Raw genomic sequence first — 132,955 nt, forward strand, 5'->3', positions numbered from 1 at the left:
GAGTCCGGACCAGCAGAACGCAAAGGGCCCAGAGGTGGGGGCATCAGATAGAGAGGCAGCGGGATAGAATGGTTGGAGGGAGGAGCGACATAGCAAATCTACGTCATCACGTCTTCATCATCGGGAGAAGAGGGTGGCACCTTGCCTGTGAGGAAGCACCGGAGCCAGCAAGTTGCTAGCATGGCCGGGAGTAAGCAGGGTGGCAGCAGTGGGAGGTCGGTAGCCAAAGTGCCCGGGGTAGACCACCCGCTTCGCAGGAGCCTACCTGCCTGAGAAGTAGCGGTGCACGGTTTCACAGAGGCAGCAGCGGTAGCAGTCAGTCAGTGCGTAGTGTTGGGACTCAAATAACCTACTCAGCGGTGTGGCAGTTTTTTGTTAAGCAGCCGGAGGAAGTAAACATGGCCATATGTAGAATCTGTGGGCAAAGCGTGGCCAGGATGCCAATGTTGGCACCACGGTAGGGTGACCACATTTCCTAACTGCCATTCAGGTACACTTACTTTCACAGGGGCATTTCATCAAACTTATACTTAAGACTGGCAAAAACATATCTGGCTGTGCATTTTTCAGTATTTCTGCACACATTAACTGGCTACTTTGCTGCCCTAAACCCAAAGAAGAGGCAGACATCATTATTCATTGCAAAGTTAAACTTACATGTTGTCCTCTTTAATGCTGATAACGGCTGCAGCGTTACAGGCACAGTAGAGATCCCGGCCAGGCCGACGTCACGTGAGTCTAAGATCACGCGGTCGCGGTCACGCTACTAGGCCGCGCAGCAAGGCAGGGGGGAGCCACACAGGACAGTACTATGCAATGCCGATCTGATTCGGCGATCGCATAGTATAAAGAAGTGACTGTCACAGCAGCGGTCGGCGGCTCAGGTCATTCCGGGACACTGCATTGTCCCGGAATGTGGGTGACCGGGACAGACTCTCAAAATGCGGGACTGTCCCGGGCAATCCGGGACACGTGGTCACCCTACACCACAGCCCTGTGTCAACATATGCAGCATCACCATAAAGCGGCCTGGGAGAAGCGTGGCTCCGATGTGGTGGTCCAGCCTGCCGCAGCAACCACTACATCACCCAGTCAATTTCAGGCAGTCAAGGCTCCACCACCTCAGCCGAAGGGAGCTGTTTGTCCTTCCCATCATCTACCAGTCCTGATGCTTCTGCTCCTTGTCCTCCTACTCCTCGTCACTCATTCTGTCAGCAATCGATCACCGAAGCGATTGCCAAGAGACAACAGTAGGCGTGCACTTATCCAACTGCGCAGAAGATGAGAAGATGAAAATGCTCCTGTCCAAGTTGCTGGTGCTGTAGTCCCTCCCTTTCCAGGTAGTGGACTCTGCTCCTTTCAGAGAACTGTTGGCTTGTGCAAAGCTGAGGTGGAGAGTCCCAAGCCGTCATTTCTTTGCCAAAAAGGTAGTACCAGGCCTGCACACACATGCAGAACAGAAGGTAGGCCATTCCTTGAGCCTGTCGGTGTCTGCCAAAGTCCACAGCAGCGCCGATGTGTGGAACTGTAACTAGGGTCAGGGACAATACATGTCCTTTACAGCCCACTGGGTGAGTCTGGTTCATGCACACCCACACCAATAACTTGGCCAGTTGACGTCGTTTCTGCCTCGACGTTGCCACGCCGTTGGTCCTGCGACAATGTTATCTCCTGCTTCCTTATCCTTTATTGTGTCCTCAGCCTCTTCTGCAGGGAAAATTCACAGGGGCTCTCCAGCATACCACATGTGCAGGGCACGTCAGTGTCACACTGTTCTGCACCTTGTTTGCTCCACAGAGAGGATCCATTTTTTGTGAGTTATTGTTATGCCGGATCAGAGGAAGGGAAATATAATCAGTGACGTCAACACAAACTTACTGCTGACATCCTCTCCACTCTGTCAGAGGGCTCTACTTGCATAATTGTTTAATAGAACAGGTTCTGTAGACATCTACAGTTGCAAGAAAAAGTATGCAAACCCTTTGGAATGATATGGATTTCTGCACAAATTAGTCATAACATGTAATCTGTTCTTCATCTAAGTCACAACAATAGACAATCACAGTCTGCCTAAACTAATAACACACAAATAATTAAATGCTACCATGTTTTTATTGAACACACCATGTAAATAATCACAGTGCAGGTAGAAAAAGTATGTGAACCCCTAGACTAAGGACATCAAGAGCTAATTGGAGTGAGGTGTCAGCCCACTGGAGTCCAATCAATGAGAGGAGATTGGAGGTGTTTGTTACAGTTGCCCTGCCCTATAAAAAACACACACCAGTTCTGGGTTTGCTTTTCACAAGAAGCATTGCCTGATGTGAATGATGCCTTGCACAAAAGAGCTCTCAGAAGATCTACGATTAAGAATTGTTGACTTGCATAAAGCTGGAAAGGGTTATAAAAGTATCTCCAAAAGCCTTGCTGTTCAACAGTCCATGGTAAGACAAATTGTCTATAAATGGAGAAAGTTCTGCACTGCTGTTACTCTCCCTAGGAGTGGCCGTCCTGAAAAGATGACTGCAAGAGCACAGCGCAGACTGCTCAATGAGGTGAAGAAGAATCCTAGAGTGTCAGCTAAAGACTTACATAAGTCTCTGGCATATGCTAACATCCCTGTTAGCGAATCTACAATATGTAAAACACTAAACAATAATGGATTTCATGGGAGGATACCACAGAGGAAGTCACTGCTGACCAAAAAAACATTGCTGCACGTTTACAGTTTGCACAAGAGCACCTGGATGTTCCACAGCAGTACTGGCAAAATATTCTGTGGACAGATGAAACCAAAGTTGAGTTGTTTGGAAGAAACGCACAACACTATGTATGTAGAAAAAGAGGCACAGCACACCAGCATCAAAACCTCATCCCAACTGTGAAGTATGGTGGTGGGGGCATCTCGGTTTGGGGCTGCTTTGCTGCTTCAGGGCATGGACGGATTGCTATAATTGAAGGAAAAATAAATTCCCAAGTTTATCAAGACATTTTGCAGGAGAACTTAAAGGATAACTGTCACACTTAGACCCTAATTTAAATTTTCATATATGTAGTTACTAATAACATGATATTCCAGAATCAGTTACTATTAGACTGACTTACCACATATTTAATAAGATTCAGCCTTTAGCAACCAGTCTGCATAAAACTGCCCTCACCCTGAGGCTAATCCCGCCTGCCCTCACTAGCCAGTAACAATAGCCCCCCCAAAAGTGTCAGTAACCAAAGCTCTCCCCATTAAAGGGTTAATCTCCTGCAGCACAAAGGGGTCCTCTTACCACATGTTGCTTTCATTTATACACTGAGCAGATGGCAGATCTCCCTTCCCTGGTCTGCGCTGCTTCGGCACTGCATTGTCCCAGTCTGCTGAGTGAGGGAGCGTCTGCCAAGTGCAGGGACAGGGAGAAGTGCACACAGCCCAGGCACTGTTATCAGCTGCTGGGGAGGACCTGGCTTTAATCATTTACTTACAGTCCCTGGCTGTCAGTAATCTGACCTTGCACACTGCGTGCTTCTGCGTCCTCCGTCCTTCAACACATAGACGGACCATGCCTACCAACCCTATTTTAAGCACAGGTAAAAATAGGCAGTACAGGGAACAAAACTGTGGAATTAAGAGGTAATTGAATACACAGTGAAAAGTTGAAATAGGGCCACCAAGGAGATATTAATCATTACAATCCAATACTCAAAAAAAAATATATATGACAGTTATACTTTAAGGCCATCTGTCCACCAGCTGAAGCTCAACAGAAGATGGGTGTTGCAACAGGACAACGACCCAAAGCATAGAAGTAAATCCACAACAGAATGTCTTAAGCAGAAGAAAATACGCCTTCTGGAGTGGCCCAGTCAGAGTCCTGACCTCAACCCGATTGAGATACTGTGGCATGACCTCAAGAAAACGATTCAAACCAGACATCCCAAGAATATTGCTGAACTGAAACAGTTCTGTAAAGTGGAATGGTCAAGAATTACTCCTGACCATTGTGCACGTCTGATCTGCAACTACAGGAAACGTTTGGTTGAAGTTATTGCTGCCAAAGGAGGTTCAACCAGTTATTAAATCCAAGGGTTCACATACTTTTTCCACCTGCACTGTGAATGTTTACATGGTGTGTTCAATAAAAACATGGTAACATTTCATTATTTGTGTGTTATTAGTTTAAGCAGCCTGTGATTGTCTATTGTTGTGACTTAGATGAAGATCAGATCACATTTTATGACCAATTTGTGCAGAAATCCATATCATTCCAAAGGGTTCACATACTTTTTCTTGCAATTGTATAGTGATGAACGGCAGGGGCAATATTCGAATTAGTGATATTTCACGAATATTTGGGTGAATATTCGTCATAAATTAGCAAATTCAAGAAATCGCCCTCATTTTCTTGATTGCGAAAATTGGCAATGTACGGTAATATGCGCGTATTGCACGAGCAATACAGGCTTGGGTCACTTTTACTACATTTTTCAAGCTGCTAGAAGTTTTCTGAGTCTGGAGAAAATGGTTGGCATGGCAGAACATTACAATAGCTTTATATGCAGATAGAGTGCTCCAATATATTTGCGATTGCGCAAATCAGCAATTAATGATGCGCATATTTTGGCGCAATATGTGCAACTTCACATTTTAGCAGGTCTGACTACATATTACTGATTGGTGCACTAAGTATTGTTGTGAACTTGTGACATCACTATGTCTGTAGAATGTATGTATGGACAGCAGAACCTATTACACTGCCTAACACCCTGCACTGGAACCTATCAGCTACACTACATCACTATCTAACCTACACTGACTATCTCCCACTATCTATCTGTATTATATATATATAAGCTAACTATCTAATGTAATGACAAAGCAAAGCACAGAGCACAGCAATGTCACTGCTGTGTCTCTCAGAACTGCAAGAAACTGCAGAAAATGGCTGCTGGGGAGTTTCCTATATAGTAAGGGGTAGGCAACTTTCCTATTGGTTGCTAGGGATGTTGCTATGCTCAGACAAAGATATTGCAGCCTTCTCATTGGCCCACAAGCAAGATGCAGGGAGGGATCATGGGTTCAGATGAAAAAAAATCTAGAATATTCACGAATACGAATATATAGCACTATATTCTAAATTTTTGCGAATTCTCGAAGTGGAGATATTCGCAATTAAAATTTGCAATTCGAATATTCACGCCCAACACTAGACATCTATGTGGAGTCAGCTGATGATGGAGTAAAACGAGTGGACTTCTTCTTGGCGCTAACATCTAACTGCAAGGCTGAGTTGATGCTTGAGTTATTTGGTCAGTTTTGGCCCCATGACTGCCCAAATAAGTGAAGTATGCAGTGATTCTAAGAGCGACGCCTGTCATCTGCATGGCATACTGACTCACAGTATTGTTTCACTGCCACTGCAGACTTCCTATGTGTGTTACTGCAAGGCACAGTATTCAACACCACTATAAAAAAGGCTGCTTTCAGCCAGGAAATAGCTGTTTTTAATGAAATTCAGCGCAAACAAATTTGGATCAAACCAAATTTCTCCCCAAAAAATTGGCGAACCGGCGAATCAACTTTTTGAAAAATTTGCTTATCTCTACAAATAATGTAGTAGATGTCACCCAAAGTGTTATGTAACACCCCAGGTTATTTTGCACTGCAGGGGCAGCCTTAAGTTGGGCTCTTTTGGCATAGAATGCCGGGAATCGGGTGGACAAAAAACATTTGTCTCGCCGATTCTTGGCATATTTGTCTGGTTTTGGACGGATCTCCCTCAGACCCCATTATAGTTAATGGGGCCAGATGACATTTCGGCAGCGTATGGCAATACCTTATCTGACAGGCTGTTCCTGCTGTCCAGATCTGTCAATGCAAATGTGAAACAAGCAGTACAGATAATGTAGTAGAATTTCCTATGTAAAACACCAAATAACACAGTGATTAAACTATGGGTATAGATAATGTAGTAGATGTTCTCTGCAGTCCTATGTACCACCACAAATAACACAGGACTGCAGGGAACATCTCTGTGCTCAGATAATGTGGCACATGTTACTTGTGGTCTGGTACTGCCCCCTACTTCTTGCCACGCTGCTCCTCTGACTTTCTCCTCTTCCGGCTAGTTCACAGCAGTGACAGCAAGAGGGAATAGCCCGGGACTTCAGCAGCCGCGAGCTGGCAAGCAATGGAAGTGATGCAGCGCCACAGCTTAATAGGACAGTGCAGCACTTGGCGCTGCTGAATTCATGTGAACATGTGGGCACTTGGGATGGTGTTAAGCCCCACAGAATGATGGGCCCCGAGCTGCTGACCTAAACGCCCCTATTATAATCCACCATTGACTATATAGAAATGCAAAACACCTGAAACTAGTCAACAAACCTAAGTCTATTAGAAAACGTGCATGCAATAACATACTGGACAATAACAGGTGGATTCATAAATCTGTATCCATAATATTAAAGGAATAAAAAAAAAAAGAGTACATTTAGTTGTACCACTGTATTGTGCCAAAAAGTTGGGAACATTAGATAAAACTTCCATGTGTGTAATATAGACAGGATCACTGCAGATATCCGATATGGGTTGTCAGCAGTGCTGAGGGGTTCTTTTAGAATCAGAAACCTGCATTCCTGGGGGGGTCTGATCTTTGGGACCCCATAAGATCCTGAGGAAGAGGAGGCAAGAACCTCTTCAACGTGTTCTCTACACAGTGTTGGTCCCATCCACATGATGTGCAGGGACCAATACCCCAGCTCCATGTTACCCTGGGTTCACACCTGAGCGTTCGCGATGGAGCGCTCTGTATGCGCGATTGTACCGGCGTTTACAATAGCGCATACAGAGACAAGCGAAAGCCCATTGTCGCGCGTTCCCGAAAGTCTATGTACGGGAACGAGCGACAAAACGCCCCAAAGAAGCTCAAGAACTTTTTTGAGCGTCGGGCGTTTTACAGCGCGATCGTACGCGCTGTAAAACGCCCAGGTGAGAACCATTCCCATAGGGAAGCATTGGTTTCTCCTTGTTGAGCGTTTTACAGCGCGTAGGAACGCGCTGTAAAACGCTCAGGTGTGAACCCAGGGTTACTGAATGAAGCTGTTTTGCATTCCCCTCTAAGCAGTTGGACAGCACTGTGTAGGTAATCAGACCCCTATGATCAACAAATTACATATCTTAGTCATGTGCCATTGCTTCTAATGGTTGGAAAATGTTTTTAAGATGTTTGGCAGGCAGCAATATTTGTCTGACTGAATCCTGGCATATTTTCCAGGTAGCAGCTGGAACAACCTGCTGGAACCCCTGCTGGCAGTTTGAAACAGGCCTAAGCCTAATAATTGGGTTCTATTTCTTGGTCTGTACACATACATTTTCTGCAGTCATCTGCTTATCATTACAGACAAGATTACAATGATGGATATCACCTATTTATAGATAGCACAGAATGCACTATAGATAGCACATGATCCACCATTCACAGTAGGTGATATCACAGCCTATCTACTCCCTCCTCACCTCTGCATAAATGAGGTCAGCTCATCTCCATGGTGTCTATGGCCCATGAGGACTGCTGTAAAGCATAGCTCTAAATGCTGTTAAGAACAGATTAGGCAAGATGGTCACCTCTATAATTATGTTCAGGAAATAGAACAAAAAGATCTGAAATCAGAAAATAAAACAGATTAATAAAAAAGATATATATGTCGCTATCTGGTTTTAACGGGCATCATTTTTTCATTGTCACATTTTGAAATCCATATTGAAATCCAATCCAATTTCTTAATTGCAGCTGTGAGGACTTGATTTTTGCAGGATGATTCCTGTAGAAAATAAAACACAAAATTTGTAATGTTTTTTTAATTCTTTCACCTGGCAGCATAAATAACATACAGTACTGCCGACATACTGCCTGTATTCTGTGAGTCAGTATTACAGCAACACTAAATTTACATATATTTTTTGGTTTTAACATTCCATACCAAAAACACTTTTTTCTTACAAAAAGTCAATTGTTTTTGTATCGCCATATTCCAGGAGCCTAAACTTTTTAATGTCACCATCAATAGAGCCTGTGTCACAGCTTATTACTTGAGGGGCAAGTTGTAGTTTTCATTTGGTACTATTTTGGGGCAGGTGAAGAGACCAAAAAATGACATTCTGGTAGCATGTTATTTTTTATAATGTTCACTATATAGGATAATAATAAATAATATATTCACTTTATTGTACAAGTTGGTCCTTTGCATAGTAAAAAAAAGTGTCCCCCAACACTTCCCGATCGAGCAGAGCAGTTTTGAATTTCAGGCTGTGACCATTCTGGACGGCAAAAAAAAAATATGAGGTAGAAATCAATTTTTCTGATATTAGGGGAAAAAGATTACTTCCTGACTCCAATCAGACATTCAGAATAACTCCCTGGATCAAGGATCCGTCTCTAGTAGCTATAGCCTGTAATATTATTATGCTCCAGAAATACATCCAGGCCCCTCTTGAATTCCTTTATTGTACTCACCATCACCACCTCCTCAGGCAGAGAGTTCCATAGTCTCACTGCTCTTACCGTAAAGAATCCTCTTCTATGTTTGTGCACAAACCTTCTTTGCTCCAGACGCAGAGGATGTCCCCTCGTCACAGTCACTGTCCTGGGGATAAATAGATGATGGGAGAGATCTCTGTACTGACCCTTGATATATTTATACATAGTTACATTGTTAATACGGTTGAAAAAAGACATAAGTCCTTCAAGTTCAAGCAAGGGGTAAGTGGGGATGCAAATCCCAGAAGGAAGTGAGACTCAGATTTCAGCATTATTGTTGTTTACTTTTAAGAATTCGTCTAAACCCTTTATAAAACTGTCCGTTGTTCCTGCTGTGACCATGTCCTGAGGAAGTCTATTCCACAGATTCACAGTTCTCACAGTAAAGAAGCTTTGACGCTATTGGAGACTGAACTTTTTCTTCTTCAGTCGGAGGCAGTGCCCCCATGTCTTTTGAGGGCATTTTACATAGAACAGCTTTTCGCCGTATTTTTTGTATGGCCCATTTATATATTTGTATAGGTTAATCATGTCCCCCCTTAGACTAAATCAATTCAATTATTTTAATCTTTCTTCCTTAATCTCCCTCCAGGCCTCTTATCAGATTAGTCGCTCTCCTCTGTACTTTTTCCAGCTGCAGTGCATCCTTTCTATGTACTGGTGCCCAGAATTGAACTGCATATTCCAGATAAGGCCGCACCAATGCTTTGTAAAGTAGTAGTATTACATCCCTTCCCCGCGAGTCCATGCCTCGTTTAATGCATGACAATATTCTGGTGGCCTTAGAAGCAGCTGATTGACATTGTATGCTGTAATTTAATCTACCATCTACAAAGATACCCACATCCTTCTCTATAAGTGACTCTCCCAATGTTACATCACCTAGGACATATGAAGCACAGAAATTATTACTACCAAGATGCAAAACTTTACATTTTTCCACATTGAACCTCATTTGCCAAGTTGATGCCCAATCACTCAGAGTTTTCAAGTCAGCTTGTAGTGTGTGGATATCTTGTATAGACTGTACAGTACTACATAGCTTAGTGTCATCTGCAAAAATAGATATGGTGCTATTAATCCCGTCCTCGATATCATTAATAAATAAATTAAATAATAGAGGGCCCAGCACTGAACCTTGGGGTACACCACTTATAACCTGGGACCATTCTGAATAGGAATCATTGACCACAACTCTCTGGACATGGTCCTTCAGCCTGTTTTCAATCCGATTACAAACTATACTTTCCAAGCCAATAGACCTTTCTTTACCTATTAAACGTCTATGAGGGACAGTATTAAAAGCCTTTGCAAAATCCAGAAACACCACATCCACAGCCGCCCCTCTATCCAGGCTACTATTCACCTCCTCATATAAACAAATCAGGTTAGTCTGACAACTTCTGTCCTTGGTAAACCCATGTTGGTTATCACTTATAATATTATTTGTAGTCACATACTCCTGTATATAGTCCCTTAGGAGTCCTTCAAATAGTTTCCCCACAACAGAAGTTAAACTAACTGGTCTATAATTACCTGTGGAGAACCTAGATCCTTTTTTGAATAAGGGCACCACATTTGCCTTGTGCCAATCACTTGGCACTGGACCAGTACCTAGAGAATATTTAAAAATTATAAATAGGGACACAGCAATGACTGAACTGAGCTCTTTAAGCACTCTTGGGTGTAATCCATCTGGGGCCGGAGCCTTGTTCACATTTACCCTATTTAACTTCTTTTGGACCATACAGTATCTACAGTTAGCCAATTGAGTATATCACTGGATGTACTAACAGCCCTGGCGCCACAGACATCAGCTCCTTTCTCTTCTTTTGTATATACAGAGCTAAAAAAAACATTTAGTAACTCTGCCTTTTCCTTATCTTCAGTGACTACCCTCCCTTTACCATTATAGCATTTATATATTTAAATAATTTTTGGGGATTTGTTTTGCTCTCTTTTGCTACCTGCTGTTCGTTTTGTATTTTTGCAAATTGTATCTCCTTTTTTCAGATTTTATTATGCCATTTGTAATCTTCAAACGCTATAGCTGACCCCTCAGATTTGTATTTTTAAATGCCTTTTTTTGTATTTTATTGCCCTTTTTACAGTAGCTGTAAGCCATGGGGGGTTTAATTTTAGCCATTTATACTTGTTACCTAAAGTAATAAAAAATAAATAGTGCAATTACTCAATGTGGATTTAAAGCTTTCCCATTATTAGATCTCCCCTTAGTCGTCTTTTTTCTAAAGTGAATAACCCTAATTTTGCTAATATTTCTGGGTACTGTAGTCCACCCATTTAAGTTAATACTTTACGTGCCCTCCTCTGAACGCTCTCCAGCTCTGCTATGTCTGCCTTGTTCACAGGAGCCCAGAACTGTCCACAGTACTCCATGTGTGGTCTGACTAGTGATTTGTAAACTGTCAGGTCTACCGTATGTTCTCACCACGGGCATCTATTCCACTTTTGATTCAACCCATAATCTTACTGAATATAATGGTGAGGTAGGAAGCTGTCAGCCCCCTGCTCCACCATTCCCCTGCTGCCGGTGTTTCAGCAAAGTGAGACACAACATCATTGCACCTGCTACATCTAGCCTTGGAGAACCCAGTCGAGAGGGCAACAAACTATTCAATATGTACTAAGGAGACTCTATTTTGTTTGGGGAGCATCACTGTGTGGTGTGTGGGGGGTCAGCTATGGGGGCAAAATAGTTTGTTAGAGGCACTTAATGCAGCATCACACTGTGTGTGGAGCTCATACTGTGTGAGGGGGCAATTAAAGGGTCATCAAACTATTTTGGGGGGGGACTATGAGGGCATCATTACTATATGGGGAGACCTTTACTGTGTCAGGGCACAATGGTGACTAATACTGTGTGCAGGATTGGGAGTATATGGATAGGCATTGGGCATGGTCAGAGGTGTGCCTAATGTAAAAAGTTTGCAGAGTGCAGTATGCACACTGCTGGCATTGTCCCTTCTAACACTTCTCTCTCTCTCTATCTAATATATATATATATATTTGCTATGTGACGTGTCATGTGATTTATCACTCGGGATCATGTGATTTTCTCCTGAGTGACGTCACAGACATGCGCAGTTCCAGTTCCGGGACGCCGTTTCCATGTGGTGCAATTTGCAACATTGTATCCTCCTACGATTGAGAATGCCTGATTCCATGTCTGGTCCTTCTACGTTTGCACATGTACAGGTGATGATTATTCACTGCTGATTACCACTTGTGTAAAATATTATTTTATTTATGAATTAATATACCTGGATGTTTTGTTTATATGAATTTATGTATTTAATCACACTGTCTTCCGGGTATGATGTTTTGATATACTCACATGAGATGCTTTATAGCATTTTTTTGAACATTATTATTAATTATCACTTACGTATGTTAATTTGATATGATCACATAAAAACCCACAGTTGTTTATGATGTATTGCTTGAGAATGGTCCCAGCAAGCGGACCGAAACGTCGCATGGGTGAATAAAGGATCTCCCTTTTTTTTTTTTTACTATTGGACGTGCTGAGGTGTATTCATTTGTCCTGAATCGTACACTTTGGTAAAGTGTTAACACCGCTGGCACCCAACTACTTGTTACAAGGTGTGCTGCCCTGAACTTCTGTTACTATATAAATATATATATATATATATATATATATATATATATATAAGTTTTGCTGCTTTCCTGCATGACTAAACTATACCAACTATAATCTTTTATACCAGAGACTGCATATTTTCCAAAATGAAGTGGCTATTTTTAATATGTGCACTTGGGGCCCATTTTCCATTTCAGTCCCGCAGACACACCAAAGGTTCAGTTCAGGGAAAATAGAAAGATATTCATCAGAAGACCCCTTTGTTAGGAAATGAAATCACGTAATGCCAAGTGCGTTAGAGAAGGAAGGCGCACTGTGTAGTTTCCAAACAGTAATTGCTGTATGGTGGGACTTGTAACCTTACTGCATTCATATGATTGTCTGAAACAATAGCGCCATCTACAGTTGATGCTTGGGCAACTCAGTCCATCACCTTTAGCTAGTTTTATGGAGCTCACTAGAGCATTCTCAGGATGCCTAATGCTTTAAAGACAATATAAGCAAAGTGAATATGGTATACATGTGCCATAAAACAGCTTGTGTTTTGCCATCATGCACTGTCTAATATATGAAGGTCAGTGTCTCTTGGTGTACTTTAAAGAGAATATTAGCAAAGCGCTTAAGTAGCTGTTTCCAAATGTAATGTTATTACTGGATCCTCAGATTCACTCCCAGTAGGTGAGATCAATATACTGTATACTGACCCACTTGCCTTAAAAATCTAAGATCCCTTCCTCTTTATCCTCAGGTTACAGCCTGCATTTAGGAGCCAGGCTACAATCTGCCCTATATTAGGCCTAGAAAGATATACATTTTAGCACCCGGACAGGTCATCTGTTTTGGAAGCTTCGCACAGTAACAGTAGCAATTTTCTTAATAACATCATATTTAGAATTTGCTGTTTGGGTTATTTTCTAACATTTCCAGCAATGCAGCTGCAATCGTCTTTAAAGAATAGCACATATATATTCCCAAGAAAAACTATCAGACCGTATGAAATCAATAATACACTTTATTAACAAGTATCAATTCATAAAATTTAATATAAAACTAGTGCAGGGAAAAAGGCGACATCAACCGGAAGGGGGCACAGAAAGAGCAATTCATGACAAATGTAATCAACAATTAAAGTGCAAATGCAAACATCTAAATTCTAATATAAAGTGACAATTTACCCATACTGTGCCTCCTCCGGGATGGAGCCAACCCTGACACGCGTTTCGACGGACCTTCGTCTAGTTAAGTGCCTTGCCTTTAATGCAGAAGGTCGTGAGTTCGAATCCTGGCAGAAAATTTTCGGAAATACAGGCTAAATTAGATTTAAATACACTGGGGTGTCCCCAAGCACTGACTCCATATATGGACATAGCTATGTGTGGAGTCAGAGCAGGGACTCCTAAGCGGCAGACTCACACTGAGGGATTCCCTCACTGTACATCGATCTTCTGCATAGAAATAGAGGCTCAATTAGATTTAAATACACTGACTCGAGCATCGCGCTTGATTAGACGCGGTGTTCGGCCGAACTCCACGATGTGCCGAGCATAGCGATACTCAAGCCGAACTAGTGTTCGGCCAAGCATGCTCGCTCAACACTAATACCCAGGCCACTCTGCCTTAGGGTAAGGCCACACAGAGCGGCCGTGCTGCACACATCATCTAATATCGATGAGAATATGTCATCAGGAACATCCACCTCCTCCTCTCTCTGCCTCTTGCTGACTTTTCTAGGACATGGAGACTTTGAAGGAGGATTTGGAAGAAGTAAAGCCAGCAAAACATGTGGATGGTCATGACTAAGACCTGAGGGTGCAGACTGGATGGTATTGGTTGGCACGCTGGCACCAGAATAATAAAGGCTTCCATCTTATTGATATTGAATTACATTTACAGCTGATGTAGGAATAAGTAAATGTTGGAATAAATAGAACTGTCACAGAAAAAAATCTCCCTGCACTCTCCCTCTCTCTCTAATATTCTTCTATTAATCATTTTCAGCAACACTGTCCCTAGCGCATGAGCCCTTGCCACATCTCTCCCTATTCTCAGCTCACAGGACAATGGCGGAGACCACGTAGGATGAAGGTTCTATAGAGCTGTGACATCACAGGAGATAGCTATCTGCTATTGGCTGGCTGCACGGCATTATGGGTGATCTTGCGTGCCCGGGCTTATCTCCTCTACACTTATTTTCAATTTGTACAGTAACATGTGCAGCCGCCATTTTAGGAAAACCTGATTCATTACCACGAAGCATGAGAAAATTTGAATTCAGATCTAATTCCGCTTTGAATGCTTCGCTCAACACTAGTCATATGCAAAAATAATCCTGTTATCTTGGCTATCTCGTGACAAAAGCCATTGAAATCCAATTCTTGTCATTCTTTACTTGACACGTTAACCATCAGGTTTAGCATACTGTACACACTGGTCATATCTGTAATTATGCAAAACATAGAATATTATAAATGTACATGTGTGAAGGCAGTTTGCCTGGATTTGTGGGAGGGGCTGAGGTCCGCCTCCAGCCTATTTAGGGCACCCCCTTTACCTGGCTCCTGCACCGTCCGAGGTCTGAGCTTTGAAGGAGGAAGTCGCTGGTGGAGTTACTGGAGAGTTACCTGCGAGTTGCTGAGTCTTGGAAGTTTTGCGTTACTCGGTTCACTGTGGGTCACGTTTGCCCGGTATACTATGAGTCATCCATACGGTACAGCTGGGGCCTCACGGTTGCCCCCTGTACCGGCTCATTTCATTTCACCAAACTTTGCACTCATGTCACAAATTCTCGTTACAAGTCACTATCATTTCATGTCTGCGGTACAGCACAGGGCCTCACGGTTGCCCCCTGTACTAGCTCAATTCATTTCACTATTTTCATTTCAACCATGTCACAGTTTCACTCCAAGTCACGGTTTTCATGTCTGCCTCCATTTCCGGTCATGCATGCACGCGTACCACACCGCATCCCCACTCCTAGCACCACCAGCACGTGTACCAGGTTCCCATGGCGGCCACCAACGCCGTTTCCCCTCCTCACCAACATCTCTCTCACACACATTCAGGTCACAATTTTCGTCACAAGTCACCATCATTTCATGTCTAGCAGGCTTGTTCACATGAAGATTGGTCACACCACACCACCACTCCGGTCTGTACCCCTGCAGCAAGCAGGCAGGTTGTCTCCTGGGCTCAACTCTCCCCCCCCCCCCCCATTCCTGCTCATTTCACATCATGCCTCCCCTCGTTCATCACAGCGGCATGTTCACAAACACTCACACTTGCCCACAGGTTGGATCGTTCCAGCAACACCACACATTCTCCCCCTCCACATTCAGCGCTGCTGCTACGGACTTCCCCGTTCTCCCCACCGCTGCACCGGCCCGTCCCGCTGCTTCTCCTGCCGCGCTGCCGATGGCGGCCGCCCGCGTCCCGGTCCCTGGTCTGCGCACGCGCGGCCGGGGTACTGCGCATGCGCGGCGGCGTCGGCGCGTGCGCGGTATCCCGACGGCCGTCCGCTGGTGCGGCTGGTGTGTGGGGAGGGGGCCGCCACAGGTCTGCTCGGCCCCGGTCCAGCCACAATACTCTGCCCCAGGCTGCAGCCACTGCCCCCCTCCCACAGGCGGCGCAACCCAGGAGGGGCTCAGACTGTTCCCCATCACATTACACCCCCACCACACCAGGCCACAGCCCCCTTCATTATAAAACCCGCCACATCACCCGCGTACCCCGATAAAGGAAAAATAAAAATTATGTAATTAAAGCTCCATAGTATCATAGGGAGGAAACCCGCCATGTAGTCCCAAAAAAAAAAAAAAAAAAATTTTCCCTCAGGGTCATAGAAGAGAAACCCGCCATATAGTCCTGGCAAAAAAAAAAAAAAAAAAAGTTCTGCGAATCACACCTTCCTCCACGTCACGGGGGCTCATTTCGCACCACAATAAAAATCCACACCATTCAAAACGCATCACACAATCACCAAAGAAACCCGCCATATGAAAAAAAAAAAAAAAAAACGCCATATGGAAAAAAAAAAAAAAAAACGCCATATGGAAAGAAAAAAAAAAAAAAAAAAAAAAAACCCGCCATAGAAAAAAGGAAAAAAATAAAAATAAATAAATAAATAAATAAACCCGCCATATGAAGGGGAAAAAAAAAAAAACCTGCCACATCACCCTCGTGCTCCATGGTCCAAAAAAAAAAAAAATAAATAAATAAATAAATAATAAAAAAAATGAATAAATAAATAAACAAAAAAAAATACATAAATAAATAAACAAATCAATAAATAAAAAAAAAAAATAAAAAATTTTATTTCTGCCATTAGTCGCCCACGCATGGCTTCTCCGTTTTAGTTTCACTCACAGCACTCCGCCATTTGGTCTCCCACGCGTGTCTTCTCCGGTTTAGCACGCACCCACCATTAGTCTCCCACGCATGGTTTCTCCGGTTCAGTTGCATACATACGACCCCGCTATTTGAGTCTCACGCCTGGCTCCGCCATCAGAGTCTCTCGCGCATGGCTTTCTCCATTTTAGTGTTTCACATACAAATCCGCCATTAGTCTCACACATGGCTTCTCCGTTTCAGTGTTTCACACATAACTCCGCCATTAGAGTCCCTCACGCATTACTTCGCCGGTTAGTTTCACACACATTTCTCCGCCATTACAGACTCTCACGCATTACTTCGCCGTTTTAGGTTACACACAATTCTCCGCCATTACAGACTCCCACGCATTACTTCGCCGTTTAGTTTCACACACATTTCTCCACCATTACAGACTCTCACGCATTTCTTCGCCGTTTTAGGTTACACACAATTCTCCGCCATTACAGACTCTCACGCATTACTTCGCCGGTTAGTTCACACACATTTCTCCGCCATCACAGACTCTCACGCATTACTTCGCCGTTTTAGGTTACACACAATTCTCCGCCATTACAGACTCTCACGCATTACTTCGCCGTTTTAGTTTACACACAATTCTCCAGCCATTACAGACTCTCACGCATTACTTCGCCGTTTTAGTTACACACAATTTCTCCGCCATTACAGACTCTCACGCATTACTTCGCCGTTTAGGTTACACACAATTTCTCCGCCATTACAGACTCTCACGCATTACTTCGCCGTTTAGTTCACACACATTTCTCCGCCATCACAGACTCTCACGCATTACTTCGCCGTTTAGGTTCACACACATTCTCCGCCATTACAGACTCTCACGCATTACTTCGCCGTTTTAGGTTACACACAATTCTCCGCCATTACAGACTCTCACGCATTACTTCGCCGTTTAGTTTCACACACATTCTCCGCCATTACAGACTCTCACGCATTACTTCGCCGTTTAGTTACACACAATTCTCCGCCATTACAGACTCTCACGCATTACTTCGCCGTTTAGTTTCACACACATTTCTCCGCCATTACAGACTCTCACGCATTACTTCGCCGTTTAGTCTACACACAATTCTCCGCCATTACAGACTCTCACGCATTACTTCGCCGTTTAGTTTCACACACATTTCTCCGCCATTATAGACTCTCATGCATTACTTCGTCGTTTAGGTCACACTTGTAACTCCGCCATTAGAGTCTCACGCATCACTTCGCCGTTGGTTTCACACAATAACTCCGCCATTAGAGACTCTCTCGCATCACTTCGCCGTTGGTTTCACACAATAACTCCGCCATTTAGAGTCTCTCACATATGACTCCGCCATTAGAGTTTTCTCACGTATGGCTTCTCCGGTTAGTGTCACACACATGACTCCGCATTAGTCTCACGCATGGTTTCTCCGTTCAGTGTTACATACATAACTCCGCCATTAGAGTCTCTCACGCATCACTTTGCCGTGTTAGTTTACACATATGACTCTGCCATTAGTCTCACGCATGGCTTCTCCGTTTGGTGTCACACATATGGCTTCGCCAGTAGAATCTCTCACGCACGGCCCTGCCATTAGAGTCTCTCACGCATGGCTTCTCCGCATTTTACACATATGGCTCCGCCATTAGTCTCTCACGCATGGCTCCGCCATAAAATCTCACGCATGGCTTCTCCGTATTAATTTCACACACATGACCCCGCCATTAGAGCCTCTCACGCATGGCTTCCCCGTATTATTTTTTACACGAATGGCTCCGCCATTAGCGTCTCTCACGCATGGCTTCTCCGCATCAATGGTCATACATATGGCTCCGCCATTAGAGTCTCACGCATGGCTTCTCCGCATATATCTCATACACATGACCCCGCCATTAGAGTCTCTCACGCATGGCTCCGCCATTAGAGTCTCTCACGCATGGCTTCTCCGTATTAATTTCACACACACGACCCCGCCATTAGAGTCTCTCACGCATGGCTTCGCCATTAGAGTCTCTCACGCATGGCTTCTCCATATTATTTTACACACACGACCCCGCCATTAGAGTCTCTCACGCATGGCTCCGCCATTAGAGTCTCTCACGCATGGCTTCTCCGTATTTAATTTCACACACACAACCCCGCCATTAGAGTCTCTCACGCATGGCTCCGCCATTAGAGTCTCTCACGCATGGCTTCTCTGTCAACTTTCACACATATGGCTCTGCCATCAGAGTCTCACGTATCGCTTCCCCATTCAAATTCCACACACATAACTCCGCCAGTCGAGGCCGGCTGCGTGGTCCCACAACCAGCAGGTTCCATGTCTTTTCTGCCTTCAGACCCGCTCGCATGGCTCGGTCATCTGTGGCTTGCAATACATTATCTTGTGGTGACTCGCACGCATGGCTTGCGCCATTAGAGTCTCTCTCACGTTATCATTTTCTCTGACTTTTAATTTCTAGGTTGTCAGATTCCTCCTGGGGCACAACATCACGCCCCCTTTTGTCATGTCTTCTCTTCTGGGGTTACTTCTTTTTGCCACCTTAAACTCAAATGTCATACAACGCCATCACACTCCATCTCACTGGCATTTTACACCACATGCAAATCTTACACCCTAATAACATCAGTTGCGTGGCCTCTCACCAGATCAAAACCATACTCAGAGGTATTCGGAAGCGGAACCCGCACGTCCTGCCCAGAGGCGACCCGTTAACAATCATATTTTCGAGGCATTATCTGAATTACTAGACGCCAAGCCTTCTGAAGCAGATACCAACTCCATCCTCAAAACAGAAATTCACTTGGCCTTTTACGGTTCCTGAGGCCCGGGGAATTCACTACAACCTACACGACCCAAGCCACACCTTGTCTTCTTGTCTCCCACTTGGCAAAACACATGGATCATTACGTCCTGACCTTACCTCACTCCAAGAGTAGTCAGCACTTACCCGTCAACATTTCATATCACCCCACGCACAACAGATGGTGTCCAGTCAGGGTTCTGGATGCTTACAGACAACGTCACAAGTTCTACCCTCTCAACCGCTACTTCACTACATGGTTCGGTACTCACCACCACCACCTTCATGACCCTTGTCAGGTCATCCCTCACACAACTGGGCCTCACGCAGCCAACTACTCAGGGCACTCCTTTCGCTTTGGAGCCGCATCCACGGCCTCCAGTGCCAACGCCCCTACTCATGTCATCGGGAATTGGGGCGCTGGAAGTCATCCGCTTACTCGCGATACATTCCCAATCCAACACAAGAGTTAAGAGATACTTTCCAAAACATGTCGGGTTGAGCTATTCATGTATATTTGACTACAATAACTGGTTATTTCATTTTTGCCCTCTTCTTTCTCAGGCCTACCTCATCCTCGGTTTCGGCACACCACAACCGACTACGCTTATTCCCTGATTTCCTAGGGTTCTTCACTGTACTACCGTAAGCGCCTCACACAAGTGTGAAGGCAGTTTGCCTGGATTTGTGGGAGGGGCTGAGGTCCGCCTCCAGCCTATTTAGGGCACCCCCTTTACCTGGCTCCTGCACCGTCCGAGGTCTGAGCTTTGACCCTCCCACCACTCCACTCATTTACAACTCATTTCTTCCATATCTCTATCCTTGGGTGGGCCCTCTTCTTTCTCAGGCCTACCTCATCCTCGGTTTCGGCACACCACAACCGACTACGCTATTCCCTGATTTCCTAGGGTTCTTCACTGTACTACCGTAAGCGCCTCACACAAATATACATATAGCCATGTGAGAACACATCTGCATTAATGCATTTGTAAATTATGTAAAAAAAATCCATAACTATATTTTCAAAATCACTTTGCAAGATGATGTTTTTAGATACAAAGCATGTAGGGCAGTGAAGAACACCAAATTCCCCTTTCCTCCCCCACAAATCTTCATGTGATACTTTTAAGACTTCTATTAGACAACAAATACTATGACTGACAACTGGGGATAACGCCAAATATCGAACAGAAACATAATGGCATATACAAAGTGGGGGTTTCTAAAAAACAAATTAAATGACATCCCCTGCCTGAACACATAAGAAAATAAAGATAGAAGGTATATCTTTAAAAATGCAGACCCCCTCTTCCTTCCTATACATTCAGAAAAGGTTACCACCTGAGTCCAAGTTCTCACCTAACCTAAGCAGTGCACCCGGCTACACTCTCTGAGGTTTTACACATTTGTTGCGGATTTAGAGACTAGCGACTGTGTGAGAACCCATGCTAAACAGAATAATTCCAATAAAAACATGACAAATTGCGTTTTATGCAATTGTACCATAGAAGGACAATTTCAATGAAACCATTTCTGCATCAATGAGTCGTCAGATGGTTCATATGAATCTGAAGTTTCAACCTTGGAGAAAATTCTCAAGTAATAAAATGTATATAAAGCCCCTCTCCTAACTCTTCACACTAGTTTAGTATATTTTCAGGGCATATTTTTCCAACCACCGCCCGCCCTTTCCTATTTTCTTTTTTTAAAACTGCTCCCATTCGTTGCCACTTCTCCTCACTTTCCACCTCCTTCTGGCTGAAGGTGAGGTGCACAGACTCCACTTCATCAAAAGTTGCTCTGTTATTGAAATATGAAGCTATTTCCTATCCAAGAACACACTTTTCCTGAGAGCAGCCATCAATGGTCCCAATATGTTCTGCGGCTGGATAATGCCAGCTTGTTCTGAGGGTAGAGCTGGTGATACCATGCCTTCTGCATGTCCTTGCCTTGCTCTTTCATGCTCCTCAGTCCCCTGCACATAGCCATCTGCTTCTAATTTTGGCAAGTGGTGTATATGTATTCCCAACCCCACCCACTACTGTGTCACCCTAACCCCCAGAACACTATATATACTGTACAGTATACAGTACTGGCACTGACTCTTCTGCAAACAAGCACCAAGTCTACAATAAGAACTTCTTATATTCCTTGGACATTTACTCTGTTACAACCTCTCAGGCTTTCCTTTGCTGAATTGGGTGATCTGACATGTCCCATATGAGTGGGATCACACAGAGGTGCATAAAGGAGCTCTGTAAATTTGGGCTGGAGGTGGTGGAGTAGGTGGGTGTGTTGCATACAGAAGCCACACTGTTGTTGCTGCTGTCTTCAGCACCATACACCAAGGCTGGGAGAGCAGCACACACTGAATGCTGGGCTGTAATTAACCCATCCTGGAGGCGTACTTTCTTATGACGTACTACTTTCCCTTTCTGCTGGAGGAGAAGCTGGCTCTGGTGCCCAGGATCAGGACCTCTGTCATCCACAGAGCCACAAAGCAACAGTCAGGACTCAGAAGCAAAGTTTACAAGGTGAGCACCTCCATGTCATATGTGCAGAAACTAATTCCACAAAACTTGAGAAGTTTACAAACTTAGACTTTTTTTAAAAAACTTCTTAAAAGTATTAAGTAAAAGGCTTCCTGGTGCCAGGCTCCATTCTTCCAGGGCATCAGTAACGCTTTACCTGCAGCACTGGTGTAATGCCAGGTGTACTGGATATGTGGGAGTATTGAATGTCTCCAGTCATGGATCCTGGCTATTAATACTTTCTCTCAGCATTTAGGTATTACATGTTGCGTAGGTGACGGGTACTATACTAGGTTCACATGTAGCATAGGTGAAGTTATCATTTAACTATTTGTGGCACTTTAACTGGTGTATGTCCTTATAATACTATATGACATTTCTGCAAAACCACAGGTGTTCTGCGGTATCACAAACTTAACTCCAAGTGCTGTATGATGAAAAAATCATTATGTCTGTATTACTTTAATTAGCAAATCAACTTAAAGTCAACTTAAAGGTTTGTAATAGCTTAGGAGGATCGCGTGGTCTGATGTGTATCATAAAGCAACGTTTTCTAAATGGCGGTATTATATGTAACAGGTGTTAGTACATGGATGCAGACATTGATGGTCGAATTAGCATTTTAATCATCTATTTAGGGAACATAACTCTGCATATATAAGTGCAGTCCTCTGTAAAACCAGCTAAGACGTGATAGCGTAAGGCTAGGTCTACATGACGACAGATAAGGCACAACTACACTGCAACATTTGTCGCGCGACATTTTGTCACACCAATGTCGCATTACAATTTTTATAATGATAGTCTATAGTGTCGCACTGCGAATGAATGGATTTTTTTGCGACTGTCGCGTCTCAGTCGCAGCATGTCGCATGTTGCAGGGCGACACCATACACTATCATTATAAAAATTGTTGCGTGACATTGGTGCGACAAAATTTCACACTACAAATGCCATCGTGTAGACCTAACCTGAAGGGTTGGGAAAAGGCAAATGGGTTTTCTATGCCTTGCATATTTCATACATGCCCATACACATCCATAACGTATGTTATATATATATATGTGTGTGTGTATTGCTTATGACCCTTGATAACTTTCTGAAATATAGTAGGTTTTCTTGCGTTCCTATGCAAAACACTATAGCCCAGTGAGATATTATTTGTGACAATGGCAAACCCTGCTGTACCTGCTACATGTCACAAACTCGGCTCTGCTAGTTCGGAAGTTACTCTCTTACATTATGTTATATATTTTCTGTATGACATAGTAACTAGAAAGAAGCAAGTGGATTTGCCAACTTCAGAGTTTATTATTCAGGTTGAATTGTGAATCTACCAGTATAACCATCATTGTAAATGGGCAAAAAATGTTTTATATTGTTGATATTCGATTTGCCAAGTTCAACGTATACACATCAATATACAGTATTCATCTCTGCTTAGAAATGTATTGGAATTATATGGTCCCAAAGAACACTGGACAGTTTTGCATGAAAGTCTAATGTCTAGTGCAACCTTCAGCACTCCAGGTGTTGTGAAACTACAACTCCCAGCATGCTCCTTTCGCTTCTGAGACGAGCAGAGCGCGTGTGCATGCTGGGAGTTGTAGTTTCACAACAGCTGGAGTGCCGGAGGTTGTAATGGTATGCTGCTGCTTGTACTCTGTGCAGGAAAAAATTCATTAGATGAAGTTATGGTTTTCTCTGTGGAATTCTTATCTCAAATGACTTTACTTTATAACCTTTCTACCTGCAGGCTCAGTATATTTAATAAAATAGGTCAGTTTGAGGGGGAAAAAAAACGAATAATAAAAATATATCCCTTGATATAAGGAATGTGAAAAGCAATGTTAAATGATGGAATAAAATATGTATGAGGCTAACACGAGGCAGTGTACAACCCCCAAGCATTGTGTTTCCTCAGTAGATAATTGCTCATAGATTGGCCTCGCGCCTGTTTGCTGTGCTCGGGCTTGATGCTCTATGTTTGTGGATGCAAGACGTCTCCGATTCGGTTTTGATAGTACAAATAGGCATTCCTGTCACTAAAATAATACACAGTGGGGGCAGTACATATGGGAATTCTCAGTGGAAAGTGTGTCTGTACATGTTCCAATATGATGTCATCAAGTCAAACAGGCCTTTGAGTGTAATCTTGGCACCAGAAAATAGTACTGTGAAAACAAATGCAATAAAAGACCACAGAGTGTATCAGAATATTCATCCAACTTGATGTAAAAATCTGGAATTAATGTTCTTAGGCACTTAACATTTCAAGATAATGGGGGCCGTAGAGCACTTATTCAGGAGCATAAGATGTGTTGTAGAACAATACACCGTAATGCACCATTTCTATCACAGCAAAAACACTTTAGGCCTCGTTTATCAAAACAGTCAGACTTTCCTAGCCATAGCAACCAATCATTGCTCAGCTTTCATTTTTCCTTAGTAATTTATAACATGAAAGCTGAGCTCTGATTGGTTGCTATTGGCAGCAAAGACAGTCTTGATAAATGAGGCCTAACGTTCACTGGACGTTCAATGAGCTTTTTGATTCTAAAATGATTGGATAGAACTTTCCTTACCGTCTGTGACCCTGAGATGTCCACTAGAGTTTATTGCTTTCCTTGATAGCTAGGACGTCTGTTTTGCAGTAGTCTGCTTCGGAGCATTTTGCACCAAATTTATCAAATGTTACCATGGTGTTAAATTTGGTGTATCATCAAACCTAACACTTTTGTCTACAAAGTTGATCCAGTTTCCCTACGTCACCCTTGTACTGGAGTGAGTTTGTTATATATTTTTTAATCAATTTTTTAAAAAGTTTGGAGTGCTGCCTCTTCTATCTATCAATCTATCTATCCACTATTTATTCATCTATATACAATATATACTTAGCAGCCCACCTCCCCTATGGGTCCTGTAATGCAGGTAGACAGGTGTCAGCAGTCCACATTCCTGGCTTCACAGACCCTCAACAAATCACATAGAAGAAATGGCACTTGAGTAATGTCCCCTGGGACACATGACTCATCTGTAAAGCTTTCCATAATGAAATGAAAAGCTGTCAGTTAAGGTAAAACCCACCGAGTCCTGATGAAAACCTAACACAGATCCAGCAGGTGCCCGATGACAAGCTGTGCACGCAGCCGTCCACCGCTGTGTTATTAAACTGAATTTCACCAAATGATTTGTGGCTGTGAATTGTTACTTCTGGCCTGAATAAAATCCACAATGTCTCCTTGTTGCCCTGCTAATCCAACAGTAGACTATGAAGCAGCCTGTTGTTTGTGAATGGGACATTGGAAAAACAGTCTGTAGTCTGCTGACAGGGAAGCTGCTGGGGATTTGAATTCCTCGTACTGTTTTGTTTAAATACAGAATACTCCCATTGGTAACATATCCAATAATATCACTATAAGGTGGAGTTTTCCTTGGCTCCAGGTGGAAGCAGAACGTTTAGCTAACGGAATGCACAGTTTAGAGAGATTTTAAGTGTTAAGCTAGCAGACCCCATCTATTGACTACAGAAACACTAGGCATGGTTCTTGGCTCTGAAGGACCCCTGGCATCCACCCATATTTACCCAGCAGCTCCCTTGCAATAACAACCTCCTCCTAGGTTGACTACAGCTGACCCACCCAAAAAGAGATCAGGTTCTCTTTAGGCTAGCATCCGTTATACAATTTTTTAAAAATTTTAGATGGGAAAAAAGTACTTCTTTCCCCGTCTAAAATAATGGATCTCAGACAAAAATGGATGCAAAATGTGCATAACTGAGCATAACGGATACTTAAAATACAGGATCCATTTCTTTTTTTTCTTTTCTGTTCTTCTGGTGGATTAGAAGAACGGAACCGAAAGGGTGATGTGAACCTACCGTACGGCTTCTTTGAAACTAATTTCTGTTGTTCTGCTCTGTTATATGAGAACAAACTGAGAATGGTTCAGTTTCCATTCGGGAATCTGCCTTTTCAAGTGAAAACAAAGTTCTGCATGCAGGACTTTTCTCTTCTGGTTTTGACAGAATCTGTGATGGAGGCCCAGAAGGAAGCCTCCTCGTACTTATGAACTCAAGCACTCGGGAAGCTCATTGCCATACACTACTAGCCATAGTTCACGCATGTCCGCAGTGAATACTAGGCTATCCCTCAGATACTTTCTCATGTATATAATAAACTTCTTCACCAAGTTAATGTTAGCATGTAATTCATCGTTATAGAAATACAGTATGTAAAGATATAATTTACAGTGGGCCAAATGGAAGTCTTATGATGACCAACAAGCCATTCTTCTGCATGCTCATAGATTTGGGCATAACAAATGGCGAGCCGAGCCCATTACCTGTAATCATATTAGTGATAGATCCTTTTCATTTGCAGTAAATCCTACTTCATTACACTTTCAATCACATAGGACTTCCGCTCGAATCCATTGTTTGACATGTGTTTCCATTAGGCAAGATTTATAAAAGACACATAGCTAATATTAAGTGTATATTGTTGATTAAAGGTGATGATGCATGCATAATCTATAATATGGGTAAAGAATTTCAGGCAGCCTGGAAATGTATTGGGTCAGGGTTACTTAAACATAAAATGAAATGCCATGTACAGATTACAGTAAACTTCTGTTATCCCACAGAAATGATTAGACATTCCGGCTCCACAGTTCGTTACTGTAACGTACAACCTCATTTGAAAAGGTAGCTTATAATTTGTAGGCAACATAATGTTCTTTTGGGATGAGAAAAAGGCTAAATGTACTTAAGGCTTCAATCAGTGGCGTTAAAGAAGGATTGGAGGAAACAGCTGGCTAAACAAATATTAGGTGTAGAGTGGATGCTTTGGCATAAATTAATAATGCAGCTCTTTATTTACCATATGAATGGGAGGTTTGTGAGGGTAGGCTGGAATAAATATGGTTACTGTGTGCCACCTAGTGGTTGCTGCCATGAAGCTGTCTGTTTAGCCTTCAAACAAACCACATCTGTGATAGATTTAAGTGAACTCCATCCTATTTCAGTACGAACAAGCCGTTTTTATAAGGTAATGTTTAAATAGAGGCTTGGTCCGCGTAAAATTGTAAAATTTTGAAATACCAACCGTAACATTCCTGAGGCTTTACTCATTTCTATAAAGCGTGACTTACGTGAGTCACACAGACTAAAATATCCATTGTTTATAGTACATGAATAACAAACGTAACTTTACTAAAAGGTTGAATAAATAGAATGGGACACAGTGTTTTAACTTGACTGTGTTATACGAGTATGCTTATCGGAAAAAAAAATGAAACTAGTTAAGGGAGTGCCCTAATGCAAAAGAATCTAGACCAGTGGTTCTCTAGTTGCTGTAAAACTACAACCCCCAGCTGGCCTTAAAAGCTACAACTCCAAGCATAATAGGAAGAGTAGTTTCTCATAACCTGAGATCACTAATATAGGTCGTAGAGAAGCTACCACTTTCATAGAGTTGTGCCATGGAAACTTGGCAGTTTAGCCATAATATAAAGGATGGCCAACAAAGAAGTATGGGGGCCATTTATCAAACTGATGTAAAGTAGAACTGGCTTAGTTGCCCATAGCAACCAGATTCGACCTTTTAATTTTCCAAAGAAGCTGTCCAAAATGAAAAGTGGAATCTGATTGGTTGCTATGGGCAACCAAGCCATTTCTACTTTACACCAGTTAGATATGACCCCCTATGTATTTAATAAAATGCTGTAAATACATTCTAAACCAACTTAAAGGGACACTGACAGTCCCAACAAGCATATTTAGGTATCTATATGACAGTACAGGTCTTATAAGGGGTATTAAAATCCTCTAAGTATCCCCCCGTCCACATTCTAAATACAGTAAACTGAAGTTTTATAACTTTCTTGAACCAGTCTTCAATCTGCCCAAGGGGCGGCGTTTCACCTCCACTTGCGCCCAGCCAGCCGCTCCAAACTGCCGTTTTGAAGCGCCGCCCAGCTCATCAATATTCACTTCGCTGGGCGGCTACTACTGTCCCCGACTTCACAAGATACGGCGCATGCGCAGCGCTTCAGAGCGGGGACAGCAGGTGCCGCCCAGCAAAGTAAATATTGATGAGCTGGGCGGCGCTTCAAAACGGCAGTTGGGAGCGGCTGACTGGGTGCAAGTGGAGGTGAAACGCCGCCCCTTGGGCAGATTGAAGACGGTTTAAGCAAGTTATAAAACTTCAGTTTACTGTATTTAGAATGTGGACAGGGGGGATACTTAGATGATTTTAATACCCCTTATAAGACCTGTACTGTCATATAGATATCTAAATATGCTTGTTGGGCCTGTCAGTGTCCCTTTAAGGGAACCTGTCACACTGAACATGCCACCTGATTTATTAGGACCTGATTATAGAGTTGATTGGGGCACTGAGCAGATTGATAAATAGTGTTGGTAAAACTTCAGGAGTCCAGTGGGCGGTCCTAACCAATGACTGACAGCTGTCTCTGTATGTACCTTTATGTAAATGTAGCAGGCATTAAAGTAGTTCCTGGCACATTAACACACAAGCTTATCACGGTGGCTTAATTAAACAGTGTGCAAAACTGGTTACACTGTCAGGTTAATTCATTTACCCACTGAAGTTGGCACTTGCTAGATCTTCCCCCAAAAACTATAAATTAGTCTGCTCAGTTCCCTTTAAAGAAAGCATTTATTAGTCAGAAGCTATTAAAACAATATGGTTGGTATGGTTTTCTTTACCAGCTAACACTAAAATAGAGAGACCTTAAATTCTGAGGCTAAATAAATACTAAAGAACCACAAGAAAAATGACTTTTAGGGAGGGCTATCAGAGACTTAACTATAGGGGGTGCACAGGTAGCAGTCATACCTAAGACTTGGTTATTGAAAGTCCCCAAAGACCACACTGCTACATAATACACCAGTGTTTAAAATAGTACAGGGAAGATTCTGACCATAATAAAATAAGAAAGGACACTCCCTTGGGTAGAACCTCTAGACATGGAGAGTGACCTGACCTTCACCATAAAGCGCCATGCTGACCTTTTACAGTTGTGTGTAGACAGTAGTTGGTGGGGTGCTGCAGTTGCTGGAAATCCGTAAAGACTTAACTGAATGCAATGTAGAAGAGTGATCTGTGCAAGGCGTTGTCCTGATCTGAAGAAGGGGTTGCTACCCCAAAACATGTACAGTGTTGACACGTTATGAAAAAAGGATTGGTGTTTATTGCATCATTCAACTCATGTGATTATCGGTTAACCAGGGGAAGCACAGTAGGCTGTATTTTTTGGGTTGTATCCACTAATCTCCATAAATGGTACATGGTTGGTGAGGAGCCCCGTCACAAATCATATGTTGTAGCCCAGAAACTTCAAGTGACTGCAGTTTTTGCTATCTGAAATAACACAACTAGCTGCTGACACTTTATACCTCAAAGTAGCACCATCTGCATATACAACCATAATGAGAAGTGACGTACTGTCTGTAATTACCAATTTTTTGTGGCAAATACTGACATTAATGACAGGTTGCAGCAGTACGTTATTCTAGTAAGATGGCCGCAATAATAAGGAATTCCAAATAGTGGAAAAATTGATAAATATATTGGAAATCTGTCATTTTTCTTTACATGAGGGAATCATTTTCTGCTGCTTTGGACACATATCTACTAACCCTTCCATTGTGGATTCAGAGCATGTGCGTCACATATCAACAGTCGTGGTGTGTAGCTTGACCTAGAAAGGTTGGATGGAAGAGCATTTGTATTGCAGACACTTTGCAAGTTATTTTTCAGTCATGTCAAAACTAGAGATGAGCTAAGTTTTTAAAAATTCAATTCGCCAACTTTGCCAAAGTTAGCCAAGAAATTCAATTTGTTACAAATTAATTAATCACAAATTGCTATAAATCAAGTATACCCATGGCAACTCTGCCTGTGGCCGGGTTGCAGCCATGTTGCGGTGAAGAGCCGCGCAGCCAATTAGCCCAAAGCTGCCATTCATTTAATAATAAAGACCGCGATGTATAGTTGTGCTTCATTGTTAATGGCCGCACAGCACCTTTAAACAGGGGCTGTTGCTGGTATGGGGTTTGGCTGGTTAGGTTGGGGGGACAATATGCATGTTATTGCTGTTCTTGCCTGCAATCTCCTGCAGGTTATTTGACAGTAAACACAAAATATTATCATATACTGTATATCAGCTCTGACATACCCACTTCTTCAACCCCAGCGCTCTCCTGCACTACAGGTGGGAGCCCTTCCTCTGCCATCTGATTTTCCTCCTTTTCACATCATCTAATATCGATGAGAATACAGTATGTCATCAGCAACATCCAGCTCCTTCTCTCTCCCTTTTCTAGGACATGGAAACTTTGAAGGATGATTTAAAAGAAATAAAACCAGCAAAGGATAAGGATGGTCATCATTAGTGTTGATCGTGAATATTCTAATCGCAAATTTTTATCGTGAATATCGGCACTTCGAAAATTTGCGAAGATGTAGAATATAGTGCTATATATTCATAATTGCGAATATTCTAGATATTTTTTTTCCATCAGTAACCTCCCTTCTTGCCTGTGGGCCAATGAGAACGCTGCAATGTCTTTGTCTGAGCTTAAAAACATCCCTAGCAACCAATAGGAAAGTTGCCTACCCCTTACTATATAAGAAGCTCCCCAGCAGCCATTTTCTGCTTTTTTTTGCAGTTTTGAGAGAGAGAGAGAGAGAGAGAGAGCAGTGTCATTGCTGTGCTCTGTGCTTTCATCTGGATCCTATTCCTTATCCAATGTCATTAGTTAGTTAGCTTATATATATAATACAGATAGTGGGGGATAGTCAATGTAGGTTAGATAGTGATATACTGTAGTTCCAGTACAGGGTGTTAGGTAGTGTGATAGGAATTACTGTTTCTCTGCAGTCTATACATACATGCTACAGACATAGTGCTGTGGTGTCACAACAATACTTAGTGCACCAATCAGTAATATCTACTCAGACCTGATAAAATGTGAAGTTGCATGTATTGCGCAAAAAATATGCTCATCGTTAATGCCGATTTGCGCAATCACAAAAATAATGACAGGAGATCACAAATTCTAGAATTTATTGAGAATATTATGTGAAAAATTTGCAAAAAATATCGCAAAAACAAATATTGCCTTTGCCGTTCATCACTAGTCATCAGTAAGCCCTGGCCCCCTGAGGGTGCAGACTGGATGATCTTGGTTGGCACGCAGGCACCAGAATGATAAAGGCTTCCATCTTATTTGTATTGAATTACATTTACGGCTGATGTAGGAATAAGTAAATGTAGGAATGAATAAATAAAACTGACGCAGCATAAGTCTCCCTGCACTCTCCCTACACTCTCCCTGCACTCTCCGTGCACTCTCCCTACACTCTCCCTACACTCTCCCTGCACTCTCCCTACACTCTCCCTGCACTCTCCGTGCACTCTCCCTGCACTCTCCCTGCACTCTCCCTGCACTCTCCAATATTCTCCTATTAATCGTTTGAAGCAGCACTGTCCCTAGTGCACCAGTGTTTGCCACTTCTCTCCCTATGCTCAGCTCACAGGACAATGGCTGAGACCACTCAGTATTAGGGTATTTTAGGGCTGTGACATCACAGAGGATGGCTATCTGCTGGTTGATTCTTACTTTCACTTTGTACCACATGTAGCTGTCATTTTAGGAAAAACTCATTAATTACCGATAAGTGCGAGGAAATTCAGATTAATTGCGAATCAACCTTTTCCTACACTTCGGACCGAATTCCGCTTCAACTGCTTTGCTTTGCTCAACACTAGACAGAACCAAGGTATTTGAACACTTTCAAAATGTCTCTTAAAATTATTTTGATCATCTAACCAAAGTGTCTACAATAGTTATCTGCATTATATGGCTCGACAGGGCATTCTCCCACTAGTGCTATGTATCCCACAGTTTTGGTGATTGGACTTGTAACACCTTCCAGCATTGCCATGTTGTGAAATAGGCTTTTTATCTTAACTCCTTCTGTTCTGTTTTTATTTTCCAGAAATTCCCTATTAAACCAGACAAAGAGCCTTTGTAGGGTTTGCACAGCTGAATGGAATGATACCTTTTACGTTTATTTCTAATTAATAGTTGTAACTAACCTGTGAAAGGACGCTTTTTTACTTACCTGTCTTTTTCTCCCCTGATGCCGCCATCTCCGCTGCGCTCGCACACATTGTGGGCTCTTCTGCTCAAATCCCAACCGGATGTGGCCACTTCTTTTCCCGTTCAGCTACATAGTAGTAAACAATAGTAGGCGGCATCAAGGGTGAGAGATATGGGTAAGGCTACTTTCACACTATCGTTTTCGCTGGATCCGGCAGGGTTCAGCAAAAGCGCTTCCGTTACGGATAATACAACCGTCTGCATCCATTATGAACAGATCCTGTTGTATTATCTTTGACATACCCAAGACTGATCCGTTATGAATGCCATTGAAAGTCAGTGGGGAACGGATCAGTTTTCTAATGTGTCAGAAAAAAATGGATCCGTCTGCATTGACTTGCATTGGGGGTCATGACAGATCCATCTTGCCCCGCATCCCAGGATGGAAAGCAAACCGCAGCAGGCATTTTGGAGAATTCTGCTCTGTTCAGTTTTGGCCCCATTGACAATGAATGGGGACAAAACTGAAGCGTTTTTTCCCGGTATTGAAACCGTATGACGGATCTCCATACCGGAAAACATTAACGCTAGTGTAAAGGTAGCCTAAGAACCCCATCGGTCAGTTAGTTAAAGAGAAGGTGCACGCCGTGCCAGTACAACCTCTCTCTTCTATGTTTACCCGCTGCGGTGAGCAGGTGTAATTACAAGAGTCTGTCCATTTCACTTCAATGGGACAGCTCATTCCATTGAAGTGAATTGGACGGCTTAGGTGCAATCACACCTGCTCACTGCTGCTGTTGTGACGTGAACAGGTAAACAATGAAGGGACGGCTGCGCAGGTATAGTGCTCGTCTTCTCTTCAACTATCTGGATAGCATGAGATGAGCCGGGTATGGGACCCCCGCTAATCTCATATTGATGAATAAAAATAACTTGGACAGGTATAAATTAACCGCAATCAGAGATCTTGAAAATTAGAAGGCAAGTATATGGGAAAACTGAGTAACTTTTTAAAATATACCAAGAATAACAAATATGTGCTAAAACCAGAATTCCCTTTTAAACGGAAACTATCTAAAATTAAACCCAATACAGCTTTTATAATGAAAAACAGTGATGTGATTGTAATGACTAACGCTGTATATGGTAATGGCACAGTGCTGCAGAACAATAATCCACCCCATATCATCAGGATAATCCAGAGTAGAGGTGATTACTCCTGCTACCAGCTGTAATACCAAAGGCTACAAACAGCAGCACAAACACTGTACCCTAGAACAGATCATATAAACACAAGGCATACTGTATGTATTTTTCCAGCAATAAAAAACTAATAATTGCTGCATGAATCGTTAACAATTACCTTGCTATCATTCTTGTGTTCCTTGTCCATGTGAAAACCCGATTTGACCATGACAAAGGCAGTGTTTCTTGTAAGCAACCTAAAATTTCATCATTTGCTTTTCATCTTTGGATTCTAAACAAATGTGCAAATCTCACAAGCGGATTTTACAGTTCAAAAGCATTGCTGATAAAATAGAAAGCTGTGCCACTAGATTGAATGGTATCCGTGTGTGGCCGAGGTTTGCTGGATTTTGATTTTGTGCACTTACTGTATTCAGTTTCAAATTACTTTTAAGGTACAGTAGTTACGCACAGCATTTTTTTTTAAACTGCCACTGCAGTTTTTTTGTAATTTTTGAGCCCAAACCAGAAATGGATCCAATAGGATGGAGTACAAATCATTATTTTATGTTTCTAATGCCTTTTGAATCGGGTTATGGCTTTAGCTCTAAAATAACTGTATGAAAAACTGCCACAAAAACTCTTTGCTTTGGGTGAAACCACGGCAACTCTGCTAAACACCCTTGAGCACCCACCTTTGGATAATAATAGGAAACAAGTCACCATATCACATGTGTAGTCTTAGTTTTAAATGGGTTGTCCAACCCTTTACAAAGTTAAGGCCTATCTTTAGGATAGGCATAGGCCATCACAAGCTGATCAGCAGGGTGTCAAGACCAAGGTGAAGCCTCTGTTCTTATGACTCGATGTTGTGCCATTACTTTATTAATCCTGGTCATAGTTATGAATATATTACTAGCAGTTTGCAATGAAGGTCCGGATGCTGTTACCAGTTGAGGGTAGGTCCCTGTACAGTCTGACATTGACATCACCGATTGGATATTGTGCGACTGGTATCATCCATCTGGACCTTAACAGCAAACTGCTAGTAATTCATCCATAACTTCTAGCAAGAATAATAAAGGAATAGCACAACACAGAGCCCTATGAATGTGTGAAATGCATGTAGTCACTAAAACAGAAATGTCAGGAGAGGTGACAGGTCATTTTTAAGCTTATTATGTGCATAGGATAGTTCCTGGCTTTTTGTATGTTCCATTTGGCCTGATAGCAGTACGAATTTCATTGGGGAGGGTAGGGACAGGGGCATAGCTAATGGCTCATGGGCCCTGGTGCAAGAGTTCAGATTGGGGCCCCCTTCCCTCGGTGCTTTGTGGCCAGGGTCAGGAAGCACAAGGCCTTCGTGCTGCCCGAGACAAAAATTGAAACGGCACCCCCTTGAACCAGAGGTGTAACTTGACCATCATGCACTTTTTATAATACCGGTGTCTTCTTATGCACCACAAGGGTCTTTGGGCCCCCTCAGGCTCCTGGGCCCGGTAGTGACTGCTACCTCTGCACCCCCTATAGCTACACCCCTGGGTAGGGATATGTGATTGCAAAACACCCCAAACACAACTTACCCTGGAGGAGGTGGAAGGACCCCTTTTCTTAAGTAAACAGATGCTTGAGGGTGTCTAAAATCCTCATAGAAACTATATTGTTAATTGATCATGGAGAAAACAAACTGGATTGATGATGACAATACTATTAGATGGCTCCAATACAGCAATGTAGTCTTCTCTACAACAATTATGATGGCCACCATCTGAGAACACAGCGATATATTGGACATGAATATTCTATACACCAGAATGGGAATTAGAACATAGAGGACAAACATTAACATCGAGATCAGTACAGCAATAGAGACCTGTAGTTCTGGCTCTTATGAGCTCTCTGGATACTGAAAAAGAGGGAAACATTTCTGATAATTAGTATTCTGAATACAAGCACACCTTATTATTCAATCCAATCTTTCCAAAACAACATTTTGAGGTTTTTCTTTCGTTAGAAATTCATTGTTCCAACAGTTTGTTCTAACAAGATACAAGAAAACAATCAAAGTAATGTATAATATGGTAATAAAAAGAAAAAATGGATTTAATTGCATGTACAGTACCTGAAATAATCTCTACAGTAAACTCATCTACTATCCCTATTGCATATGCTCACATCATTTTCTTTTCTGGAATTACATTTAATTACTACAACACAATGAGAATTTTGGAGCATAATCAATTACATTGAAAAATCATTTCAAAGGAGTAATTGGATTGCAAGAGAACATCATTTCTTTTGACTAGAGCCTTAGTTATGTTGAGACATTTTCTCTAGAGACTTACAGTATAGAACTAATTGGCTTTTTGCTCAGTGCACTAGAAAACTTTTCAATAATTATAAAAAATGCTTGAGATGTTAAGAGTATAAGGTTGGGTGACCACAAGGAAGCCACTTATTTGACGCTAATGCTATGCTTAAAGGGGTTATCTGACTTCAGCAAATGGTATTTATCATGTAGAGAAGGCACTTACTAATGTATTGTGACTGTCCATATTGCCTCCTATGCTGACTTGATTCATTTTTCCATCACACTATACATTGCTCGCTTCTAGGAGTTATTGCAATTCTGCAATCCAGTAGCTGTTGCTGTGCTTGCACACTATAGGAAAAAGTGTACAGTTTCCTAAAGTGCGCAAGCACGACCACCACTGCCAGATTTCATGGTGGTTGTAACCCCTGGAAACAAGCAGTGTATAGTGTGATAGAAAAGTGAATCAAGCCATTAAATGAGGCAAAATGGATAATCAAAATACATTAGCAAGTGCCTTGTATCAACTTTGTCTGCGTGATAAATGTAATTGGCTAAAGTGAGACAACCTCTTTAAAACTTTATTGGACAAGCTCGAGGTTTAAAAGCACTGAGGGCATTTTTATGTGCACCACATGTTTAAGGTCTTTGGTAGAGTAAATAATTCCAATATTTGAGAAAAATGAAGATGATTGCATAACCTTCATATTCCGATATTTTCACCCATATTCCCATTATGTAATCATTTTCAAAATGTCAGGTTGCATACTTGCCGTTCAGTTGGAAAATCCATGTTGAGCTCAGCTTTGGACTTTTATAATGTAGTAAAGCTCCACACAGTGAATTCTCAGTTTTAAGAAACTCAAACTCCCTGTAGTGAAACTGAAAGAGTGCGATGACCTGCCCAGCAAATGAACATCACCTGCCAGACTTGATGCTAGCTACCCGATTCAGCAAGAGCTGACTTCACTAGAGGAGCCCTGCAGTGGAAAAGCCTACAGCCAAAGAGCCGCCCCGATAGATGCAATCCCACTCAGGGACCTAACTAGTTAACCCTGAACAGTCCCTGCAGGATGTATTGAATCGATGAATATGTAGCGATGACCAGGTAGCTGCTAGCAGGTGGTGTGAACAGGATAAGAACCAGAGGAGAAGAAAATGTCAAAGCCAAATCAGTAATTAGAATCCACATCAGAGACAAGGAGAATCAAAACCAAAAATGACAAATAGCACATAAAAAAAGGCAGGAGAGTAGTCAGGAGAACAATCCTAGTCAATGCACAGTAGGAAATACAAGAGGAAAGTCAAAGGGCAGTCAGATAAATTAACTGTGTCAAAAACACAAGAATACTTACAAAATGCACAGAGAAAACTAGCATTCACTGGAGCCAGGTTGAAAGTTCAATAACTGGCATTCAGCACACGTTCAGCAGTAATTAAGTAGATCATAGAGCTAACTAATTGGCTCTAAAGCTAAGCCTTCTGCCTCTCTTCTCCATGCCACAAGCTAGAACAGGTGAGTTTGTCACAACTATGCTCTCTCCTACCACTTTATCTGTCTTCTGGAGCAGAGATTGCTACATTCCCTTCAGACAACAAGCTTGGACTTTGCAATTTACTGTAAAAGTTTCCCCAGTATCATACTATGTAAAGTGCTGCACAATTTGATGGTGGTATAGAAATAAATAAGGTAATAATAAATGCTACTGATAAATGGAAGTAGTCAGTTAACGAATCAAAGCTATTGCCAGGTCTGTCTAAAAAAAAAAATCCATCTAGGTTTTTGCACTCTATTCTTCATGACATTCTGAACAAAGAAATAAATTACTAAGGTCCTTACATATTAAATCATATAGTTTTTAAACCAGAGTTTGCTGCAACTGTCCGGTGCTCTTTCCCCAATCACACTTGCTAATATGGCATCATCCACCCTGGGCCTGTCATCTTCGCCGCCTGCCTGCGTCTGCACCGACACTGAACCCCCCGCCGTGACGCCCAAACCAACCCCCCAGGCTTGCAGGAGTGCTGCACTCAACACCCCTCCCTCGGACTCCACACCCACTATCCCACACAATAACCTCCCCAACGCCCCAATCACTTCCTTCTGCCCCCCCATCAAAACCACCAAGCCCAGCACCCTGCGCTAACGCAAAAAACGCTCCCAATGCTGCCTCACCTGGCTGCCGGGGTGCTGTGTACCCCGCAGCTGAATTTCCGGAATCCTGATGCTGCACACCAGATGTCATCGGCACGACCACTCCAGATGTCATCCTCCCGCTTGAACACGGCATCCCAGCATCCTCCGCGCTGTACGCGCTCCGCTCTGAACCCAAGTCATCTGCGTCCTCCCTATGGGCAGAGAAGGCTGTCCGTCACACTGCTGAGGCCTGTGCACCCTCACCCTCTCCTGGTGCACAGCCTCGCTTCCCATGCTGCTGCTGCCTCTCCCACGCTGAACAGGTCCCCCCCCCCACACTGGAAGGGAAGAGCCTGCAGTACCTGCTCCTGCCACCACACCGCATGCTGCTGCGGACGGGGCACTGGTCACCCCGCGCTCCACTGGGCCCCGCCAAACTGCTGGATTCCTCCCACGCCAGGAGGATCTGGAGGGAGTCTGCACGCCATCCCTGACTCGGCGCCGGACTCCTGACTTTGCGCCGGACCCTGGGGGTAACGGCAAAGCTCAGGCGCACCATCGGCCGTACCTGCCGCGACCGGGTTGCACTTGGCAGCGGGCTCGCTGTACCCGCCCCTCCCCCCCCCGTAACAGGCTGGCTACCTGCTCCTGCAGCCAGTCCTGACCCCTGGCTTTCGCTGCCCCCCTCAGCTGCCGCAAAACTTTGTCCACTGAGCTGGACATCATGACCGGTGAGAGCTCTTTTTTCTCCAAAATGTCGCCCGCTCGCCCCTGGCCACCTCCTTTTCAAACCTAAATCCCACCCCCTCTATCTCCCTAACCACCCCCACTGTCCACATCTATTAACTCACTCCTGCCCGGCCCTTCCTACCAAAACCTCTCATGTTGGCCTCCCCCTACCTCTCATCCCAGTCCAGCCTCTCTTGACTCAAATACATTTAACAAAGAAACATAGAATGTGTCGGCAGATAAGAACCATTTGGCCCATCTAGTCTGCCCAATATACTAAATACTATGGATAGCCCCTGGCCCTATCTTATATGAAGGATGGCCTTATGCCTATCCCATGCATGCTTAAACTCCTCCACTGTATTTGCAGCTACCACTTCTGCAGGAAGGCTATTCCATGCATCCACTACTCTCTCAGTAAAGTAATACTTCCTGATATTACTTTTAAACCTTTGCCCCTCTAATTTAAAACTATGTCCTCTTGTAGCAGTTTTTCTTCTTTTAAATATTCTCTCCTCTTTTACCTTGTTGATTCCCTTTATGTATTTAAAAGTTTCTATCATATCCCCTCTGTCTCGTCTTTCTTCCAAGCTATACATGTTAAGGTCCTTTAATCTTCCCTGGTAAGTTTTATCCTGCAATCCATGTACCAGTTTAGTAGCTCTTCTCTGAACTCTCTCCAAAGTATCAATATCCTTCTGGAGATATGGTCTCCATTACTGAGCACAATACTCCAAATGAGGTCTCACTAATGCTCTGTAGAGCGGCATGAGCACCTCCCTCTTTCTACTGGTAATTCCTCTCCCTATACACCCAAGCATTCTGCTCTGCTAGCATTTCCTGCTTCTCTGTGACATTGTCTGCCTACCTTTAAGTCTTCTGAAATAATGATCCCTAAATCCCTTTCCTCAGATACTGAGGTTAGGACTGCATCACTGATTTTATATTCTGCTCTTGGGTTTTTACGTCCCAAGTGCATTATCTTGCACTTATCAACATTAAATTTTAGTTGCCAGATTTTTGACCATTCCTCTAGTTTTCCTAAGTCCTTTTCTATTTGGTGTATCCCTCCAAGAACATCAACCCTGTTACAAATCTTTGTGTCATCAGCAAAAAGACACACCTTACCATTGAGGCCTCTGGCAATTTCACTGATAAAGATATTAAACAATATGGGTCCCAGAACAGATCCCTGAGGTACCCCACTGGTAACAAGACCTTGGTCTGAATATACTCCATTGACTACAACCCTCTGTTGCCTGTCCCTCAGCCACTGCCTAATCCATTCAACAATATGGGAGTCCAAGCCCAAAGACTGCACTTTATTGATAAGCCTTATTTGTGGGACAGTATCAAAAGCCTTACTAAAGTCTAGATAAGCGATGTCTACTGCACCTCCTCCATCTATTATTTTAGTCACCCAATCAAAAAAATCTATAAGATTAGTTTGACATGATCTCCCTGAAGTAAACCCATGCTGTTTTTCATCTTTCAATCCATGGGATTTTAGATGTTCCACAATCCTCTCCTTAAGTATGGTTTCCATTAATTTTCCCACTATTGATGTCAGGCTTACTGGCCTATAGTTGCCCGATTCCTCCCTACTACCTTTCTTGTGAATGGGCACAACATTTGCTAATTTCCAATCTTCTGGGACAACTCCAGTTGCCAGTGATTGGTTAAATAAATCTGTTAATGGTTTTGCTAGTTCACCGCTGAGCTCTTTTAATAGCTTTGGGTGTATCCCATCAGGCCCCTGTGACTTATTTGTATTAATTTTAGACAATTGACTTAGAACCTCTTCCTCTGTAAAGACACATGCATCAAAAGATTCATTAGTCTTCTTTCCTAACTGAGGTCGTTCTCCTTCATGTTCCTTTATAAAAACTGAACAGAAGTATTCATTGAGGCAGTCAGCTAGTTCTTTATCTTCTTCCATATACCTTCCTTCTTTAGTTTTTAATTTGGTAATTCCTTGTTTTAGTTTCCTTTATTCATTTACTACTTCATTTACTACTTGCTTGCTTCCTATCATGTGAAGACCACATGCCTGTACAGGTTCTTACAGGCATGTGGTTCTTACAATGGGTCTGAGACCGAACTGGAATGGCTCCCTCTTTTCAGGGACCCCATAGCAGATACATAGTCTGTCTCTATTGTAAAAAAAAAAAACTCTTGATCACATATATAAAGAAATACTCAGGGGAAAAACTGCTCACTCTGCATGTAGTATCCAATAGCCCTGCATGCCACCATGAAATAAATGTTTCTAAATGTAGCTTTATAAAGCAGTACTTTGGCAGTAGTAACTGTGGTTATCATTATCTTTAGTGTAATATTTGATTCCACTCGCTGAATTTCACAAAGAAGTAACTAGTCACGAAGCGCATTTCTTTGTGAGTAGCAGGCGCAATGGCAGGGAACAGTGATTGTGCCCCCCCCCCCCCATTATTGAACCCCTCAGATGTTGCGTTCATCGCTGATCGCAGCATCTGAAATTAAAAATGAGTTCTTTCAGGGGTTAAACCATTGGGAAAAAAATACCTTATCCATGTGAGTGCGAAGAGGCCACCATGGCCATCTTGATTGAAGATCCAGCTCAAAATCTTGCGCGGTGCGTGATGACGTCATCATGCTGGCCGGCATGGTGACATGGTGTCATAGGTCACCACACGTGAGGTTTCACGTGGGATCTTCAATCAAATGGAAGCGGTGGCCTCTACATGCTCAAATGGATGAGGTGAGTATGATTTTTATTTTTTTTACCAGTTCAGGAGAAATTGATTTGTGACTATGAAGCACAAGGAAATTCGGGTTAGCTGCGAATTGAATTTTCCCTGAAATTCGGATCGAAGTCCACTTCAGATACTTCAATTTTCTCAACCCTAATTATCTTACACTAGGAACCCCATCAGAAAATGTATGTTATCCTACAGACTTCTTAAATCCTTCACAATAATCTCAGACCACTACAAAAAGAGAAGGGAATGTTGGGTTTCTTATTAAATTATTCTCTATATAGAAAAATAATTTTAATTTAGCAAATTCAACAAGGCGGGTGGAACTACCAATATATCCAAGTATATCATCTCTGCTTGAAATCACAATTAGGCAGAATGTCATTTTAGGAAATTAAACTTCATTTTTAGAATTCATACTTTGTGTTTCATCATTATAGAGATAGAGAGACTTAAATGAAGTCCTACTGTGCCTTTTGAATCTGCAGGCGAGCTGAGGCTACAGTATAACCTGGGTTTTCAAACACGATTTAAATGAATATGTCAAAAAGAGAAAGTGTTGCTGGTATGTCTACATGAACTGTTAGGAAACAAATATATCATTTGCTGTAAAGACAGGCTATATAGACATAAATTCCTATTTCCTGTAAACTATATCCTGGAGAAAAAAGTATTAAAGGTAACAAGTTGAAGGATAATTATTTGTATTTTTCAAAAGCATATTTGTAAATGAGAAACAATGAGCATATTTTATAGGTTTAACTTGATAAAAATAACTCTAATATAAAAATGGTTGTATGCTATATGCAGAATAAAACAACTTTCAGACTGACAAGACTGTACAGTGCCTGGAATTATATGGATTTATTTTTTTTGGCTGGGTTGTACTATTTGACTTACACAATATGCCTAACATGTTAAAGGTGCCTAATCTTTTTTAATTTGATACAAACAACAATTAAGGGAAAAAACACAGAAATGTAATGTGCATATGTATTCACTCCAGAAAGTTAATACTTTGTGGATCCACCTTTTAGTACAATCACAGATGCAAGTCTATGCAAACCTCTTGGTGTATGTCTCTATTAGCTTAGCACATCTAGACATTGGAATTTCTGCCTATTCTTCCAGGCAAAACTGATCCAAGACCTTTAGATGAGTGGCATTGCTGTACAACAGTGTTCAAGTCCTGCCACAGATTCTCAGTTACTGTAGATTAAGGTCTGGGCTTTGAATAGACTATTCCAAGACATTTAAATGTTTCACCTTAATCTAAGCCATTGTAACTTTAGCAGGGCAATTGCCCTGTTGGAAGGATCTTCACCCCAGTCTCAAATCTATGAAGCAGATTTTCCTCACGAATTACCCTATATTTACTGTCATCCATCTTTCCCTCAATCCTGACCAGTTTTCCATTCCCTAAATTTAAAAAGCATCCCCACCACATGATTTTTCCACAACTATGCTTCACTGTAGGAATGGTGGTCTTGGGGTGATGTCGAGTGTTTGGTTTCTATCAAAAATAGTATTACCTATGATAGCCAAAAAGTTACATTTTAGACTCATTGACCAGAGAACCTTCTTCTGTTCACTCTGTAGAGTGTATGGCTTACAGTGATCCTATGGGCAGGTACTTCCATCCGTGCTGGGGATCTTTGGAGATCCTCCATTATTATGGATGATATCTTTGTTCAATCTTTGATTAATGCCTTCCTTGGTCTGTGAATTTTGATTGGCGGCCTTCTCTTATCAGGTTTGTAGCTATGTCATATTCTTTTCATTTTATTACAGTGGATTTATTGGTGTTCCATGGTATTTTCAAAGTTTCTGAAAGTTTTTATAACACAACCCTGATCTATACTTCTTCACAACTTTATCTTTGAGCCATTCATAGAGCTCCTTGGTCTTCATGTGGCTTGCTTAGTAGTGTTGCAGACTCAGGGGCCTTTTAGAACACGTCCTTTTATACATACATCATTTGGAAGATCATGTGACACTTTGTTCACAAAGCAACTTTATTTAACTAATGATATAACTTTGGAAGCTAGCTGGCTGGACCAGAACTTACTTAGGTGTTTCATAGCAAAGGGACTGATCACCTATGCCCTCAGTGCTTTTCAGTTTTTTATTTACTTATATTACAAATATGTTTTCCATTCCTTTTAAATAATTTTGAGTATTTTGCCATGTGCATTACAGAAAGTCTAGAATCCATTTTAATTTGAGGTTCTAATACAGCAAAATAGGTAAAGCACCAAGGGGAGTAAACACTTTTGCAAGGTGTACATGTGTTATTTAACTGTTGGGATTGCAACATTAAGAAGATAATATTTATATATCATAGAAACCACTGCTTGATTCCATATGTTTTGTGCACAAATTCATTTTCCAGTCATTGATAATTCTATAGGACAGAAAGACCTGAATATTTAAAGAGGTTAGTCATGTAAAAAAATTCTGACATCATATAGTACATGACAATCTCTTTGTAAAAGAAACGATAAATAACCCTATACATATTATGGATCCAGAGCTCCCCATTCATTATTCCAATTGCTGGGCTAGATTTATTTTAAACTGGCAGCTCAGGGAGTATGTTCTTTCTTAGAGGTCATGTCCTTTCTGATGAAGCTGTCTCCTTTTATCTGTCACAGCTTCTAACAATAGATATGAACTGAGCATGTGCAACCACCATTGTGAGGTGGACAGAGAAGTTAGAAGAACAAACATAAGATGGTGCTATGCGGAAACATTTTTAGCTCAGGGACTACACTAAATTTTTACGTACAGTACATGCAAATTCTGTGCAAAAGTATTCTGATCCAATTTCTGGTTTGACACTGTAGAATATTGTTCATGGAATAAAACCCTTTAAGGCTGAAGGCTGTTGAGTATATATTCTTAAATGAAAGTAAACTTTCCAGGAAAGTTAGTCAATAATGATGAAAACAATAATTTTACTCTACTGGGTTTATGCTGACAGAAAATCTTTTGGGAATTCCCAGCATTCCTATACATGAACATTGCTTATTTTATGTATTTCCTAACTGTATGACAGCAAGTCATAGAATCATTAAAAAGAATAAGAAATATGTCGACTCGAACTATGAGCCTGATATGTATAAAACCATCATAATAGGTAGGTCTAAATATTCACCAAATGCATTGTCATTAATTATAATGAGGTGTATCTGCCAAATACGCCAGACTTCTGCCATGTACAAAACAGCCTGAGGCGGTTGCATATGATAGGAAAGTTTTTAGGTTTGAACACAGGCCAAGTTGTATCAATTAGTAGCTTTGTATTCATGAAATATTGTTTCCTAGACTTTACATATTCACCCACAAGTACTAACAGTATACAGCTTATCTTTATAAGGCATGTTATTGGTAGGATGATAGCAAAAATGTTAATGATTGTCAAATGTACTGTTATTAGTAAAATTGTTACCCCTAGTTTGGTTTCCTCCAAAACGCAGTGAAATTGTTTCCCTATAGGAACAAGGTCATGGGTGATTTGTGACCATAAAAATGTTCTCCTATGCCCAACACTGAGTTTGCATTACAATAATAATGTTATATTACTGCAACGTGTATGAACCCAGAGGTACCACGTAAGCCCTAGTAGTGGGGTATTCTGATAACAGACATAGCCTTCCCCAAACCTCCACTCATGTGGCTTTTACCTCTTAGGATATACATACCACATTCTGAGAATTTCTACTTTAAAGGATACCTCCTGTCAATATCTTGAGATCTCATGGGGTTAGCCTTATACATTTTGCCTCCTTTCAGCCTACAAATCAATTTGATTATTTTACTATGGGCTTTTGGTTTTCCTTTCTGTACTCTCCAGCTATTTCCTTGTTAAAGAGGGCATGAGAGTAAAGCAAAAAACAATCGTCAACTGGTAATAAAAAGCCAAAGGGAGGGATGTTAGGAAATAAAAGAACCAGTGATTTAGCACATTGACAGCTCACAACCCATTCATGTCCCTTTTCATGAGGAAACAGGTTGGTCAGATGGATTTATTAGTTGAATGACCAACCTGTCGCTAGTTATATGAGAAATCTTCCCAGTCGGAAAAATTTACATGCATCTAGGCCTTGGTCCCATCAGATGCTGTTGCCTCCTGAGCACCAAGCTTGGCCATTATTTGGGGAAGACAAGGACATTTTAAGCAGGAAAAAAGTGCACCAAAACACAAGATCCATAAGGAAAGATCCACAAAGTGATTATAATCCCATGTGAATCCCTCCTTCTGGTCCTAGATCACAGAAACAGTCACAAACACACCAAAAATTACAGAGGGATGTCATCCTATGGTGGCATCATTGAAGGTGGAATCTAGGTGTTCCTTTAATGATGTCTGCAAAAAGCACAACTCGTAGCCTGGAACAAAAACACTTATAGTTAAAGAAGCATGCCACTTTTATTATTTCATTTTATTATAACTAGTGTTGGTAGATTCGGATTCGTCCACTTTTGGATGAATCCAAATCTCTTAGAATCATGTGCCACATATTCTTAGTTCCCAATGGTCATACCTGTAATAGAATGTATAGGCTCCCCTGAAGCCGCATGAACATGGCCGCTAGTAATGCAAAACTATGTGAGTCTCGTGCATGCACTGTTAATGTAAGTAGGGGCACATGCAGAACTGTTGTACTACAACAAATTCAAACACAGATTCATTGATCAAGCGAAAATTCCATAACAAATCAGATTTGCTGTGTAATACATACTTACAGTAGCGGCACTTGCGTGAGACTCACATAGTCTCAATTTACCGGAGGCCATCCTCATGGGGCCTTCACTGAGCCGATACTTTCTATTACAGGTACATTCATTGGGAACTCAACACAAATCTGAAAGGTTCCAATTTGTCCAAAAGTGGTAGCAGAATTTTTAAAATCCTGTGACGTGGGACATTCTGCACCTACAGAAAAGCAAAATTCTTGCTAGGAGTTCATCCTGTACAATGAAGACCAATTTGCTGCAATCAAACTAATAGCTTTACTGACTACATATTGAAATAAAAGCAATGTGTTCTTTACTTCTAACTCCAAAACACATAGTAGCCTCCATGCTGTTTAGTGTTTAGGTGGACATGAATGTAAAATCCTAAAAGTTACATGAATAAGACTGACAGCATAACAGGAAGTAACATTAAGATGGTTTGATTTTACAAATCAGTTACAAATGTCACAAATCCTTTCCTTGCATTAATTACAGCATGTTTCTTTATAATAAGTCAGAGTTGAAAGTCAGTATAGCAGTCCTACAGAGATCAAATTAAGTCTAATACTGCAATATATGAAAACATAAACCAGAGCAAAATGTACCTTCTGATCACATGGAAATAAGCCTAGAATTCCAAATAAACATGTGTCTGTTCACATATTTAGGTTGGACATGAGAATTCAGGTCAACATAAACTGTTTATGGAAAATATGAAAGATCGGTGTGTTATTGCAACACAATCAAAAAATCTAACATTTCTAATGTATCCAGGAAACAAGAACATCTAATAAATAATGTATTAATATGAAATGTGTATTGAGATAAATGATGAAATATCTAAAAATGTATTTCATGAAAAATATATTTAAAAAATTTGGAGAAGGGTGGTTTTTAATAGTCAAAGTGCCCAAACAGATGGACTCATTTGGACCCATTTGGTTTGAATACAAAAAAGGTAACTATAGAAATCTATGGGTTCATCCATATTCCAATTTCATATGGAATTATACAAAAGATTTAATTATTTATTTATTTTTTGTCAAAGATTCAAATGAAATCCATGAGCAAAAAGAACATTGCGTGTCCCATTGCATGCACCACACCTTCAAACGCAGTTGAATGACACAAATTATTGGCCACAACTCTGACAAGAGTGACTATAAGGTGGAAACACCACTCCATGAGCACCTACACTAAACAGTTCACACACCTAACACCCAAGAACACTGATACTACCACCACAAATATGGGCACCACTTGTAGAATATGGTAACAGGTGACATAAGCCCCAACTTTTACTCTACAGATACTTAAGGGTTCTTTAGGACATCAAAGCAAAACTATGCATGTTTTCATATATTGTACAAGGCTAAAATAAAGTTCATACATAAAATGTATGTTTTAAAAAAGGGGAGGGGCGGAAAATTGGAAAGTCCAATTCTTTGCAATTTCACGCAGTAAAGTCCTTTGCCAGGTCCCTGGAACGTGGGCACAATGCGTGCACAAACCCAATTGGATAGCTACCCCAAGTAGCTTCATCAGAACAAATAGACCATACACTCCAGCATTGAGGTGGCTTGGAAGGATGATCGTCCACCGCCTCCCCCCCCCCATGGGTCAGCCTATGGATAGAACCAGTGTCTGACTGGGGTACTTAGGGCCCACCAGTGTAACTGATTCTGTGGGCCCACCTTAGGACTCCCGCACGAACTTATTTTTTTTCTGTGTCCGTACCATATTTTTTTTGTGGCCTGTATGTGAAACCATTCACTTCAATGGGGCCGCAAAAAACAAAAATAACTCCATGTGCATTTGAATGAGGTGTGTCCAAACTTTTGGTCTGTACTGTATATGAATATCCTGCACTTAAAGGGAACCTGTCATCAACTTTATGCTGTCCATACTAACGGCATAATAAAGTAGAGACAGGTGAGTCTGTCATTTAAAAGTTAAAAGTAAGTGGTTGCCAAGAACCATCATCACAATCTTTGCAGGCTGGGCCTGGAAAAGAGTCACGGCCACCTGAGAAGAGTCATGGTTATTCATGAATTCCTGCTCTCCTGCCCACCTGCTAAGGAGTGACAGGTTTCTACCTAGTTTTCTTCCTTTCTCTCTAGGAGAGAACTGCCAATCGTCAGCAGATAGGCGAGAGAGCAGGAGATTATGAATAACCAGGACTCTTCTCAGGTAGATTTTACTCTATTCCAAGCCCAGGCTTCAATGATTATGATGCTGGTTCTCAGGAACCACTAACTTTTAGCTCATGAGTGACACACCACTGAGATCAGCATTTCTGTCACTATTTTATGCTGCCCTCAGTGAGGTCAGCATAAATTTGATGACAAGTTCCCTTTAAGTCAGTCAGAAACAAGACACATGCAGCGCACACCGATCACTCATTGGACAGATGTGGGACACAAGACACTTATACATGGGTCACATGCCACTGATGCATATGTCACATACTGCACATACACCACTGACAGAACATATATAGCAACACCAATCACACATAGGAAGCAGGCATTGCACACACCAATACATGTAGGCCTAAATCTCTTAAGTGTAGCAGACTTAAAGGGGTTAAAGGGGTTGTCTCACTTCAACAATTGACTTTTATCATGCAGAGAAAGTTAATACAAGGCACTTACTAATGTGTTGTGATTGTCCATATTGTCTCTTTTCCATCACATTATACACTGCTCATATCCATGGTTTTGACCACTCTGCAACCCAGCAGTGGTGGTCATGCTTGCACACTATAGGTAAAGGTGTTGGCCTAAGCACACTTCCAGCCTTTCCTTATAGTGTGTAAGCACGATCACCACTGCTGGATTACAGAGTGGTAATAACCATGGTTACATACTGTGTATAATGTGATGGAAAGGAGGCAATATGGAGAATCACAATACATTAGTAAGTACCTTGTATTTTGATAAATGCCATTTACTGAAGTGAGAAAACCACTTTAACCCCCTTATGCATAAATGTCTGGCATTAAATTTATCATATCGTAACCTCCTCAGATTGCACATAATCTACAGTATCTTTAAAAGGGTTCTCCTATCATAATGACCTATTGCCTATCTACAGGATAGGTGATAAATATCAAATTGCTGGGGATTGACTGCTGGAACACCCATAGATCATGAAAAAAGGGGTCCTGAGACAGTCAATTACAGTACCGCCAATCTATGTACACAAGGGTCTTAAGGCGATGTCCCCTTGATCATGGGGGTCCCAGCAGTCAGACCCCCACCAATCAGACACTTATCACCTGTCATGTCATAGCTGTTCCAAATTAAATAAAAATTTAAAATATGGCCCAAAATATAGCATTGGGGTCACCTGAGGCAGGATAATAGTGGGGATCCTGAAGCAGGGGTATTAGGGGGGCAACTGGAGAAGAGACAATATTTGGGGTGCATTTAGAGGGGGGGGGCATTAAGGGGCATCTGGAGCTGGGGCATTTATGGGGGTTCACCTAAAGCAGAGGAATTGGGGGGACCTAGGGCAGAGTCCCCCCCCAATGCCACTCTGAACTCTGCAGAGAGCAGCACACATACACAGATCTGAGTCTACTATGAACAAATACCCTATTTCCCCCTTACAGCTATTTCCTTCTCCTACAGCTCACTACTGTCACACACAGAAATCATCCGAGCACCGCAGAGAAGTCCTTCTCTCCAGCAGCCACAGTTTTAGGACAGCAGGGAGGGCAGAAGGATGGCCAGACATGTTCTCTCCTCCTTCACTGCCAGCAGCTTTGGGGCCTCCTGTACAATTTACACCAGTAGGAGGCTGCATCACTTAGCGATACTGCCACCAAGTGGCTACAATTATTATCTCTCCTGAGAAAGGAGAAATAATTACTCTTCCATCTTATAGTTAATACAGTTGAAAAAAGACAAACATCCATCAAGTTCAACCAAGGGATAGGCGGAGACGCCAGGTGCAGGAGACTGGGGGCCCACCGAGGAATCCCCCGCCTTCCCTGTGGGCCAGTCCGAGTCTAGATAGAACACTTTATTATTTAATATTATTATCTAGCCCCATATAATAGAAGTAATATGGATAAGTCACATTACAATGTAAAGATTAAATAGATGAACTATGTAAATCATCATCATCATCATGAATAAATCTCAGGTGCCTCTAGTATCCAATTCTATCGACCTGCAAACAGTCGTTCCCAACATTCAGCCCATGTAAATGTGCCACCGGTCACCTGATGAACGAGCGACACGCTTATTCATCAGGTGATTCCATCTTTCATGCAGTTCTGCTGGCACCACCAATCATAGTTTCTGGGCAGCAGATCGTGTGGTCTAAACCGCGTATAAGGCTCAGAAACCTATAGTGATCCCTCGTCCTCATACAGTGAGGGAGATCGTGGTATGTAAATGCAGCAGTCTCCTTCACTGAGCGAGCAGCCGACTGTCAGGAAGGAATGGTAGATGTCTACTATAAAATTACTATAGATACATAAATTCTAAACAGATTATTATCTATTGTTATACACAGAAGAGAATTGACCCTGTTTAGGCCATTAACTGTAATTAATTAATAAAGATTTATGGACTTTGGGAATACCATTAACATATATTACAGAGGTTGTACCGGTTTAGAAATACATGGATTCTTTCTTTCAGAAATGGCAGCACACTTGTAAAGGAAATAGGGCTGAACTGCAATAAAACATAAAACTTGAAAACAGATGTGGTGCTATTTTTGGAAGGAATAAGCTATGTTTTTCTAGCCATATTCAATCCCTTTAATTAGGTCCCTGGTGTGATAAACTGTTTTAGCCTACATGCACATGAACAGGGTTTGGTTCCGAATCTGAGCTGCATTTCTTGCGGCTCAGGTGCGGACCCATTCACTTTAATGGGGCCGCAAAAGAAGCGGACAGCACTCCATGTGCTGTCCACATCCGTTGCTCCGTTCCGTAGCCCCGCAAAAAAAAAAAATAGAACATGTCCTATTCTTGTCGGTTTTGCGGACAAGGATAGGCATTGTTACAATGGATCTGCAAAAAAAAGGATGCCATAGGGACGTCATCCTTTTTTTGGCGGATCCACAATTTGCGGACCGCAAAACACAAACGTTCTTGTGCATGTAGGCTCAGTTTGTGATCTAACACCTCCTTTCATTGCTCTATATCCTACAACTAGATTCTAGTCCCATATTCTTGACTCTTTCACTACGTTTTCACTCCAGATACTGATAACTAGTGTTGAGCAAATCGAGACTTTGATCGGAATTTTAGGGAAAATTAGATTTGCCATGAAGCCGAATTTCTTGTGCTTTGTGATAACTAATCAATATTTCCTGAAATGGCGTTAAAAAAAATACATGCTCACCATTTGAGCACAAAGAGGCCGCCACGGCAATCTTGATTGAACATCCTGCGCAAAATCTTGTGCACGGTGATGTCTGAAATCACCACACCGGCCAGCGTGAGATTTCGTAGGGGATCTTCAATTAAGATAGCTGCGGTGGCCTCTTCGCTTTTTTTATCTCAGATGCTGCGATTTATACGGCATCTGAGGGGTTTAGTGATGGGGGCGACGCAATTGCCATTCAGTGTCATTCCGCCCTCTACTTACAAAGAAATGCGCTTTGTGGTGAAGTAATTCACAAACCAAATTTCTTTGTGAAATTCGACGAAGCAGCTGATTCGAAGTTTTCATAACTTCACTTATCTCTACTGATGACCTATCCTCAGGACATATCAGTAACATCAAATCGATGGAGGTCTGACACCCAACAGAGCCACTATACTTTCAACAGAGCTGTGCTTCCTACTCTGTTCAGAGCGGTAGAAACAGTAGATAGCGGGCACCACAAGTGTATCTAAACCCACATCCAAGGCAATATGTTCAAACAAAACACAACAAACATGCAAAACTGGAGCACACCCGCCAAATAATTTAAAATACTGTAATTGTATTAATGCCATCAGAGACAAAAAAAACAATTTATTAAAAACACTTAAAATACACAAAATTCATAAGGAGCAGCAAATGATATGCAACATCCCGAAAATCAAGCCCCTGTAATATATAATAACATGTGAGGCAAAAATCACAAAACCAATTGATAAAGTACGAGTGCCAGCAAGCGTGATAATAATCAGTGATCAGCGGCAGAGACAATATTCAAATTTGCGATATTTTGTGAATATTTGGGCGAATATTCGATATATATTTGCAAATTTGTGATCTCCAGTCATTATTTTCTTGATTGCGAAAATTGCAAATCGGAAAATTTGCGGAAAAAAATTGCGATAGGAAAATATGGGATCAACACTACCCCTAAAGTCAAAGATATTGCAGCCTTCTCATTGGCCCACAAGCAAGAAGTAGTGAGGTTTCATGGGTACTGATGAAAAAAATATCTTGAATATTCGCGATTACGAAGATATAGCACTATATTCTAGATATTAGAGAATTCTCTAAGTGCCAATATTCGCAATAAAAATGTGCAATTAGAATATTCGCGATCAACACTAATAATAATGTCACATCAATGACAAGAGAACTAATAGTACTATCAGTACTTAGTACTAATAGTACTAAAAAGAATATACCAAATCTAATGAATAGACCTGTAACATAAAAACATATAAATAAGTCATACCATGATGCAAGCACAATCAAAGTAAAAAACAGCCTCACATGAATAGTGCTGTGGAAAAATCCTTGCGAGTATCGCTGCTATAGTCTGGGAATCTTTCCACAGCTGATCAGTGGAGGTGCCAAGTGTCAGTAGCTCCCACCAGTATGATATTGATACGGTTTGCTGGAATTACAGGGGTATTGCAAACCTGAAATGAGCAGCAGTATAATGGCAATTTGGATCTGCAGTCAGTGCAGCAAAGTGTAATAGGATTGTTCCTATTACCCAGGCTGTAAACACCCCTATTGAACCCTGTTCTGCTTCAATACTGTGGAATAATTCCTCCCTATCCTTTCCCTACACTTCTAATGCTCTTTCCCTGAACTTTTATTGAGCAAAATATAAGTTTTCAAGTCTTTCCTAGCACTTTCCCTAGCGCCTCCTGACGTCTCTCCCTGCACTAAGTACACTGGAAAATGGCTGAATCCAAGATGGCTGAGGCTATTTATAAGGCTGTTACATCTCAGAGCTGGTTGGCTGCTGATTGGCCGCATACATGGCATTGTGGGTGATCCCCCGTTCCCTGAGTTCCTTGCTCCATGTCCTAAAATGTGCAGCAGCCATTTTAGGAAAAAATGTGATTCGTTACCACGAAGCGTTATAAAATTAGTATTCGGTGCGAATCGAATAATTCCTGAAAATCAGATCGAATTCCACTTCATCAGCCTCAATTCACTCATCTCTAGTCATAAGCTTAACAGCAGTATTGCGGTTGACCTTAATAATGTACTTAATTATATTTAGAGTTAGGGGTTTATAGAAAACCACAGAAAAAGTTACACCACATGCTGCACAATGTAATAAATTAATATGCAGATGTTCATAGTTGCATTTGTAAAAGAAAAATCACAGAAAATAATGAACACAATAGATGCAAACATTATATATGGACTAAGCCCTCACTCTGATATGACAAAATCTGACATTCTCAGCCAATATTTTATGATCAAAACACATCTGTGCCAGCCTACCGGCGCCAAGGTGGTCTCAATCAGGCAGGACCTACTCTAAACCTATCTATGTCGTTGGGATTCTACATTCAAGAGAGCAGACCCTGCACATATAGTGTGCCGCTCTTGTTACCTGCCTGACTAAGACCACCTTGGCGCTGCTAAGGGTTTATTTATATGACTCACTAAAAGAATTTAAATATGAACAATAGAAAGCTAATGAGTGTGAGAAAAAAAACTTAGATCCACTTAAAAACAGATGAAAAGTAAAAGATTAAAAGCAATTTAAAAGAAATAAGTGAGGAGGTGAAAATGATTCTAAAACATAAAAATATGAAATTATCAGACTTTGCCCTAAGTGACAATAAAGCTTGAACACTAAAATTCTGAAATATGTGTGGAGATAAAATTGAGAGGCAGAAAAACCAGTTAGCATATGAGAGGAACGATTTCCATTAGGGAATTAATTGCATAAAAAGGAAAAAGGTTAATCACAGTCAGGTCATAAAGAAAGACTGCCCAAAGTTTGACAAAAGATGTATAAATCAATAAAAATGTTTCAGATGTACTTTGAGAGTGAATAGAGAGGTTAATTTCCATACACTGGATAACACATAAAGATATGGACATACCTAAACCACCATTATAGATATACTATATAAATGATACAAATACTATAACAATACAGGCATTAGAACTAGTTTAGTGCTCTCATTAAGCGAAACAAAATAAGAGTATTGCAGGCTTGATACCTTTTAATGGCTAACAAAAATAGAAGTAATGATGTTACATAGTGAGCTTTTGAGACATCACCAGTCCCTTCATCAGGCGTTCTACAAGAATATATGAAGAAACCGCAATATATATACAATAAGAACAGAGACATGGGGGAATGAATGGACATTTGAAAAATAACATAAAAACATATGAAAGATCTTGAGTAGAGATGAGCAAATTTTAAAAAAATTCGACTTGGCCGGGTCGCTGAATTTTTTGAAAAAATTAGCTTTGATCCGAATTTATTTGTGGCAAATCACATAAAAAAATGGCTATTACCGGGCTGCAGAGAGCCTTTATAGTGGTGTAGAACACTGTGCCTTTCAGTAACACACATAGGAAGTCTGCTGTGGTAGTGAAATAATACTGTGAGTCAGTATGACAAACACATGACAGGTGTCGCTCTTAGGATCACTGCATATTTCAGTTATTAGAGCAGTTACAGGGTCAAAACTGACCAAATAACTCAAGTATCAACTCAGCCTTACAGTTAGATGTTAGCGTCAAGAAGAAGCGCACTCCTTTTACACCCTCGTCAGCTGATTCCACATAGATGTCTACAAAACCGTTTAAACGCTTATAAAAGTGGAGAGGGTGTCAGCAGTAAGTTTGTGTTGACGTCACTGATTATTTTGCCCTTGCTCTGATCCGTCACAACAATTATGGCTCAAAAAACGGATCTTGTCTGTTGAGCATTTGCCTTCACTCAGTCAGCATTTGCCTTCACTTGGTCAGCATTTGCCTTCACTTGGTCAGCATTTGGTCAGTAATCCTTCAGCATTACTAATGCCAAAAAAACAGGAGTGAATCTAAAACAGAGATGACACGTGAACTGAATATTTGCATGTATTCTGTGTTTTGTACCCACTCCTGCTTTTGGCTACCAAATCATAAGCTAATTCTGATGGGACCATACAGGCCTTAAAGCAGCTACACAGATAGGATCCGTTGTGCGTCTCATTTTTCCTTCCTTCTGACAAATCAGAAGAAGTGTAAAATAATTGATGATGTCAGCCAGGTCGAAAGCCAAAATAGTGGACCAGTCATGAAGTGGAGAAGGGTGGGAACAGCATGAAAAGTCCACAGAGTGGACCTATGACATAGTGGTGAGGTGGAAGCAGTATGAGGAGACCACAGAGTGGCCCAATGAGAGGGTCTGGAGGTGGAAGCAGCATGAGTAGGCCCCAGAGCGGCACAAAGACAGAGTCTGGGGGTGGCAGCAGCATGAGTAGGCCATAGAGTGGAACAATGACAGAGTCTGGAGGTGGCAGCAGTATGTGGAAGCCACAGAATGGCACAATTGTAAAATCCCGGAGTTATGTTACCAAACTCTTTTTCCCTGCTACCACATGTTAAGTGTAATTATATTGTCATTAATGTTATTATATGCACTTTCTAGGCCTGTTTCATATATTATGCTGCAATTTCCCTGTACACCAACAGGTGGCAGCAATGATCAGGAACATAGCCAGTTTAGTAATGCTAGACTGGAATAGTTCATTCCAGTTAGCCCCCCCCCCCCCCCCCCCCCCCCCTCTGTGAGCAGAAGTGGACTGGTCCCATGTCCTGTCTCATGGGGAGGAGAAGGAAGTCTAGTTAGTGTACCAGCTACCCCCGCTTGGGGTAGGCTGTGTTAGTAGGAGCTCCCAGAAACAGGGATCCCAAGACAGGATCAAGCCTCGGCTGAGGCCAAAGATCACCCTTCCCAGTCTGAGCCCTTCAGCCTCGACTGTGGACAAGCAAGCAGCCATCTCCAGCCTCTAGGAAGAAGCATTCCCTGTGAGCCAAGCTGTGAGTACATATCCAGAGTCCAGGAGAAGCCAAATTCCTCCTCAGCTAGTCAGGCCCATTACAAGCAGAAGACAGACAGAGCAGAAGATAAATACCTGCCAGATTTTCCAGGCACATAGTATAGGAGCAGAAGAGATATTGATCCCTGCCATACATTGTCTATACCTGCTGGGACCTAAAGACTTATGCTGTTACTCGTATGGATTACTGCTGCTATTTAGTAAAGACAAGTTGGATGATATCTCCAGTCTGGATCTCATTTACTATTACCAAAGTTCCTCAGTTACTCCTATTAACAACACTCATTTTATTGCAAGTGAGCCAGGATTCAGGAGTCCAGCCGTACCAAGGTAGGAGACACCGTTGACACTACACAGAGACATTATCCCCCCTCTGGCATTCCTCACCTGGTACGTGAGCTCTAACATCTTAAAGGGCCCTGCCACAGTACCTGCGCAAACTGCAATTGGCGGTCACGAACAACTCATAAATATATATATACATATTCTGACCCACTGCATCATCTGCACCATACCATGGTCCTTGCTCTATTGCACAATGACACAGTCTCGAGGTGGCAGCAGCATGAGTAGGCCACAGAGTAGCAAAATGACAGAGTCTGGAGGTGGCAGCAGCCTGAGGAAGCCACAGAATGGCACAATCACAGAGTGTGGAGGTGGCAGCAGCATGAGGAAGCCACAGACTGGCACAATGACAGAGTTTCGATCGACCAAGATACTTCGGGGGGAACCTACCTGGCATGAACAGGCCTATAGTAGCTACAGACAATGAGAAGACAAAGCGTAAAGATAGCGTTGAGCCCGGAAGATTCGCAAAATTCGAAGATACGTCACTAAAGATTTTACCGCTATATAACCGCAGCGCTGACCGCAGAATAAATTTTTTTTTCGACCAACATACTTCAATAAAGATTTTACCACATATTACTACAGTGCTGATTGCTGAATAAAATTAGTTTTTCAACCGAAATAAGTCACAAAATAATTTATCGCATATAACTGCAGCGCTGAACGCTGAATACAATTAGTTTTTCCACCAAAATAAGTCACAAAAGATTTTACCACATATAACTGCAGCGCTGAACGCTGAAAAAAATTTGTTTTTCCATCAAAATACGTCATAAAAGATTTTACCACATAAAAGTGCAGTGCTGAAGGCTGATTACAATTTGTTTTTCCACCGAAATACATCACAATAGATTTTACTGCATATTATATTACTACAGCGCTGAACCCTGAATAAGATTTGTTTTTCCTCTGAAATACGTCACAAAAGACTTTACCACATATAACTGCAACGCTGAACGCTGAATAAGATTTGTTTTTCTACCGAAATACATCACAAAAGATTTTACTGCGTATAACTGCAGAGCTGAACGCTAAATAAAATTAGTTTTTCCACCAAAATAAGTCACAAAAGATTTTACAGCATATAACGGAGCATGGAGATGGAAAAGGTCTTCGGATTCCCCCCGCACTATACGGACATCTCAGAAATGAACCACTGCTCCCGACAGCAGCTCCTGGGAAGGTCATGGAGCGTCCCGGGCATCCTGTATCTATTCGCCCCGCTGAAGGATTTTTTTGATAGTGTGTAGAAGCCACACGGGGCCCCCAACTGCAGTGCTGACCACTGTATACATTTTGTTTTTTGACCAAAATACTTCAATAAAGATTTTACCGCACATAACCACAGCTCTGAACGCTGAATAAAATGTGTTTTTCCACCGAAATACGTCAATAAAGATTTTACCACAAATGTTACTACAGTGCTGAACGCTGAATATATTTAGTTTTTTTTACCGAAATACGGCACTAAAGGTTTTACCACATATAACTGCAAAAGTGAATGCTGAATATATTTTGTTTTTGTACTGAAATAATAATAAATGCAGAAGTGAAATGAGTATATATTTGTCTTTTTGTACTGAAAAAGGCCAGTAAACGCTTTCAGCAGAAATAAATGCACCAGTGAAGTGCTTACATATTTTTCTTTATGTACTGAAATAGGCCCTTAAACCCTTTTGCCACAAATAAGTGCACCAGTGAAGTGTGTATATTTTTTCTTTCTATAATGCTATAGGCCACTAAACCTTTTTGCCACAAATAAGTGCACAAGTGAAGTGCGTATATTTTTTCTTTCTATAATGAAATAGGCCACTAAACGCTTTTGCCACAAATAAGTGCACCAGTGAAAAGCATATATTTTTTTTCTTTCTGTACGCTTTCAACACATATAATCGCCGAAGTGAACTAAGAAGATGTTTTTCTTGTTGTACTGAAATAGAACAGTAAACGCTTTCAAGACATAGAACTGCAGAAGTGAACTGAGAATATATTTTTCTTTTTGTACTGAAATAGGCCAGTAAACGCTTTTATCAGAAATAAATAAACCAGTGAAGTGCGTATATGTTTTTCTTTATACAATAAAATAGGCCACCGAAAGCTTTTGCCACAAATAAGTGCACCAGTGAAATGCGTATATTTTTTTTCTTTCTGTACGCTTACAACACATATAACCGCCGACGTGAACTGAGAATATATTTTTCTTGTTTGAAAAGATATAAAGCCACTAAAGGCATTTCGGCATAGCACTTGCGCCACTTTTCTATCACTGTCCCTAGCACCTTCTGATGTCTCTCCCTGCACTAAGATGCTGTGAAATGATTCCTCTCTATCCTTTCCCTGCACCTATAAATCGCTTTTATGGCACTGTTCCTAACGCTTTCTGACATCTCTCCCTTCACTTAGATGCTGTGAAATGATTCCTCCGTATCCTTTCCCTGCAGTTCTAAATTGTTTTTATCGGGGGGGGGGGCGGGTTTCACTAAGAGGTTTTTACAATTGCTGTCCCTAGCGCCTTCTCACGTCTGTCCCTGCACTCAGAACGCTTGAAAATGTCTGACTCTAAGGTGGCCGTCGTATTTATAGGGCTGTGATGTCACAGGGCTGGCTGGCTGCTGATTAGCTGCCTGCATGGCATTATGGGTCAGCCTGCCTTTCCAGAGTTCCTTGCCCCATGTCCTCACACGTGTAGCCGCTATTTTAGTCACTGTTTTAGGAAAAATTGGAATTCGTTACCACGAAGCACGAGGAAATTCAAATTCGTTGCTAATCAAATTTTTCCTGAAATTCGGATCGAATTCTACTTCATTTGATTAGATTCGCTCATCTCTAATCTTGAGAACAAGTCCTTAATTATCTTACAGATAAGGCGTGTGAAAGCTTTATGGTCTCTAAATTGATGTTATCCCAAAGATCTGGTACCCCAACTATATCTATAGAAGACTTTTTGCTTTAGACATTAGAACAACACATGCAATAGAAACTAAACCGCAGATTTATATTTGTGGAAAGAGCAATCTAATTTTTATGTATTTTCTGACAAAACTTTCCCCAAATTAAAATGAGTAGAAATCTTAAGAGGAAGAGTTTGTTATCCTGTGTCCAGTGCTGCATGTGGATGTTCCCATCTGAGTATAGGAGTTCCTTTGCATCTCTGGAACCCTGATTGAGAAACCTTGTCTAGAAAATAATCTATTTCATATTTGATGATTTTTGACAACCCTTCAAAATTATACATACTACTAGTGTGGTACTTTGTCCTGCAAACCAAACCACAAAGATTTAAAATGTCCCTTCATTCTAAAAAACTTGAACCAATTGGTTATACAAGTGTTTGGCAGGATACAGCCCTGATCACCCCACTGATCCAATGAACATACCAATTTGGCAATGAAATGTGTAACATACATATCCATACATTGGGATCTTGTCCGGAAGTTAGCAGCACTGAAGTCCCTCTCATTTGTCTGCATTGATCTAACCTATTGGGCACATAAGCATGGTAGTTCTAGGGATCTTTCTTAAGTTCTATTGGCAAGCCATATGCATCCAAAAATTGGGGACACTAGTGAGATGATAGAAAGATTTCTTGTAGTCGCTACTGAGAGCGGCATCTGAGTATCAGAGATACCTTGACAGAGCTTAAACTGTCAACCTATGAAAGCAGTAGTTTAAATAGCCTGAAGCAGTCAGATCATACAGGGATTTGTAGCTTAAACAATTGGGAAGCCACACCTTGGAAAGACTTTGAGTGACAATAGATGCAACAGAAGAGATGGGTACAGAGTGGTCAAGCACATTATAAGACTATGCAGTGAGAAATTTGACAGATGTATAAGTATTGGTTCAGCACATACACTAATCAGGAAGAGCATTATCTAGTGCATAGGTTAGTTAAGACTAGTTTCACATTTGCTTTATAGTTTCTGGCGGGCTGTTCCAGCAGAGAAACAGCCTTCGGGAGATCACCGTGTCTAGTATAGCTGGATTCTGTCCATTGACCATTGGAGCCCATTTACTAGTGCAAGCATCGTTCTCTGGTTCTCTGGTCAAATCATGGCACACATGCCAGAAACTAACCATATCCCTGCCGAGTCATATTATAGTCAATGGGGTGTGGCAGAAGTCAAGTGGTAACAATTTAACACTTAGTTAGAAGTTAACAGTATATACTTATAAACATGAAGAATGATAAAATTCTACCTGGAGGATAGTTAGAATTAACCATAATGCAAAGGATTCCAGATGGGAATTGGCTTGTCTGTGTCCATTGCCACGATCCTAGGCTTGTTAAAATGTCAAATGTGGACTCATAGGGAGCAATTTCTACAAGGTGGCACTAGTAGGATGCTCCCTTTCTTTTGAAGATACCTCTTTGCATATTATTTTCCCATGGAGCATTGCCACTAAGTCTCCTTACACAGCTGGTCTCAACAAGGAGAGCAAGTACTTCTCCCAAACTAAATTTAGGACATCTCACTCACCCAGGCAGAATTCTACTCTGTACTAATGAAGGGCCAGCACCCCGAAACAGCTAACTGCTATTTTCTCGTTGTGTTAAAAATGAAGAACATTGACTCATGGGAGCCACTGCTAGAAGATAGAATAGTGAGATAATTTTCTTCTTTACAGCGATACCTCTTTCCATAATGCTATGAATAGATTTGTGGTTGGTACAGGCCAGATAAGGAACTAGGGTTTCTTTGAACTTTACAAATTACATTAGTAAAAAGTAAACATTTTCTGGAAATTGTCTGTAAAGTGTTGACTACACTTACACAATACAGCTTCTTTTCTTTTACTATGAGTAGTGCATATATTTTCAGTATTTTTTATATAATTTTGCTTCTGGACGAATTTATTAAATAGACGCCATGTGTATGTGGAGCCTGTCTGTGATTACATTGGAATTATCCTTTAAGATAAATGTCTTTCTGCCTGACAGTAGTATTCATGCATTTTAAGACGGAACCACTTTTCAATTTTCATTTGTTTTCTGAATGACACATATAATGCTCCAGTCCATGAACATTTCACTTTTATAGAGCAGAATGCTTTTTCCGGGGAGAATTACAGTTCTGTTGAACATTTCTCCTTTGTGACATTTGGAGACAAAGGTGACTAAAATTTTGATGGAACACACAGTCTTAGAATGTTAATATACCTTCCTATAGCAAAATGTTTTATGAATCTTTCCTTTTTATCCGTGTCTAACTATTCAATGAAACTATTTTTGTGGATCATTCTTTCAAACATTATATTTCAATGAGACACATAAGGACTATTGCATAAAGTACGAAAAATTGACATTTTGCTTCCACATTGGCCCCTTGGTGTTGCTGCTAATCTGTGCTATTGGAGGGCAAGCCCTGGACAGAATAAGTCTCCTTCCCCCTTCTTCCTACTTCTAAGGTGAGCCAGCATTAGCATATTGTGACACATAATAACACCTCAGTAGAGCCAAATGCCACAGTGCAGCATGGTACACTGCCCCAGAAGAACCGAATACCGCAGTACATCCCAAGATAATGCCCAAACAGCGCAAAATACCTCCCCAGTAACTGCTCCTCTGTTTTTGCCAGCGTCAGCTGCCATGTCCTGTCCACCTATACCGAGTTGCCTCAGGATAGCAATACAGTTGAATTCAAAAGTCAGGAGGGTACCATCAGATCATTACTTACCTGGCTGCCGATCAGCTGTTTGAGAAGTCACCAGCGCTCCTGTAAGTGCCACTGCCTTCTCCTTGCTCACCAATCACAGCGCCGTACATTGGCTGTGCTTGGTATCGCAGTTCAGCTCCATTCACTTCTATAAGGCTGAGCTGCACCTACGTCAGGTGACCAATGAACATGTCGTCACTTGGCCTAGGGGAAGCTGAGAGAAGGCTGCAGCACTGCAGTTAGTGCCACTGCCTTCTTGAACATCTGATCAGCAGGGGTCCTGGGTGTCGGACCCCCACAGATCAGATATTGATAAGCTATCCAGAGGATAGATCATCATCAGTATTAAAAATTAGAAAACCCCTTTAAGGAATTAAAATAATTTGGTATTTGTAAAGAAAGATACCCTATATACAGTGGGGGTCATTTATGAACAGATATTCTCCACTTTTGTGTCGTATATCTAGCGCAGATTTTGTTGCACGCCATGTTGCAGCTGAATCTGCAACTTCTTCCCCACTTACGCCAGGTCTAAAAAATAGGGCGTGTCATGGACAGGGAAAGGGACAAGCTGGAAGGCCCATCTCATTCATCTTTTTTTACCCCTGGTTTAGGTGTAGAAAATGGTCTAAATGTAAGACAGCATTTAGAATCAGCGGTGGATACGCCAAAGTTATGTAGAGGCCAGCGCCTCTATACAACTTTGAAGATCCACCACCAGCACAGGGTCTTATTAAGACCGGTGTCTAGTGTATTATAGTGGCAGAGGTCTTTTGGGTTATTCAATGCATTCTTGGATGTATTTCACTATCCAAGACGTACGGTTATAAGAGATGGAAATGGAACCCAGGGTGAAATAAATCTTATTTCTTTTCAAAACAGGATTATGGGTGAATTGGTGTCTTTCTATAAACACAATAAATCATGCACATCAACACATTAAAATTTAGCAGAGAGGTGCTTTATCAAAAGTTAAGTAAGTAGTTATAAAAGGGAGATTGGACTAACCTGACTGATTTAGAATCAAAATGATAGAAAATAGTAGATATGCCATAAAATTCAGATTTAAATTAAAAAAAAAAAGGATGAAAAAGGTAGATAGCTATAGAAATGTTGTTTAGGATATACAGTAGTGGTTAAGGAGAAATTTGCTGTCCCAAGCAGTTAGTATATTGGCAGATGAAGACCAGGGAGATGGTTAGCACCTCACACATTCCATACTTAAAACATGAATTCGGCAATATTATATGTGATAATGATAAGATCCATCATATCTATGGTTCTCACATTAGCATATTAGTATTCCTGTATATTCAGATGAAAGCAGAAGATCAGGGGATAAAGCTTTTATTCGCTATATATGTGAAAAAAGGTCTTCATTAGTGTTGGATGCCCCAGCACTCTGATCACTATGGAGCTGCTCTGTGGAGATTTTAAGAACTTCTGTGACCCAGTGTCTCAGTAAGGATCTCTGTTAAGGCAGCATAAAACTAGTGACAGATTTCCTTTAAAATTAGAGTTTTACCTAAAGAAACCCTTTCTAAATTACAGTAGGACCCAAGGTCCATCAACTGAACGTCAGGCAGCTGAAACACTAGGAGATTAATTGCAATCCCCAAGGTTGCTGCAGGTGGCTGTGCATTTCTTATGTAACAACTGCTGCAGGAGAAATGTGGTATTACATGGCTCTCATTCAGAAGTTGGTGTTTGTTTCATCTGTCTATAGAACTTTTTCCCCTAAGCATTGTGGAACATCCAGGTGGTCTCTGGCAAACTTCCTCTGTGGTATCCTACCACGAACACAATTCTTGTTTCGTGTTTTTCTAATAGTGGACACACGAACAGCTGTTGTTTTTTTGTGGAGTTTTCGGTAGGTCTTTTGCAGCTCCTCTTTGGTTTCTTCTCACCTTTTTGGTGATTGCCTGTGTTACTCATAGTTGGAAAGTCCATCATGTTAAACCTCATATCCCAAAGTGTTGATCTAGAGCAGGGATCAGCAACCTTCGGCATTCCAGCTGTGGTGAAACCACGACTCCCAGCATGCACACTTGCTTGGCTGTTCTCAGAACTCCTATAGAAGTGAATGAAGCATGCTGGGAGCTGTAGTTTTACAACAACTGGAGTGCTAGAGGTTGCTGACCCCTGATCTAGAGGAATAAAAACCCTATGATGTGGTTGTCAATTTCTACACAGGTGGAAATGATCTATTCCAATTCTAAATATGGCAGTCAGAATAAATCTCTGCATCAACAGCCCATCTCCAGTATTTCAGTACCCATAGAAATCTTGGTTTAGGATGGTGTATAAAACCTCTGTCCACTGAATGAAGTTGATGATGCCCCATAGAGTTTGTACTATCCACTGATATATTTGTGCATTTGTATTTCATGCATGCATTCTGGATGGTTAGTCTGAGAAGATGAGACATTCAAGTTGAGCATAATGAGTGTGATACACAAAGGGTTTGTCTTACTAGTACAAGCCAGCCTTCTAAGGGTACGGCCACATGATCAGGGTTCTTCATGCAGTTTTCAAAACCAAAATCAGGAGTGGATCACAAAAGGAGACAGGTAAGACAGATGAAACATATCCTCTTTTGTAAATTCACTCCTGGTTTTGGCTTCAAAAACTACTTGAACAAATCTGATCATGTGGCCATAACCCTTGGTGTCATGATTTAATTGGTTCCTCATCCTGAAACCTTTAAGCAGATCTGTCAGCTCAGCATGCTACCATATATAAGGGAATTTTATAGTTACAAGTTCATAGTACTAGTAACTAAAACATAATAAAAGGTACTATTTTGCTGATAGCAAAGCTGATAGTATACAGTGGTCTTCAGTTTGAGTCCAGCTGTATTCATGAGTGGAATGCACGCTCTTTTTCTCTCCTTGCCCCTTGGGACGGTGATTGGAAAGATGCTGTATACTTGTGCATGCACAGCAACCTGTCAATCATGTCCCAAGGGGTTGAGGATGCAGGCGGATGTGCAGTGAGCACTCTGTTCATGACAGTTAGACTCAAACCTTGAGACTGGTGTATTCAGTAAGCGCTGCTAGTAGCAAACCGGCACATTTTTGGGGAGATAGCTATAATATGTTGACCTTACATAGGGCAACATATTAACTTGACATATGCTTATGCTCATATAGTGCACTCATAAAGCAAGCAAATGTGTACTTAGAGATTCAAGGCCTGAACATCTGAAAAGATTCCAAACATAAATCCAACTTCTGACAAATTTTGGAGCATTTTCTATTATCAGCGGATGACTGCATCTACCGTGTTACTTTCGCAGAATACAGATTTGAATTAAACATGCAGAGCTGTGACCTATGACTACCAGATCTGTAACATCAAACTAAGTTATTAACTTTAACAGCAACATCTAAGCAGTCACCTTCTTCACCTTTTTATGGCGTTAAAATGAACTTTTACAACCAAATGAAATCTGGAGTTCACATTATCTTACAAATGAAGTTGTTTCTGTGCGGCTTGTCAGGCCAGGATTGCCCTTTCTCTATCTCTCTCTGTCTTACTGCTCATTTCCAATAAAATTTTCCCTTTCCTAAAACGCAAGTTTGCAAATTCCAGTAAGAAATGCAGGAACTGAGGCAGCAAAGAAAAAAAACTCAAATATGATGTGAATAAGGCCTCTTTCACACTACCGTTTTTTTTTCCGTTTTGCGGTCCGTTTTTTGCGTTCCGGATACGGTCCGTATACGGAACCATTCATTTCAATGGTTCCGCAAAAAAAACGGAATGTGTTCCGTATGCATTCCGTTTCTGTATTTCCGTTTTTCCGTTCCGTTGAAAGATAAAACATGTCCTATATTTGGCTGCAAATCACGGTTCGTGGCTTCATTCAAGTCAATGGGTCCGCAAAAAAAACGGAACACATACGGAAATGCATCCGTATGTCTTCCGTATCCGTTCCGTTTTTTGCGGAACCATCTATTGAAAATGTTATGCCCAGCCCAATTTTTTCTATGTAATTACTGTATACTGTATATGCCATACGGAAAAACGGAACGAAACAACGGAACGGAAACGGAACCACAACGGAAGCAAAAAAACGGAACAACGGATCCGTGAAAAACGGACCGCAAAACACTGAAATGGACATACTGTAGTGTGAAAGAGGCCTAATATATATATATATATATATATATATATATTTATATTTCAATGTAGAAAGAGTTTGTCATCTTAAATAGGTATTCTCATCTCATAAAGTGATGGCATATTACTAGGATATGCCACCACTTTATGATTGGTAGGGGTCCAATCTGTTAAAAAAAAGAAGCTTTTTTTCAGGGTATTTTTTAGAAGCTCAAAAAAACTATCACAAAAAAGAGTGTGCGAATGAACCCTTTTTGGCTGTTCGAAATATCTTGTCTATGACTACCTTAAGGGCTCCTTCTGGCTTGTGAAACTACTATGAATTTCATGTCTTTTTTTGCAAGCATTTTTTATTCATACTTTTTTAATGTACATTCACAAATTCTTTAAATACTAATTCAGCAAGGACTGCATCCTTTTTCTTAAAAATGCTATGTTCGAAACCACCCTTAGGTTTCATATACCTTTTTTCAGCCTTTAAAACTCTTCTGAAAAACATCATGTAATTCAACACATTTTTTTATTTTTATTTTTTTTGGTGGCTTTCTTTTATCTTGTGACTTTTTTTTTTATCCTGTAAGAGCATAGTGGATACTAAAGGGAATCTGTCACTATGAAAATGTTGGGTAGGCTACAGGCCTCAAGAGTGAAAAAAATGTCACTAGAAAAAACACTTGTGTGTACTGCATATAATGTTTCCCATAGATTTCCATGTAACATTTGTAGCTGATGTTTTTGACAAAAAAAAGTGACAAAAAAGCAGCAAAAAATGCACCATAAATTTACTGCGGAAGTCAGGTATTTAAATATAGTGAGCGCAGCAGATGCCATAGCTGCCGGATGCCTGCAATTTTGAAGAGCAGACACTGTAATTGAGTAAAGTGATCAAAAAGACATACACAGTCACTCCAAAATGGTATGAAAACGACAGAACGTCTCCCAAAAAATGAGCCCTGACACAGCTCCATAGATGTAAAAAAAAAAAGTCATGGGTGTCAGAATATGACAATGCAACAAAAAAATCATTTTTTTCCGAAGTTTTTATTTATTTATATTAAAACGCAAGTATAACTATATAAATGTGGTATTTTTTTTTAAGCCTACTGACCAGGAGAATGAAGGTATGTCAATTTTACCAATAGGAAATGCTCCAACCATTAAAGGGGTTGTCTGGGATCAAAGTCATTTTTAAAAACGTTAATAATTACCTTGACATTACACAGTAAAGTCATCCTGATGCTCTGTGTATTTTTTTTTCAGCCCCTTTTCTCCTCTGAGGCCCTAATACTGCTGTCCATATTGTTTACATAGCAGCTCCTGCGCTATGTCATTTCCGGCCACACTACCTTATGGGTCCCACAAGGCTGCGTGACTCTGCGGCAGGACCTCACAAGTCTTACCACTCCTCCTAATCAGTATTTTGCCTCCTGCCACTCATACTCCTCATCAGTATTCCTCCCCTAAAACCACCTTTTTCTAAGCCTACAAGCTGAATCCCTCCCTGCTTCCATGTATCTGCTCTCTGCTAGCATTGCATAAAGACAATAGTGGCAGGGAGTGATCGGACTGGCATGTAGGGACATGGGAGGCGTGGTTAGCACCCATACTGTAGCACATCCCATTCATTGCAAATGACCATGGGAGGCAAGCACTATGCGAAATAGCATAGTTTGCTAGTTCTAATACAACCTCCTTCTACTCCTTATAACACTCCTCTATGGCCGGTGACGTCATCGGCAGAGGGGGGCGTTCCTTAGTGAGGCGTGTTCCCTCCTCCAAATACTGCCTCCTTCTTCCCAGACTAACGCCCTCTATGCCCGGTGATGTCACAGAGGGGTGCGGTTTAGCTCTGACATTTCCCTCCTACTGACAGCCTCCTTGCTATCTCCAGAATGCTCCTATGTGCTGGTGATATCACCGGGCTCCTTGCTAAGCGGAAGAAGAGGCTTAGCACACCAGTAAGAAGCCCCTTATGTCACTGAATCTTTGAAACTCTGAACTTCCGGCAGAGAATTTATTAAATAAATACAGGGCATCAGAAAATTATGGCAAAGGTAGGACAAGAATGCATGTAATATTATGTGCTTATTGTACCCTTACAACAATGTCCCCAATCCCGGACAACCCCTTTAAGTGGCTCCACAAGATGTAAACCTGTGTGTTGTTCAAAATATACCACCCCAATTGAAAACACGTTCCAACCCAATCACTATTAGTTCAAAATATCTTTATTAATACATATTAAATAGTCATAAAGGTAAATCCTATAGCAGCAGTAAACATATACAGCAAAAAAGGAGATGGCAATAAGAACTTTGTGCCCCTATTAGACTCGGTGCATAATAGTATAACACCTCATTTTATGAATAAGGTGTTTAGCGCAATGGGATAATGATAGAAAAGTTAATGACTAGTATAACGTAGAATATAATCCTTAAATACAGATCTAAATAAAATTAAGCAATACAATATCTAAGCATAAGCCTATAGGAGAACACATAAGAAAGTGAAATACCAACCAGTACAGCTCCAACCCCGACATACGCTTCACCTTAAGATTCCTCAGGGGATCACAAAAATGTCCAAAAAACCTTTGTGTGAGACCAGCATAATAAGGATTAATTCCAATATGGCAGATTTGTTGAACACATTTCTGTGATTGAAAATCTGTTCTATTCATCTGAATTTTGACAGCTAGCACATTGATTTCTGCAAGTCCTGTTGAGATTTCTGCAACAATAGGTTAGGGACATGTAAAATAAAAAATGGGGAGAAAAAAGTTTAACTTTGATTTTTGTAAAAGGCTATTTTCTGATGATATATTCTCTTTAATGACATGTTTGTTTGATAAAGATAAATCAATGAACGCATTGGATGTGGACTTTGTCTAAACCAAACATAAAGTGTTGGCAAAAATCCAAAGTAGACTTTTTGAAGATCATAAAGCTCTCATTTAAAATTGATATGTACTGATCAAGTAACCCACTGATAAAAGACTTTAAGGGTTTATTTATGTCATGTTGTTTATTTGTTCTAATTTTCCTGAAATTGCAAATCCAGTGCAATTTTATATAAATAAAAAGGTAAACTGCATTATTTATTATGCAAAAGCCATAGTATATTTACTTGGTGGAAGTGTTTATTTCACTTCTGTTTTTTGCTCTTTATTATAAATCCCCATATGTGGGGCCCCTTGGTTTGTGCACTTTCTGTGCATTATTATTCTTTGAAAATATCATGTTTAAATGATTATAAAGCTCAACTATACTTTTAATATAAGAAACTGCTTTTTATACATGTCTGCTTGTTGTTTTTATTTTATTACCATACAGCAAGGGGGGAATGTTAATTGTCAAACCGCTGCCGATCAGATAATGTTGGCTTAGCCCAGTGAAGACTAACCTTCGGCACTCCAGCTGTGGTGAAACTACAACTCCAAGCATGCTCCATTCATTTCTGTGGAGTTGTGAGAACAGCCAAGCAAGTGTGCATGTTCAGAGTTGTAGTTTTTCCACAGCAAGAGTGCCGGAACGTTAGCCATTATGGGCCTAGCCTGAAGATGGGCCATCAATGTAAATGGATGGGAAACCCTCTTTAAAAACCTAACAATGACACTAGAAATTAGTAATGCAGCTCTCTGCCTTTTACATATGATTTTATTGTTGGCACAAATTACAATATTATCATTTGGAGCCAAGATTATAATCTTGCCCCGTGCCATTATTTATCTAAAACTGACCCTGACTATGGTTCATGTTCTCTTCAATATACATTTATAGCAATATACAAATGTATTGGTACGAAACCCGACCTTTACTTTTATTTCCATTCCTCGTTATGATTTCCACTCTGCTTAACATATCAGCTAATGGCGATAAAGGCATCTGCAATGTGTCCAAGAAGTTCACTCCACGTTCACAAAGAAATTAACCGTATCCGATGATTCAATATGTCATTGAGTGACTTTTATGTGTCCTCACTCGCAGTGTCCCAATGTATAATGCAATTCATTAAAGCTCAAGTGTTTGTCCATCTGGATAGTTTTAAGACAAATGGCTACATAGCCAAAGCAGCACCATGTGAGAAAATAGTTTTCCCATACTGTGCTACATACAGTGGCGGAAATAATTATTTGACCCCTCACTGATTTTGTAAGTTTGTCCAATGACAAAGAAATGAAAAGTCTCAGAACAGTATCATTTCAATGGTAGGTTTATTGTAACAGTGGCAGATAGCACATCAAAAGGAAAATCGAAAAAATAACTTTAAATAAAAGATAGCAACTGATTTGCATTTCATTGAGTGAAATAAGTATTTGAACCCCTACCAACCATTAAGAGTTCTGGCTCCCACAGAGTGGTTAGACACTTCTACTCAATTAGTCACCCTCATTAAGGACACCTGTCTTAACTAGTCACCTGTATAAAAGACACCTGTCCACAGAATCAATCAATCAAGCAGACTCCAAACTCTCCAACATGGGAAAGACCAAAGAGCTGTCCAAGGATGTCAGAGACAAAATTGTAGACCTGCACAAGGCTGGAATGGGCTACAAAACCATTAGCAAGAAGCTGGGAGAGAAGGTGACAACTGTTGGTGCGATTGTTCGAAAATGGAAGGAGCACAAAATGACCATCAATCGACCTCGCTCTGGGGCTCCACGCAAGATCTCACCTCGTGGGGTGTCAATGGTTCTGAGAAAGGTGAAAAAGCATCCTAGAACTACACGGGAGGAGTTAGTTAATGACCTCAAATTAGCAGGGACCACAGTCACCAAGAAAACCATTGGAAACACATTACACCGCAATGGATTAAAATCCTGCAGGGCTCGCAAGGTCCCCCTGCTCAGGAAGGCACATGTGCAGGCCCGTCTGAAGTTTGCCAATGAACACCTGAATGATTCAGAGAGTGACTGGGAGAAGGTGCTGTGGTCTGATGAGACCAAAATAGAGCTCTTTGGCATTAACTCAACTCGCTGTGTTTGGAGGAAGAAAAATGCTGCCTATGACCCCCAAAACACCGTCCCCACCGTCAAGCATGGGGGTGGAAACATTTTGCTTTGGGGGTGTTTTTCTGCTAAGGGCACAGGACAACTTATTCGCATAAACGGGAAAATGGACGGAGCCATGTATCGTGAAATCCTGAGCGACAACCTCCTTCCCTCTGCCAGGAAACTGAAAATGGGTCGTGGATGGGTGTTCCAGCACGACAATGACCCAAAACATACAGCAAAGGCAACAAAGGAGTGGCTCAAGAAGAAGCACATTAAGGTCATGGAGTGGCCTAGTCAGTCTCCGGACCTTAATCCAATCGAAAACCTATGGAGGGAGCTCAAGCTCAGAGTTGCACAGAGACAGCCTCGAAACCTTAGGGATTTAGAGATGATCTGCAAAGAGGAGTGGACCAACATTCCTCCTAAAATGTGCGCAAACTTGGTCATCAATTACAAGAAACGTTTGACCTCTGTGCTTGCAAACAAGGGTTTTTCCACCAAGTATTAAGTCTTTTTTTGTTAGAGGGTTCAAATACTTATTTCACTCAATGAAATGCAAATCAGTTGCTATCTTTTATTTAAAGTTATTTTTTCGATTTTCCTTTTGATGTGCTATCTGCCACTGTTACAATAAACCTACCATTGAAATGATACTGTTCTGAGACTTTTCATTTCTTTGTCATTGGACAAACTTACAAAATCAGTGAGGGGTCAAATAATTATTTCCTCCACTGTATAGTCCACATAGTATCCAAATAATACTAAATAATAGTGCTAACATATAGCTACCAAATAATTCTGCCATAACATAATTCCCATGTAATACCATCTTTTTTTGTAAACCTTGTTTTAGAGGAATAATTTTACTATTCATGATGGCTGGGGGTTTGTTGATATTCCTTGTGGTCTAGAGAGCCTTAACGGTCAATGTCTAATATCAATAGTGGCCTACAGTGCTGACGGGGTTAAGCTGTGCTTTATAAGCTGGTTTTAGGGTACCTATTGACAGATCAAAGAACAATCCCCATTTAAGCTGTGGTATAAATAAGTCCCATATTCAGGCTGACATATTTCTGAGTGTTACAGTGCCGCTCCATGTCTGTCACTGTCCTGGTGTATGGGTCAGGTACGGGTGCTGCACCACTAACCCGGCTTCTGCTCCTGCTGTCCCAGCATCCCGGACCTGCTTGTCCTCCTCTGCCCACCTGCAGTGGGTCTGGCCGCTGGAATCCTCTAGCTTGCTTTCTGTTGCAGGCTGCAGCCTGCGCTTGTTGGTCAGCCTCTTCTGCTAGCCCAGAGTGTGCACAATTCCCTGCCCTTAAAGAGCCAGTGCATGTACACCCCAATAATCACCAGTTAATGGCTGGCTAACCTGGGGTACTTAAGACACATTTCCCTATAGAAAGGTGCCTGAGCAATAGGTACTCTAGTTTACTAGTTCCCTGCAAAGATGTGCTATTCTTTTTGTCTGCCCGTGTAACGACTACTGCGTGTTTATCGATTCTGACTCTCTACTGCTTGACATTTTGTTACTTCGCATTAGTGTCTTTGGTCCCGTGAGTTAGCTGAGTCAACCACACCGGGACTAAATCAAGAGGTCACTCCCCTGCAGAAAAATCCAGATCCCCATAAAGGGGTTAAAGAGTGAATACCAAGACTGTTAGGATAACGCCCTTAGGATTACCCTAATTCAAACTGGTTGGTTGACATAGTGGTTCCACACCCACTGCCCGTGACACTGAGGGTTTGCCATATTATTAAACAGTTTACAATCTATATTTACTTCCACGTTAATAGGTTTTATTAGTATAGAGACTAGTCAACTTAAGAATCTCTTGACGCTTAAGGCTACCTGCACACGTTGTGGATAACACCAATTTTTTGCATACGGATTCTCGTGAGGAAATGTCATATGCACTTTGCTTTTTTGTTCTATGCAGAAATTGACCTTTGATTTTGAAATCTGCAGTGTGTCAATTCTTTGTGCTGTCTGTGCAGATTTTACCCTCTTTTCAATACAATGGCGAGATCTGCGGCAAAACTGCATCAAATACGCACCAAAATCTGCAAGTAACACAGTTTTTGGTGCAGATTTGGTATAGAACAAGCAAAAATCTGCTCAAACCTGTGCTGATTCTCTGTTTTCGTGTACAGGCTTAGGATGCAGCCACATAAAGTGCCTACTGGCCAGTGGAGATGGGGCAATGATGCTGGTGGGAACAAAGCCAATTGTTAATGTCACATAATGGTCACAATTATGCAGAAGTTTTACTTACTTGTATGGGCATTAACAATACATTTAAAAACGACGATAATTTGCTGTAAAATTGCACATCACTGCAAATCTAGAAGAACGAGAGCTTGTACCATTTCATAAAGGGGCAGTCCATTGAGGACCCCGTTCGATGAGGTCTCTATGTCCTAAAAGGCAAAATCTGTATGCAAGGCTCTGCTCACATCATGCTTTAACATTATGTTCCATGTATGTGCTGGAGAAGTTTGGTAGATGTGGAATGTACTCATAGGGCCCCATTGCCCCAGCATATGCCAACAGAGTGTCCTTTTGACATATTTTACAGGGTACCTATTTTACTTTATAGTCAGCTACGCTATTCAATATAGAGGCATATAGAAAAAAAAGTATACATTTTTTAGAGGTGGACCCTATGAGGAAAGATATGCAGTACCCTGGAGAAGGGGGTATCTGCAAATAATTTGTTCTTTAATGTAATGTTATTTGATGTAATGCTTAGTATTGGTATGCCATGTATTGCAATGCATGGATGACATAGTTCTTCTGGATCAGCTCTTTGAGGTTGCTACGTGGTAGCTGGCTCCATTCCTAGCTCCAGGGAGTTTATAGGGAAAGTTCAGAGAGGAAGGAAGCAGTGACCTATGCTCCCCCTTCTCAGAACCAACAAATCTTTGCAAAATCCACACAGAAAAAAAGACAGAGAGAGAAGGAGAGAAAAGGTAAACCTGGAATCTGCATGGCCAAGCATAGGAGTCAGTAAGGTTCTGTAATTCAGACCATTCAGTCCTTAGGGTACTCTCACACTAGCGGCAGGATGGATCCAACAGGCTGTTCATCCTGTTGGATCCATCCTGCCGCTATTTCGCCGTGCCGCCGCTCCGTCCCCATTGACTATAATGGGGACAGGGCGGAGCTCCGGCGCAGCACTGCAGTTCGCGGTGAGAGGCCGCCGGACTAAAAAGTTGGACATGCAGTACTTTTAGTCCGGCGGCCTTTCGCTCCGCCCCCGTCCCCATTATAGTCAAGCGGCAGTCCAGCAGCACGGCGAAATAGCGGCAGGACGAATCCGACAGGGTGAACAGCCTGTCGGATCCGTCCTGCCGCTAGTGTGAAAGTACTGCTAAACCTAAATCCATATATCACTATCTGGGAAAGAATTGCACTGTAAATAGTTGGAACTGTGTTTTGCTCTATTTGGATGCACTACAAATCCCATTTTGATCTACTAAAGAGAGATGTTTATTCTTCTACCTCTGGCTTGGTTTTCTGACTGACACAATAATCTGCCAATTGCACTCTACAAGCCCTGCCTTGCATCCATCCAGACACCTAACATCAAGTGTACCCTCAGGCAGAAGCCTCAGAATTAGTGTGCGCTCCAAGGAAAGACAGGGTGTTCCCTCTTTTCACTGCACATTTCCAAGAGAGCAAGGGTATGAGGACAGCCGCCGTGATTGACTGCGACAGCCATAGCCACTACCACTACCACTACTCCTTATCCTGTGCTCCAGTTCCTCATAGCCTCACTGAATATAAAATTGGCATCACAAACAGGAGTAAGCCTCCATGCCTTATGGAAGTGGTCTAATTGGTGTGTGGGTCCTAAAGAGACTTTTTTTTTGTGCTATCAGCATGCTTTATTGTGGAAGCTACGGCAATACTGTGTTCTAAAGACTCCTTGAAGGTGTTAACACTCACGCTATCTTGCTGTCAAGAAGCTCCAAAGCAAGAAACAAGATACTCATGGTTTGGGCTAAGGCACCTCATCCCTCTTTTCTTTTCTTTTTTTGCCAAGACCAGTTTCAGAAGAAGAAATGTCTTTGGCCTGACCCAGTGTTAGAGAACTATGTGGGAATGGTGAAGTGGTTTTCAGTGGAGAGGGGTTTTGGATTCTTGCTCGAGTATGAGAAACAAGACGAAATTCTGGTCAGCTGTCGTTTGGTGAAAAGGCCTTACCTTCCATCACACCTCCACAGCCTCGACCAAGTAGACCAGGTGGAGTATACTCCAATGCCACTCTCTCAGTTACTTCCTTGATTGTCTGAACCCCCAATGGGAGTTACAGAGGCTCCTGAGACAGTGGTGGCCATTAATCCAGTGGTCAGGATCAACACAAGACCCTGGATTGCTTACATTTTGCCCTGGAACCAACTAACAGCACAAACAATACTGGATGGAATAGCGGGCCAACATCTGCCTGCTTGCTCTGTTATCACCAACTCTGGAGCCAGAGAGTCCCACTTTTCCAGCAGCCAGAGTGACAGATCAGGAGTCCTGCTCCGCTGAGCCATCAACCCCTGGAGAGTCATGATGACGCTCTAACAGATGGGGAATTTATCTTGCTCTGAATTAGATGAACAAAAGGAAAGATACCCCTGAGAGATGTTAACAAAAGGGTTAGAGGACTGATGCCAGTTTGTGTGTGTTTTGTTGGTCTTAATGCCTCTCCACATTAAATGACCCACATTATATATCCAAGTTGGGCTCCTCATGTTTAGTTTTTATCGATTGCATTTCTAATTGTGTATGATTATATTGTGTGGATAAGGGGTGGGACTATGTGGGGTTTATAAGGTTGGTCATTTGGAGTGCAGCTGTTCGCTCCTGAAGAAGCGCGTAAGCGAAACCCGGGTCGGGCGATACCTGTGATTGTGTACCTCCGTGATTTTATACATACGTTTTGATCAAGTTTCTGTTTGTGAGTATAATAAACATTTTTAATGTATGGAGGAAGTCAGTGCTTCACTATGGTTGCGATTCCTTGATCACCTACAGGAAGGATGGGTAGAGGAGAGATACCAATCTGTGGAGCTTGTTGGTCCGTTTCCATGCCAGATATTTGCTCTGTATCGAAAAAAGAGGAGGCTTAGATGAGTGAGCAGCAGCGCGGTCTGATTATATAACGACTCTCTGCAGCTATGTCACTGTATGCCTATAAAGTATGAACATCAGAGCCTTCAATTATAGGTACGCCTGAAGGTTCAGACATAACCTAATGCGTGAACTGTGAATCATGACCATAAAGATAATCCTGTTCTAAATGGTTCTGTTATCAGTTTTGAGTTTTATTCTAGAGATGACAGGGTTGATTCTAAACAAGTTGAATTGTTATGAATTTCCCCAAAACTTTTATCCAAGTGAATCCGAACCTTTTGAAATTCGTTTAGTTTTCTAATGAATCCCTGAAAGTAGTGGCTGCCATTTTACAGCTCAGACAACAGGGTAAAGACATCTGCCACAAAAAAAGGATAGTTTGGACCATTTTTAATAAAAAATAATAATAATAATAAAAACAGATTGTACCACTGGTTACCCATAGCCATTTAAGTCACTGTCACTTTGACATTGCTTAATTCTGTCTTGGTGTTAGGGTATGGCCACATGGTCAGGTTTCTATATGTAGTGTTGGAAGCCAAAATCAGGAGTGGATCATAAAAACAAAGGAACCATCAAGGACAGACACGAATTCCCTTTTGTGAATTCACTCCTGATATTGGCTTCTAAAACTGCATGCCGTGGCCGCAATCCTTGAAGATCTTGTAAGGAGTTGGATACAGTTCCTAAGAGACCTCGAAGTGTTATATATTACTTTTCAGGGCAATTCGAACACTTTTGATATGGTCAAATTTATTTGTCCTGAATTGATACTGACAACTGATTCCTATGAATTCTACCTGAAGCGAGTTTCAAGAAATTTGCTCATCTCTATTTCATACCTCTCAGGTGTTCATAAGGGGAACATTTAAATTACTGGATATGGAGGCCAATTCTTTGCTTTAAGTGAAAAAGGAAAATAATTATAATTGTATTTAGTTTATGAGTTTAATGTATGCAGTGTATTATAGTGTGTTATCTACATAGTATTTCATTTCATCACTAGTGTTAAGTGCGAATATAACGAATATCGGCACTTCGAGAATCCGCGAAGATGTAGAGTATAGTGCTATATCTTCGTAATTGTGAATATTCTAGATTTTTTTCATCAGTACCCTCCCTGCTTCTTGCTTGTGGGCCAATGAGAAGGCTGCAATATCTTTGTTTGAGCTTAGCAACATCCCTAGCAACCAATAGGAAATTTGCCTACCCCTTACTGTATATATGAAACTCCCCAGCAGCCATTTTCTGCTGTTTTTTTGCAGTTCTGAGAGAGAGAGCAGTGACATTGCTGTGCTCTGTGCTTTCATCTGGATCCTATTCCTTATCCAATTACATTAGATAGATAGTTAGATAGTTCGTTAGTTCATATACTGTATATAATACAGATAGTTAGTGGCAGATAGTCAGTGTAGGTAGATAGTGATATAGTGTAGCTGATAGGTTCCAGTGCAGGGTGTTAGGTAGTGTCATAAGAATTACTGTACTGTGCATTTTCTCCAGTCTTAGGAAACTTCTAGCAGCGTAACCTCTTTAGGACACATGACGTACCGGTATGTCATGTTGTCCTGGTACTTAAAGGGGTGTCCAAGTTATATTTATTGATGACCTATCCTTAGGATAGGTCATCAATATGAGATCGGCGGGGGTCGACACCCGGCACCCCCTCCTATCAACTGTTTGAAGAGAAGGCGTGTGCGGTGTCGGCGCTGCCTCCTCTTCACTGTTTATCTTCTAGCCGTTGCATCTGCAGTGGTGAGCAGGTGTAATACACCCAAGCCTTCCTATTGAAATGATATGGGCGGCGGTGATAGGAACAAGGTGCCTGCTCAAATCATTGAGCAGGCACCTCGGCTAAATGCGCGGGGGGGTCCCGTGACCCCCCCATGTCGGCGATCGCAACAAACCGCAGGTCAATTCAGACCTGCGGTTTGCTGCGCTTTCTGCAGTTTCAGAAACTATAATATGCCTAAAATATATGTTTCACCCCCCCCCCCCCCCCTCTGCCCCCTTGAATGATTTTATGTCAGCGGGCTGCAGGGGGGGCGGGTTGCGGGCGTTGCGGGAGGAGGGTGGTGCGGCAGGCGGGATCGCGATCCCCCGCCCACCTCCCCATGAATAATCGTTGGTGGCCAGTGGATATACCAGGGTGTCAGCACATTGCTGACACCCTGGTATAAAAGGCTGACATCTGTGATGCGATGTCAGCCGTTTAACCCTTTCCAAAATAAAAAATAAAAAACTATGATGAAATTGAAATTTTGCCCACCTTACTCCCAAAAAAGGTAATAAAAGTGATCAAAAAAGTCGCATGTACGCCAAAATTGTAACAATCAAACCTTCATCTCATCCCGCAAAAATCATACCCTACCCAAGATAATCGCCCAAAAACTGATAAAACTATGGCTCTTAGACTATAGAACACTAAAACATGATTTTTTGTTTCAAAAATGAAATCATTGTGTTAAAACTTACATTAAAAAAGTATACATATTAGGTATCGCCGCGTCCATATCGACCGGCTCTATAAAAACATGATCTAACCCCTCAGGTAACCACCGTAAAAAAAAAAAATTTAAACGGTGTAAAAAAAAAGCCATTTTTTGTCATCTTACGTCACAAAAAGTGTAATAGCAAGCGATAAAAAAGTCATATGCACCCCCAAAATACTGCCAATCAAACCGTCATCTCATCCTGCAAAAAATGAGACCCTACTCAAGATAATCGCCCAAAACTGAAAAAACTATGGCTCTTAGACCATGGAGACGCTTAAAACCTTTCTTTATGTTTTAAAAATGAATCATTGTGTAAAACTTACATAAAAAAAAATAATTGTATACATATTAGGTATCGTCCATGACAACCTGCTCTATAAAATTACCACATGATCTAACCTGTCAGATGAATGTTGTAAATAACAAAAAAACTGTGCCAAAAAATATATTTCTTGTTACCTTGCCGCACAAAAAGTGTAACATAGAGCACCAAAATCATATGTACCCTAAACTAGTACCAACAAAACTGCCACCCTATCCCATAGTTTCTAAAATGGGGTCTGGAAAAAAAATATTAAAATGGAAATCTGGCAAAAAAGTTAAATTTTGAAATTGTATCTCTATTTTCCATTAAATCTTGTGCAACACCCTGAAGGGTAACAAAGTTTGTAAAATCAGTTTTGAATACCTTGAGGGGTGTAGTTTCTTAGATGGGGTCACTTATATGGAGTTTTACTCTAGGGGTGCATCAGGGGGGCTTCAAATGGGACATGGTGTAAATAAACCAGTCCAGCAAAATCTGCTTTGTTATTGGAAAAAATGGGTTAAAATGGAAAATTAGGCAAATAAATGAAATTCTCAAATTTCATCCCCATTTGCCAATAACTCTTGTGAAACACCTAAAGGGTAACGAAGTTTGTCAAATCAGTTTTGAATACCTTGAGGGCAGTAGTTTATAGAATAGGGTCATTTTTGGGTGGTTTCTATTATGTAAGCCTCGCAAAGTGACTTCAGAGCTGTAGTGATCCCTAAAAATTGGGTATTACTATGTATTACAGAAGTAGAGAAACTGAAACTTTGAAATTTGCTAATTTTTCTAAATTTTTGGTAAATTGGTATTTTTTAATGCAAAAAAAATATTTTTTTACTTCATTTTACCAGTGTCATGAAGTACAATATGTGACGAAAAAACAATCTCAGAATGTCCTCATAAGTCAAAGCGTTTTAAAGTTATCAGCACTTAAAGTGACACTGGTCAGATTTGCAAAAAATGGCCAGGTCCTTAAGGTGAAATAAGGCTGTGTCCCTATGGGTTAAGGGGTTGTCCGGGATTGGGGACATTGTTGTAAGGGTACAATAAGCACATAATATTACATACATTCTTGTCCTACCTTTGCCATAATTTTCTGATGCCCTGTATTTATTTAATAAATTCTCTGCCGGAAGTTCAGAGTTTCAAAGATTCAGTGACATAACGGGCTTCTTACTGGTGTGCTAAGCCTCTTCTTCCGCTTAGCAAGGAGCCCAGGGATGTCACCAGCACATAGGAGCGTTCTGGAGCTAGCAAAGGGGTTAAAAATTGTAGCAAAAGTGAGTCACGCCTGTATTGCACGTGCAATACGCGCATATTACATTGTCGATTTTTCGCAATCAAGAAAATAATGACTGGAGATTACGAATTCTAGAATTTGCTAATTTATCGCGGATATTAGGCCAAAAATATTGCTAAAACGAATATGCCTATTCTGCTCATCACACAGATATCTTGTTATATAGGCTTTTTAACCCTTAGCACTTTTAATGTTTTATATTATTCTCATCATCTCCTTGTCATACATTCTGTTGCTTCATTTTTTTTGTTATTTTTAACCTTTTTTTCCCTATATAATTCTAGGAATCTTAGGCTAGGGCCTCGTGTATTTAAGGTCTATGGGCAATCGCTGCAATCAGCCTTGCAGAGAGAACCTTGATGGTACGGTCCAGGTTTACTGATGCACTTTTGGAAGTCAAAGGGAGTGAATTAAAAAAAGAGGAGAAGTCATATCTGTCCTTCATACTTTTGCTTCTTTTTATGATCCACTCCTGATGTTGGCTTCTAAAACTGCATCAGTAAACCTGACCGTACCCTTAAGGTCCTCTCTGCAGAGACCTGATTGCAGCGATTGCCCATAGACCTTAAATACACGTGTCAGCACTCTAGGTAGCAGGGATTTAAGAATCAATCTGAACAACTGCAGTGGTAGCGTACGGTGCTGTCCAAATAAATGATTTCACATGCGTCGGTACATATCAGGTTATACTGGACATGAAAAATCCTGCGCAACTATAAAATATTGAATTTCTTAAAATCAATCGATCTATTTTGCTATGTACAATTAAGTAGCCATTTACAATCTGTTACTTAACTTCTAAAAATGCAAACCTATCATTCTACTTCCATAGCTGTGCCCTGTTTATTATGCTCTGCTATAAGACCTCTAGATGGTTGTTTCAACATTTACCCTGATGCAATATCAGATGCAGTACCTTCTGTAGGACAGAACAGGACAAGAATGTTGTCAGGCATTTCCCCCACTGATGGTAAGGCTGTCACAAGTTAGGCAGCAGGAGCAGCAGTTTTCACAAGCTTCTTTTTTATCTTATGCATTTTCAGTGAGGAAGATCCATTTGGTATCGGAAGATGAAGAAGGTACTTTTCCTGGTGCTAATATCTTTCTGTTGGGCTGATCGTCATGCCAGGAACTCCACGCTGCACCCATGACAGGATCATTCACGTCCATGGTAAGTCTACGTTAAAAAGTAGACGAGTAGATTTTTTTGCAGGCTTTTATGTGATGTAGAATATGTGGCTGCTTGCTTCCTGGCTCTCGAGCTCATATTGTGCTGCATTGACTGAACCCTCATCCAACCTCTCTTTTTACTTTTGCTAAGTTTGCATTTGTATTCTGACTCTGCAATGTTTGCTGCTCATTTTCAAGTGACCCTGAGTTTCCAGTCTGCAATATGGTATTCTCTCTCTCTCTGATCACAGCCATTAAATGTTACTGCAGTGTCCTTCAGTCTAAAGATGGGAGATATAGTACTATCCTACTGTATAATATGACTGCATGCTACTAACATTGCACTCGCCTTAACAAGTGACAGTGTTCTATCATCCGTATACATATGGGACTTATATTTTTGTTTTGTTTTTTTCTCCACTATGCATCTGCAGCAAGATCAAAATCTGCAGTGCATGTCAGCTTTGGCATCGGTAGTTATAAGTCAACATGCCAGGAAAATTCAAAGCTTGCACGTTGTCGGGCTAAGGCAAATTATTCGGTCTGCATTTATGTATTGAGATAAACATGGATAGGAAATGTTAAAAAAATAAAGACCCATGGTCAATCGTGACAGGGAGAGGTTAAACTTAAAATTGCAGAAGGGATACATAAATGCTGTGACATATGTAAATGACAGCTGTAGGTCTTCCAATGTGAAATGTGGGATCTCATTAATGTGTCATAAAATGGATTCAGTTGTCTGCTTCCAGAATGGCTAGGGTGTTATTCGATGTTCCCACAGCTTTACAGGCCCTGTTGACATAGATATCCATGCCAGCGCTGTCCAATCTCAGATACTGATGCCCAAAGGCCGGTTGTCAGATCAGCCCAAATGTAAATGCACTGGGTGGTGAGAACCATAATTAGCACCGCTAATTATTTTACAATTATCCTGGCATTCTGCCAGCAAGATGACTGGATTATATGTTCAATGTGAAATATGTCAAGAGCTAAATATGGAATTTATAAATTCTGCTACATCTCAGCCTGAATATTGTCATTTTCTGGAAAAAAAATAATCTTTTTACAGCATACAGTGAATCTGTCCCATGTGCTGAAAACTGCCCTTGCTGTCCTTTTACTGCACCATTTTATCACTTTATTAGCAAGTCCTTCTTCCAAGACGGGATGATGCTCACGTCAATAAAATGGCAGTCGATGGAGGGGCATGTATCCAGACAAGTTCATTGGCAACCTAGATTGAAACACACTGCACAGGTGCTAATTTCCTGCAAGCATAGATGAAAGTATTTGGTCAACTTAGTATGAAGCTTTTATCTGCGCTTGTATAGGTGCAAGAAACTAGTGCAGGCACAAAAGGAAAAAAAGGGTTGCATTGCTAAATTTATTACGTAGCATGTTTTATTCCCCAAATGCAGTGTGGCCACCATGTTCCCTCCATTATCATTGACAACCTTGCCCATTTGAAGTTGTTGGGGAATACAGCCTGCCGGATGTTTGCTGCTTGATGCACTTTTAGCAACTGATCAGCTGTGTTGCTACTCTCACCCAAGCAATCAGCTCTAACATGGCATGGCAATGCTTCACTTTACACATATGATAGGTGGAGGGTGAGTGGAAGCAATGCTTTCTCTGCTTCTGTTTGAGGACAGGAGGATGTCTTGAGATGAACATGGAGGAGGTGTATAAGTGCCTGGTGTAGAAACCAGACCAAAAGAATATGGAGGTGTCAATAGGACTCGACCTTCCTTGCTGTGGTTCTGCGTTGCCGCTGCCAAGCAAAATATTGACTCAAACATGTACTGTTTCTGCTGATAACAGCTACTCAAGGTGTTCGCTATGGCATGCAAACTTGCCACACAGTTGAAATTGCAAGGAGCAACCCACATTCTCTGCCATATGATAGTACAAGTCAGGGATGGCTTTTTTGGAGAGGCAAAATAATAGCAGCTAAGTATCTTTCCAGTACAGCTGAATGTACACCATCAGCAAACTAAAGGCAGCCAAATCCACTAAGTGGTACGGCAGCAAATGCACCATCAGCAAACTTGGCAGGTGGGAGTTAATCTTGCACATTATCAGATTGCTGGATGTGTAAAGTTGTTTCCAGGACACAAATTCAGTATCAATGGCTAATCAGGGAGAAGAATAGGAGGAGGAGGAGTCTGAATGGGAGAAGAAGCAACTGATGATGACAATTGACAAGGACACTGCACTGCATGTGGCTGTAGTACTCATGTTCTGTTAATTGGCAGCCACTTCTAATTTCCCACAGGATCTGGTGAGCCGCTTCATGTGCGCAATAGAGGCAATGGTGCCTACATTTGTGCTTGAATGACCACCGATCCATTTAATCACTCAGATCTTGCACATAGCAATGCTTTTGTCTTCCGTCACTTTAGATAGAAACTGCCAGATGGGAGATGCTCACACATTGCTAGCAGCAGCCAAGGCTTGGCGTAGGTTGTGCTCACAATATCAGTGACATCACCAGTTCAAGAGCGGACATAATAGAAGCAGATCTGCTCTGTTAGAGGTTCTGGCCATACATTGCCTCTGCTCTTTATTGCCGTTGAGGCAATCTATTGTTATATGTCTTCAGGGTCTCCGTAGCCCCACTCCTTCCCTGCTATTTTCCCCCAAGTACCATTGTCGCCAGGGCTACCACTCGTCCTTATCACCACCACCACCACCACCACCATGGCAACAAGTGTCACTACTACTGCCATTACCACCAACAAAGCTGTCCCATTTCTCTGCCTGAACATGGCAGGCCAAATTTTGACTTAGGAAAAATGAAGCACCCCACTCGGAGGTTGGATGGCTGGTGCTGCTACTGCTGTTTGCACTACTACAGCCACCCACAGCTGATTCTCAGATGATGAGGCTTGCATCTTTCATTTTCCACTCTTCCGTTTACCAGACATTTTATTATGAGGCCTATACGTCAGGTCCATAAATATTGGGACATCAACATAATTCTACATTTTTGGGCTCTATACCCACCACAATGGATTGAAATGAAACAAACTAGATGTGCTTTAACTGCAGACTATCAGCTTTAATTTGAGGGTATTTACATCCAAATCAGGCAAACGGTGTAGGAATTACAACAGTTTGCATATGTGCCTCCCACTTCTTGAAGGACCAAAAGTAATGGGACAGAATAATAATCATAAATCAAACTTTCACTTTTTAATACTTGGTTGCAAATCCTTTGCAGTCAATTACAGCCTGAAGTCTAGAACGCATAGACATCACCAGGCACTGGGTTTCATCCCTGGTGATGCTCTGCCAGGCCCTCTACTGAACTGTCTTCAGTTCCTGCTTGTTCTTGGGGCATTTTCCTTTCAGTTTTGTCTTCACCAAGTGAAATGCATGCACAATCGGATTCAGGTCAGGTGATTGACTTGGCCATTGTATAACATTCCACTTCTTTCCCTTAAAAAACTCTTGCTTGCTTTTGCAGTTTGCTTTGGTCATTGTCCATCTGCACTGTGAAGAGCCGAACAATGAGTTCTAAAGCATTTGACTGAATATGGGCAGATAATATTGCCTGAAAACACTTCAGATTCATCCTACTGCTTTTGTCAGCAGTCACATCATCAAAATACAAGAGAACCAGTTCCATTGGCAGCCATACATGCCCACGCCATGACACTACCACAATGCTTCACTGATGAGGTGGTATGCTTTAGGATCATGAGCAGTTCCTTTCCTTCTCCATACACTCTTTCCCATCACTCTGGTACAAGTGATCTTGGTCTCATCTGTCCATAGGATGTTGTTCCAGAACTGTGAAGGCTTTTTAGATGTCGTTTGGCAAATTGCAAATGTTTTTCTGTAATTTACAGGTTAAGACACAATTAACCTTTTCAGCCCCATTGGGTTTTTTAATTTTGCTTTTTTGTTTTTTCATTCCTGCCTTTCCAAGCCCATAACTTTTTATTTTTCCATTAACCCAGACGTATGAGGGCTTGTTTTTTTGCGGGACAAGTTGCACTTTCTAATTCCACCATTTAATATTGCATACAATGGGTTTTGCTTTACAGCATTCCTTATATGGTAAACTGATCTGTTACTTTCATTCTCAAGGTCAGTATGATTAAAGTGATACCACATATGTATAATTTGTCTTGCTTTTTATACTGAAAAAAAATAGAAGATAAATATTTTTTTCTTTTCATCGCCACATTCTGACCCCCTATAACTTTTTTTTTATTTACTTTATGTAGTTGTGTGACGATTCATTTTCTGCGGGGCAATCTTTACTTTTTATTGATACCATTTTGGAGCGTGTATGTTTGTCTTTTTATTACATTTTTTGTGAGAGGTGAGGTGACCAAAAAATGTTAAATCCACCATTTTTACTTTTTTATTCCGGCATCCTGAAGGAATAAAGTCCGCAATTGGCATTACTGCCAGTCCATTACAGCAGGCAGCCAGCGGATATGGTGCCTGCCACACTTGTGGGTGGGCATCATTTTCTAAGGTTTTTTTAAGCCTTTTGTTTGCCTTATTGGTATTCTACAGATTCATGTTAGGTTTTACAGAAAGAAGGACAGCACAATAACATGGTGAGAATTGTAAGTTGCTCTCATTAGACTTAATGCAGTAAACATGTTGGAGCACAGTGTTATGGCACCCAATTAATGGAGTGGCAATATAGCAAGTTACAGCTGTCTATTAATCCAATTTGCAAAGCCATTGAAGGTCATTGAAACACTCTAATGAGACTGTAATTTCCAAGATCCTTTCTGAACAAATACTGTCTATTTCTTTAGAGGGAATTCCAAATGATTCATATGATATTTATAACCTCTGAATATAAATGGGAGTTAAGCCACTTTTATTAAGGAAAGAATGGCTTGTTCTGGCAAAAAGTTTCTTTTATAATGTGGAATGCTAATAACAACTAGTTACGATTCTTAGATCCTAAAATAAATAGACATGCTAGAACTTGAGAAAAAATTTAATGATTCTAACAAAGTGCACACAGTTATAACATTATACTAGTACAATGCATCGACTTCATTTGGAATACAGCCAATGACTTACAAATTTCCTTGTACTACTTTGCTGGTTTACGTGCTGCCTTGCATTCTTATCACCGTCTGTGTTTTCACTATTTGTCCTCAATGTCCCCAGTAAAGCATTGCACTATGAGGACTGTGTTTCATTCTCTGTAACCTTCCCAAGGTCTCCTAATCATTCTTCAATCAACTCCACTCACTTGTTCCCACTTCTGCTTTATGCACAAAGCAATTGGGTACACAGATGTTTAGACATTTGCAAAAGTACAGAAACAGTGACAAATGTAAATGTTTCAAAGCGGATTCAGTGTTATGCATGAAATTCGTGCAGGTTTTCCAACTTTGTGGAGCTGTGCTTAAGTAAAATACGCTACATTCTTTGTAAGATTATAACCCTCACCTAAAAAGGAGACCTGTCACCTCTTTGACATGACTGTTCTCCATGGAAGCAATACCAACTGTAGATACTTCTTTCTTACAATTCTGTGTTGTGTGGTTCCTCTGTAATTCCTCCTAAATACTTTGTGAATAAATTGACTGAATGTTACCATTCCCTTCCAGTGTGTCCTGCAAAGTTTGGCACTGTTAACACTGATTGGACAATGCCAGACTGTGAAGGAGCACACCCCTAACTGGTCACAGAGGAATGGCACAATATAGAATTTTAAGAAAAGGTACCCCATAATTTTTTAATTTTTTTAATGAAGAATACAAGTATTTTTTTTAAATATACATCTGTTCTTTGAGGGGGTTCTTTGACATTGTAAACTATAAAAAAAAAACGTCATTTATTATTTATTATGCCTCCAAGGATTACGGTATCAACTTTTTAAATGTCATTGTAACTAAATTTTGTCAATTGCCGCTTTTATGCACCCTCACCATTTTCCGAAAAGGGGGGAATGGCAAGGGCAGGGCGTGGTCAGGGCCATCAGCCCCGGCATATAATTTACACCATCTTTCTTGCAAACATGCTGACTGAAAACAGTCTAGTCCATGGACTGCATCAATTTATGATGCGGTGTGCCCCTCGTCATGCATCCTCTCAGCATTGCTGGGGTATTGAAAATTTCATAGAACATGCCTGTTTGATAAATCTAGCCCTATGTGTGTTTAAAGCACTACAGCTAGCATTCTAGTATCAAGCTTTATTTTTCTTTTAATTAAAGTAAACAAGAAACATTGTCTATTTGGAAGGTAAACCTTCCACCTACTCTGAGGTCCAGAGCACTCTGGATCAGGTTTTCATTAAGAATATCTCTATACTTTACATCATTCATCTTTCCTTCCACCCTGACTAGTCTCCCTGTCCCAGCCACTGAAAAAACACCCCACAGCATGATGCTGCCCCCACCATGCTTCATTGTAGGGATGGTGTGCCGCAGGTGACGAGTAGTGTCTGGTTTCCTGCAAACATGATGCTTAGAGTTGAGGATTCATCACACCAGAGAATCTTGGATCTCACAGACTGAGAACCTTTTAGGTGCTTTTTTTTGTGTGCAAACTTTCATGTAACTTTAACTGAAGAGAGGCTTCTTTCTGGCCACTCTGTTATAAAGCCAAGATTGATGGTGTGCTGCAGGGATGGTTTACCTTCTGGAGTTTCTCCTATCTGCACACAGGATCTTTTGAGCTCAGCCAGAATGACCATGAGTTTTTGGGGTCAACTCACTTACCAAGGCCCTTCTCCCCTGATTACTTAGTTTGGTTGGGTGGCCAGCTCTAGGAAGATTCCTGGTTGCTCAAAATTTCTTCCATTTAAGAATTATGGAAGCCACTGTGCTCTTGGGAACTTTCAGTGCATCAGACATTTCTTTATACCCTTCTCCAGATCTGTAACTCCACACAATCCTGTCTCTGAGCTTTACTGCAGTTCTTTTCTCCTCATGACTTGATTTTTGCTCAGACATTCATCTGTGAGACCTTATATATACTGTAAGCAGGTGTCTGTCTTTCCAAATCATGTCCAATCAACTAAATTTACAACAAGTGAATTCCAATCAAGGTGTAAAAACATCACAAAAATTATCATAAGGAAAGGAAGGCCCCATGAGCTAAGTTTCAAGTATCATACTAAAGGGTCTGAATACTTGAGTCCTTGCTTGTTTTTTATTTTCAATAAATTTGAAAACATTTCTAAAATTCTGTTTTAATGTTGTCAATATGGGGTATGGAGTGCAGATTGATGGGGGAAACTTGATTTTTTTTCTTTATTTTAGCATAAGGCCTTAACATAACAAAATATGAAAAGATGAAGGTCTGACGACTTTCCGAATGCACTGTACAGATGTAGTAGAGTTAACACACATGCTTTCTGAGACGTGTTATCTAAACTAAATGCTTTAAGCCAGGGATGCCCAACCTGCGGCCCTCCAGATGTTGCAAAACTACAACATGCCTGGACAGCTATCAGTCTACAGCAGGGCCTTGTGGGAGTTGTAGTTTTACAACAGCTGGAGGGCTGCAGGTTGAGCATCCCTGCTTTAAGCAAACACCTTCAATTGCTTTAAGAAATTTGAGTTGAGTTTGTGTGTTAACCCTGCTACATCCGCATATCAATCTGCTCAGCTAGCAACACAAATTTGTATGTAAAATTGTATAAGAAAGACAATTGTAATGACAACACAAGTAAAACTGTTTGCTGCTTGCAATTTTTGTGCAAGACTTCATATTACAATGTAGCCAAAGCCTTAAAGGGATTGGTCCATCTGGGACATTAATGGCATATTGATAGGATATACCATCAGTGTCAGGTAGGTGTGGGTCCAACCTCTGAGACCTGCTCCTATCTAAAGAACAGGGCCCCCAAAGTTAAGGAGAGCTCATAGCTCTTGTGTGGTTTGCTCTCCATTCATCACTATTGGAGTTCCGAAAACAGACAAGCTCGTTCACTCGGCTATATTCAGAAGTCCATAGTAGTGAATGAAGAGCATACTGAACAAGCGTGGCCACCTCTTCATTCACCGCTATGGACTGCCAGAAATGGTGAATGGTTTTTCAGACTCCCATAGTAGTGAATGGAGGATGGCTTCACATGCATGGCTGCTCTTTGTTCACTTCAGGGGTCCTGTTCTGGAGACAGGAGCAGGTTCCAGATGTGGGACAACAATCTGACATTAATGGCATATACTAGTGATATGCCCTCAAAGTCCAAGATGGGAATACCCATTTAAGCCACTTTTACATAGCAATATTTTGGGCAGTACTTTGCATCAGTATTTGCTAGTCAAAACCAGAAGTTGGACCAAAACCTAAAAGAAGCATAATCTTTCCTGTACATTTCTCAATTTATTTTCTGCTAATTATTGATGCAAAACACTGACCAAACATGCCTGAAAAATAAAGAATGAAGAAAAAAAAAACATCACTGATGTATGTTTGGCTCACTGAGCATGATCTAGTTATATTCAGGACTTTTTCTATAACAAGGAGACTTCATCATATCTAGAAGAAAAAAAGTTTCTTGACCAACATGGAAGATATTTGTTACTGTAAGAGCAATGAGACTATGGAATTCTCTCCCAGAGGAGATTGTAATGGTGGTGCTCACTAAAATACTCAAAGAATGGTCTGGCATTTCTTTAGTGTAATAATAGTACATATTACAGCTCTGGAGATCTGCCATTGATCCTGGGAGTTTTTCTGATTGCCTGATTTGGAGTCAGGAAAGAATTTATTCCCTAAAATTAGTAAAATTGGCTTTTGCCTCAGGGTTGTTTTCACCTTCTCCAGATCAACTTTGCAGAATAATAAATTGAATTGGAGGAGATTTATGAAAACAGTCTAAAATAAAAACTGACTATAACCCAGAAAAACTGTCTATAACCCTTATCAACCAATGACAGCACAGCTTTTATTTTTCAAGAGCACTGTAAAGCATTAAAACTGAGCTGTGATTGGTTGATGTGGGCAATAAGGAAAGTATTTATTTTAGGTAGTTTATCATTATCTTCAATACATTACTATCATAGAAAATATGTAGCTTTGTAGCTGGTGCTATGGTAATCTTGGCTTTTTGCCCCTTAGGCCAATAGTTGCAAACCATTTACAATGTATCCTCTAAGAATACTGAAAAAAGGTCACTCTAATGAGATCTTTATCTGGAAGGGCTGCACAATCTTTTCTTTCCGTTCTAAGTTTCATTTTATTTTTAAATCCAACTTTATAGATTGTTCTGCTTAATAGTTTAATGTTTCGGCTCTGCATCCATGGTATAAGTCATCGATAAAAAGATAATTAAGTGTTTAATGTTATAGGGAAGGTTACTGGGAAGAAAACAGTAATTGACATTTTACATAATACAATTTCCATTGTGATTTTCCCTTAGAAAGGTAAAAGGCAATATGTAATCCCACTCTCGCTAACAAATCATTAATAAGCTTTTTCAGACTTTCATGCTTCATAAAAATCAAGATCAATTTCATCAGACTCATTATCAGTATATTTCAGGGAAAAAAAACACAGTCATAATGTATTGCAATGAGCATAATACAGGGTCAGACATACTGCTGGACCAGCTCCATATGGGTTAGGGACAGGAGCGTGAGTTGGAGTTTTTATTTTTTGTTTTAGCTATGGGGTATATTGGCAGGGCTTAGCACAACAGTGAGGGTTGTCTCAGTGGTGGAGGGTTGTCTCAGCTAGGGTTAGCCATGTCCTCCCCGGATTCTGATTCTGCACTTGATAGAGAGATAGATTTGCATGTTATCAATATAAGTCTGAGGTGTAAGTGAAATATGTACTTTTTGTGAGCAACATGTGTGCATAAAGGTAAGTTCATCGAAAAATTAAAATGTTATAACTCTTGGAATGCAGCAATACAAATACATAAAAATAAAATGATTTTATTGTGAAAGTGTAAACTATTTAATTATCCAATTATTTTTGTACCAGCATGTTCCTTTCTAGATTGTGATAATTAGGTATTTCCTTGGACTTTATTATTGCAATGTATAATACCGGTATGTGGAGCTACTGTAGCAGCTTCTGGTTTTATGTGCCATTCAAAAATACAGCTCACTATATTGCTACATCAACAGAAAAGTAAAAAAGTTATGATTTTTGAAAATGTGGAGACCAAAAAAAATCTGCTTTCAAACTAGGCCTAATCCTTAAAGGCAACCTGTCACCAGGAAATCCAGTTTAATATGCCAGCAGCAGGTTATAGAGCAGGAGGAGCAGAGCAGATTGAGATATAGTTTTATAGGAAAAGATCCAGCACAACATGTATTTCATTCATTTATATTCCTGCTCATTCTGGGCTTTGAAGTCAAGGAGGCGGTCCTGTAAGTGATTGACAGCCTTCCCGCTATGTGCATACCCAGAATGAGCAAGAATTTAAATGAAAGTTAGGCAATAAAATACAACATGCATCAAGCTGCTCTATAACATGCTACAGCTCAAACATTATGTTCAACAGGATAGGTTCCCTTTATGAGATTATGTTGTATTTATGGCTGTATCTTTAAAAATAACTCTTTTGTATAGAAAGTTTATTCCAGTTTTAACACCATCCTCCTTGTGAAGCAACAGATTCTGTAACTTTGAAAAGTTGCATTTGATAACTGTGGCTTGCAACTCTTTGCATAGCTAACGTTGTTTCCCACCCACTTTTCAAAAGTGGTGACAGAGGCATAAAATCCCCACTAAGGCAATAATTTTGGAGCAAAGATTGTGTGCACACCAAAATTTGTGATTTTTTTCACTCCAGTTTCTAGTGAAAAGGAAAGAAAGGAAATTCAATTCTTATGACTTTTCTAACTAAACCTCTTTAACTGTGTTTCAGAGGATGATCCTCGTCTTTATGTGGAGGTAGAGCAAACAAAAGTAATTTCCCATCGAGGTGGTAATGCAACATTGCCATGCAAGTTTTTACATGACTCAGTGGACTCTGGATCACCATCTCATAAAATCCGTATCAAATGGACAAAACTGACTTCAGATTACCTCAAGGAAGTGGATGTCTTCGTTTCAATGGGGCATCACAAGAGGAGTTATGGCAGCTACCAGGGAAGGGTTTACCTACAAGGAGCAAGTGAAAATGATGCTTCACTTGTGATTACTGACATAACACTGGAAGACTATGGCAAATACAAATGTGAAGTCATTGAAGGACTGGAGGACGATACCGCTGTTGTGTCATTGGACTTACAAGGTATTTATTTATTATCTAATAAACAAGACTGATGATATGAAGTTATAACAAATAGATTTCCTCATCTTGATGTTTCTGAGACACATAAAATATTTATTATCTGACACAATTATGACAGCTTCCAAGTCACTTGCTCCTGTGGTTACCACATTTTGGGTTATTTAACAAATAATGTATTAATCTGTATTTATGGTGTAGGTTTATTTTATGAGAAGACCCTCAAAATATATTTTTCAAGTGAGCCTAAAATACCGCAGTCCAAAAATAAACCCAAGCCATGAAGTCCACCTTTAGTATCATTTATAGTTTATATAGCAATTGGGCTTTATTAACCAGAATATTCCTATAATGCTTTTCATAGGTAGACCAGGAATGAGGTAGATTGATCACATTCTATCTAGAAGCAATCTTTTATAAGGATATAAGAGAAGCCACAATGTTCTGCTGGACCTCTGTTATAGGCAGTGAGTGGGAACCAACTGGTTTGACTAGTGCATTATCCTGGCGATCACCTGATTTTCAACCTTAAATCCCTATACAGGGATCTGGCCTTCACCGCAGTGGAGCCACCAGGACATTACTTATTTGAATAGTCCTGGTGTGGTTAGTTACTGACTCACTGGGGTCAGAGACAATAGTACCAAGTATCGAGGGATCAGACAACATACCTAGTCAGGAAACAGGCAGAAGTCAGGGCAGGAAGAGTTTGTGCAAATCTGTCCAAAGGTCAGGGCAGGTGGCACAGTGTCACGTGAACAGGCATAGGTCAGGTGGTGGAAAGTCAGGATCCAGAAAACAAGCAGACAACAGGCAGTACACTGACAAATAAAGGGATTATAGTTTTTGCAGGGCCTAGCAAGCAAAAGAAACCAAAAGGAATCTATTGCCTAGAAAAGGAGTGGAACAAACAGTCTAGCATATATAGGAGGGCTGACAAGCTCATTAGTTATACAGCTAACAAAGAACAAAAAGGGAATTAACCCTTGCACTGCTACAGGGAAAGGTTCAATGAATCGATACATACACACAAGATGCCAAGGGCCTAAACTGTGTATGGTGGCTCAGTGGTTAGCGCTGGTACTTTGCAGTACACAGAGTTTGTATGTTTTCTGTGGTTTGTGTGGGTTCCTCCCCACACTCCAAAAATATGCAGATAAGCAAATTGGCTTCCTACAAAATTGATTCTATTTTGGCATTGACTGTGTTGGCTGCCACTGACTTCCCAGGGAGTCGCCCGGCCACAACTATCTCTGTGCTTTGAGACCCTGTGAGAAAAGTGCATTACAAATGCTTGTGATTGTACTAACTAATATGGATATGGTTTATACACAGTGCAATCTCCAGGTCTCTGCATGCTAAATGAAACAGCCATAACCATCTTATCTGACAAAGTCTTTATTAGGGTATCGTCACATATAATGTAAATGTAGCTGATTTTCTGCAGCTGATTTTTGTGCTCATTATCTGCATTTACAGCAGCAGTAAAGTGGGTGAGATTTTTAAAAAGCTCATTGACACACTGCAGACATTTTCCCACGCTAAACCTGCATATAACATGACATCTCAAAACCCAAGAATCACCGACATATGCTGTGGATTTTTGCTGCATATTTCATTCTTTGCGATGCAAAAAGTGAATTTACTGGAAAATCTACTGCATTCCCATCTTCAAACCAAGATCAAAGTCCACAAGATTGGATTGGACCTATTATGTGTGCCTATGGCCTTATCCCAAAAATTATTAGGGAAATTCTATTGGTGTAAAATGCACTCAATTAAGAGGCGCACTCCTCTTAAAAGTTTGGGTGCATTTTTGGAGATTTGTATGCCAGCAGTAACTAATGTTAAATTGTCAGGCTGTGCAAGCCCCTCCATTTTATAAAAAGAAAAGAGATAGTTGTGGCAATATAGAATAATAAGAGTAAAATAAAAAATGTTTGCTTGCTTATGAAAAATTTCTGACTTTTGTACATCTAACAACTGGCATACAAGCTTAATAAATTCCCCCCTATGTATTAGCTAATTTGCATTTACACCTGAATATTTTGTTGAGTGAAAGTCTAAAGGACTGCTGTGTCAGGCTGACTGCTAAAAGTGTTTGCAAACCTCTACGGCTACTTGTTCTCTGCAGTTAACTATCATGTTCTACTGTATTATGTGCATAGCTTCATAATGGTAGCAGAAAAGTTATTGGAACCTAGCAACGGCCTTTACAGAAGCCTAGAAAATGCTTTTTTCTTAGAATTGCTTCCTGATAAATTTTGTTAGTACAGTGTAGTCCTAAATACTTTACTGTACTAATTTAGTAAATGGGCAGAAATGTACATGTAACTGTATGTATATGTATCAATCAGCAGGGGTCTGACACCCTGCAACCCCACTGGTTACTGAGTACTGCTCCTGCCATGTAGTTCTGGCACCTTAGCTACAGTGAAACAGCGGATTGTGGCCATCAATATCAAAATCCTGGGCAAACCCTTTAAGGGTGTATGCCATGACCTCTGTAGTCTTAGCTTAACTCGGCTCTAGCCTTATACCTATCATGTGTTTTCCTGACCTTAAATTTCAGTTCTGTCTGTATTTCAGTTTAGTATCCAGTCTGTCTGTCTTGTCTGTGTGCTGTCAAGTACACAGTCTGCCTGCCCTGCCATGCTTACATCTGTTCTCTGCCTGTCCCCCTCCGTCCTGTTCTACCCTCATCTGCGTCACCTGTGTGCCCCCCCCCCCCCCTCCGGTTGAGTCTTTGCTGAGCAGGCCAAGAGTGAATGTGTATGTGTGAGCTACTGACAACAGGACTATTCCAGGGAACCTTCATCCCTGAGACTGAAAGCTGGCCAAAAAAAAAGCAACTGGACAGGTTGTGCTGGACTTTACTGCATGTGCAGAAGGTTGATTGCCTCATGTGACCAATCGATCTACGTTCTTCACCCTATGGACTATGCATTGCAGAAAGCATTTATACGGATAGCTAATTTCTAAGGATTGCATCGTGTATCTACAGAGAGACTCAGGGAGGACTACTACCATCATTGCCACTTGCTATATACAACCTTTGAGAGAATCCTGTTATATAAATCAAACTGTGTCTGGTGCTTGCATATGTACTACAACCTCCATCATCTACTTAGTAAAGAGAAACTTTATTTACTATAACTAAATGGGCTTAGTCATTGCCTCCATAATTCATTGGCCCGTCTTTCTGCCCTTCTGCCTTGCATCCATCTACCTAACATCAAGGGCACCCCAGCAGAAGCGCCCTAAAAGCCCATGGTGTCCCATGAGGGAAGAAGGGTGTCCCCTCCTATCACTGTTTGGCCCGGTGAGTGCCAGGGTGGGGACTGCCACAGTGAATACGGCTACTCCCATTTTTGTCACCGCAACCACTCCCGTCCTCCATGCTCTAACCTCTCATGTGAGCAGGGCCGGTGCAAGGATTTTTGCCAACAAAAGCGAAGCTACATTTTGGCGCCCCCCCCCCCCCCATGGCACATCGCCCCCCCCCGTCCGGACCTGGCCCCATCCCATGAGCACCCCCTATTGTGTCACATTCCCCCCCCCCCCCGCCCCCCCGCCCCGGCCTATTGACAATAGGGGGTAATAATATGATCATGGATGGGGCCAGGGACGTCCAGGCGGGGGAATGATGTGCCATGGGGGGGGGGGGGGAGAAATGTGACACAATAGACTATTGTGTCACATTTCTACCCCCCATTGCACTTAATCCCTCCCCAGCCCGGACAGCCCTGGCGCCATCCATGATCACATCGTTACCCCTTACTGTGTCACATTTTAACCCCCCCCCCCCAGCCGACCCTTCCTGGCGGCCTGGCCCCATTCCCATGTCACATACTCAGAGTACTGTACAACATTTACATTGTACCCCCTCCCTCCATCATGTCACGGTCACACAAACTAGCGCCAGAGCAGAGGCGCTCAGGCTTTTAGCACGGCATTCAATGATGTGTTTAAAAAAAGTAATTACAAAACAACAATCATTAATATTGGGGGGGGGGGGGGGGCCAATATTAATGATTGTTGTTTTGTAATTACTTTTTTAAAACACATAATTGAATGCCGTGCTAAAAGCCTGAGCGCCTCTGCTCTGGCACTAGACTAGCACTTATGGCCTCATTTTATGATTTTGAAATAATTTTAAATGATCATATTATTATTATATACAATACATTCAATTCGGAACAGTTCAAACTTCAAGTGACCTACCTTAAGTCCTGAGTCCACTCCTGACCTGCCTGACTCCTGCTGCTGCTGGCTGCCAGTGCGTCTGGTGGTCTAATCTGGCTGACGGCTGTGTGTGTCTGTGTGAGTCAGACACAACACAATCAGTCAGCTCGAGCCTCGCCTATTAGTCCCTGCCATACCCGCCGGCGGCGCAGCTTACTACCAGTCAGGCCCCCATGGCAGGCTGAGCACATGTGACCGGTGTGTTGCCGTGACTCTGAGCGGCCGACACACGCAGGCTGGGGGCGGGCGCAAGGCGGCGGCGCTGCGGCACAAATTCAATAAAGTTATAAAAAAAAAAAAAAAGAAGGGCATTCATTTTTCCGCCCTGCGCAGGGCGCGCCCTAAGGCAGCCGCTTGGTCTGCCTTATGGTAGCGCCGGCCCTGCATGTGAGCTTACTGCATATGGACAAGCACAAGCAATAGATGCTATACTGTACATTACCTGACTGCGACTTTCATTACTGCTATAACTGTTTACGTGCACCCCCATCAGACAGCGCCATTTCCATCTTAGCAAGCGCTATAACTTTTTATTTTCCAAAAGCTGACTGAACATCTCCATTAAATCTATGGCAAGTCTAAAATAATCATATACTGCATTCTGAAAATATAAGTCATGGCCAGGTTGTGATCTTGTGCAACTTAATATCAGCAGCCACCCAGCTTGGAGAAAGCATCAGTCACACGTTACATTTATTTGTTCAGCTAGCTCACACGCGACAAGTGGTTTTTACAGGGTCCATATTAAAACTGTCACCTAATACCTATGACTCAGCTGTCCTTATAAATCAAAAGGTTTAAAGAAAATGCACAAGTAAATGCTTGAGCTGTATCCTGAAGGTAAAAGAGGGTTTTATTATGTGGATTGTCTTAAATATTTGGGAAATAATGTAACATATCAAGATTACAGTTGCTTAGATTCTATTGAGACCCAGCCTTTAGTAAGTGATGACCTACTTCAAGATAGGCCATCACTAGCTGACGGGCAGGGGTGACTTCCCTGCACCTCCCCTACCAGCTGTTTGGTGTAAATCCATTTCTAGAAGTGGGCTACACAGCCCCATCAACATTGTAGTGTAGGGAACTCACTACTGAGCTGCTCCCATTGACTTCTGGAGGAAAAAGATAGCACAGGAGTCATGGAAAATATGGCTGCAAAGGTATAAAGCCAATGGTATTTCTGAAAAGACGTTAGGTCTCTGGCAGAGTCTAAGAGTACAAGGATGGTAGACCTGGGGCCCTTAATTTGGCCTCTAGGTGGCACTGAGACCCATTTACATCCCCAGATTGCAAATGTGGTTGGTGATACAGTGACAGAGCTCTCCCTCTTTTTTAACCGCTTGGTTGCTATGGACCGCAGCATACAAATGGTAAATGGCCAGGACTACTAGTGAAGGAGAAGCTATAACTACAGTACTGTAAATGTACCTTAAATGTTGCCAAGGGGTTTAGCCCCCTAGAGGACCCTGCGATTTTCTGTTTTTGTGTTCTTATTTTTCACTCTTTGCCTTCCCAGAGTCATAACTTTTTTTACTTTCCCGTTGACATAGCCATAGGCAGACTTGTACTTTCTAACGGCACAATTGCATATGATGTAGCGGCAAGCAGGAAAAAAAATGCCAAATGAGGTTGAATTGGGGGAAAAAAAACACAATTCAGCCAGTTTTATGAGTTATGTTTTTACGGCGTTCTCTATGCAGTAAAACTGAACTGTTACTTTCATTCTTTGGGTCAGTACGATTACAGAGATACCACATTTGCATAGTTTCTCTTGCATTTTTATACTGAAATACAAATAAAAACCTTGAAAAAAAATATTTCTTTCTTTGCCATATTCGGACCCCTTTAACTTTTTTGTAGTTATGTGTATGGAACTGTGTCAGGGTAAATTTTTTTGGGGGGATGATACCATTTAGAAGTGTGTGACTTTTTAAAAACTTGTTATTCAATTTTTTGGGGAGGTAAAGTCTCAAAATATGGTGAACTGACCATTTTTAATTTTTTTCTGTTATGCCATTCACTGTATGTGAAAACTATCATATTTTAATGGGGCCTTTTTGGACATGGTGATGCTTATAAAAAAAATTCTAATTGTGTATTTATTTTTTATTATTCATTTGAACTTTTAGAATTTTTGTTTTTATAATTTCAAAAACTTTTTTTTAAGTCACTCTCATTTCTAGCAATCATTAGATTGCCAATTTATCCAAGGTCCCATTGCTTCTAAAAGCTAACATGGGACCAACACAGATGCCTTCAGCTGCCAAGCACACATGTAACAGGTCAGCCAGTTTCATAGGTACAAATCTGCTGACAGATGCCCTTTAAAGTACCATATGTCCAATTTGATTGGCAGCATTGTTTTATAGTGCTGACTAGTGTTGGTCGAGCCCCAAAGTGCTCAGGTGCTCGAGTAGAACACATCGGGACGATTGGGTGCTCTACCGAGCACCTGAACACAATGGAAGTCAATGGGAGAACCTGAGCATTAAACCAGGCACCCACTGCTCTAAAGAGGGGAGGGTGTCTGGTTCACAGGAAAAGGTCAGAAATTGATGGAAACACTACTGAAATGGTTCAGGAACAGCATGGGGAGAAACTGTGTTGTCCGAGTAGTATGCCACTTTTACAGACTGACAGAAATACGCACAAAACCAAAGATGAAATCGATTTTAGAGGAAAAATTGTTAGGAAACATTCTTTCCTGTATATTTACTTGTATATAAAGTGCAAGTGCTGCCAAAAATTACAAGGAAGAGGCACTCCAATACAACCTGTATATCACATAAAGGAGGGCCTCATTCACATTCTGGTACAATTGTTCGGGTAGTGTGACTCCTACACTCATAAAGCTTATGCACTTAGTGAAAGGGCTGCCAAGAATTACAAGGAACCGGCACTACAATACACCCTTTATTACACATAAAGAAGGGCATCATACACACCCTTGAAAAATTATGATTGATGGCCTACTGGTAACCCTCAAAAACTATTGGAGCAAGGGCCTGCTGATCTGACCATCTAAAGCATTAGGGGTGAGGGCCTGCTACTAATCTGACCATCTAATACATTAGGGGGTGAAGGTCTGCTGCTGAGCTAACCATCTAAAACATTAGGGGTGAGGGTCTCCTCCTGAGCTGATTTGACCATCTTAAAATTTAGGAGCGAGGGCCTGCTGGTGACCCTCAAAAACATTATGAACAAGGGCCTGCTGGTGACCCTCTAAAACATTATGGCCGAGGGCCTGCTGGTGACCCTCAAAAACATTATGAACAAGGGCCTGCTGGTGACCCTCAAAAACATTATGGGCAAGGCCCTGCTGGTGACTCTCTAAAACATTAAGAACAAGGGCCTACTGGTGACCCTCTAAAACATTATGGGTGAGAACCTGCTGGTGACCCTCAAAAACATTATGGGCAAGGGCCTGCCGGTGACCCTCTAAAAACATTATGGGTGAGGACCTGCTGCTGAGCTGACCCTCTAAAACATTAGGAGCGAGGGCAGCCTAATAAGCATGTTGATATGATGGAGGAGGAGGAAGAGAAAAGGGAGACTGAACCATATACCCTTTGTGGTGGAAGGGGTGCGTGGGAATACAGTGTATTGAATACACCATAAAAGCCACATTTAGAGTGCCTTTATGTTCGGCCGCTTTCCTCTAGTTGAGTAGAGAAGTCAGGGGCAATCCAGGCCTTGTTCATTTTATAAGAGTCGAACGGTCAGCATTTTCAGGTGACAGGCGGATGTGCTTATCAGTTATTATGCCCCCAGCAGCACTAAATACACGTTCTGACAAAACGCTGGTGGCGGGACAGGCCAGCACCTCCAAGGTGTAGAGCGCCAATTTGTGCCATGTGTCCAGCTTGGACACCCAATAGTAGTAAGGCACAGAGGGATCACTGAGGATGCTGGCACGGTCTGCTACGTACTCCTTCACCATCTTCCAAAAATTTTTCCTCCTTGTGACACTAGGCCGCGCATAAGGTTGCGGGTGCTGGCGGGGTGTCATTAAACTGTCCCAGGCCTTGGAGAGTCTTTCCCTACCTCTGATGGAACTGCTGTGTGTTCCTCTCATATCCCCTCCTCGGTTGGCCAAGGAACTACATACTCTGCATTGTCAGCTGGACATTTTGGAGCAATTTTTCCACAAGGACCTTCTGGTATTGCACCATTTTGCTCATCCTCTCCACCACAGGAATAAGAGATGAGAAGTTCTCTTTGTAGCGGGAGTCAAGAAGGGTGAACAACCAGTAATTGGTGTTGGCCAAAATGCGTACAACGCGAGGGTCACAGGAAAGGCAGCCTAACATAAAGTCAGCCATGTGTGCCAGAGTCCCAACAGACAAGACTTCGTTGTCCTCATCAGGAGGATGACTCTCAATCTCCTCATCCTCTTCCTCCTCCTCTGCCCATCCTTGCTGTACAGATGGAATAAAACTTCCATGGGTACTACCCTCTGTAGCGGAGGCAACCATCTCCTGCTCCTCCTCATCATCCAATTTGCGCTGAGAAGACGAACTGAGGGTAGTCTGGCTAGCACCTTGTGTACTGTCTTCCCCCATTTCCACCTCTTCCACCTGCAAAGCGTTCACCTTAATTGTGAGCAGCGAGCGTTTGAGTAGACACATAAGTGGGATGGTTATGCTGATAATAGCATTATCGCCTCTCGCATCTGTGTTGATTCCTCAAAGTTGCGTAAAACATCACAGAGGTCAGACATCAATGCCCACTCGTCACTTGTGAAGAACGGAATCTGACTGGAAAGATGACGACCATGTTGCACCTAGTATTCTACTACTGCCCTCTGCTGCTCACAAAGCCTGGCCAACATGTGGAACGTGGAGTTCCAGCGCGTGCTCACGTCACACAACAGTTTGTGAGCTGTCAAGTGCAAGTGCTGCTGCAACACTGCCAGACCGACGGAAGCTGTCGATGACTTGTGGAAATGGGCAAACACGCGGCGCACCTTCACCAGTAACTCAGGCAAATTGCGGTAGATTTTGAGAAACCGCTGAACCACAAGGTTCAACACCTGGGCTAGGCATGGGATGTGTGTGAGCTTGCCGAGCTCCAAAGCCACCACCAAGTTACGGCCATTATCAGACACAATCATGCCTGGTTGTAGGTTGAGTAGTGAGAGCCACAGCTCAGTCTGGTCCCTTATTCCCTGCCACAGCTCTGCGGCGGTTTGCTGTTTGTCACCTAAGCAGATCAGTTTGAGCAAGGACTGTTGCCGCTTCACCACTGCAGTGCTACACTGCTTCCAGCTACTGACTGATGTCTGAGTGGTTCTGCAAGATGATAATTCAGAGGTGGAAGTGGAGGAGGAGGCAGAGGAGGAGAAAGGGGGTTGGATCCGCTAACATAGGTGGCATCGGAAACCCTGATGGAAGTAGGGCCTGCAATCCTTGGCGTCGGTAGCACCTGTGCCATCCCAGGGTACGACTCACTTCCGGCTTCCACAATGTGCACCCAGTGTGCCGTCAGGGAAATGTAGCGTCCCTGGCCCAAAAGCACTTGTTCATGTGTCAGTCGTTAAGTGGACCTTCCCAATAACTGCATTGGTCAGGGCATAAGTGATGTTACGGGACACATGCTGGCGTAAGGCTTGGACTGCACAACGTGAAAAATATTGGCAGCTGGGGACAGAGTAACGCGGGACGGCTACCGCCATCAGTCTGCGGAAAACCTCAGTGTCCACAAGCCTTAATGGCAACATTTCCAGGGCCAGCAATTTGAAAAGGTGCACATTTAGTGCTATGGCCTGTGGGTGGCTGGGTATTTGTGTTTTCATTCAAAGGCCTGGAGTATAGACATCTGTTCACTGCGCTGGGACACAGAAGTGGATGTGCTAACTGATGGTGCTTGCAAAGGTCCGGGTGCATGGCGGGAGGCATCGGGCCCTGCGTCTTGGACAGGGGATTGTCCAGCCCGTAACACAAGGGAAGAGGAAGCAGTGGTGTGACCCGCAGACAGTGATTGTGGACAGTGATTGTGGACCTAGGCATTCGGCCCACTTATTTGGGTGCTTTGATGCCATGTGGAGGATCATGCTGGTGGTGGTGAGGTTGCTAGTGTTCAAGCCCCTGCTCATTTTTGTACGCACAGGTTGAAAATGACAATTCTTTTATCGTCCACACTTTCCTTAAAAAAGCTCCAGACTGCGGCACACCTACCCCTTGACAAGGAAGATTACTGCAAGAGCGTGCTCCGGGGAACAGTTGAGGGCTTTTTTTGTGTGGCCCGCCTTCTCTCTTTTGCCACCCCACTCTTACAGCCTGTTGCGATGCTGCGTATCCCTCCCCCTCTGTACTGCTGTCCTCGCTCGGCTTGCCACCTTCCCAGGTTGGGTCAGTGACTTCATTGTCCACCACCTCCTCTTCCACTTCCTCACTCTGGTTATCCTCCTGACTTGTTGACCTAGCAACATCCTCAGTTATTGACAACTGTGTCTCATCAACATCATCCACCTCATGAAACACTAATTGCCATTCCCCATCGTCATCTTCTTGTGACTGTGGATGCTCAAGAGTTTGGGAATCAGGACTCAATATCTCCTCATGTCCCTCTTCAAGCAGGCTTGTCGGGAAGCCCAAATCAAGGAATGGCGATGAAAAGAGCTCCTCAGAATATCCGAGTGTGGGATCACTTGTTTGCCAAGACTCTCCATGGTGGGTGGAAGGAGTATCAGGGTGAGGATTCTGTTGACCAGACTTTTGGCTACTGAGACTAGACTTTGTGGAAGACAGTGTGGTGCTCAACCGACTGGAAGCATTATCTGCTGAAATCCAACCGACCACCTGGTCGCACTTGGCTGTACTTCGAGAGTGGTGTCCTGCGCCGCCCTGCAAACTAGAACATGAAGCTAGGTATCGTGGATGAGTGTGTTTCTTGTGCTCTGGCAGCTGGCACAGTTTCACTGCGCCCAGGGCCACGGCCTCTGTGTGCACCATCAGCAGCATGGTCACTTCCCCGTCCCTTACTGCTCGCCTTGCACATATTAAATAGTATATATGTTTGCAAGTATGTCACACGTATAGTAGCGAAGGTTTTGTAAGTGTATGCGCAAATAAAGTACACAGAATGTCACAGATATTTTTAGGATGTGCACATGTTAAACTGGAGGTGTAGCACAGATAATGTCGCTGTCCGCAGAGTCTATGAAAAAAGAACACTGAATGTCACAGATAATTTTAGGATGCGCACATGTTAAACTGGAGGTGTAGCACAGATAATGTCGCTGTCCGCAGAGTCTATGAAAAAAGAACACTGAATGTCACAGATAATTTTAGGATGCGCAAACATTATACAGGAGGTATAGCTCAAGTAATGTCGCTGTCACCAGCAGCTAATAAAAAATTACACTGAATTAATGTCACTGATATTTAGGACGCTCAAACGTTATACAGGAGGTATAGCGCAAGTAATGTCGCTTTCACCAGCGGCTAATAAAAAATTACACTGAATTAATGTCACTGATATTTAGGCTGCGCACATGTTACCCAGGAGATGTAGCGCAGATAATACAGGAGGTATAGCGGTAATGTCGCTGTCACCAGCGGTGAAAAAAATTACACTGAATGTCACTGATATTTCAGATACGCAAACGTTAGGAGATGTAGCGCAGGTAATGTAACTGTCCGCAGCAGAAACAGTGTATGGAAAAAGTACACTGGATGTCACAGATATTTTTAGGTTGCGCACATGTTACACAGGAGATGTAGCGCAGATAATGTCGCTGTCGGTAGCGGCCAAACAATTGCAAGCTATTTAGCGCAGGTTGCACTAATAATTATATTGCTGCCAGATACAACAATAGTCTTTAAAAGGACTTTTGGGTCTAATAATTTTTTTTCAATAAAATATTACTATTTCACTCCCTACACTATCTGTCTCTCCCTCACTAAGGCCTCATGCACATGGCCGTGTTCCACGGCCGTGAGCAGACCGTGGAAACCCGGCCGGGATTCCTCCTGACAGCATGAGCGCACGGCGTCATTGGTTGCTATGACGCCGTGCGCTTCATTCAGCCACTGCTGTACAGTAATACACTAGTATAGTGTATTACTGTACAGCAGCGGCTACATGAAGCGCACGGCGTCATAGCAACCAATGACGCCGTGCGCTCATGCTGTCAGGAGGAATCCCGGCCGGGTTTCCACGGTCCACTCTCGGCCGCGGAACACGGCCGTGTGCATGAGGCCTAAGACTGAGCCGAACACATGTCATCAGGTGCTGTATAGCACCCGATGACGAGCTCCGGCCAAGCATGCTCGCCCAACACTAGTATAAACTGCTGATTGTTTATCACACGACTCAATAGTCTCTTTCACAATTTGTCAATTATGTTGAAAGAGAAGGGCTGTTGAAACAAATTGTTGGATGTAGTAATTTATCAGAAGTTAACTAGAAAATAATAAGGAGGACGGGATAAGGCCATTATCTTAAAGTTGCAATAGGCCATGATTAAATAAATAGAATTGGTTACATTGATAAAAGGTTTATTTAATACGTGGTTAAAAGTTCTTAAAATGCAACATTCCCATGATAGCAATGGTAGAGCGAGGCTGATGTTCGCTCTGATTAAAGCATTTTAATTTCTCTGGTTCACAGTTTATCATTGTATTGCCAGTCTTTCTAGCAGCTAAGCGTGTCTCCAGTTCATAAATGTATCATGCTTATCTGGCTTAATCTCCCTGCGTAGACACTATCAAACAATTCTCTGAGCATAGTTAAGCAATTATGTTTTAAGTTAATGCAATACGACTAATGGCAGTTAAATAGATTTGTTTCTCCGTATCATGTGCATAGTCACAGTCACAATACACTGGAGTCCAAAAGATGCCAAGTAAAAACCCTCTGGGTAATAGGGGGAGTATGTGTTATAGAGGGATGGAAACATGCCCACTGTGACAGCTAGATATGTAACCTTTATTATTTCATGCAGGGGCAGATTGGGAACTTAAAGTGGCCCTGAAAAAACCCCCACTGAAATTGGCCCTATAGTGCCCCCAGCATTACTAATGGTCATTATAGTGCCTCCAGCAATAATAATTCTATTCTATTGTGCTCTGAGTAATAATAATACACCCATAGCGCCCCCAGTAAAGCCCTTTATAGAGTCCGCATTATTAAATGCCCACTATTATTAATGGCCCCCAGTATTTAAAATGTCCCCTATTGTGACTCAGTAATAATAAAAAAAAAAATCTATATTGTCCCTATGTATGCCTCCTATAAAGTAAAAAATAATTTAAAATGAATCCTGTTCCATCCTGCCTGAGATGCCTGCACCCACCACAGGTTATTGCATTGATGTCAGCATGGTGGCTCAGTGGTTAGCACTGGTGCATTTTCAGCTACTGGGGTCCTAGGTTTGAATATAACCAAGGACAACATCTGTATGGAGTTTGCATATTCTCCCCGGGTTTGTGTGGGTTGTATCTGGTTACTCCAGTTTCCTCCCACATTGCAAAGACATACTGAGCACCACTGCGATAAAAATTCACAATTCGAATATTCATGATCAACACTAATGATAATGTATGTAAAGTTGCATTGCAACAACTTTTGTTGTTTGTACACTAAAGATGCATTTACACCTTGCAATGAGCAGCGTTCCTTCCCGACAGTCAGCTGCTCGCTCAGCGGAAGTGAAGTGCTGTATTTACATGCAGTGATCTCATCCACAGTATGAGAACCAAGGATCACTGATGCACAAATGACAGGATCACCCGATGAATGAGTGTTTTGCTGGTTCATCGGGTGACTGGCAGTGTACTTAGACTGGCAGATTGTCGGGGACGAGCATTCGCAAAAACGTTTATTCTAGGTAATCTGCCCAATAATTGTAACATCTAAACCCACTTTAACTCAGAAGCTAGTGGCCTATGAGGGTGAAGAGCAGGGCACTCAGGGGGTCATTTATTAAGACCAGTGTTTTAGACATCATTCTTAATAACCCCTATAGCTGGCGGTGGATCCATTGGAGTAATATAGAGGCGTAGGTCTCTACATAACTTTGGTGGATCCACCGCCGCTTTTAAATGTATGGCAGCTTCCGAGCAGTCTTACATTTAGACCATTTTCTACACCTAAAACAGAAGTAGAAAGTGGTAAATGAGGTGGGCAGACTCCTCCACTTCCCAGTTCCCACCCACATCACACCCACTTTTTTTAGTGGACTATAAGTGGGGAAAAGTCACAGATTGTAGCGCAAAGGACATTTGTGCCACAATCTGCCGTAGAAATACGCCTAATATTTCTCCTACCAATGATCCATGAAAATTACAGACCAAACATGGATGGCATCCGTGTTGTGTCTGGGGTTTTCACAGACACCTAGACTATAATGTGCAGTGGGGATCCCTAGTTAGGGACAAATATATGACATGCTTCTATGGTATCATCACGAACCCACCGTCCATGGAAAACCACTTTTATACAGCATATTCATATACAGTATAATCCAGAGTGGAGCGCTGCTAAAATAGACTCCTTCCTGTGGCCGATTTGAGTGGACACTATGCAATGCTAAATATCTCCTGTAGTGGCCACTGTTGGGAAAATGTGTGGCAACCCACACCTGTCAGTGATGTGTACAGTATATTGGCATAACAGCTTCTTTTTATTAAGGGGTTGAGTCCACAAGTGTCAATATTGTAAATCTGTCACTGGAGGACATTAATTGCTGACCTTTCAAACCATAAAAATGGCCAGAGGTTTTATGTAATATTGAAGCTTTGGCCCTCCTTTCTAAATGATGACCTTTTTCATGTTGTGTGTGACATTTCAGTGCACTCATCTGAGAGATATAATAGTTTCTGTGTTATATTATAATCCGAATGCATTTCCTGTCCCGTGCGTGATGTGATTTTATGGGTATGCTGACATTCTGAATTGCCATTATTTAACCAGACAAATTAAGATTTTATTTAAGATTAGAAATCCAACAGAAAAAAACTTGTGGCATGCTCCATCGGAGGTAGAAATTTGCAAACTCTGTGCACCAGAAATCTGCCATCAGCTAATGCCACCCCCAGACCTCACGTGAACGGCACCTGGCAGGGATGCCCTTTCACTCCTTTATTATTTGTTGTATCCACCTTGGTGATAATATCCATGGGGTTCTGTGATGAATAGGGAGTATAAATTGTCATCATTTGCAGACAATGTTTCATTGATGTTGTCACAGCATACTTCCCTTTGCAACCTACATGTTCTGCTGCAGGCTATATTGTCAGGCTATAAATTTAAGACAACTAAGATGGAAGCCCTTCCACAACATCTTGAGCAACCTCAATGAGATCTCTACAAAGTTAATTATACTTATCTTTGGCAAACATCTACCTTAAGATACATTGGGGCCTCTTTAACGAAATATTATAATTTGTCATATATGCAGGATTTGCCTGAAATGGAGAAATTGGATGTTTGCTCAATAAGTGGAACACTCAGCCCTCACCACTCATGGGTAGGATTGCTGCCATGAAGAAGATAGTGTTACCTGAATTGACATATGTCCTTGAGAAATTATCTATTTCGGGTTCTCTGATGGAGTCTTCCCAGCTTTACTGAATGCTAATGCAGCACATACAATCTCTGACAGACTATGTGCAGTGAGCCCCTGAGGTGCCAGTGCAGAGGGTGGGAGTAGGAGTGGCCCTGATGAGGTGTTGTATCACAGTGTACTGCTTCAGGCCGTTGTTCCCTGGGGATCGGTGAAGTGGAAAGGTGGTTCAAGGAATCAGGCCAGAAGTAAAAGTACAAAAGTATCTCTTTACTTAGTGCAGAAGATAACTTATGGCACATCCAGCAGTATTAGGTATACAGTGCAGTTCCTGGCACCAGATGAGCAGGTATGGGAGCTGGTTATGTGGCAAGTTAATTACACTTGCAGACACTTGTGGATATAGATGTCCACTGTGTAACACAGTACAAGCTTGAAGATAGTATGGCCTGGTCGTTATTCAGGTTGATGGGTATCTGACCTGTTTTCCCTCATAGGCAGCAGGGTTTGTAAAGCAGTAGTTTTGCTGGTCCCTCTGTTGTCTTTTTCTGCTGTAGCTTTTGGGAAACCTGACTTCTGGATTCTGGAATCTCCATGGAGTAACCGTCTCACAGGAGAACTCCAAGTCCCTGTCTCCAAATCCGTTGGAGTAAGAGCTCTAGCATGTGCTTCCTATCTCCTCACTATCTAAACTCGAACTCTCCCTCCTGGCAGGAAGTAGAACCAGCCCACTACTACCAAGAGAGTAGGATCAGTATGGTTAACCCTGTTCCTGCCAACTATACCTCTTTTACTGGAATACACAGCCTAAACATAACTTAATACATAATAAAACATTTGCAGATACCCCCGTCTACGTTATTGCACATGTCTGACTCTACACTAAGGCCTATAGCAGTGATGGCTAACCTTGGCACTCCAGCTGTGGTAAAACTACAACTCCCAAGATGCCCCCCTTGCTTGGCTGCTCTCAGAACTCTGTAGAAATAAATGGAGCATGCTGGGAGTCGTAGTTTCACCACAGCTGGAGTGCCAAGGTTAGCCATCACTGGCCTATAGCATCCATGAACTGCCATACAGGTTCTATGAAATGGACTCTACTGTGTACATAATCTCTTAGTATAAAATAAGATTGACTAACCAGTGGAAAACCTGGAAGCATAAAAATGATCCACTGGAAATATAATCTTTCCCATATATGCTGGTAATTATGGGCTTGCTTTAAATTTTTTATATCATCTAATACACTTTCTTGTTTGTATTTCAGGTGTTCTATATCCATATTTTCCACGTTTGGGTCGGTACAATTTCAATTTCCATGAAGCGCAAAAAGCCTGTCAAGACCAGGATTCTATAATTGCCTCTTTTGATCAACTATATGATGCATGGAGGTCAGGACTTGATTGGTGCAATGCAGGGTGGCTAACTGATGGATCAGTACAATACCCAATTACCAATCCTAGAGAACCCTGTGGAGGCAAACACACTGTTCCTGGAGTTCGAAACTATGGCTATAGGGACAAAGACAAAGGCAGATATGATGTCTTTTGTTTCACATCAAACTTCAAAGGTAATAAAACATGAAAACACGAAAATTCTATAATAGTTCAATTCTGGACAATGCTTTAAAAGTGTTACTATTATTTTACAAAACTTCTCACATCTTGATACTATGTCAAATATTTTGATCAGTTGTGGTCTCATCAACTGGATTCACTGATCAAAACCAGCCATTTATATAAACTCTTTGAAGCCACTTTACCTAGACTGTGGAGACCTGTAGTTCCCAGATATTAAATAGGGAGTTTTTCCAGTAAATGTAATGGGCTATGTGTTGGATTGTGCAACGACATCCCATCTACAATCCCTATACGCAGAATTAGAATTTCTTTCAGCTGATTTCCTTTATTGCCTAATCTCTCCAGGTTATTTGGCTTCAGAGTGTGATAGTGTTAACTAACTGTTGTATACATATGTCTCACTCCAATGTCCAAATTATGAGAAATTTTTGGTAATTGTTTGGGCCAGTTTTTTGTGGAATCCTACTTTGTAACTCTTTGTTTTTCATATATGCAAACATTGTTGTAACAAAAGAGGCTTGTTTACTGAGAATTACACTAAAGTACAATAAAACAATATGCCCACGGCCTCATGCACACAACCATTTTTCGGGTCTGCATCCGAGCAGCAGTTTTTGAGGCTCGGATGCGGACCCATTCACTTCAATGGTGTCGCAAAAGATGCGGACAGCACTCCGTGTGCTGTCCACATCCGTTGCTCCGTTCTGAGCCCCCGCCCAAAAAATATAGCATGTCCTATTCTTATCCATTTTGCGGACAAGAATAGGCATGTCTACAATGGGCTGCCCGTTACGTTTCGCAAATTGCGGAAGGCAAACGGACGGCTTCCGTTTTTTTGCTGATCCCCAATTTGTGGTCCACAAAAAACAGCACGGTCGTGTGCATGAGGCCTATGTCTGATAATATTTTACCCCATGATGGAAATATGTTAATCACCTGGAGGTTTATGGGCAAAGCATTTTGTGAGGGATATCTTTCTTTTTAGGTGTTCTTATATCTTATTTCTCATATACATTACAATATTTTATCACTGATCTCTTACACTCAATCAGAGCAAACTAATACGACCCAGTTGGTGCCTTTCTGGGTAGCTGTTGGTGCTATTGTGATGGATCCAGTCCAGTTCTCACCATCAAGCTGTGGCTAGTGATTTAAGTGAAATGAATGCAGGATTTTATGAGTCTGTTTTGATTTATAATGTTGTTTGAATGATTTTTAAGCAGGGGTTGGTGTAGGCACATTCAAGCCCTGTGTAGTACAGACCCAGTTGGTCTTCCTGTAATCTGACTCTGTTCATGGATAAAAATCAAATGTATTAAATTGGGCTTTCTACCACCAGAATTAATGTCTAGACTGCCCCTTGAGGTCAGTTATGCATATTCTTCACTATATTAGATATTTTACTGTTTTAAAGGGTTTCTGTTAGAATTTTCACTATTAAACTGGCTGACATTAGCGATGTGCTAATGTCAGCTGCACCTAACTATGCTACTCTTGTGATTATCCATGCCCCGTAACTGCAGAATTCTTACTTTTATAATATGCAAATTAGCCTCTAGGATCGGGGGGGGGGGGATTGCTCCTGCTCCTAAAGGCATTACAAGCAAGCGTCCTTCCCTCACCGCGACTGCGCCGAATACTGGACGGCGCAAGATTTCCTAAGCGCACAGGGGCGGCAGGAGGATGCGAACGCTGCCTGGCCCTGTCAATCAAGACTTGGAGGGCCTGTGATGAGGTGAGAGAACGGAGCCTCTAGGAGCAGGAGCAACGCCGCCCTTCCTGCTCTTAGAGGCTAATTTGCATATTCTAAAAGTAAGAATTCTGCAGTAACGGGGGCATGGATAATCACAAGAATAGCATAGTCAGCCAGTTTAGTAGTGAAAATTCTAATGACAGAAACCCATTAAAGGGGGGTGTCCAAGTAAAAAATAAAAATCTGTATGGTAGGTAATTAAAATAACAAAACAAATTATACAGATGTAGCCACTGTTCTTTTTACTGGATTAACGCATTAACACAACAAAAACACATTAGAGTAATTCAGCAAATTGTGTTAAAGAGACCCTCCTGGTGCAGCTGGCGTCAAAATATTGCTGGCTATGTCTGTACTTACTGACTCAAACCTCCTCCTTTCCATCACCACCAGTCCTGTCCTCCCTGCTGGGCTGGCGGCAGCAGTGATGTGCCTGTATACCACATGTGACTTCTGCAGCCAATCGCTGACCTCAGCGGTCTCATTCCATATACCAGTGAGGCCTGTGATTAGCTACAGTGGCCATGTGCAGCATATGGTCACATCATCGTTGCAGCCAAGAAGCTGATGTTATGACTGCAACATCGGGAAGATCGAAGCAGCAGTGCTTTGATCTGGTAAATGCAGCTTGTTTTATTCCTTTAACCCCTTCCTTGCCATGCAGAATTTTTTTTTTTTTTTACTTCAAACAGATTCAAATGTTGTCGTTTTGTTTGCAGTATTCTGCACTAGACTTTACATTTACTAGGCCTCTGATATTTTGTTGCAATTATCCTGCTTCAATCATGTAACAGCTTCACACGATAGCAAAATAATTAACAAAATTTCGACAACCTCGCTGAATGATCCGGCAATTAGCGTTCCATGCAGTTCCTTATTTCTTTGATGATCAGATAGAAATGTGGATTCCTAAGAACCTATTTGCTATTATTCATTCCATTTAATAGCGTATAGCCTATCACAAAATATATGATACCGCAATTAATTGATAAGATGCTTCTATTTCTGGGAGTGTTTGACTGAGAACACAGATTTCTGGCACCAGAAGATGCTAATGGGAATTTAAGTGTTGGTTTCCATGGAGACTATTTTCTTCACATTCCTCTTCAGACTTATGTTCCCTGAGATTAGGAAAAGGTTCGAAAATAATTATGAAAGATAAAATATCTGTATACTTAACTACCATTAAATGTGTGTACTGCTTTACAAGAGAAGCTTACAGACACTTTGGGGACATTAACAATACAATCTACCGTATTTTATCAAGTTGGTGACAAGGCGGCAGGAGATATGGTGACTTTAATAAGGTCATACATGAGCCTGGAAACCAAACAAGCAAAAGTCCAAAAATCATAGCTTGGTTACAAAAATCATAACACTTGTAGAATGCTTGATTTCCATATAAATTTTTTTTTTCCATAAATTTCCCTGAAATCCTCTGTTCTGTAGCAGTTTCTATACCCTTCTCCTTTTAGAGCACCTCTGTGCGCAGATCCATGTGACTGGTTTAATTCCAGGCATACTTTATCTCCAATGTGGACATAGACCCTCAATGCTTAACCCCTTCCAGAGCGCATAACGAAAATACTGCATTCTGTAGCTTGCAGAGAGATAGTTTGCATATCTGCCATACAAAGTATTTAAGGGTCTCCTTCCTATGGAGGATTGGGGTTCCTGCTTCAGATGGACAGTTATTGCTGTAACAAATGGTAGTTAAATAAATAAATAGATATAATCATTAAAACATTTTGGAAAATGTAAAAAAACTGTTAAAAAAATATAAAAAGTAAAAAAAAAAGAGCCAAGTAAAGCTAAAATAGAGTTTTAGTTTTTGGCCCTATAGTCATAAGTTACACAATGTAAACATATTTGACATCTCTATTCATGGTAGAATTAGGCTACTTTTACACCTGCGTTTTCCCTTTCCGCTATGTAGATTTGTCATAGGGTCTCAATAGCGGGGGGGGGGGGGGGGACAATAGGGACAAAACTGAACTCTGAAGGGAACGGAGTGCTCCAGAATGCATTCCATTCCGTTTCTTTGCGTTCCCATGACGCACACAAAAGCGCTGCAAGCATCGTTTCTAAGTGCGTCTGGAGATGCGGAGCAAGATGGATCCGTCAAGACTCATAATGTAAGTCAATGGTGATGGATCCATTTTCTCTGACACAAAATTTTTTTTTTATCCGTCCCCCATTGACATACAGTGGTTTTAGAGACGGATCCGTCATGTCCATTTTAGAGATAATACAACCGGATCCATTCATGCAGACTGTGTTGTATTATCATGACGGAAGCATTTTTGCTGATCCATGACGGATCCAGCAAAAACGCAGATGTGAAAATAGCTTTAGATAATCCATTTTTAGGGGTAAATATTGCTTGTTGAACAATTGAGCATGAAAAATAAGAAAATATTTTTCTATTTTTATTTGTCCCTGACTAAAACCTACAAAATTAATGAACACCCACTCCAATTCGACATAATATGAAATCTCCTTGTATCCCACAAAAATGGTTAAATATTTCAAAAGTTACAATTTTGCTCTGGTCATGGAGGCCCAAAACACTCGATAGTCATGAAAGGGTTTAAAGCACAGGGGATTTCTCATAGGTTAAAAGGACAAATAAAAAAAGGTAATACCTAGTTTATATAGTTATTCATTTACTATGAACCCCTGTTGCTTCCCATGAAATAACTTAAACAGATTATTGTACTATGTTTCCCATAAAACTTAAGGAAGTGCAAAAGATAAGGGATATCATCTTGGCAGTTCTCTGCAAAACTTTTGCACAGAAGAGGTGCCAGCTTTGTACAGTACATGTGTGTCAGTGATGTACTGTTGAACATTAGTTCCGCAGAGTAATAGACGTATGACACTAGGCAAGCATTGCATATCTGTAGCATACCCTATATAGTCAAGAACTTTGGAAATGACCTGTATATGCATCAAAGTACTGCAAATATCAATGCTATAAGTTATTAAAGGGGTTGTCCTGCAATCACAATGTATCACCCAGACACAATATAATGCTTAATTTCCCCTGTGGGGGCACTACTGGTAAGTTGAGCACTTTTTGCCAGATTTCTCCCAGTTTACAGCTATCCACTTTGTCATAAGTTTATTGTGAATCCAAAGGATACAATGCATTCAGGAAGTTTTCAGACCCTTTTCACTATATTCACATTTTCTCCCATCAATCTGCACTCAATACCCCATAATGAGTAGGTGAAAACAGAATTTTAGAAATTTTTTACAAATTTATTAAAAAGGTAAAAAATAAAATTTTACTTGGACATAAGTATTCAGACCCTTTGCTATGACACTTAAAATTTTGCTCTGGGGGCCTCTCATTTCTCTTGATCATCTTTGAGATGTTTCTACACCTTGATTGGAGACCACCTCTGGTAAATGCAGTTGATTGGAAATGATTTTGAAAGACACACCCCTGTCTATATAAGGTCTCACAGCTGACAACCCATATGAAAGCAAAAACCAAGCCATGAGGAGAAAGGAACTGCCTGTAGAGCTTGGAGACAGGATTGCATGGAGGCATATATCTGGAAAAGGGTAGACAAAATGTCTTCTTAGGCCTTAAGCACACGACTGTATGTATTTTGCGGAATGGAAATACGGACATAAGGAAATGGAATGCACACAAAGTACCTCCCATTTTTTTTTTGCGGACCCATTGAAATGAATGGTTCCACATACGGTCCGCAAAAAAATTGGAACGGACAAGGAAAGAAAATACGTTTGTGTGCATGAGGCCTTAAATGGAAGAAGTTTGGAACAACCAGGATACTTCCTAGAGCTGGCCACCCCACCAAATTAAGTAATCAATAAAGAAGGCTTTGTATGAGAGAGTTGACCTAGAACCAAATAGTCACTCTCACTGAGCTCCAAATATACTGTGTGCAGATGGGAGAAGGTCAACCATCACTGCAGCATTCCACCAGTCTGAGATTTATTGCAGAGTGGCAACATAACAAACTGTGGAAAAGTGTCTGAAGACTTTCCAAATGCACTGTAGGTCATGAGTGTCTGATTACTAGAAATCTCACTGCTGGAACCTTCATGTTCCTTAGAATGGATGTCCTACAGTATTTCCCCAATATAGTATGTCCCCCATTTAAAGACCATGGAAGTGATAGGGATAGTTGAGCACTGTACTCCGCTATCTCCATCAGTACCATGGACATTGAATGGAACAGCAGGCCTTACGTGCAGTGGCGTAGCGTGGGTTGCCAGCACCCGGGGCGAGCCATGTATTGCGCCCCCCCTCCCAACCTGTGGACACGCCCCTTTTACAGCTAATGTAGCAGTCCTATGTAACACCACAGATAACATGGTGACAACGCTCTAAGTACAGATGATGTAGTAGATGGGTATAAGGCCCCAGAATTCAGAACACGCACAGTGTGACCTGAAGTCTGGGGCCAGGATGCAGCAGGGATGCGCCAAATTCTCAATCCACCCCCCCCCCCCCCCAACCCTACCGTATAACAAATATGTGTTTGGACATTACATACATCACTAAAAAATATACAGTATAATACAGCACCACATACCTCATCCATCCAGTGACGTCTCCTGTGATGTAGACTTTCCTCAGCATCTTCATTCAGAGATAAGACCGCCATGACACCTTCTTTCAGCCACGTCACATCTCTGCAGAGTTTTATTAATATTAGTTATTATTATTATATATAATGCCCCACTCTGTATAATGACCCCTCTGTAATATTAGGATATATAATGGGCCATTATATATCCTAATAATACAGAGGGGGCCATTATATATAATAATTATCCAGAGGGTCCATTATATATCCTAATATTACAGAGGGGTCATTATATAATAATTATACAGAGGGGCATTATATATATATAATATTAATACAGAGGGGGCCATTATATATCCTAATATTACAGAGGGGTCACTATATATAATATACAGAGAGGCCATTATATATTATAGTTATACAGAAGGGGCCATAATAAATAATAATTATACAAAGGAGCCATTATATATTATACAGAGGGGCCATTATATATTATAATAATACAGAGGGGCCATTATATATCCTAATATTACAGAGGGGCCATTATATATTATAGTTATACAGAGAGGCTATTAATAATGGGCCCTCTGTATAATTATTATATATTATGGCCCTCTTGTATAATTCTAATATATAATGGCCCCTCTGTATTATTATAATATATAATGGCCCCTCTGTATTATTATAATGGCCCCTCTGTATAATATATAATGGCTCCTTTGTATAATTATTATTTATTATGGCCCCCTCTGTATAACTATAATATATAATGGCCTTCTGTATAATGTATCATGGCCCCTCTGTATAATATAAAACGGTACCCATTCTTTAAATACTGTATACTGGCCACCTCCATAGTGCCCCCAGTATGGCCCCTAGACCAGTACTTACATAAAAAAAAAAGTACTCACCTCTCTTCATCACCTCTTGCAGTCTTTGCTTGGGCGTCCCGGCGCAGGCGGTCAGGAACACATCACCGTGGCCTCCTGCGCCGCGTCATCGCGTCATCTCGCGAGACCCGGCGCAGGCAGTCAGGAACACATCACCGTGGCCTCCTGCGCCGCGTCATCGCGTCATCTCGCGAGACCCGGCGCAGGCAGTCAGGAACACATCACCGTGGCCTCCTGCGCCGCGTCATCGCGTCATCTCGCGAGACCCGGCGCAGGAGGTCACGGTCATATAATCACGATCTCCTGGACTCCTGCGCCGCTCTACTGCGTTTTAAAGCTTGAGGCCAGGCGGAACGGAGGGGATGGGAGCCATAGGCTTCCATCACCCTCATTTTACTGCCTTCTGCCTGGCGCCCCCTACAATTTGGCGCCCGGGGCAACGGCCCCCCTGGCCCCCCCCACGCTACGCCCCTGCTTACGTGCAACTGTTTCTCCATTCAAAAGCGGGATCTCGGACCTTGCGAGGGTCCAGGGAACACCAGTGATCAAGCACTTATCATCTATCCTGTGGACAAGTTATATGTTGTTATTGCAGAACAACCCATTTAAAAGGGTTGTCCACTTTGGACAAATCTTAATGTCTAAAAAGAACTCTTAACAATAAGTTGATCAAAAAGTGTCCATGCTGAGACTTCAGAGGTCAGCTGTAAACTGGGGGAACTTACTATAAGTGTTTGATTTTTCAGCAGCACCTCCACATTGAATATTCTAGTGTAACTAACCTTCCGAACAAAAATCTATTCTAAATGCCCTATAATTATTTATTGTAACATATATATATATATATATATATATATATATATACCTTTTTACTGACTAAATAGGCACCCAATGATCATGGTGTCTATAGCGTTTTGGAATACATATGCCAGTACACCACTGACATATCAGTTGTGTATGGGTGTATAGATTCCACTGTACTGCAAGCAGAGAGGCTGCAGTGAGCACTGTACTGCCAGGAGCACACATCACTGCTCCTACCTATGCCCATTCCCATAAGCTGAAGCCTGGCATAGCACATTGGGGCAGGTCGCCTGTGCTAATGTGCTATGCAGAGCTTTTAGTAGAACGGGCACAGGCAGGAACAGGAATATGTTATGCAGAGCTCCTGTGTGTGTCTGCTGTGCTCTGCTAAAAACTCTGCATTACACATTGATACAGGATCTCCTGCACCACTATATTATGCCATGTTTCAGCTGAGGGAAGTGGGCATAGACAGGAGCAGTGATGAATGTTTCTGCTAGTACAGCACTCATTGCAACCCCTGTACGGTGGAATCCATACACTGCTGAGATTTCAGCGGTGTACTGGTAGACGGATTACATACCTTCACACAGATACACACATACAGTAATAACCACATATATCTATGGCTGTTCCATCTTTCCAAAAATAGGAGCTTTCTTTTTTATCCCTAGTTCACTATTTATGCAAGGCCTATAACCAATATTTGCAGAAACTAAATTTGCCAAATCACTTGGCTGATGTATAATTATAACACTTTCAAATTGTTTAGGTTGGCAATCTGAATCCACTAAGGACATGCAGATGATGGTTTTATACTTACTTTCCAGTGAAGGAGACATGCACTATTTTACATGTGACGGGGCACAGTACTGAAATATTTAAATAAAAACAGGTGTTCAGAAGCTATAAAAAAAAGTCATACAGGCTTCTTATAAGGCAGTGCTAGAAGTCGGTGCTCTGTCCATTGTGTAGTGGATGGAGCTGCACCATTGTTCCTATTGAAGAGATCTGTAGAAGTGTTGCAGTTACAAGCGTTGTCCACTGAACAATGGACTGAACTGTGAGGTTCTGGCTTCCACCACTGAGGTTACTCAGAAACAGCAGGGGTGCAGGGTGCATATTGATTGGCCATGACTATAAAAATCCTGGAATACCCCTTTAAGGTTTGAAGGAAAAAAATATGAAAAAAGGTTATATAGTACTGATCTATGTACAGAGCAGTAGTGAGGAAGGTTTCCTTTATACATCTAATGTATTGAATATGTTTATATCATTAACATGTGTTGGATTCAGCTGCATTTGTAATTTTTTATCTCCACTTTTTTCAATAGGTCGCTTCTATTACCTAATACACCCAACAAAGCTTACATACGATGAAGCAGTCCAGGCCTGTATCAATGATGGAGCTCAGATTGCTAAAGTAGGCCAGATGTATGCAGCATGGAAACTCCTGGGTTATGATCGCTGTGATGGAGGATGGTTGGCGGATGCCAGCGTCCGTTACCCAATCTCAAAGCCGAGACGACGATGCAGTCCCAATGAGGCAGCTGTCCGCTTTGTAGGTTACCCAGACAAGAAGCACAAGCTCTATGGTGTTTACTGTTATAAAGCATAGAACTATAGCACCCTAAAACACGAAACAGTATTACAAATGTTAAGAACATGTGAAAAAAGATTTATTTAAAAAAATGAACTCCTGCAAGCTATAAAAACTGTGATAAACCTTTTTACTTACTGTAAGAAAAACTATTGTCATAAATCCATATCAGTTGCTTAGTTGTGTTTTTTTTCCAGTTATCTGTTAAAATATGTAAAAGAGTTTTAACTAGGACTGAATTGTAATTTAAACACAATTAATATGGGCATGCCATAGCTTGACAAATCTCAAATGTGGAATGTAAAATTATTCCGAATAGAAATGTATAAAGCACATCTTTTTAATTTCTATATTTTATTTTTTATTTTAATTTCTGGATTTTTTTAAAATGCACTACTAGGAAGAGATATAGTATATCAACAGGTGCTTGTTTCGCAAAATAGATAGATAGCATACTATTTAAACTGTATTTGCTTTGGAACGTGGTTGTTTTAGTATTTTGAGGGGGGGGGGGAGAAAAAAAAAATATTAAAAAGGAAGAATGATAACAGCCCAGTACTGTAAGAAGCACAACCAAGATCTTGTGAACGTTTTAGAAAAGTTGAATTACAGGTAGATTTGACTAGTTTTCTGGGCTATTTAAGCAGCACAGGCTGTTAAGTAAGACATATTAAGCATCTTCTCAGGGCAGTTATACCAAGTGAACTGCTGGACAGAAAAGAACACACTTAATAATTATAACAAATATATTATATGTAGTCTTTAACTATTATTGTCTTTATAAAGAGATATTTAAATGTTCATATTTACAATGGAAATTAATGCAATTCAATATGGTTATTCACCAAAAAATATATAATACATGATCCCTGTTCTATAAAGATTTCTTTCTTCTCATATATAAGAGCACGTGCCTATATTGAAACATAAATATACCTGGTGACCATGACCGCATGCTTATTTCTATGGCTATGATGCTGTCCCTAGTCAATGACATGGCCAGATATTAAATATACATTTTGGTAAGCATGCCGATGCAAACAATATAATCCCTTATTGAGAATGTCACTAGTATTTTATTACTATGCTTAGATACATTTTATTAAGAAAAAAAATAAAAGAAATCTAAAAAAAAATGAAATTTACCCTGCTAATAACATAATATATACTGTATACTCAAATGTATAGGGTACTGATTCTAGAAATTGTGGTAAAAAGAAATGGCCTGGATTCTTAAAATATATCTTGTATCTTCATCATAATTTCTTGGGGAAAATGTAATAAATGATCGAGTGTATTTATTCCATACATTTTCTGATATGCTAGAAGCATATAAAGTTAATAAGATATTATGATACAGAAAAGTTATATCCATTTTTAGAAAATAAGCATCATATGTCACAATTATATCTAAAGGGGATATCATAAGGACTTGTACAATCACTTAAACAGTCTTACTGGTTTTTAATACAGTTCGTCAGATTTTGTATTGGACCTTTCAACTATATCAAATTGTTTGCAAATGCAAAAAGCACAATAGTTATATTATGTTGTACTTTTACAGAACTTAGAGGGGTTGTAAACTAAAAAAAGCCCCCAAAATAAATAATTATGAATGAAATTATATTTTAATTGTCAGTGTTCCTAATATATGGCATATGTATCAGCCACATAAACACCTCTGTGTCGAGACTCTCTCTACGAGACTGAACATGATCTCAAACGAGTTCAACGTGATCTCAGAAAAAAAAACACCAGTCGAATTCCCAATAGTTAATCAGCAGCATGTAAAGCTAGCCATACACTTGTTGTTTGGCCCACAGTATCTCTCCTGACTCCCCCATACACATATGTTTGGCTGAACATTTATGTATTGTCAATGGGGAGAGAGGAAAAAGCCACTGCCACTTCAGCATATATCCTGGGAGATAATTCATTCGGGACCCTCCACAATTTCCCTCCCAATTGAATAATCGGGGGCTGAGCTTTAGCAAAGCATAACGGATAAATGGTTTTATTTCATAATTTTGTGGTTTACAACCGCCTTAACTACTGTAAAAGAATATGTTTTTGAAGAATAAACCTGCGCGAGCAATAGCTAATAATAGTAACTAATAGGGTCAGTTATACGACTACTTTGTTTACATTGGTGGAACTCAGGCATGGGACAGACAAGATCTTTTCAGTTTTAAAGGGTTTGTTCATCCCTTAGAACCTTTTTCTACATATTCCCCAGTATGGCCGTACCCTTGGTGGTGATCATACTTGCCTGATCCCCACTGCTGGGTTCCAGCTCTAGCTTCCATCTTCCCTGTCCGCCAACTCTTCAGGCCCTGTCAACATCCGGTTTGACATAGGTCATGTAACTGCTGCAGCCAATGACTGACCGTAATGGTGACCCCCTGTTCCCTGTAAGCTGTATTCTCTGGAATTGAATGAGTTAAAAGTTACAAACTCTGCAGCAGCTAAAGCTGTTATTGGGATTGTTAATCCTTGTTAGTATGTTTTTTAACCTTCTCCTTTCCAGAGCACATTGCTTAGAGAAAAAGTGACATGGTCACCCATGCATCATATCAGTGGGTCAAGTAACGCATGGGTGACGTATCACTGCTGCGGCCAGTCACTGGTGGCAGCTGTCACATGACCTGCGTCAAACTGGATATAGATGCTGAGAGACTCAGCACCCCCAGAGCTGGCAGGGCAGTGATGGCACTGGAATCCAAAGGCGTGGATCAGGTAAGTATGATTACCACTGCAGATCCAGCCATGCTCTGTAGAAAAGATCCCCAGGGGTTAACAACCCCTTTAAATGTAATATATCTGTCATATAATGGATTATGCATTTTGGGCACATCTCAGCTACTGTACATTGCATAACAATTCAGATCAGTAAAGGGGTGCTATTAATGGGAAGTCTTCAATTTACTAAAAGGTCTATTTGGGATGTAATTCCCTGATTTCACTGCCATTGTCTAAGGTTACTTTCACACTTGCTGCAGGACGGATCCGGCAGTCTGGCCTCCCTGTCGGATCCGTCCTTCCGCTGTTTCGCCGTATCGCCGGACCGCCGCTCTGTCCCCATTGACTATAATGGGGACGGGGGCTGAGCTCCGGCGCAGCATGGCGGTGCACGGCGAAAGCCGCCAGACTAAAAAGTCCTGCATGTCCGACTTTTTAGTCCAGCGGCTTTCGCCGTGCACCGCCGTGCTGCGCCGGAGATTAGCCCCCGTCCCCATTATAGTCAATGGGGACGGAGCGGCGGTCCTGCCGGATCCGTCCTGCCGCAAGTGTGAAAGTACCCTAAATTATTTCTATTTAACAGCAAAAAGTTATATTACGATCTGGCTTCTTAGCAATTATAACTTGTCTCATTACAACACAATGAGATTATCTAGGGCACAAACGGAAGGCAAGAGTCAATGGTGGACTTTTTGAAGGACTCCAAGGTCACACTAAAGTCACATTTCTTGCACTATAGGCTAAGTATGTCACATATATGAAATACATTCATGTGAGCATACTGTTCTTCCAAACCTTTGTTAGGAGGAGAGTGGTCAGAGTAATGACTATTAGCTAAGTGGATGTTTTAGGTCAATAACAGTTTTTATCAAATACAAAAGAGAAATGGGCTTGCTCTATATTGAGAAGAGCGTGGTGCTGCAGGGAGAAATGAATTGTAATATAAAAATGTGACAATAAATTACAAATTATTTTATATTTCGGACTTTGTCTTGTTATTTAAGACCTAACTTTGCATGGTGATGAACACATTTTGCGACTACTAAAAGAAAATAAGCAGTTTACTGAGTTTAATATATATGTGGTATAATAAAGAATGTAATATTTAATTAAAAACTACAAATGACTTAAAAAATGTATACCGCCCTGGCCAAGGTGAAACTGGTATACCATACACTACTCACAAATGGTACAATATCTATGTAATCTAGAATTAGTTAGCAATTTTATATAGACAAATCCATCTATACTACATTAATCATTTTTGGTTTATCTGACCCCCACATCCAAGAAGAGATGGAAGAGGATCCTGGACCTAATTCAGTTCCTTATTAAAGAAGCCAAAACCAAAGCAAGCCTTCTGCTGGCCAACGTTCTCTGTATCATTAGTAAGATATGAGTAGTATACTGGCAAAGTGGATCTTTCAGGAAGTGCACATTTTTCTTCCTTCATCACATGACTTTAATATCTTAATCATGTATCAGAAACATAGCTTTTAGAATTCTATCACGCCTAACCGCTTCTCCCTGCTCCTCTTGACTTATCCTCCTGATGTCAAATTCCATAGAATAGCCATAAAGGCTTGATTTAGAAGAAAAAATGTAGTTTAGTCTAATGGGGACTTTCATTTCGCACTGGAGAACTACCATCAGGTTATAGTGCCTGGAATGGCAGGTGAGTGTTAGGCCTCATGCACACGACCGTATGTATTTTGAGGTCCGCAAAAAATGGATCCACAAAAAATACGGATGATGTCCGTGGGCATTCTGTATTTTGTGAAACGGAACAGCTGGCCCCTAATGGAACAGTACTATCCTTGTCCAGAATGTGGACAAGAGGATATTTACAATTTTTTTGGTGGAACGGAAATACGGACATATGGAAATGGAATGCACACGGAGAGTACCTTCCATTTTTTTGTGGAGCCATTGAAATTAACGGTCCCGTATACGGTCCGCAAAAAAACCCAGGATGGGCACGGAAAGAACATATGTTCCTGTGCATGAGCCCTTAGCGTAAGTTTCTGTGTGAGTGAGCGAGGACTTGAGTGAATGACAGCTCCAGATTTTAGCTCAGTTTCTATGGAACATATGATACTCAGGACGCCTAAACATATTTTTTGCCCCAAAGGTTTTGTTCTGGTAGCTTAGATTTTTTTTTTGTGTTTCAGCCTTTTTTCACAAATACAACATACTGTAGCTCTGATATTTTTTTCCAGCATATTTACATCTTTTTCACTGTAATAAAAAGAGCCAGAAAAAAGTTTGCAGTTTCCACAGCCATTTAGAAAGAAAAGGCAACTTAAAAAGCCGCAAAATCCACGACAAAGAAAATGCTTTTGTCCTGAAAAAAAAAAAATTACATGGCCGTATTTTGTCATTTTTGTAGTGTTAAAAACCACTAGAGCCAAATTCATGAGTGAAATCACCTATTGACTAAAAATGAACCAACCAAAACTAGTAATTAAAAGGGGGATAAAGAGCTAAGTTTAGCCTACCATCTGCAACTTAGGACAGAGGAATAATTGATGGGATGTAAAGAAACACTTGTGCTGAATATTAGAAATGTTTAATTTTACACACTTAAATGTCTAAAGCAGTATCGCATTCTCTTTGAATAGATGTCACTAAAGCAATTAATGATTCTGCCTCAGAAGCAGTTGTTTCAGGAGATATTACATGCATCATCTACATGGCTTACTGAAACAGCTAAAAGTTAACAATGGATAGAATTCTGAAACCTGCACATGCAGAAAAATAAAAACCACAAGTTCTATAAAAGTAGAGCAAAGTCAGCAGCAATTGCGCCCTTCAAAATTTTCCCCTTATTTTGTAGTCTTCTGTACACTTGTGCATTTATAAAAATGAACACAGCAAGAAGTAGAAAATTATCATGTAGAATCATAAATAGAAATAAAATGCAAGCCGCTGGGATTTCAAGAAATAAAATTGCATAATTTTAAGATTTTTTTTATGGTTCTCATTTTAATGGATTTATTTCTTCTTTTATTGGAAATTGCTTGTGGGCGCTCTAAAAAAGGCGCTTGCTTGTTAAATATGTTCACTTGAGAATATCTTATTCTATTATGTCTCTTATGTTTCTTATTTTGCAACATTTTCAGGAAATGTTCATTCAGTACACAAGAATTTAAGGGGTTTTCATATCAAGACAATCCTTTTTATAAAAGAAACATGCCATGATGATAATCACCAGAAGCTGCTTAGGGGAAATATAACATTCAAATTAATTCAAATATTACATTCAAATTAGTAGGCAACCTTGTAAAAGATGGACTGGCCCCATCCACTGAGGAGCCACTCCATTTTGGCTCGAAGATGGTGGTCATTAAGTCCCAATGCTTTAATAGGGCATAAGAACTGTGGGGTGGACAATTATTTAGTAAAGTCTTTAAACAATTATGTTCCACGATGTTCAATGTTTGTGAGGTACACATTTTAGAGGGAACTAGTAAGTTGTGCTAATTGGGCTCTACATGAGATGAGCGAATCGATTCATATAAATTAATTTGTCTTAACAAGAAGAGTTCTACAGCTGTGGTGGGGTATCCTCGAAACTGAGGACACTCCCTCTGCTGCTTGATTGATATGGCTGGAGAGCTGTAATCCTGAACTCTAATTAATATCACCAGAATTAAAATTTTAACACACATAAAATTCAGTCAACTCATTTCAAGAAAATAATGTGGAAAATGTATGACACTTTATTGAAAGTGATAAGAAAAATGCTTGTTATCAATTAATAGTTATACAGTTGCTTCAACTAGAGTTGCCACTTTTTTCACCCAAAAATTCTGGCCACATTTAAATTTTTCACCGCCAGGGGATGTTGTACAGTTTGGACTTCTGGTATCAAAAACAAGTTTCACACTGTTATGTACAAATATAACCTAAATTATTAAACTAATAATATACCGGCTATATACCCTATACCCATATATTTTCCAAACTGTCAAAATGCCACTCAGCACTTTGAAAATTGCATGAACGTGTCTGCGGGTTCAACACTTTGAACCCACAGACACCTTTATGCAATTTTACATTGAAAATTGAATTTATCATAAAAAATGTATTAACATATTTGGACATTTTTGTTAATGCATGCAGAGTTTATACATACCATTTACCCGTATGTTTACATGCATATACCTTCATAAAATTGACAAATTGAAAGACCATAAATTCGGTATTAAGTTGGAGCCAGTTTAAAATTATACACAAAAATATTGTGCTCCTTGAAAATCAGTTGTGTCCTCAATCCATACATACAAGTGTTTTGTGAAACCAGACAACCTAACCATTGGCATTTTCACATAACTTTTGACCACAAAATATTTTAAACAATACATGAAATATTATAGTTGTACTTACAATCACATAAAACAAACTATGTAAAAATAACAGATCAAGGTGTACAGGTTCATATATACAGTACCAGTCAAAAGTTTGGACTCATCTTTTCATCTTTTTTTTTCTATTTTCTATTTTGTATATTTATGTTCAAGACATGAAAATGATGAAGGAACACATATGAAATTAAGTAGTTAACAAAAATGTGTTAAACCAGAATGTTATATTTTAGATTATTCAAAGTAGCCCCCTTTGCTTTGATGGTAGCTTTGCAGACTGTCTTTTTCAATTGACAGGTATGACTTGTTAAGAATTAAAGAGGACCGTTTTTTTATTAATTCTCAATGGCCATCTCCTTCTCCCTGGCTGTGCCACAATCCAATCACAGCGGAGAACGTGATAGCCACGGAGAAGGTGAGTTTTTTTTGTCTCCCTGGCTGTGACGTTCTCCGCTGTGATTGTATCGCAGCACAGCCAGGGAGAAGGCACCCCGCAAGTAAAGGTATTTATCTCAATTAATAAAAAAACATTAAAGGTCCTCTTTAATTTATGGAATTTCTTTCCTTCATAGTGTGTTAGAGACCATCAGTTATGATGTGCAAAGTAGAATTGATACACATCTCCATACAATCTATAGCCATATTCTATACTCATAATGGCAAGATCCATCATTACTTTAAAATATAAATGTTAGTCAACATGTGCTCAGCAACTCTGGGAACTTCTTCAAGACTGTTGGAAAACCATTCCTGGTGGCTACTGATTTAGAAATGGCAAGAGTGTGAAAAGCTTCATCAAAGCAATATATATATATATATGCATATATGCCAAGTAAACTTACATACAACCAAACCACCATTATGCAATTCTGCACTAAACGATGATTATAATTTTTTGGGCATGAAGCTTTAACATACCCTTACCGGGACAGGTCTAGAGTCATACTCTAGTTCATGCTGTAAAGCCAAGATTCTCAGATGTGATCTTGGACCCTGCAGTGCTTCCCTGCCAAAACATATGAGATCTAAACTTGGAACGGGTTAATGTGCATTTATACTTGTAACTTTTGTGGTGATTAATTTTCTGTATTTTTGGGGGGACATGCCGCACACCAAGAGTGAATTGCCACTTTGGACTTGAAGCCATAGACACAGAATGGATCACAGTCTCCTCCTCTGAGCTTTACTTATGACCATTGAAGCATGAAGCCTGTTTTAGGCGTAGAAAATGGTCTAAATGTAAGACAGCTAGGAAGTTGTCTTACATTTAGATGCTTTAGATGCGGCGGTGGATACACCGAAGTTATGTAGAGGCCGGCGCCTCTACATAACTGCGGCAGAACCACCACCAGTGCAGGGCCATAGTCTAAAATGCCAGTCTTAATAAATGTGCCCCTAAATTTTTAATTACATGCAATTGCAAAAGTATTCAGATCCAGGGGCTGGTTTGAAAAATTTAGAATAGGTTTACATAGCTGCTAATGAACTCAGTGATTCCTTCTTGCTTTTCGAAAATGTAGTTGGGTATTACCAAGACTGAACACCTGAGTCTGTTGCTATCAGTTGTAAATTGTGGATTGTTTTAACATTATCAATTATTATATTTACACAATGCAAAAGTTGTCCAAAACACTAAAATGCCTGCTTAGATAAAATAAGCAACTAGAAAGAAAATGCTAATCTATATTAGTTCCATAGACCAAATTAGGTTGTGACTCAAACTTTTCCTTCTTAATTGCCAATCATTCAGACAAAGCAAACTGTGTAGCATTGCCAAGACTTTCTCCTCACATCCAGGGCCAAAATACACTGGCAACGAGCAATGCTTGTATAAAACCAGGGTAAAACGTCACATTCTATGGGTGCCATTATGTCCAGACATTAAACACATGTGTGCCTGCTTGATAGCTAGCGGTGTTTTGAAGCCTGTAGCAATGCATGTGTCTACAAAGAGCATTTCTATAATGATATTATGCTTCGTAGTCAAACAAATATCGTGTAGAGCAGCACTCCTGTATCAGACTCCTCTAGACATGCAACAGCCTATCCATGACGACGGATCCACGGCAATCCATAGATCGATATTGAAGTAGTAGTTAACGGCAGCATTTTTGTCCAAAGGTTCTTTATTAATAGTTAATCCATGAAAACATATACAAAAGGTGCATAAAAAGCAGCAACCTTTCGACTAACGCGCTAGTCTTTGTCAAGCCTAGTATGAAGTGTTATCCCAAAATATTTATAGGGCCTCTAATGCCACCCACAATCCCATTACACCAAACGCATCAAGTGTTTATCAATAACTCAGCCCAGGCTTGAAAATCCACCAATATAACATCACCAAATGACTTTGCTTAGGGTGATTTACATAAAATCTATTATAATATGCAGAGCGTTCAGCAGTGGACTCCTCACCTCACTTTTATGTAAATCACTATAAGCAATGTAAGGGTGGGTTCACACTAGCGTTATGGAGTCTGTTATGGCTTTCCGTGATAACAGGGTTATAAGGGAACATAATGGAATCCATAGGATGGAATGCAAAATGGAAAACCTTTAAGAAGCATTCCGTTTTGCTTCACTCTAATAGAAGTCTATGGTAAAACATAACGGATCCATCTGGGTCACGTTATGCAAGACGGAAAACAAAGTCCTGTTGACAAGACTTTGTTTTCCGTCTTGCATAACGGGACACAGACGGATCCATTTTGATTCCCATAGACTCCTATTAGGACGGAAAAGCAAACGGAATGCCTTTTAAAGGCGTCCATTTTGCATTCCATCATAATGCAAGTCTATGGGCAGCAAAACGGATCCATCCTACTGTCTTATGGATTCCGTTATGTTCCGTTATAATCCTGTTATAACAGAAAGCCATAACGGACTCCATGATGCTAGTGTGAACCCACCCTTAGGGATGCTGACTCCCAGCTGACACCCTGCTGTCTACCTGCCACGCTAGCGACTTGCTGGCTCTGCCACTAATTCATGAGCAAGCTGCCACCCTCTTCTCCCGATGATGATAAAGCCCCTAATTCACCCAGCTCCCAAGTGTGATCATCTACATCATCATCATCGAGTACTGTCTGCACGTCACTGATGTCCTCCTCAACGGTCTCTGGGTCAGGAGCCTGACTGTTCGCAACACCAGCTCTCACGTCACTCTCCTCAACACTACTTGCCAGCCTACCGGAGGAAGCGGCGGATGTCTACTACACATCTTGGCTGGCCAGTAGCTGCTGACTGTCCTCTAGTAACTCGTCTTCGCTGTATAGTAGAGCTGAGCCCACAGCATATAATACTTCTCTGGCTGAGAGAACAGAAAAGGACAGCGTCAGGTTGAGGACAGGTGAGGGCACAGGGCCTGCTCCCGGGCTATGCCAACTAAGGATTGTGTCTGACAAACCCATTGACTCTTGGCTGGGGGTGTCTGATGTCACTTGGGACAAAGTAGATGACCGAGTCAACCATTGAAGAACTGCTGGGTTGCTGGTCAAGACACTAGATGACACCGGGAGCTCAGGCCTCCCGCTGCGACTCCTGCTGCCGTGTAGGGCCTGGCTCTTCTCTGTCTGACATACACCCCAAAAAGTCTGTAATTTTCTCACTTCACCACACAACGGCTAAAAAGTCCCTTTTTTCCACTAATACACATCACAAAAGGCTTTACAACATATAACTGCACCGCTGAACGGCAAATAGGCCCTTACTTTTTTTCCACTTATAAACAGTGCAAAAGGCTTTAGAACATATAACTGCACCACTGAACGGAAAATAATATATATTTTTTTGCCACTAACACACTCCAAAAAGAACTGTAATTTTCTCACTTCACCACACAAACTTTTTTTGTGCTACTAATACATGGTAAAAAGGGCTTTAGGACATATAACTGCACAGCTGAACTGCAATATGTATATTTTTGCCACTAATACATGCCAAAAAGGGCTTTAGAACATATAACTGCACATATAACAGCAAATATATATTTTTTGGGAACTAATACATGCCAAAAAGGGCTGTAATTTCCTCACTTCACAACACAATGGCAAATACATTTTTTGTGCCACTAATACACTCCAAAAAGGGCTTTAGAACATATAACTGCACCACTGAATGGCAAATAATATACACTGCCTGTCCCCCAAAAAAGTCGCCACCGAAAAAAAAAAAGTCACGCATATTCGTTGGACCGCCTTTCGGCACACATTCGCTGTGGCATTGTTTCGATAAGCTTCTGCAATGTCACAAGATTTATTTCCATCCAGTGTTGCATTAATTTTTCACCAAGATCTTGCATTGATGATGGTAGAGTCTGACTGCTGCGCAAAGCCTTCTCCAGCACATCCCCCAAATTCTCAATGGGGTTAAGGTCTGGACCCTGTGGTGGCCAATCCATGTGTGAAAATGATGTCTCATGCTCCACAATTTGAGCCTGATAATTCCTGGCATTGTCATCTTGGAATATGCCCATGCCATCAGGGAAGAAAAAAATCCATTGATGGAATAAACTTGTCATTCAGTATGTTCAGGTAGTCAGCTGACCTTCTTCTTGGAGCACATACTGTTGCTGAACCTAGACCTGACCAACTGCAGCAACCCCAGATGATAGCACTGCACCCACAGTCGTGTACAGTAGGCACTGGCATGATGGGTGCATTACTTCATCTGCCTCGCTTCTTACCCTGATGCGCCCATTACTCTGGAACAGGGTAAATATGGACTCATCAGACCACATGACCTTCTTCCATTGCTCCAGAGTCCAATATTTATGCTCCCTAGCAAATTTAAGCCTTTTTTCTGGGTTTCCTAAGTGGTTTTCTTACGGCTACACAGCTATTAAGTCCCAATTCCTTGAGTTCCCTTTGCATTGTGCGTGTGGAAATGCTCTTACTTTCACTATTAAACATAGCAATGAGTTCTACTGTTGTTTTCCTTCGATTTGATTTCACCAAACTTTTAAGTGATCGCCGATCACTATCATTCAGGATTTTTTCCCACCACATTTCTTCCTCGAATACGATGGGTCCCCACTTTCCTTCCAGTTTTTAATAATGTGTTGGACAGTTCTAATCTTAACCCAATTTTAGTAGTTTCTGCAATCTGCTTAGATGTTTTCTCTGCTTGATGCATGCCAATGATTTGACCCTTTTCAACCAGACTAACATCTTTTCCACACCCATTCAGTATTATCCAATAGGAGTCTCATAACTATTTGCTTTGTTAAATCCAGATGGCGACTTTTATTTTGGACAGGCAGTGTATATTTGCTTGCCACTAATACACGACAAAAAGGGCTGTAATTTTCTCACTTTACCACACAATGGCAAATACTTTTTTTTGTGCCACTAATACACGCCAAAAAGGCCTTTTAGAACATATAACTGCACCGCTGAATGGCAAATAAGCCTTTACTTTTTTCCACTTATACACGCCAAAAAAGGATTTAGAACATATAACTGCACCGCAGAATGGCAAGAAATATATATTTTTTTGCCACTAATACACGCTAAAAAGGGCTTTAGAACATATAACTGCACCGATGAACGGCAAATATATATTTTTTGCCACTAATACACGCCAAAAAGGGCTTTAAAACATATAACTGCACCGCTGAACGGCAAATAGGCCCTTATTTTTTTCCACTTATACATGCCACAAAGGCTTTGGAACATATAACTGCACCGCTGAATGGCAAATAATATATATTTTGTTGCCAAAAAAGGGCTGTCATTCTCTCACTTTACCACACAATGGCAAATACTTTTTTTTTTGTGTCACTAATACACGCTGTAAGGCAGTGACAGGTAGGGTGATTGATGGGAGGTATTTTTACTCCAGAATCCTGTCATAGGCAGCTTAAGCTTCAGGGAATGCCCAGTATGTAGTGGAAAGCCCAAGGTTACCGAGGTGGCTTTACAAAAATCCAACACGGGCCTGGAGTTGTAGATTGGGGAAGAGTTGGGCGGGTTTCCCAATCCACAGTCCACTTCTGTTAAGACTTCTAGCCTGATGTCTCTGATTAGCTGCACCTGCAGTACTTTCATAAAAGAGTCTGGGCTGAGAGCTGGAAAACAGTTCGGACTGATATGATGGTGCTTGTGAGTAACTTGCTGTGAGAAGAACTTCAGGGCTGACA

At 41.2% G+C, this 132,955-nt stretch overlaps 1 protein-coding gene across 1 annotated transcript; it reads left to right on the forward strand.

Moving 5' to 3' along the window:
* Positions 1–21,737: 21,737 nt before the first annotated feature.
* Positions 21,738–119,884, forward strand: LOC122935689 (hyaluronan and proteoglycan link protein 1-like). The gene is made up of 5 exons (XM_044291522.1): positions 21,738–21,860; positions 81,448–81,575; positions 92,396–92,764; positions 109,783–110,085; positions 119,445–119,884. Exons 2-5 carry the CDS (start codon positions 81,527–81,529, stop codon positions 119,726–119,728), a joined length of 1,005 nt encoding a protein of 334 aa, XP_044147457.1. The 5' UTR covers positions 21,738–21,860; positions 81,448–81,526; the 3' UTR covers positions 119,729–119,884.
* The last annotated feature ends 13,071 nt before the right edge of the window (positions 119,885–132,955 follow it).

This window comes from Bufo gargarizans, chromosome 1 (assembly GCF_014858855.1).
Source record: "Bufo gargarizans isolate SCDJY-AF-19 chromosome 1, ASM1485885v1, whole genome shotgun sequence".
Taxonomy (NCBI): Eukaryota; Metazoa; Chordata; class Amphibia; order Anura; family Bufonidae; genus Bufo; species Bufo gargarizans.

Coding starts and splice junctions, on each gene's coding strand:
- LOC122935689 (XM_044291522.1), top strand. CDS start 81,527: ATGCCAGGAACTCCACGCTGCACCCATGACAGGATCATTCACGTCCAT. Junction 81,576..92,395: donor CAGGATCATTCACGTCCATG/GTAAGTCTACGT, acceptor ACTGTGTTTCAG/AGGATGATCCTCGTCTTTAT. Junction 92,765..109,782: donor TGTGTCATTGGACTTACAAG/GTATTTATTTAT, acceptor TTTGTATTTCAG/GTGTTCTATATCCATATTTT.